This window comes from Chelonoidis abingdonii, chromosome 13 (assembly GCF_003597395.2).
Source record: "Chelonoidis abingdonii isolate Lonesome George chromosome 13, CheloAbing_2.0, whole genome shotgun sequence".
Lineage (NCBI taxonomy): Eukaryota > Metazoa > Chordata > Testudines > Testudinidae > Chelonoidis > Chelonoidis abingdonii.
Window position 1 is genome coordinate 17,690,572 of NC_133781.1, and position 137,371 is coordinate 17,827,942.

At 49.3% G+C, this 137,371-nt stretch overlaps 2 protein-coding genes across 2 annotated transcripts; one reads left to right on the forward strand and one right to left on the reverse strand.

Moving 5' to 3' along the window:
* The first annotated feature begins 6,281 nt into the window (after positions 1-6,281).
* On the forward strand, positions 6,282-13,857 carry LOC142047667 (ATP-dependent DNA helicase Q5-like). Its single transcript, XM_075071793.1, has 7 exons — positions 6,282-6,943; positions 7,494-7,634; positions 9,460-10,133; positions 10,422-10,500; positions 11,545-11,793; positions 12,312-12,384; positions 12,543-13,857. Exons 1-7 carry the CDS (start codon positions 6,839-6,841, stop codon positions 12,641-12,643), a joined length of 1,422 nt encoding a protein of 473 aa, XP_074927894.1. The 5' UTR covers positions 6,282-6,838; the 3' UTR covers positions 12,644-13,857.
* Positions 13,858-16,150: 2,293 nt separating this feature from the next.
* Positions 16,151-98,681, reverse strand: MYO15B (myosin XVB). The gene is given in 65 exon segments (XM_075072062.1): positions 16,151-16,658; positions 18,337-18,477; positions 18,874-19,007; positions 19,491-19,624; positions 20,908-21,029; positions 22,064-22,232; positions 22,955-23,055; positions 24,623-24,700; positions 24,905-24,999; positions 25,649-25,776; positions 28,784-28,860; positions 29,249-29,325; positions 29,678-29,750; positions 30,004-30,064; positions 30,181-30,293; positions 30,811-30,971; positions 31,755-31,866; positions 31,998-32,139; positions 32,725-32,843; positions 33,475-33,593; positions 34,542-34,617; positions 34,851-34,910; positions 35,750-35,847; positions 37,687-37,701; positions 37,786-38,005; positions 38,617-38,704; positions 38,816-39,005; positions 39,756-39,863; positions 40,269-40,365; positions 41,425-41,505; positions 41,572-41,673; positions 42,647-42,741; positions 43,328-43,426; positions 46,189-46,276; positions 46,517-46,614; positions 46,798-46,895; positions 47,359-47,556; positions 48,967-49,039; positions 49,841-50,019; positions 50,106-50,341; positions 53,472-53,567; positions 54,251-54,381; positions 56,143-56,200; positions 60,390-60,467; positions 63,404-63,497; positions 64,797-64,972; positions 65,553-65,670; positions 66,134-66,143; positions 66,561-66,813; positions 67,205-67,250; positions 67,542-67,690; positions 68,387-68,464; positions 68,758-68,883; positions 69,735-69,863; positions 70,475-70,570; positions 72,175-72,307; positions 72,397-72,455; positions 73,747-73,860; positions 74,220-74,381; positions 79,906-80,033; positions 83,719-83,768; positions 85,276-85,379; positions 86,922-87,018; positions 93,277-93,386; positions 96,429-98,681. Coding segments are annotated over 65 exon segments (9,363 nt in total). The 3' UTR covers positions 16,151-16,598.
* Positions 98,682-137,371: the final 38,690 nt, after the last annotated feature.

Consider the following 137,371-nt stretch of genomic DNA (forward strand, 5'->3'; position numbering starts at 1 on the left):
AGCAGCTGGATTCCCTGGAGCTGAGCAGCAACAGCTGGAGCAGAACCTGCATTGGACCCACAGGTTCCTCTCGGGACGCCTATGACCCAGAGCTATATGAAGGAGGGAGGAGAGGCTCTGGAGGCTTCAGCAGGTTTGGATTTGATTGCTCAGCCTCCCAGAGACTGTGGCGTGTTCTTTTGGGGAGGGTGGAGCTCCTCCTGTTTGGACCCCCCTGCTGCCAGCTCAGCTGCTCCTAATTTCAGCAGATATTTCTGTGTGGTGTTCTTGTCACTTATGGTCTCAAGACCAGGGACTTTTTTCCATACACTGTGGCTGGCTCAATCAGATTCATATGCCTGGGAGCCAGAAGCTGTCCTCAGATGATCTAGAACAATTGATTGCCCACAGAATGTAGCTGGTTTAAGAAACTGTCCTAAATTTTGCATCTGGGCTAGGAGACGGAGGAACTAGACTTTAGAGAGACTAACCAAGTGGCTAGTTCCAGACTTCTCCTGGATTCTAGTCCTAGCACTGATTCACCAACCTGGGGCAAGTTGCTTAACCTCTGCGTCTCTCTTTCCCCTTACCTGTAAAACAGAGATGGGTGTTGAGAAGTGTGATTAAATCTATATAGTGCTTAGCACACTTGAATAATGGTGCTATAGACATGTGGCGTGGTGGTGGTAATTATTAGTTTTCCCCCAGTGTGTAACTCCTATTTTGCAAGGGAATTTTGTGTTTGAACGCAGAAGGCTGTTAGCATTGCTGGGCTACAGCCATCATGTGGTCAGACACAGTGCAAGCGTCTCTGCACACTTCCACCTATGCAGCTCTGTCATGATCTGCAGCACTGACTGCCCTTCCAGCCCTCTGCTTCCACAGGTTGACACAGATTGGTAGCTTTAGTCATCAGATGACCCTGGCAGTAGGATGAGGCCAAATTACTAGTGACCCTGCGCTATACAGTAACTCCTCACTTAACGTTGTCGTTTGTTCCTGAAACGTGCAACTTTAAGCGAAACAATGTTAAGCAAATCCAATTTCCCAATAAGAATGAATGCAAATTGGGGTGGGGGCTAAGTTCCAGGGAATTTTTTTTCACCAGACAAGACTTTATTTATATATAATTTATTTAATAAAATATATATATTTGTGTGTGTGTATATATACATACACAGACATATACATACATACACACAGTATAAATTTGAAACAATCAATTTAATACTGTACACAGCACTGATGATTGTGAAGCTTGGTTGAGGTGGTGAAGGCAGAGGGTGGAGACGGGTGGGATATTTCCCAGGGAATGCCTTACTGCTAAATGATGAACTAGCACTCGGCTGAGCCCTCAAGGGTTAACACATTGTTGGTAATGTAGCGTCACACTCTACAAGGCAGCATGAATAGAAGGTGGGGAGACAGTATGGCAGACCTGAGACAGAGAGACACCTCGTGTGTGTGAGAGAGACAGATGTGCATTGCCCCTTTAAGTACGCTGACCCCACTGTAAGTATATTGCCTTTTTAAGTAGATCAGCAAGTTGAGACAGCAGCTGCTGCCAGGAAGCTCCCTCTGTCCTGAGCCCTGTCGTGTCCCCCAGTGCTCTGTGAAGATGAGGTACAGGAGTGGGGGGAGGGAGGCACCCTGACATTAGCACCCCTCTTCCACCTCATCTCCATGCACAGCAAGCAGGAGGCTCCCGGGAGCAGCTCCAAGGCAGAGGGCAGGAGCAGTGCATGGCAGTGCAGGGAGGGACAGCTGAACTACCTGGCAGTTGATAGCCTGCTGGGTGACTGCTGCGCAGGGAACTTAGGGGAGTGGGGACTGCCGGTCCACCCTGGTTCCAAGCCCCTACCAGCTAGCTGCAAATGGCTGCTCTTTCTGCAAGCAGTGGACAAAGCAAGCGACTGCCAAACAACGTTATAAGGGAGCAACTTTAAACGAGCATGTTCTCTAATTGATCAGCAACACAACAATGAAACAACGTTAACCGGGCCGACATTAAGTGAGGAGTTACTGTATTTGAACCCAGGACTCCAAAGACAAAGGCTATTGCTTTAACACAGGGCACTGCTTGCCACCTACTTTACTGATTTTGTGCCACTTGGCTGTACCTTCTGTTCAAAGCTGTAGTGGTCACTGAGGACCCAGCTGTGCCAACCGTACCCACTGTTGTTGATTTCAGTGGACTCTTAGTTGAGGAAGTACTGCTCAACTTGAGTAAGGATGGCAGAACTGAGCTCTAAAGTGTGGTCATAAGTCCATTGGAAAACACCTTCCTGATACGATTCAGGTTTCCTAAGGCCTTTAGACCAGCTACTGCTTCCTCTGTAGGAATGTGTATCCCTCTCCTGGCTTCTCATCCAGGTATGACGAAGGAAACCGTGGGAGCGGGGACGAAGCCAGTGAGGAAAATCGGAAACGGGAGTGGTGTAACTTCTACAAAAAGCAGATGAATCTGCGTAAAGTGAGTTGACATCCCTTCTCTAAGAGATCTGAGGGCTTTTGGCCTCCGTGCAGTTTACCTGCCTCTACTGCAGACATAGCAGCTTCCTGTGACTAGCAGCAGGACACTCAATGGTGTAACTGATAAAGCCTCTCTGGGTGACCAACGGACATATTGGCAAATGAAAAACCAGAAGTCTGTAAATCTGAGAGCTAGCATAGCCCTCCCTAGTTTTACTACATTCAGATATACAGGCCTTGTCTCCAAACTCTGGACCAGATCCTCCCATGCCAGTTTTCCTGTGGAATGGGGTGCTCAGAGGAGGAAAGCGCTCCATGGTTTCCTGAGCTAATTTGTCCATTCGGTCTGGGGGTGTTTTCCACCCCCCCACCTCAGTCACTCTGATCTCCCATGGACCTTGGAGCTCTACCAAAAGTCAGAGCCATGTTCTCAGATTCAGGAGACGCCTGACTGTTTCTTCTGCTTCCTGGAAATATGTTTCCATTAACATTCCACAGTGCAAAGTGACCTCTGCAGAAAACTTAGCACAGTCCTCTAAGCATTCCTCCGGAGACTGGGGGTGCAGAGGGCTGGTTGGTGGATGCATTTCCAGCTGGCCCTCGGCCCCTGGACCAATCTCCAGATGGAGATCCCTCCATTGGTAAGGGGCAGAGTAGAGGGACGATGTGCTATGAAGATTTTTGATGGCTCCTGTACCTCTACAACTTATTGCATGGAAAAAGGTGAAGGATCTTGGGGAGTGATGGGATTCTTTGTAAATGGAGACTGGCATAAAGGGAACTAGCTTGTTGTATGTAATAGATCTAACCATTTTGGGGAAATAATTATGCTGGGCCCTCTTCAAACTGCTCTGTAATTTTAAAATCCAAAAAGCTCCTCTGATCAGGCCTTGAGGTTCAGATAATTGAATGAATAGTAGCTTTGCATCCAGCTAGGTGATAAGTCTCTGGTAAACTGGGAGCCTGCATTTCTGCTCCAGGAAGAAGTGGAAAGTACAGCAGCCTATGTCTGTGCCCTGCAGGGTAAACCCCAGCACAGACAGATAAAAAAAGGGCTGCCAAGAGAAGAACCAACAGTGCAGGGAAATGGCACCATCTGCCCCATATTCTTCCCCCTTCCCTCCTTCAACTCCTGTGCTCCATGTCCTGCTCCCACCCGTCTCCCCTCAGGGAATTAATGACTATTACTGGAGCAGGGGGCTGAACTCGGAAATCCACCAGTAAAGTCACGTATATTTAACTCTCTGAACCTCTAGCATCATAATGATAATACTTAATCCTCCTCTGGATCTTTTCAGCCCCAGATCTCAGTGCTTCAACACGAACAAATATAGCCTCCCCCCACCACTGTGAGGACAGGTCAGCGTTACTTTGACCCATCTGCAGCATAGTGTAATAAGGCAGAGAGCTTAAGTGACTAGCCCAGGGTCTCTCAGTGAGCAGTGGCAGTGCTGGAAATAGGACAGCTGGATTCTATCTCCTAGGGCTCGTGTAGGGGAACAGTTAGTTTGCAGCAAGCTGGGGTGTGAATCTGTCCCTCACTAGCCTGCTGTGTGGACCCTGCTGATGCGCATTAACAGTTCATTGATGCGCTTTGATCTCGTCCTCTTTGAAATGGGCTGAGATCAGAGCACATTAACAAACTGCTAATGCATTTCAGCAGGGGCCCTATGGACAGTTTGTCTGCGACAGGCGGGTGCAGAGTAGAGTCACATCCCAGCTTGCTGCAAACAAATTGTTCATGTAGGCGTCCTTACTCTTCTGCTCTGACCGTGAAACTGCATTTCCTACTAGCATCACTGCTGCAGTGTGGTGCCCATGTTGTCCTCAGCTCCTTAACAGTAGCTGTTGCTACATCCACCCTTGCGCCTTGCTGCTGTTTGATCTGGTTTCTATAAATTGTTCCAATTGCTGCCTTTACTACACAGTTTTGATCCTATTTCCCATTTATGTGAAGAAAATCTTGATGTTATTTACGAGCTGGCCCCGCCCTATTCTAGTCAAGGAGATCCTGTCTGCTTTAACATCTCTAATATTCGACTGGCCTCAGTCAGCCCCTCTGGCCTTTGCATTGCAACCCTTACCTGCTCCCCAGTGCCTTCTGTCCTTTTTGCTGCCTTCCCTGCACCTTTATAATTTTAGCATCATCCTTCCTGGAACAGGTGACTGGAGCTGCATACAGGGTCTCTTGTGTTCTCTGTAGTCCTACATATATGTTGCTCATGATGGAAACGTTTGACCTCTCTCTCTTTTTTCCTGCAGGGCAAAGAACCAGAAAAAGATGACTTTGTCCCTCCAGGTAGCTCTCTCCATAGGTTTATAGTTTTACCAGATGGTCTCGATCAGTGAGAGAGTTCCATGGGGAAGGAGAACACTGCGGTTCCCTTATGTAGCACCAATATCTGGGAATAACAAAGAATGCAACTTAGTCCTCTCCTGTGGCTGGATGTTCCACAAGGAGGACACAGCTGAATCGATCCACACTCCACCTGTTGGGAACCAGGACCAGAGCAGTGGGTATCTGGCTGTGGAACTCCTTGCTGGAAGAGGTTGGACTAAGCCCAAATCGGAGATTGTTCAGGTCAAGATGTAGATTGCATCTTTCTGATACAGCCTGCCCCAGGGGAACACCTTTTGATCTGGGCTTTCGGCCTCTCTCATTTTGTGTCACGTTTAAATACCCCAGTTCTGGGACCTGAGGGAGGTTTTGCTGTTTTGACCTGTGCCATTTGGAGCTTTGTCAAGCGGCAGAATTATTGCTACAGGCCAAAGGGGTGCCCTATAGCAGTGGCTCTCAACCTTTCCAGATGAGTGTTCCCCTTTCAAGAGTCTGATTTGTCACGTGTACCCCCAAGTTTCACCTCACTTGTATTTTGTAAGTTTTTAGAAGTGTCCCAGCACACTATTACTGGCAAATAGCTGACTTTCTCATTTTTATCATATAATTATAAAATAAATCAATTGGAATATAAAAACTGTACTTGCATTTCAGTGTATAGTATACACAGCAGTATAAACAAATCATTGTCTATGAAATTTTAGTTTGTGCTGACTTTGCTAGTGCTTTTTACGTAGCCTGTTATAAAACTTGGCAAATATCTAGATGAATAGATCTCTGGAAGATCTCTGAGTACCCCCAGAGTACACGTACCCCTGGTTAAGACCCACTGCTCTACAGAATATGTTGCTCTGCTCAGCTTCCCCTTACCCCCATCTTGCCCTGAATGAGGTTGTTTTTTCTGAGAATTGAAGGCCCTGAAAGGGGCTTGCTGGGACTGAGGGCTCTTTGACGAGCAGCGAGTCTTGTGCTTGTGACACAGACGTACCCACCTCAGTGAAATGTCACCTCCGCTTCCTCCTGTTCTTGAACTTATCCTGCCCCCGGCTCAAGGGGAACTTTGTAATGGCCCGTGGGTGGTGTGGTGGGAGGGCAATTCCAAGAGATACCGTACTAACACTCCACCTGGTAAGGGTGGTGAGGTGGCCTGGCAAGGAATGGAAAAGTGGAGAGCATCTCATTAAAACGGCACTTCTCTGGTAGATGCAGGCTGCCCCCTGAAAGACGCTGCCAGCCGGAAAATCTCCAAACTCACGGTCAAGGTAAGGAAAGGCCTGCGTGAATACAGTGCAGCGTTCTCACCCCCTGCTAGTAACTCTCGTCTGCCTGCTCCTTCCTGTCCCTTCAGGGGGTGTGGGAGAAAGGCAATGCCATTCCTGCAAGAGGATCTCCTCTCTCTCCTTTGGTTTTAGGCCCGAGAACACTGCTTGAAGATGTTGGTAGAAGCTCTGAGCAGCAACCAGAAGGCAGTCCCGACAGGACATGGGTATTAAACAAGGCACAGGAAGGGGTAGAGAGAGGAGGTCCTGATAGCAGGGCTCTCCTTGCTCTGAGCAAGATCATTGTGTGCAATGGTCACCCTTGTCAGTGAATTGCCTCTGGGGCTCTGCGAGAAGCCTGAGATGCAGGGCTCTTCCCTCCATCCCCATTCATATCTCCTTGCTGGGCCCCACAGCTGAGTTCAGCTCCACGGAGCATCACCAAGCCCCCTCAGAGTGCTCCGAGCCTCCTGGGTGCTAGTCCCACCAGCTCCCTTTATGGTGATTCCAGGGCTTGCCGTTCCCCTTCGCCCCACCAGAGGGGGATAGCATACTACACAAAGGCCATGCTGACCCACACAAACCAGAGACTCTCCAAATGTGCGAGAGGAGAGAGCCAGGCTTTGAGGTAACTCTGCACTAAAACAGCCCCATGACTCCCATCTGCAGTTTTTACACATTTGGCTTAAATCCCAGCCCTGTTTCCGCACCGGCCCTCTCCCAACACTTCACCAAGGTGAGCACTCCTCTCACAAGTGGAGAGCTGTGTCCTGCCTGAACTGACCACAGCATGTGTTGCAGGCCAGACCCTCACTCCTGCGCCGTGGAGATGGAGTCTGAGGCTTTCAGAACCAGTAAAACGTCCAACTTGTACAAGGCAACTGTGCTAAAGAAGGTAGGGAGCTTGCAAAGGGGGAGGGAGGGAAGCTGGAGCAGCTCCCTCCCGTCCCTGGTGCTACCACTGCAATAGCCCTTGAGCATGGTACTTGTTAGACTCAAGGGGCGCGTTCCCGCCATGTGTTCCAGCTCTCGCTCTGCCCTGCTTACCTCCCTCAGGCTGTTTCTTCCTGGTGTCCCCTCCTCACTGGATTCTTCCTCCCTGTTGATCAGAAATCCACCTGGGGCCCTTCCCATCTCAAGTGAACATCCATGAAGCGCTGTAAAAACATCTGCAGCCATCAGAGAGCAACCCAGCCTTAAAAATAAGGAGGGCAGGGGGTTGCCCCAACCACCCTGTGGCCGCACCATCATTACATGGTAGAAATATCCTGAGCTGGGCTAGGCAGTTGGCTCAAGCCATCCTGGGGTAATTCATGACCATAAAGCAGGAGCAGCCCTTGGTGCACACCTGCCCTTTGGCAGAGAGGACTGCGATGCATGCTGAGGAAGAGTGAGACATAAAGACTCCACCGTTGGGTAACGATGTTCTTCTCTTCTAACACAAGGTAGCAGAGATCAACAAAGCCTCGAAAGAAGGGAAGCTGTATCCAGCATTCGGATCAGGGGCTGGTGGCGGCAGCAGCCCCAGGATGAAGTCTGAACCCTCAGCTGAAGACAGCTTTCTCCCCGCATCCCAAGTCTATTCGGTGAGTACAAGTGGCTGCTGCACGGAACGATGACAGGGCTTGCAAAGCCTATTGCCTGGAAGTATTGTGGCCATGTCAAACATCACGTGCCCAGCAGGTTGTATGAAAACACCCAATGCCTGAGCTAGAAACAGCCCAGGCAGTTTTTGGCTAGGCTGTATAACGTGCTTGAGGCGAAGCTGGGCAGAGAGGAAAAGGTGAACAATGGGTTTTGGGGTATGGTTCTTTGCGAGGTTTGTTGCTTAGCTTTGGCTGAGTGTTTGCGGTGGAATGTTTGCCCTCTCCTCCTGTACACAGTGCTCTTGTGGTGAGGACAGCTCAACCCCCTTGTCATGCTGGTCTCCAGCTTTTCAGACTGTATTTTGCCAAAGAGGCTCCCCTCCTATCTGACTTGTCATCACTCAACCAAGGATGCTGCCCATCTCTGTATTCTGGGGCTACAGCTTTCCCCAACCCCTGTACCCCTTACTGTGCAGCCATGACTGCTCTGATGTGTCTGCTTCTGGTTTTAGACAGTGTGTGCTCCCTGAAAGAAATGTGCTGCAGAGTGACACCAACACAACTGGCAGACCCAACACTAGACCTGGCAGTCATTGGCAGACTCCATCCAGCAACACTGGACTGGCTGACTTAAGCTCTGTAGCTCGTTACCTATCACTAATCCCTCTCCTCTCCCGCTGCCAGATCCAACCCCAGAGCGGTGGTGGCTGAAAGCTGTTACCATTTCATGGCTTTTCAGTAGATCTGTGAAGTGGGTTTGCTGGGGTCAGCACAGCGAACAAGAGCTCACATTGCAGAAACCACTCTTGGTACTGCCTGCACCTTAGTTGGCAGCCTCAGCAGAGAGGCTGCAGGACGTCAGAGAGTGTAAGGCTGGACTGAACTATTCTTCAGCCCAGCGTGGTGATTCCTCTGGGTCAGGGTGAAGCACTTGGGAGGGGAAATGCATCCTGCTGCTTCCTATGCTGTGGGGAGCTCTGCTGGCCAGGGCTGTGAATCTGGGTTCTTTCACATTCGTTGGCAGCTCCTGCACATTGCTGTAAGCCAGGGCACATGGCTGGTGTGGTTCATAGATGCCCCCAATACCTGCCTTTTGTGCCACAAGAGGGAGAGCTTGGCACACAGCTGCCTGCAGCATGCCCTAGTGCAGCCCCTCTCCCAGCTCCTCCAGAGCCTCCTGCTGAGGTTCTGGCTGTGTTTGTCCCCACATCTCCTATATACCCATCCCATCCATGGCCCCATGATGTCACAAGTTCTCATCAGCCTCCTCCTGGCTCTGGCCAAGATGGCCATCCATTCCAAACTCAGCAGGGAGGTTCTCTGTGACTGGAAGGGTCTTCTTCCATTCCCTGGGCAATTCTTGCCTCTTCGTAGCATCCACTGATGCCTTGGTCTCCTTTGCAGAGCAGCGGGGATTCTCCAGTGTTCTCTGCGTGGTGTGCCCATCCAGTTCCCTTGTTTTGCACCTTTGTCCTCCAGTTTTATCATTGTTTGGTTCCAGGGAATCACTTTTCTGGGTCATGTGGCCCCTCCCTCACCTGAGGGGGCAGGCCGTTAAGTTGGTGGCTCTACCACTGCCTTCCTGAACTCTAACAGACACTACCTTTCACCGGCAGTAAATTCACAAGTCAAAATTAAGCCATCTCCATTGACTTGTGAATAACCCTCCTGTGACAAACCATGTGCACGTAATGGAAGGAACCAAGTCTCCATTTTGTGTGTCCCAGTAGGTTGGGTGTGTGTGTACACAGGGAGACAACATCCTCGGCAATGCCTTTGTAACCCTCTAGTGCCCTCCCTCTGTCTTCTTCCCTTCTCTTTGTAGTTTAAACCCAAGCGGATAGGAGCTGGGTTTCGAAAGAGTTCCAGCTTGTTCCAGACTGCTGCCGAACTGCTGAAGACAAAAGAAGAGAGTGATGCGAAGCCTGTGGAGAGAGAAGCAGATAGTCCAAACTGGCAAGGTGACAGCGAATGTGATTCAGAAACGGCCGGAGTCTCTGTCATCAAGAGCAAAGAAAGGGTGGCCAAAGTAGTACATGAAAGTGCTGTGGAAGCAATACAGGCCCATGACAAGAAGGGACAGCAACCCAGTCCAGATGCAGCTGCCTCCCTGTCAGATAGCCCTACCAAGAAGACAAAGCTCACCAAGAAGCAACAGCTGCTAGCAGAAGCAGCCAGAAAAGAATCCCAGAACATTTCTAAATTCTTCTCTCTCACCAAAGCTGGGCTTAAAGCCTCAGGATGTGCCTCAGCAGAGGAAGACGATTGTTCTGTGAGCGAGCTATCTCAGTCTCTTTCTCAAAGAGTATGTCAGGAGAAAGAGGAACCTCAGGAAAAAGATGTCTCAGGAGGAGCTTCAGCCGGGCAACCACAGATGGAGGACCATGAGTCAAGGAAGATGGAGGAAGCACTGACTGAGAGAAGTCAGGACTTGGAGTCGAAACACGACCCTGGATCTGAAGCCACACAAGCAGGATTAGATGGTCAGACAAAACCAAGGTGAGAGGGCTCTTGAGGTCCTGCCCCATTCTTTCCTGCTTTGCCTAGTCCATCCCACAGCGGTGTCTCGTTAGCTAATTACACACGCAGCCCTTTGTGCTGCATTGATAGTATTTAATCAGTGTTATAACTCTGAGCTGGTCTGGGCAGGGTGACTCGTTCACGCTTTATTGAAATCTCTGCCACTAGCTAAATGTTAGCCTGGTGAAGTCTTCATCTCATAGCAAGTCCCTGTCATTGAATAATCAAACCAGCAGAAATGATCTTGTCCTTTCCCTCCATTCTCAGCAGTGATGAAGCTGGTATAGAAATCGAAACAACCTGCACTGGGGAATGTCAAGGCAGGAAGAGGCCAGGATCAGATGAGGTGAGACCTTCACGAATTTCATTTTCCTCCCCTCTGTCTGCTCAGGTTTGTGCCCAGCTTCTCTCTGGAAATGACATGCCTGGTCTAAACCTCACCTGGCAGGATCAGTCATCCAGGTGTAGTCCAGTCTCGATCCCAGTAGAAAGCAGCAATATAGTCTATGTGGGAGCCAGCACTCCTGGGATCTAGGCCCGGCTCTGCCACTTATGCACAGTGTGACTCAGGCAAGGCACTTTTGTCATGGTTCTTGGAGTTGCTGGGCACCCACAGCTCTGAAATCTGTGGACACTGCAGGTGCTCAGCACATCTGGCAATCAGGCCCTTCACCTCTGTGTCTTTTTCCCCCTCTGAGAGATGTAGATGATGATACCTACCATCACCTGAGGCAAGTGTCTCCACCCCTCTGTCACAGCTAGCAAAGTGATGCTTGATCAGTTGAGGGCAGCCACCAAAGCTGACCCTATGGACCCGTCAGTACTAGGTGATCGTTCAGCAAGGGCTGAGCACCCTGCCTGACCTTGCAGCCCCTAGCCCAAGGTTTGACATCCATGACCGTCCCGAGACCTGGCTGCAGCACCATCCCCCTGCTTGGGGTGAATTTAAGTGGGGGGCTAACTGTTTCACTCAAAAGCAGAGCGAATTGCCCTTGTGGATCTATCCCAGGCCTCATTTCCTACAGAGTCTAGCTAGGTTCACCCCAGGGGGGTTTCCCAGTAGGTATCCAAGAAGATTTCCCCATCACTCTTTCCTCCAACCACTTAGGCACAGAAATCCCTGGAGAGGCGAATCCCACAGGATTTCTTCTAAGGCCCTTTTCCTTTGTGATGGGGACAGCGGGGCTGCTTAGATTAATGCCTCAAGTACCTGCCCCATGACTAGCCCAGGGCCTGTCTCCAGGGGACTGAGTTGGCTAAATGTATTCCTGGCATCTCTGTGGGAACAGCTTGCAGACTGGCATGGGAATGCTTCTGCCTCATGTGGCAGCTTGGGCCTAGGAGTCTGAAACTGCTGCATGAACGGCTGCTCCTTTTCACGCTGGTCTAGGATTTGGAGAGCCCTGCGACAAAGAGGTTGCAGGCGGCAGCATCTTCCATCCTGTCGCAACCAGAGGGCAAAGGCATGGGCCCAGTGAAGAAGAAGGTGACTTTTGATCCAAGTTTGTCACAGGTTGATAAAGAAGGAACTACCAAGACCATCCAGCCAGCGACCAAAGGCGTGTCCCTTAAAGAGACAGCAGATATCGTCGTCAAATACTTGACCCCTTTCTACAAGGGTGGTAAATTTGCTTCCAAGGTAGGGCACAGACAACAGCTTCCTCTATCAGGAGGAGACCAGAGCTGTGTCTCCTAAGGCTGTTTGGGACAGAGGGTGAGGGGTGCATGATGCTGGTAGGTGTTCAGATCTAACCACGGGGTCTTGCTGCTACTTGGTGGTACGGTGCGTCCCCACCTGCCTTAGTGACCCAAGAAGTGAGACCCATTCTGGAGAGGAATGGTGAGTGGTGACTGCCGTGGTGCTACGGGGATCCCAGTTATTCACTTCGGATTTTAAAAAGCAAAAATTGAGCCAGGAACTAAGAGCAAATTCAGTCCTTGTATGTGGAGCTGCTCAGGGTAAAAACAGACAATGGGGCCCCGATCTCGCTTGTGAACATTAAGCACCACTTTAATACAAATAACAGTTGTTTCTGTTACGGCCCGATGGTGCTGGAGGCTGTGCAAAGGTATGCAAACCTACACCGATTGTGTGATGAGAGGGTGATGCAGCCATGGGTAGCCTTCGCTCTGCACTTTGATTTCTCTACCCTGCAGGAACTGTTCAAGGGATTTGCCCGACACCTTTCCCACTTACTGACTGAGGAGAAGAATCCTGTCCGCAAGGCTGGTGAGTCGCCGTGTAGGGGGTGGTGGGATGTGGCTGTGGAGTGGTATCATGTAGACAGCTGGGGATATACTCGTACTAAATGGGTCAATGACCTGTGGTGGGGGGTGCTGCAGATTCTGCCAGAGTCTCCTCAAAGGGGCTGTCCCCTCTCTTTGCAGTGAAAGAAGAAGCACAGAGACTCATCAAGGAGTTTTTCAAAACCCGAGTCAGGTGTGAAAATGAGACAGACTGGCAAGCGCTGCCCGGCTCAGAAAGATGATACTGGTTCTCCAGCTATGTCCGTTCCCTGCTGCAGTTGGTGGAACCAAAGGCTCATGGAGACACAGGGCAGTTTTCCATTCATGTTGCTGCTTGTTCTCATGGCATCTGTGCCAAGGGTGTGGCCTTGAGAATGTCTCTAGGGAGGTGATCCCTGGGAATTTGTCTGCGGAGCTCCTCCGGTGCCTCAGGGACGATGAAGTCCTTCAACAGCCCTTGCTAAGAGGTCTGGTGTCTGCCAATGCTGCGTAGCTCTGTGGCCTCTCTCAGCTGTGCTGTGATGCAGCCCGCTGCTGCTGCCCGCTGAGAAGGGCTTAGAATTGCAGATTCTGATTCCAAGTTGGGTGTGAATCCTGCTGCTCCCCACAAGTGTCTCTGATCCTCCCCACCCACCCCTTCTTGCCCCTCCCTTGCCTTTTTATTTAAATGTTACCAATAGAAGCCTTACACTGAAAACACATTCAAAGGCCCATGCTTTGCTCAAGGTTTGTTGATGGGAGCTGACGGTTAAGTTCCTAGAGGGGACGTTTATTTTGAAAAAATGTTTTGGTTTAGATGATGGGACGTGCAGCGTCTCCTTTCCCAAAGCTGGGGATCCCCTGCAGGCGCTTTTTTTTTTTTTTTTTTAAACCACCTTGAAATTTGGCTTTGCTCTGGCCAGCTCTGTGTGCTCGTTAACTGGCGTGGGCATTAGTGCCTTAGCCTGGACAGACTGGTAGCTCTCTCGCCCCCCCCCCCCCTTGGTTGTGCATTATAAGGGGCAGCATCAAAGTCGATGCACTTCCCTAGTATTTGCTTATAGCCCCTGGAAGCCATATCCTCTCACTGTGCCTAAACCAGGGACTTAGGACCGAGGATGCTGCTGCTGGTACAGCCAGTTACCCACCCACTGCTGTGGCACTCGTAGATCCAGTAGCTGTGGTGCATCTGCTGCTATATTTATGCGAGGGCCTGAACTGGAGAGAGTCGGTGAGTTGTAACATGACCCTAGTGGGCCCAGGATTGTCTTTCACACTTAGTTTTTATGGGCTCTGCCTTTGCTCTATGCCTAGAGAAGATATTGGCCTTGCTGGCATTAATGCTGCTGGATCAACCTGCAATCTTAGAAGCCAGGAATGGAACAGGCTTCTGAATAGTTTGTACTCGGGGAAACTGGGCTTTTATATGTTACTGAAGGGTGCATGGTAAACTGACAATAAACTGAACGTCACAGTTGCGATGGGTTCTCTTTGCCTAGTTCCTGTTGTTTCATTACATGTGATTAGTGCTGCTGCTCCTGGTTACCTTACTGAGCATGCACGGAGCATTACACCGTGAACGCCTGGGTAAAAGCAGAGTCACTTGTCCCTTGAACCACCAACTGATGAACTGAATGTTAGGAGCTGGTGACTAGGAATGGGCAATCGTGTTTGGAACACACAATTCTTCTCTTCCCCTAGAAGTAGTTAGCTGCTAGCTGGAATCTCTGTGCAGACCTTAAAGAGCCAGCCTTCATTGGCAGCTAGCCTGAGTTTCTCGCAGCTTAGCTCCCGTTAGTTTTTGAGGGGTCGTGTAAAATGAGTTAGCTGTGCAGCATGTCTCAGATGTTTCTGCTTTTATCTGTGCCCTTGCTGCTTGAGCTGCAGCAGCATGTGTGATTTTGCTAAGTAGTAGCTTTCAACACCACCGATGCTCCAGAACTACATGGTCACATCCCAGGCATAGCAGCCTGTTGTGCTGCAGTAAGGTAAGTACTTTACATGCAACGATCCTAGTCCACAATAATAATGGCATTGCCATTAAAAATCCCCTGGAACTCTTCCTGGGAGTAGAGGATTGCCTCCCTCTGCTTAGCCAGGACTTCCCAGCAGCGGGGGTTGTTCAGTTGTCTACCTACCTTTAGTCCTCAGAGGTACTCTGGCCGTAGCTTGTCAGTCCCTGGGATCCTAGTGGTTCACTTTTGTTAGTGTTCTGTACCACCCTTTAGGGCTGAAAGGGGTAGGAGAAGCTGCCTCCTTCCATGCTGACTAGGGGCTCCAGCCAGGAAACGCATAGGGCGCCCCCTGGGGTGGGTGAGGGAGATTGATAGGTTTATAAGAAGAGAACTGGCAGAGAATGTTAGACCCAGAGCTTCTCTTTCCTCTGCTGTCCTGTTTCTCTTCCTCCCTCTAGTCTTTCACAGTGCCCTGGTGCTGCACCCGCCCCTTCCAAGGCCCTGGGAGAAAGGAGGGTGGGGCCAGTTTGTTAGAACTGCCTTGTGTGTGTGTGTGTGTGTGTGTTTGGGTGGGAGGTAGAGAATATACAGGCAACAGGTTTGAAGCAATGGGGGCCATTTCAAAGGTGAAGGTTGAATTGCCCTGAGGATGGTTTTGTTTCTGCTAATGGTTAATGCTATACTTGATACTGTGCTGTATTTAATAGTTAACATTGTACTTTGCTTAGGGAGAGAACCAGCCAACAGAACTCTTGGCTTCTAGTGCCAGCGAATCAGGAAGCCATTTAAGCGCTCTGACAAAGCGGCCAACCCTCTTAGCACATGTGCTGCTGGGGACTGAATGTGCATTTTGACACTGCACTATAGCACTCTCCAGCTGAGGCTCCCGTTCGTCCTCCCCCCCGCAAGAGGTTGTCATGCCCCTGGAAAAGTCAGCCATGGGGCAGCTAGAGTGCAAGATTCATTCATGGCTCAGACTGAGAGACAGAAGCAGCAAGGAAGGCCTTTTAGTCTCCATGCCCCTGTAGTCGTTGGCGTTAGTTACAATATGGACACTTTGCTGCCAGGAACTGCTGCCTTTGCCAACTCACATCACATTATCCCCAGTGAATTCCTAGTGGGTGACCAATGTTCACGTGCTGAGCATCAGGGCTGGCTTTCAACAGCTGGTCCAAGGGGCCATGTTCATTCCCAACCTGCTCATGCTTTTCAAATGCCCCCAAAAGTACCCCTGAGCCCCCACTGACAGAACAGCCTGTTTGCCTAGTGCACGTGGAAGCCAATGGTTTTATTTTCATAGCTCCGAAAACTGGAAGGAACCAAGACTTTAATAATTTATTGGTTATTAAATATTTCATTGATTTTTTTTTTTTCCCCCACAGAAGCATAAACACCTCTCCCCCAGCTGGAGAACTATAGTAGTAAAATAAATTAAGGATTTATTTTTACATTCTGATTTTCCCCCCTCTGTTGAGGAGGGCAATTTGTATCTTAGTTCGCTGAGCAAGTAGACATTTAAATATACAGCTGTACAGTCAGACTGAGTTCTTCAGCTTAGAAAGAAAAAGAAACATACTGGCCATCTGCATAGTGTAAGAAATCGAGTAGCCGTCAACAGTCTTACCGTTGCAGCTCAAAGTCTGCCTTGGCACCCATCATAACTGCATATTGACACTCACTGACCAGCTCTGTGATAATGTCAAAGAGCTGCCACACAGAGGCCGCTCTCAGGAATTTAATGCCAGTAGATGGAATTGTCAGGGATTTTGCATCACCAAGAAAAAGATACAAGTACCAGACACCCCTGTTGCTGCCATGTGTGAGGACTGCAGTGCTGTACCTTGAAGTCCCTGGTCTGCTCCTCCCCACTTGCTTGTAGCAGCTTGTGAAAGACCAGAGCCTTGTTCCATTGCGGGCTCTGCTCTGGCTGCGGAGACCACACAACTCCAAAGGACTCTGAATGGGAGTGACATGCGAACCAGGCCTGGGGCAGGAAGGGATGAGGAGCAGCACTACGGCGGAGGTCCAGGTTCTGGCACGTGGTGGTGCAGAAGTAAGGTGACCGAACAGCTTGGACGACAGGCTGGCAAGGGAGTGGCAGCCTGGGAAAGCAGGAGAGGGAGTGTGCTGCTAGAACAAGGTGGCTGGAGAGCAGGATGGTGAACGGGACTAGCCCTGCCACAGGCCAATGTGAGGAGTGCTTGATCAGCTGTCCAAGCCAAGGACAGCCCTGTTCTGCTTCGCCATTTTCCAGCCTGGCTCTCTAGGGCTGAGATTCTCCTTCCTCCAGGATGACTGTGATTGTGTGGTACAGTTCCTTGGCCTGTAAAGATTACAACCCAGTAGAAGTAATTCCCTGACCACCGCAGCCCCTCCCCTTCCTCACCTCTCCTTTGCACTAACAGAGGCTACATCCAGCCACCTGCCTCTGCTAAACCAGCAGGACTGGGCTTAAACCCCAGGCCTTCTCTTGGCAAAGCAGCTGCTGCTATTTTTTTTTTTAGGTGGAACCATTTTAACCTTTTCCAGGGGCCCCCTGCAATGCCACTTCCCTTGGGTAAGATCATATTGCTACCTGTGCTTTTTCTTTTAAAGATCTTGCCCAATACTTCACAACCAGCATGTAACCCAGGTGCCAAGGGAAATACTTAGACCCTGGTTGCTGGCTAGAAATCTTAGGGGATTTGTTTATTCCACTATAACTGGGGGGGCGGGGAATAACTGTTCTGTGCTGCTGCAAGAACAGGGGCATTCACTGACTCGCTACAAGGCTGGTAGGTGAATGGGGGGTCGTAATTCTAGCCTTCCAAAGTGAAACTTCAGGCTTGTCTAGGGGGAGCCCTGAGTAGCTGGGGCACTCAGCAACCCTGCACTATCCCGCCATGTGAATACACTTCAGTGTGCTGAGCTAAAGCACACAACGGTGCTCAGGCCATGGAGTGCGAGTATCCACACAGAGACGGTTCATGCCCTCACTCTGCACTAAGGCTGCGTCTGTGCTGGTGCTGTAGGGGGTAAGTGCCAGCTCAGGCAGACAAACCCTCGCTAGCTGGTTTAGTGCTAAAACTAGAAGGGTAGCTGCAGTGACTCCATAGGCTAGCTGCCCCGAGTTCATTCCTGCCTGAAACCGTAGAGATGTACTCAGGGCGGTTAGCTCCTGGCACTGCCTCAGCTACATGTCTGTCTGTAGCACACTAGTGTGAGACCAGCTCTGGCATAGGCATACCCTACCATCCCTGTGTAGATGAGCCCACTGAGGTTTAGCAGCCCCAGAGCCTACTGCTGGTATTATACCCCCTGCACTAAACTAACTTCTCCTTTTTATTCTAATACAATTCATTAAGCAGAGAGCCAGCTTCAGGCCTGAGCCTGTTCCTTACACAAGGAAAAGCCATCACTAATTTCAAGGCAGTTTTCCTGCTCAAGGCTTTAGCACCTGCCACTTCCTCCTCCAACCAGGGCCCAGTGTCTCACGCTGCACCTACTGCAGGAGCCTGAATGCTAGTCCTGCCCAGCAAAAAGCCTACGAGCTCTCCTATCAAATGTGAGAGCGACGCAGCCACTGCAGGTAGTGCTAGGGAAGGTGCTGCTGTGTTCTGGGAACCTCGGAGGATCACAACCAGGGTACAGGATGAGGAAAGATTTTTCATCTTTAAATGAAACAGGTAAGTTTGGATGGGACATGACCCATGATGGTCTGTGGAGTGGCTCTAGCCTGGCATCCTCTACTACACAGGGATGCCTAGTTGAGTGCAGTTCCCAGTACAATACCCACAATGCTGTTTGGCTGAAGAGGGAGCAGTGGATGCTGGGAACTGTAGTTCACAGAGCCCCTATCGCTGAGCTAGGGGAAGGCTCTAGAGCTGTCAGCCTCGGTCTCAGTTGGACAAAGTGTGGGCACTGGGTGGCTGGAGAAATTAACTGAGACAGGATTAAATATCATCCCAATAACTACATTCATTACATGGCCAGTAGCAGGCAGTGCTCAGGGCTCTCTTTACCTGGTGCAGTTCAAACCACATGGTCTGAGGATTGTCCACAGAGCCATAGTTCACTTCCAGACCCGCCTCCCCAGTGTCGTCCAAAGGCCGCAAGGTTCGCATCCTCTGCACCTCCTTCAGTGGGATGCGGCAGCAGAGCTCCTGTGCCCAGGGAGAGAAACCGCCATCAGAGGGGCTGCTTCAGTGCAGGACACGAGGACTCAGGAGCCAAGTTCCCTCAACACCCCACCTCTAGTGCAGGCTTTCACCACAATCATGTAAATACAGAATGTTAAGAAAGCAGAGCTCAGCTTTCGAGCCTCTTCTAAGCCAGTGCAGGGCTATAGGACATGTCATGGAAAAAACACCGAGCCAGAGTCCTGGGTGGGTCCTGGTGCCAGCTTACGTCCACGCTCGCTCTGTAAGGGGTGGCAGGGAGTGGACAAAGTCCACTGCCGTGGACTCTGACTTATGCGAGAAAGAGAAAGTTCGCACAAAGCCAGTGCATGAGTGGGCCAAGGTAGCGAGATACTGATCCCGGCACTCTAGGCAGCATACCTGGGACCTGCTGGCCACAATAACGATCTGGTCCCTATTCACTCCAAGGACGCAGGGTAGAGGAATCCTGGGCTCGCTGCACCGCTCCACGGGGTACGTGTTGTAGCCGAAGAGGGGCAGCTGGATCACATGCTCTGCGGGAAGGGAGACTGTACTAATGCCTATGTCCAAAATCTGCAGAACACTACATGAGACAGCGCTAAACACTGCACCCACCCAAGCGCTTGTTTGCAAATCAAGCAGTGATAATGGCAACTCCCCGTCCCCTCACTGCAGCCACACGCTGGCTTTATTCATGCTCTGTCCTTTGAAGAACAGAGAATACACACAAAACCAGAACCCCATGAAAAGCTCTTAAGGGTTTTGCATGGGCCCTGGCAGGCCTCCAAAGAGCACCAAGGCCACAGGTGGGGACCCTCTATGCCAAATGCCTTAGCCCCAGGGTGAGTTCAGGTTCCCTCGTCAAGGCTTTAAGGATCATTGCCAACTTTGGAAATAGCACCTGGTGGCAAACACGAAGCCAGTGCAAAGGTGGCATCCACTGAGCCCAGGCATCGAGCAGTGCTAGGGGCTCTTCCCTTTCCTCTCCCAGGGGCCCCTGTCCACAGTTGCCTCACCTACAAACTGGATTTTTGCCTCCTGCTGTCCAAGTGGCTTCATGGTTTCCAGCAGCTGGTTGACTTGGCTTTGGAGAGCCTGTGGGTTGATGAGCTGGAGCACAGGCGTTGGGGTGTAGTCCATCAACTCCTGACTAACCAGACAAGCAGAGTACATAAGGACATGCCTGCATGGCAAGCTGGGGGGCCGAGCACTAGGGAACAGGGAGTGCGCATCAGCAGGCTCCGCATATGCCATTAGTGCGCGGCCGGCTGCAGTGCTGTACAGTTGCTCCCCGGTGTGCTGGGCAGTAAGTGTTCACTTAGACATGCCTTAACTCACTTCCATGCGGGGTTAGTAGAGAAGAAGCACCCAGGACTAGCTGAGAGCATCAAGAGGACATGAGAGCAGTTTCTAGGGGCAGGGATGGGGTAGGTGAACTAAGTTATGCTTGAGTTAGACACAGACGAAACAATGGGGACATCCAACTTCAACAGGAAAGAAACGCACACACCAGTGACGGGCAAGCCGGTGCCCAGTGAAATAATTTACTTCCCAAAGACAACTAGCACTATTTGAATGAAGGTTGCAGCATTGCAATAGAACTATATGGTGTTTTATAGCTAGCCAGTGGGGGCTCTGGGGCCACCCACCCCCTAAACCAAATAGCACTTTACACCTCACGCCCCTCCTGGGCTTACTGGAGGGCCTTTACGGCATCCCCCTCAAGCAGACATTCCGGACCACCTAGTACCCCAGAGCCAGGATGGTTCATCTCCACCAGCGCTGGCTCATGGGAATTTCAAAGATGCTTCCACCTCTGCCAACACCACTCCATTCTACACAGGGTCCAAGGACACTGTAAGGAAGCCTGCAAATGAAGCTCACAGCTGGTGGAGGGAATCTTTGTCTCCGTGCCCTTTGTCCCCTGCAGCCTCCTTTAGGCAACCTTCATCCATATTTATTAGATGCCTAAATATGGTGCCTAATGTTAGTGAAAATTTCACCCTAATGAGAGAGAACAAGGGAACATTCAATAAAATTGAAAGGCAATGAGTTTAAACCAGATCAGAGGAAACCCGTAGTACTCAAGTCATTGTAACCTTGCAGGACTTTCTGCCACAAAGGACCAGTGATAAGAGCTTAACAGAATTTTTTTTTTTAAAGATGTTACGTGGCTATTGAGACTATTCACAGATCGGTTAAGAGTGTAAGAGGGATGTAAACCCTCATGCTTCCAAGCGTGAGCCAGCCACCAAGTGCCTGAGTCAGGAAGGAACTTCCCATACAGCCAGGTTATTCCATAATTATCCACTGCAGGGTTTCTTGCATCTTGCTTTGAAGCATCAAGACAGGACTCTGGATTCCTATAACACTGCTTGGGTCCAGGCTGGCCACCCCTGGGTTCCTCTGGAAACCCCACAGAGACAGACTTACTTGGATGGTGGGGAGCCCAGTCCTCTGGCCCAGTGTTGGAAAAGGGCCATGGTGCCCACCTGCTTCTCCAGTTCACTGTTGTAGTTCAGCAAGAGCTTCCCTTTCAGATAATCCTGCTGCACCTGAGAGCAACCACAGCACAGGGGAAGCTTGCCAGCTGCTAAGAACTGGCCTGGATGGCCTCCCGCGGCACAGGCCTGGAATCTGCACTGCAGGGTGTTCTACTGAGAGAGCACCAGAGCAGATGCCTAGCTCCCAGCCCCATTCTGGCAGATGCAAATAGCCACAGACAGCAGGAACCCAATACAAAGAGCTCTGCTTGTCCTCACAGCCCAGCTCTAACTGGATGCCAGGCCACAAGCTCCAGCCTCGGCCCAGGACAGCAGGGTGAGGGCCCCTCTTGGTTACTCAGCCAAAAGGCACCAGGAGCTCACTAGTGGGGCATGTTCTGGGTACAATACAGACCCCATGATCAACCTTTGGGCTCCCTGTCATTCACCTAGCTACCTCCACTGCACCCTTTAACCTCTTCTTTCCACACTGCTTCATAGACCCCACAGCGCTGCACGTGAGCCACCCAAATGGGACGGGGATCTCTGGCGCAGCTTCCTCCAAGCAGGGGAAGTGAAGGAGGAGGAAGCAGGAGGGGTCTGCTCACTGATACCTAGACACTGGATTTAGCCCATACAGCTGCAAACAGCATCCTGACAGCCTGTAAAGGTGGCTGCCCCACGCACAGGGCTGGGGTGAGTCCTGGGCTCTTCCCCAGGGGGAGATGTGAGAGAGGGGACAGGCACCAAGGAGGATCAGACAGTGATGGGAGTGTTAAGAACAGTAGCAGCCACACAAACTGAAACAAAAACCAACCCAGATCTCATGCTTCAGTCCAGAAGCTGGCTGCCTCCTCCACTGCTTTACTGCCTGGGAGGACACAGGGGCTGCCATCTTTGGATCAAGCATTAGCTATTGGCCACTCCTGGAAATGGGATACTGGGCTGCATGGATGATACCTGTGTGAGACCCTCGGGGCAGTTCGCAGCATGTGGTTTGCTCTTTGGAGAAGCCCCTTAGCAGAATGCACAGTGCCCCTGGACTCTGCTCTGTGGCTGGTGGGCCTCAGGGAGCTCGTGCAGATGGTGCTGACTCCGGAAGTTACCTGGCTGTAGTGAACGCTGATATAAATCTCGTTCTCGAAGTGCAGGGGTGTCTTCCAGGAGAGCCGGCGTAAATCCAGGATCACGGAGCTGTCCTCCAGCAGGTAGTCATGGATGTATTCATACTGGCGCACTGGCCTCACCAACTTCCCTGTACATGCACAGTCCTGTCACCACCTCAGAGCAACTCCGGGAGGGCAAGTGACCCCAGCCACCTGCAACCCACCAGGGGGCCTCTTCACCCCCACACAGTCCCCCAGCATCAAACAGCACTAGCCACCAGTCATTCAAGGGGAGGACCAGCTTCAGGAGCAAGCAACATAGACTACTGGACAAGAGTCCCCCAGCCCTTGGGGGTAGGTGTCATAAACCAGGGAACCCCAAGCAGGAAGGTGCCATCAGTTAAGGGAACTTCCCCAGCTCTCGTGGGGGAAGGGAAGCAGCAGCCATGATGCTGGAGACACTGCATTTAGAAAGCGGCCACTTGCAGCAAACGCTAACAGGTGCAGCCTCGTGCGCAGCAGCATCACAACAGGGCCCAACACCAGCACGTGGGGAGAAGGAGCTGACAGGCCAGGCACAGGTCCAGCCCTGTGTTATCTGAAGCTCAGAGACTGCTTCCTGCTAGCAGCCCCAGGAGGAAGCACCCACAAAGGGGAGGGGGAAGAGGCCAAGCCATACCCCCTCCTCACAATGCATCTCAGAGCTGCCTCTAGGGCGGGCTGGCCTGGCTCACTCTGCCCTACCCCAGCTGATTTCAGCAACCTGCAGGTCTGGAGCCCTGTGGGAGGGAGAGAGGTCAGAGAGGTTCCCAGCTGAGCCCAAGCCCCACATCAGGTAACTCTGCAGGGATCTGACTCTACCCCAGGACAACGTAAACACTGTCCCTTTACTTGCCGTCGTTCTTGCTGACGAAGAGCGCGAATTCCTGGATCTCCTCCTGCTCATTGATCCCCATCTGCTCACAGATCTCCTGCACCACTTCCGCAGCCACCTGCAGCCAGGGAAGGAGATGGGCGGTTTTTACCCTTGGGACCGGGCAAACCCCCTTCCAAAGGACGAGCAGATGCTGCTGGCCTCATTTCCTGCTACAGGGCAGGCGTGATGGGGAGTGGAGAGTGACACAGCAAAACCCAAAGACAGGGTCTGGGCACAGACATGACAGCCGGCCTCTGGGCTGGTGGTTTCTCTATCCCTACCCCAAAGGGGCAGCAGCTGGGAACGTTTGCTTGTTCAGTGAATCAGCCCTTGAAAAGCCCTGACACTGATTCACAGGGGATGATTCCGATTCACCACTGAGTCCAGAAAGCTCAAAGCACCTTTGCCCTGGGCAGGGCTCTGGGAGCAGCCAGGTAACTTACAAGCCAAGCCCAGCCCAATGAGGATGGGGTTCCCCTGTCCCCGCAGTTCTGGAGGGGAAGTAATGACAGTTCTCTGCTAATGAGCCATTGTGCAGACACATGGCTGAGGGGCCTCCCAGCAGAGGTCCCAAGACCTGTCCAGCACTCCCGGCACGGGGGGGACACAGGGCCCCAAGGGGGCTGCCCAGCACTCCCGGCACAGTGGGGACACAGGGCCCCAAGGGGGCCGCCCAGCACTCCCAGCACCGGGGGGACACAGGGCCCCAAGGGGGACGCCCAGCACTCCCAGCACGGGGGGGACACAGGGCCCCAAAGGGGCCGCCCAGCACTCCCAGCACGAGATGGCTGCAGGGCCCCAAGGGGGCCGCCCAGCACTCCCGGCATGGAGGGGACACAGGGCCCCAAGGGGGCTGCCCAGCACTCCTGGCACAGGGGGGCACAGAGGGCCCCAAGGGGGTCGCCCAGCACTCCTGGCCGCCCAGCACTCCCAGCATGGGGGGGACACAGGGCCCCAAGGGGGCCGCCCAGCACTCCTGGCTGCCCAACACTCCCAGCACGGGGGGGATGCAAGGCTGCCCAGCACTCCCGGCACGAGATGGCCGCAGGGCCCACCCAGCACTCCTAGCATGGGGGGGACACAGGGCCCCAAGGGGGTTGCCCAGCACTCCCGGCACGGGGGGGACACAGGGCCGCCCAGCACTCCCGCCACAGGGAGGACGCCCAGCACTCCCGCCACGGGGGGCCACGGGGACGCCCAGCACTCCCGGCACAGGGGGATGCAGGGCCCCAAGGGGGTTGCCCAGCACTCCCGGCATGGGGGGGCGCAGGGCCGCCCAGCACTCCCAGCACAGGGGGGCGCAGGGCCCCGGGGGCCACCCAGCACTCCCGGCACGGGGGGGTGCAGGGCCCCAAGGGGGCCGCCCAGCACTCCCGGCACGGGGGGGGCGCAGGGCCCCGGGGGTGCTCCTGGCATGGGGCAGACACTTGTGAGTTGTGCTGGTGCTGTCACATCACAGGAGGGAACCAGTGCCAGGCGACACAGCAAGGAGCCAACCAAGTCCCAGGGCTGGAATCATCTCCTGGCTCAGCTCTTCCCGGGAGCACTAGGCTGGACTCACCCACGTGGCTGTGTAACGCTGCCCGTCTCCCCAATGCCCTAGAGCCCGGACCAAACGGGAGTGCCGGGGGCAGGGAACTCACAGTGAATGTCCTGATTTTGGTGGTGTATTCCAGGGCCCCGGGCAGGACGATCACCATCCGGCGGGAGCCACGCCCCTTCTGCCCAGGGAAAGCACAGGGTCAGCTAGAAAGGTGGCAGTAAACCCGTACAACCCCCACAGTGCCCACTCTGCCCTGCGCTGCACCATCTCCACCCCAACCACTCACCTCCCACACCCAGCACCCTCCACTCATGTCCCATGGCACCCAAGCCACCCGCACCCTGCGTGCCCCAGACACCCCGCGCCTCCCCCTGCCAAGTACCAGGAGTGCTTCCATCTCCACGCGGAAGGGAAGGTGCCGGCGGCCACCGTACATGATCATCTTCCGCAGGTTGCCATAGCAGGTCCTGGCTAGATCTGTGGGAAAGAGAGAGATGCTACAAGCCGAGGAAGAGGAAGGGCTGAGCAGCTAATCCCCCTGGGCCAGGTCAGCCCGCAGGCACCAGACCCAGATCAAGGCCTCTGCTCTAGTGAAAGACACACCTAAGCCCTTCCCAACAGAAATCCAGCCAGGGCAGCACAGGCCTCTCTGCGACCTGCTGGGATTGGCAGGGGACAATCGGAGCACAGGAGGTTGCAGGGGAGAGAGGAGAACCAGCTGCCTCCTCTATTCCTTGTGTTCTTATGAAACTGTCACCCCAAGCTCCTCAGATCCCTCCACCCAGCCGGCTGATGGCTCAAGTGACAGAGCAGCCTGACCGGCCCTCAGCCCACGGGTACGGTTCCAACCAGATCACAGGCCACACTGACTTCAAAGGGAACTGGATTGGGCCCCTGGCAATGAGTGATCTGTCCAGACCCACCCATCCAGGCAGAGCCCCCAGCAGCCACCTGCTTTGTGCTAAGGGATACTTTTCAAACACTGCCCTCCAGTAACCCAAGTGCTCCATCAACTCCCCAGCGCTCCCAGGACAGCTGCTTTCTTGGGGAGAGGGAGGTCTAACCAGATCGCCCCTCCCCACCCCGCCGCTGGTGCAAAGAGCAGGAGCTGGGAAGCAGCCAGTACCTTGGGTGCTGGCTGGATCGGCGCTGGCTTGCTGCAGGAATTTAGTGGCGTATGGCATCAAGATGTTGGAGGGAAGGAAGAAGCCAGTGAGCAGGCTCAGGAGCCGCCAGCCATGGATACAGCTTTCCCTGCAGGGCACAGAGAAACAGAGGACATTGGATCGCCAGGTACGGTAGTGAGGGAGGCTTGGGGAGAAACTCTCACACCGGGGGGAGGGACACCCTCGGGTGGAGGGAGGGGGTTGAAAAGAACTAAAACCAACATCACCAATTCACAATTTTATCATGAGTCCTGTAATATTTGGGCGTTTTCTTAAAGCTCCAGCTCCTGGAGCCATGAGATCCGGGGAGGAGCTCATCTTTCATTTGCAATACAATGACATGTCTAGCCCTCCTGGCTGCAGAGAGAAAGCTCGAAAACTTGACCCCTAAAGGCTCCAGCACTGGAAGGCTGATAGAGGGAACCCACCAGGGATTATTCTTTACAATCTCATGAGTTTTAAGTGAATCTCAGGATTTGGCAGGAGATGGGGGGGTGGGGGGGAGAGAAAGAGAGAGAGAGAGAAAATGGTGTGTCCTTCAGGAAGGGGCTTCAGTTGAAAACTACTCCACTGCTCAGATAGCACAGGGATGTCTAACAACATGGATGCCTGGCTGGAGAAGGAGGAGGGGAAGGGATTGATGGAGGGAGAGAAAACCCACAGTGAAAACAAAACCCTTCACTGCACACACAGTTCTCCCCCCAGGGACAGAGAGCAAACCACCCGGGATGGAGGTCAGTCACATGGCTTAACACGTGGCTGGACCCCAGTGCCGAGGAAGGTACAAGAACCCGAACAGAACAGAAAACAGCATGAGACTGTTTTCTCAATGATTTCAGCAGAAAAAGGAAACTCAGCAGCTGCCAGGTGAACTGGATCCATGTCAGGGACCTGCACCACAGTCACACCGGGGCCCCGCTCAGGTATCAGCACCGTGTTGTGCTGGGCGCTGTACCTGCACACACAGACCTTGTCTACACACACATTGTACTACTTCAGGGATACCAGTGGAGTTATACCGGTACAGTCACCCTAGAGTGAATGCAGTTATAGTGGTGTAAAGGAGGAGACATGACCCCCTTCCTGATCAGGAATAGGCTGCTGTGGTCTAACCCCCTTTATACCTGCATCTGCAGTAGGACTTGTACCCGTATAACTATTTCAGTAGAAATTCTCCCCACACCTGGCAGTTTTCCCAGTACAAAGCCTGCATCGACAAAACCTTGGGACCAAGAGACAGGCTCTGCCCCAGGGAGCTCTCAGACCTGGTGCTGCAGGAGGACAGGGACGGCTGGGGGCAGTGATAGCTGCCATTCACCTTGGATCAGCAGTCTCTGGAGGAGAGCCAAACGCGTCTATCCCCAGGAAGGGCTGAGGTAAGGCACAAGAACGCGCACCAATAACTGGAACCGCTGCAGCAGCCACAGGAATGCAAGGGCATCTCAGAGCCATCAGCAGCTTATCAGGGAGCTCAATATAGAGGCAATTGGGACTCATCAAATCACCAGGGCAAATCCTCTGTCAGTGCAAATACACCTCAGCAGCTGAGACAGACGAGCATTGTTCCATGAGTGACTAACCCCAACCCATAGTTACTGTTTAACTTCTTCAGAGTCATAGCCATGATGGGCAGATGGGGTGCACACGCAGGGAGCTGGGCATGCTTATGGACATCCACAAGGTGCCCTGATAAACTGCACGGCCTATGGTAATGCACATGCCAGGCAATTACTGCTCTGTAGCGGGGCCCACCAAGTTTACACCAGGGTAACTTCACGGACTGCAGGGGATTTACTCCTGGTATACACCAGCATAAGAGAGGAGAATCTCAGGTCCAATGTTCCTGCATTGCACTCACTGATGAAATAGTTGAAAAGTGACTCTCTGCCCCTGCTCCTTAATCAACATTAAGGTGACTGGGCAACAAAATGGCAGATGATATTCAGTGTTGATAAATGCATAGTTATGCACATTGGAAAGCATAATCCCAACTAGACATATCAAATGATGGGGTTTAAATTAGCTGTTACCACGCAAGAAAGATCTTGCAGTCATTGTGGATAGTTCTCTGAAAACATCCATTCAATGTGCAGCGGCAGTCCAAAAAGCAAACAGAATGTTGGGAATGATTAAGAAAGGGATAGATAATAGGCAGAAAATATATTGCCTCTATATAAATCCATGGTAAGTCCACATCTGGAATACTGCGCGCAGATGTGGTCACCCCATCTCAAAAAAAGATATATTGGAATCGGAAAACGTTCAGAAAACGCAACAAAAAATGACTAGAGGGTAAGGAACAGCTTCCGTATGAGGAGAGATTAATAAGACTGGGACTTTTCAGCTTGGAAAAGAGACAACTAAGGAGGGATACGATAGAGATCTATAAAATCATGATGGGTGTAGAGAAAGTAAATGAGGAAGTGTTACTGTATTTATTCCTCACAACACAATAACTAGGGGTCACCAAACAAAATTAATAAGCAGCGGGTTTAAAACAAACAAAAGGAAGTATTCACACAGTGCACAGTCAACCTGTGGAACTCCTTGCCAGTGGATGTTGAGAAGGCCAAGACTATAACAGGGTTCAAAAAAGAACTAGATAAGTTCATAGAGGATAAGTCCATCAATGGCTATTAGCCAGGATAGGCAGGGATGCAAAACCATGCTCTGAAGTGTTCCTAGCCTGTTTGCCAGAAGTTGGGAATGAGCAACAGGGGATGGATCACTTGATGTTTACCTATTTGGTTCATTCCCTCTGAAGCACCTGCCACTGGCCACTGTCGGTAGACAGGATATGAGGCTAGATAGATGGACCATTGGTCTGACCCAGTATGGCCATTCTTATGTTCTTAACATTCCCCCCATCTCTCTCTCTCTCTCTCTCTCTCACACACACACACACACCCTAGCTCGTGTCAGTGTGGGTTTCCCACCCTCACTCTTTATGGCTGCAAGGCCAGCTCTCCCCTTGCATCACAACCATGCAGCCAGGAGGTTGCCCTCCCTGTGTTCTCCCAGTCCCTCCCTTCAGCCAGGTAGCCCCCTCTGGGCACACACCCATCTCTTGCCATGGACAAGCCCTCGGTACTCACAGCTTGGGATTCTGCGTGATCTGCTTGATGACCTGGCAGTAAACCTCATCGCGCAGGTTCTCCTTCTCCTTGCAGAGCTGCACGTGGGAGACCAGCATCAGAGGGGGCAGACCTCCGAGCCAGCCCCTGTGACTTCTTCCAAGCACACATAAGGGACCCTCAGGGCCTCACCAAAATCCACCCAGGGGTTCCCATTCACTGGTCTCTGAGCCTTCCTGGGACTGGCAGCCATCTGGCCCAGCAGGAAATGGACTGTTCCATCATCATCTTTATGGAGAGATGCCCAAGGAGGTGAAATCTTGGGTTCTCCGTCTCACCAACCCTGATACAGGTTCCACCTCTCCCTCTAAGGAGGCCAGTTCCCAGATCTCTGCCCATGCACACTCCTGTTTGCTGGAGAGCCCAGCTCCTGGCTTCACATTCCCTTCAGCACCCCAGCACATTACCATCAGGAGGACCACGAACCTGAAGAATCTCATAGATGTAATCGATCTCAGCCTGGTTCTTGAGGGTGGGCTGGTCTCCCATGAACCTCATCAAAGCTGCAATGCAGGAGCCAGCATTAGACTGGGACTGGATTGGTGGAAGGTGGGGCTGATGAAGCCCTGGTGTGTGGTTCCTGGTGTGGTCCGGGGGGCAGGGGTGTGGATCCAGATGCTAGAACACAATCTCGTCTCCAGCACAAGCACACTGAGCACCAGACAGATGTGCTTTACGGAGCACATGGTTGTTAGAGGTGGAAGTGCCCTAGGGCCTCTGCTGTCCCTTCCCACCAGGTTATTCTTCCCTCCTCTGAGCAACAGGCATCTTCGTGTGGCCACTGGGACTGTCTAAATCAGCCCCTCTCCAGGCTCTCGCAGACCCACCCCTCTATGCCCCAGGGCAGTGACTTACTCATGAAGCTCTTCGTAGCCAGCTCATTCATCTCGCTGTCCGAGTACTGAAGCAGGGACTCCTGGATTGGGACCTGCAGAGCCAGAGCACTGAGGTGAGTGGGACCAGCGCAGGGGAGACGCTGGCCTCGCTGGGAAGTGCAGGCACCACAGGAAATCCCAGGGTGGTCGATACATCCTGCAGGCCCAGGGGCTCCAGCCCGCAACTCCAAACCACCCATCCCCAAAATAAACACACCGCCCCGTCTGGGGCAGGGGGAGGGTCCCTGGGCTGAAGTCCCAGCTGCAGACTCACACCTTCTTCCTCCCACCCCCAAAGACACCCACCTTGGTGTGCTCGACCAGGGCAGCTGGACTCCTCTCCGCACTCATCCCCTTCCATCCCAGCCTAGAGAGAAGGGACATTTGTTTGGCACAAGAGATGCCCACGGCTCGCTCTGCGCAGGCAGGGGCTGCCTGCATGTGTACACACACACACGGGCAGAAGGGGCCCGGGCTACTCACATGGACAGGGCCTCCCGGAAGTGTGCCATGGCAAACTCCACCATGGTGTAGTGGTGGGCGTCTGAGGAGAAGGCAGAGCTGGTGATTTCCGATGCCAGGCTGGGGACAGAGCTCTGAGGGGACAGATACCGGACCCGCCCCCAATGTTAGCTCAGGAAGGGTCTCTCCACCACCAGTCTCATGCTTGAGGCTCACCTGGCTCTCCTCTGCAGAACCCTCTCCTTTCCCCAGGTGGGTCTTCCCCTCTCCCCTCCAGGGATCTAGCTAAGGTACTCATCTATTCTCCTCACAGCCTTTAATCCATTATCCTCAACATCCCTGTGAGGCAGGATAGTGCTGTTACCCCCATGATTCAGAGCGCAACCTGAGGCACAGGGAGACTAAGTAATTCAACCAAGGTCACACAGGCAATCTGTGGCAGAGTAGGGAACTGAAGTGAGCCAACTCCTAGGCTGGTGCCCTAACCACTAGACCATCCTTCCTCTCACCTGTGCATCCCTACTTCCATCTGGGTGTCAGTCACTGGCAGGACCCTTCCCCCGGATTCTTCCCTCTGCCTTTCTGGAGACCCTCCTCTGACAACCACTTCAGAGCCCAGCCATGTCTCCCCCACCCCACCGGAGGCCTCACCTCCCTGCTAACACTCGTCTCCAGGTGGTCTCTTTTCAGGCTCTTCTGGAGCCTCTCCTGTCTGTTCATGTGGGTGCTGAAGTAATCGGGGGCTGCCGCCAGCTGCACCATGCTGGAGGGGAAGAGGCCGGAGCGGCCACCAATGGAGCCAAACTGCCAGCCTGCCAGAGGTGGGTGAAGAGAGGGATAGGTTGCTAACAAGGAGCATGACTGCATCAGGCAAAGAGCAAGGAGGGGTTGTGCTTCTGGCAAGGACCTCTGAGGGCTTTCCAGATGGCAGAGAGCCTCAGGGCCCCCCCAGAGTAATCTCTGCCACGCGGGTGGGGAAACAGGCACAGAGCAGGGATGTGCTGGGCAGGAGGGCACAGAGGGGAGCTCTCCTCCCCTGCTCTAATTCCTAGACTGCTCTTCTCATGCTGTGCCAGGATGGTGCATGCCCCCACCTGCTTAGCTCCCTCCAGATGGTGGCAGATGATGCTGGGAAGGGCACTAGAGGATCTCCCTGACACCCCGTTGGCTGGGGCTGGGAGGAGGATGTGGGGGTCTGCTGGCTCTGATGTTAGGCAGGGGCAGTCTCATAGACTCATAGGTCAGAAGGGACCAACATGATCATCTAGTCTGACCTCCTGCACAAAGCAGGCCACAGAACCCTACCCATCCACTTTTATAAAAACCCCTAACCTATGTCCGAGTTATTGAAGTCTTCAAATTGTGGTTTGAAGACCTCAAGCAGAGAATCCACCAGCAAGTGACCCATGCCTCATGCTGCAGGGGAAGGTGAAGTCTCAGTGCCTGGGTCCCCTTGCCTGGGTCTGTTTCCCGGCAATGTCATGTTGCATAGCAGAACACCCCCTGCATGGGATCCAGGTCTGGGACAATGGGTCCCTGGACACTGCCATTGTGGGTTGATTCCTGTCCTGCCCAGCTCAGATCCATGCTCTCACCTGGCTCCAGCCCCTGCATGGGCAGTAACTGGATTAGGTCGCCCTTTTTGAAGCTCAAGAGGCTCTTGTCATCTGTGACGTAGCTGCGCAGAGCAATGACGTAGTTGGAGTCCTGTGGGGGAAGTGAACAGTGAGGGAGCTGCTGCCTGTGTCTCTGGTTCCTGTGACTGATGAGTCCTCGTATGGCACATTGCCCTGCCAGGCCCACCCACGCTCACCGCTGCGTCTCAGCCACTCCCTTACCTGCTTCAGCTCCCGGAGGAAAAGCTCCACCATGGCCTTGACTTGCTGAGCTTTCGCTGAGTGCAGGATCAGCTGCTCATTCTTCAGGGAGAACTCCAGGCTGCTGCTGCCCTTCAGCTCCACTGACAGCATGTCTGCAAAACTGAAAAGGGCCGAACACGATCCAGCCACCAGCACTGGGGCGGGGGGGGCCGGGGACGCCCCCAACACTCGTATCACCGGGGCAACCAACAACAGGAAGGGTTGTTCAGTGTTTCACTAGCAGCACAATCCCTTGTGCAACTGCCCCCGGGAGAACAGGCCCGGCAAAGGCATTCTCACCTTGCAAACGAAACACAAGGTGGGAGGGTGGGGGTGGAGGGGAGGGGCTGAAAGGAACCTAACAGCTTTAAAAAATTGATGAGACCAGCCCAGAAAAATTACCCTAGAAGGGCTGAGCGACACTCTCCAAATGGCAGTGCATAGGTGGGGAAGCTGTCGCCCCCTTCTGAACAGAGACCCTCCTTTGGCATCACCCATCTGTCTCCAGCTCAAGGGGCAGAGCTCCACATGCCGACACAGCAAAGCACGTTCTACACGTCACCATCACAACATGGCACAGCCAGAACTGCCTGATAGCCCAACAATGAGGCAACAGACCCGCCCTCCTGCCCTTCAAGAATTTAAGGGCAAATTTAAGTCCTGCAGCTGGCTCCCCTTGAACCCACCTCTGGGCCCAGTCCCTCACCTGTAGCTGCAAAGGATTTTCAGGTATTCAGGGCTGAAGCTGGCTGCTTTTGCCATCTTCAGCAGCCGGATTCCCCGGTGAGAAACCCCAAGGAGCTGGATGTCACTTCCTCTTTCCCCCTGAAAGAAAAATCCTCCCACAGGTGGGTCCTGACCACGGGCCCCTGGCAGAGAATTTAGCATGGGCCTTGCCTGAAAGGATACACCTGGGGAGACCTTTTCTGCCATATGTAAAGATGACAAGGTGCTGCCAGCCCCTGAATGCAGCACTCTGGTGACATTTCTACACCAGTCTGACAACCAACGGGCACAGCAGATAGGCAGAGACTGAGAGACACGAGTCAGTGAGAGCTAAATAGGCCAAGGGACAGACAGGGGCATGCTGGGGGAACTGACTTGTAGGCAAGGAGAGCATGGTGGGGAGATATGAGAATCAGAGGGGGGCAGACAGACAGACAAGGAGAAGAGATAGGAGAGGGAAAGCAAGACACAGACGAGGGGCGTGCGGATAGGGAGAGCATACGACAGATAGAGGGGAAGGGATGCAAAATGGGCCAGAGCTGCAGAATCTGCGTTTTTAATACCCCACAGTGCAGGGTGTTTGGAAATGAGGGTTATATACAGGAAAGGGCCAGGGGCATATGTTGAGCTGGGCCTGTGTTTGAAGTTTGATTCCCCCACTACCCCTAAGCTTGCGGGGGGAGGGGGGGGATGCTGATCTGGGGTTTGGAGAAGAGAGAGACAGACTTACCTTAACCGGGAAGAGTCGGGAGAAATAGTTCGCCCAGTTATCCCGAGCAGCCACCACAATCCTCTTCTTTATCCCGTCCTCTAGAATGGAGGTGGCATCCGTGCCGACCTGGAACTCTGCTGCCAGGAACAGAAAGCAGAAGCTCCGTCACTGAAGGTAGGGATGGCCCAGCCTCTCCGCTAGGGGTTCACATACTGATTGTGCTTAGGTAGTGAGGGGCCCCTACTAACACCTTTCAACTTGGAGGCCTTCAGAAATTGGGTTCCAGACGTGAATTTTGCAGCTGGAGCCCATCTCTACCCAAAAGCCACCACAATGGGACCACCTGGTCCCTGGCTCTCCAGTCAGCCCTATTCCCAGCCACAGTGGGAGGGGTTGGCCCTGAATATCAGGACACCCTTGTCTGGGCCAGTGGAGCTCGGCCTTCCCCACAGTAAGAACTTCTCCTGCCTCTTCTGCACAGCTAACTTCCTGCTGGAGCCTCTTGCAGACCAAGGAAGCCCCTGTGTCTGAACGTGCCCTCTTCAAAGTAATATCCAGCCCATACGGCGTGTCACTGAAGCCCCCTTCCCACCAGCACAATCCCCAAAGCCAAGCCGCCCCTGCTGACTTGGCAGGCACTGGGACAAGGACACTCTAGTCTGGTTCAGCACAGACCCATGTGACTCGTCCTCTCAAAGCCCGCTCCATCCAATGAAACTCCCATTGAGGCAATGGGGTTAGTGGATGCAGCCTGGGGCCAGGAGGCAGGAGGGGCAAACTTCTAATCAGTCTCTGCCTCCAACTCATGGTGCAGCCTAGAGCAACTCTATGTCACTGCTCTGTGCCTCAGTTTACCCCATCTATACAATGGGATTAAAACATCTCTGGGTCACAGAGCCGCCAAGAGGATTAGTTAATTTTCCCAGGGTGCTTTGCAGATACAAATGCTGCAGGCCTAATGCCAGTACAACTCCTGTTCCCTGCAGCATCACCCATGCCAGGTTCTGCCATGTAACCCGTTCATTGACAGCTCCTGCTAGGAGTTCTGCATCCCCGCCATGGGGAAGAACCAAGCCACCGGTTACCCAATAAGTCTTTCATCTTGCGCCTCTCCTCCTTGGAGACCCGGACGCAGGACTCTGAGTAAGTGTCTTGCATGATCTGCAAAGGAACAAAGCAGATGGGATTCCATTGGAGAGCCTCCAAACATATCAGCCCAGTGGAGTCTCTGAATCTACATGTCAACTAGAGACTCAGGGAGGAGAGAGCAGGTGCATGGCTTGAACAGACACAGGGGAGGGACTAATGTCATTAATGATGAAGGTAAGGAGGCAGCATGTTGGAGAGATTAGTGAACAGAGAGGATGGAATGGGACATACACACATACACTTACCTGCTCACACAGCAGGTTCAAGCAATACGGGTGACTGAAGGTTTCTTTGGGGTAAAACACCTGCAGCCAACACAATGAAAACATTGCCATTGTTAGACTTGTAACAACAGGTTCTCCCGTGGGAACTGTTTTGTGATCCAGCTGTCCTATCACTAGAGACAAAGACAGCAGTGCTGGGAGAAGAGAGCTAGAGGAGAAAAGAGTCATCACCAAAGCAGTGGAGCAATGGGAGAAGCCTGGCCATGTCAACGTGTGCTCAGATGCCCAACATGCTCATGATAATTAAGGAAATCAGAGGGCTCCAGAAGACCAGTCAATCCACGTGGGCTCTCCTAGGTACTATGCTGGCTAGGGCTGGGAGGAGGCCGTAGCTGTCTGTCGTTTCCAACACTGACCTGGGACTGTCTCAATGCCCTGCTTGCAGCTCTGCAAGAGCCCTATCCATCCTCTGGTATGGGTCTATTTCCCAAAGACACTGTGTTACAAAGTGGAACACCCCCTATGTGGCAGGTGGGATGGCCGGGATCCAGGAAGAAAGAGGCAGCTTACAGAAATAGGCTGCTTATATGGGCTTTTCCTCCATCACTCACACTTTACAAAGGTGGGCAACCACACATGGGGAAACTGAGGCATAGAAAGTGGCAGTGATTTGCCCAGGGACACACAGCAAGCTGGGAACAAGGGATCTGGGTCCTGATTCCCAGTTCAGTGCCTTCCCTACTCACTGGGTCATGCTGGGCATACCACTGCAGCTGGCTTTGTACTGTCTCCAGCACAGATGGGGCACAAGGCAAAGCAAAGTTTCCCTATGGCTGCAGATTGTGGGGAGTGACTACACCCCTCCCTTCCACAGCTGGCGCACATCCTTGCAGCGGGAACCCCCGGGCGACAGACCATACCTCTTTGCGGAGGAAGATTTTCCAAGGTGTGGAGGTGTATGAGAAGCTGACGCTGGCAGTGAGCTTGTAGAGCTGTGTCTTGATGCTGGCATCTTCTTCTGCCATTGTCCAAGCAGAGCCTGGATGGGAGGAAAGGACAGTCAGGGGAGCTCTGTGCCACCATGGGAACGCAGTGCCCCAGCCAAAGACTCGCCAGGACAGGAAGGCAGTGCTGCATCCTCTCAAAGGGCTACAGTTTCAGAAATCAGTGACCAGCCTGTGCTCACTAAACACGTGACCGCACGCATTAAATGGATAATGGCATGACTTATCAGGCATGCCTGGCAATGTTTATACACGGTGTTACATATGCAAAGTCCATTCCAGGGGGAGAAATGAGGAACTTGAGAGTTCCAGATGGAACAGCTGCCCTCTTATGCTTACACGTTGGAATATGGCCTCACTTTATGCCATTATAAAATGATTGTTTGTCAAATGATCTAATAGAAACTCTTATGCAATCTTACAGACAGTGAGTTACCAGTATGCCATGTAAGGTCTTCACACTTGGCTTGATTTTTAATTCTCCAGGAGATCGACTAAACAATCTAGGTTTGAAGACAATCAGCTGGGCAGTTTTAAAGTTATGCATGTTTATATCTAAAAGGTCTCAACTTTGACACCTCAGAGTTTGGAGACGGCCCGCAGACTAAAGATATCCCAAGGTTAAGACTCCCATTATATTCACTTAGGCATTTTCATATTGCTTGGTTTGCCTGGACATTCCTGCATTTTTAGAATGGGTGGGAGAGCCAGGAGAGGCAGTAGTCTACAACAGAGCAATTTCTGCCCCATGATAATTGCCATGCAAGAAGATACTTGTGGAGGATGCAATACAAATGGAGCGTTTATTTGCAGTGACAATAGTGCTTTGCACATCATTAGCACTCTCCCCCCTTGAGGCCAGCAAAGCACTTGATGAATATTTATGAATGAATAGCTCCTGTTGTAATCCAAGGCAAAACTCCCATAGAATTTAATGGGCACATCCCAACTCCTCTGCAAAGTAAGGATCGCTCCATTTTGTAGACTGACAGAGACTCCACACAGCAAGCAAGACTGTGTCTACACTATGGGGACTATAATGGCATAGCTAGGGCACTATGGCCCCGTAGCACAGATGGAGCCTGCAGCGATGGAAGGGGTTTTTCCCACCTCCCCAGGCAACTGCAGCTAGGTTGATGGAAACATTCTTCCATCTAGCTGTGTCTACACTAGGGGTTCAGTTGACATGGCTGTGGTGCTCAGCAGTGTGGATTTTTCACACCCCTGAGCACTGTAGCTATGTCAACCTCAGTTTTAAGTGCAGCCCAGGCCTAAATGGCAGAGCCAGGAATAGAGGCCGGATCCGTCTCCCAGGCCTATGCTCTAACCACTCAACAATGCTGCCTCTCAGACACATCAGTCGGTTTCTCCGAGTGCTTTGGGGTGGGCTGTGATGCAGAAGAAGCCCAGCCCCTTGGGAGGGCTTTGAAAGGCAGAATCCCTGTACTTCACATTCCTCACCATTCCAAAGTCCGTCACCACTTTAATTGCAGCTTTGATAACGAGTTTCTTACTGAAACTTGGCTGGACTTTGGCAGAGCTTCAGCCCAAAGGTCCTTGGCTTTTCTTAGTTTCAGTTTTAATATCCGCCCAGCCCCTCTGACGTTTCTACCGATTGCATTCCATTGCACTGCCAAGCCAATTTACTGCTGGCCAAGGTGGCTCAGTCCACGACACCGGATGGTGAGGCCCTCGTTTCACCTGCAGCAGCAGCGTGAGATTCCCTGACGCCACACAACTGGGATGCCTCAGCCAGAGCCGAAGGGCCGGCTCTTCGGGACGGAGGCTGTTTCAGGTCCCACAGCCTGTTCACTCCTGGGTCTGTCGGCTGACAGCAGGAGATCAATTAGCACATGGCCACGTGACCACTGGGAACTGGTCTAAGACCCACCAAACTCATTCTGCACACACCACTGAAGGGGAAGGGTGTGGAATGCAAGGGCCTCGCTCACCTTTTGGCTCAGATTGCTGCGTGGCTTGGTCAGCAGGTGGAAGGGGTGGGGGCAGGCATGGGGGAGGTGGAGGGATGAGGGAAGCAACCGGAGAGGTTGGCTGCTGGCCAAAGAGGTTCATGAGAGGCTGCTGCTTTTCCCTGATGGATGTGGCGGTCTGGCCCTTCTTGGCAGGCGGAGGGGGCGGAGCCCCTCTGGGGTTCTTGTTGAGCGAGGAGGGCTGGGAGCAGAGAGAGAAAGCATTTTAGATATAGTCACACTGTCTCCAGGGGTTCAGGGGTAGGATACTCTCTGAAAGCAGCTGCAGGGGCAGCTTGCCAGGCCCTGGGGCAGGAACCACATGGGCAACAATATGGAGCCCCATAAACTGGCAGAGAGGTTACACACAGACAGGAGTTAATTAAAGTCAGACATGCATAGGCCAGTGCTCAGTGGTGGAGCCACCCACAGCAGAGTAGAAAAGAGAACTCACCTTGCCAGGATCCCCAGGGCCAAGCCAGCACTGAGCGGGCAACTCTCCCAGGTTGGTCTGTCCCTAGGTCAGCCCTGAATACATACTGATATAAAACATGAAGTCATGATGCCGGAGTCTTCCCATCCAAGGATCACCAAGGGCTTTATTAATGAGCATTAGGAACCATGACCCATCCTACCAAGCGAGTGGTATAGCTAAAGAGGTTGGGTTACACAGCCAGCCAGTGGCAGAGTCAAGAGTGGGACCCAGGAGTCCTGGATCCCAGTCCCCTGCTCTAACCACTAGATGGTAGATTGGAAGATGTTGAAGCTGAACAGGATGTTTGCTGGTTCAGGGCTGGCAGGGGAAGTGCTCACCGATTTGGGGGGCTGAAGGCTCGCCATCCCCAGCTTGGCCAGAGCTTCGTTCTTGGGGTCGCTCTTCTTCAGGAAGGACTTGGATGGCCTCCTGGAGGGCAAGAGGAAACAGACCTGTCCAGTTTATACACAGGCACCAATGCATCATACAGAGCATGGGACTTGATTCCTTCCCTTCCCTGCCTGCCCCACCCCTCACCTGATGGGCACGATGGGCTGTGGCTCTGGGGCTGGCCGGCTCTGGTACATCTTAATGATGTTGCGGATCTCCCGGCTGGGCTCTCTCTTTGGTGCCAGATCTGCAGCCACCACAGGGCACGGCTCCTTCTTTGCTTTCTTCTCTTGCACTTTTTGCTTTGGCGCGGGAGGTGGCGAAGGGGGTGCTGGGGCTGCAGGGCAGGAGGGCATTTACCAATGGAGCCAGTGAGCAGCACAAGAGAAACCCCCTCTCTGCACTGAAAGCTGCCTCCTATTCCCCTCAGGGGCTTCGTGGCCCTGGGGGCTCCATCACTTTTTCCCAGCTACCCCTGTTCCCCAAAGCCCATGGCCTTGTCCTTCCTAATCTGCTGCTTCGGTCCAGGCCTGGACTGCAAGAGGCTGAACAGGGCGGTCACAGAACCAACTGATGCTCATGCAACCCTGTACGACTGTGCACGAGATCAAGGCTAGGTTCACAGCTGCTCAAAGCCGAAGTGGGGCAGGAAGGAAGGGGCATTCGTGTGTTGCACAGTGGCCTCCAGAGGAGCTCTGAAGAAGTTCTCCATTCAGGTCTTCCCAGATCAGAAGGATGGCTGCCCACATCTTGCCCTGTCACCAGCAGGTGCAGGAGGCCCCAGCAGCAGTGGGACCAGCATGGGGGGAGAGCAGGATTTCTGGCATCTGCACCCTGCGCAGTCGGGAGGAGTGGGACCACTAGCACACAGTTCCAGGGGCCGCACTGCTGCTCCATGGGCTGCAAGGAGGGGTCGCGTGGGGCTTAGGGGAGAGCTTGGGCAAGAGACAGTAGGATCTTCACACTCTGTTGAGAGTCCAAGGAAGCAGGCTCCTGCACAGGTGCTCAGCCCCCTTAGGATCTGGGCCTGCATTGGGAGAGCTCTCCACCTGCCAGTGTCTCACACCCTCCTCAGCGCACACCTCACCTGTCTCTGGTTCTGGGCTGGACCTCTCTTCCTCCTGCTGTGGATTTTTTTGAGGGGTCCAGCTCTTGGAAGGGGGCCTGACTTTCTTCAACTGGATTTTTTGCTGTCCTGAAAGGAGAGGAGGTCTGGGGGTGAGCACAGAGCAGGCAAGGTCCTTCTGGGCCTGGTGGTGCCAGGCCATATGCTTTCCACCCTGCTGCTGGAGCAGGCAGAGTTCTGTTGTAAAGCATCACTTGCTCTGCATGGGGGTCACACACACTCCCAAACCCAACAGGAGACCCCAGGAAACCTGTGAGCCTCCCGCTCCGAACCAGAACCCAGTCCATCACGGGCCAGGCTCAGCCCCGCTCACAAAGGGCTCAGCATGAGTTCTGCACTTACAGCTCCCGTTCTGGGCTTCACACACAGTGCTGCACGGGGAGCTGCCTCAGGAACAGACTGGCTCATGGCTGCTAAAGCTAGGGAAAGCTGGGTCCCGTCTGGGGTCAGATTCATGGCCAGGCAGCAGCTTACCCATTTTCTGGAAGTACTCTCGCTTCTGCTGGAAGGTGTCTCGAAAGATTGAGTCCTCATCACTGGCTGTCAGCTGTTCTTCTGGGTAGTCATGGATCTACAACACCCGCCCCACAGAACAAGCCCAGTTAGGACTGTTGATGGACACACAAAAAGAATGGGGCATTTACCCTGTCCTGACTGACCACGTAATCCCCTTAGTGCCTCCCTCTCTCTCTCTTAAACACACAGATCGGGCCCAGCAGTGCAGTTCAGACTCTGATCCAGATCCAGAACTTCCCCCAACTCCGGGAGCGTTCGGATTGATCCAGGTTCGGGACTCTTTTCGAAGCATGTGTGTGAAGTGTGCGGCCAGCGCTATATGAAATAGACAATAATTCCTGCTGAGCTGCACTGAGCCCTCCCCTCACACACACCCCTAGGGAGACCCAGCCCCCCCCCCCCCCCCGACCCCCAAGGAACCCTAACCTGAGCCCAGAACCAAGGATGGCAGCAGGAAGCAGAGCGAAGCCCCTGTCCCCACCTCCAAGGCAGGTAACTGCAGGACAATGCAAGGGATTCAGGCCTGGTCTACACATAAAACATAGATAACCCAGCTACTTCACTCAGAGCTTTGAAAATATTCCCCCCCCCCCCCCCGCCAAGCGCTGAAGGTAGGAGACGCAGCTGGGTGGGCAGAAGAATGCTGCTGTCAGTGTAGCTACCGTCACCTGGGGAGGTTGTGTTACTACAGTGATGGAAACCCCCCGTCTGTCAGCGTAGGCTGCGTCTCCACTACAGCGTTATGCCAGCATGGCAATGGCGCCATGGCTGTGCCAGTGTAGTCCCCGTGGCACAGACATGGCCTGAGTGTTGAGATTTTTGACATTAATGTCAGTGAAACTGCAGTGTCTGCATGGACCTCAAGGCCAGATGGGAATGAAGCGGCAAACCCTGCAGTTTCATTGACATCAATGGCTAATCCCACACCCCAGCATTTGGCCCTGCATCTTTAATCCACTGTGAGTGAAGTTTGACAGGACTCAGCATGGTAGCTGTATACAACTCTCTGAGCGAGGTTCTCTACCACCCCCTCCCCCTCCGCTAGGCTGCGGGAGGAACAGGGGCATTGTCACATGGAAACCCAGTTCACTGCTGGAGACAGCCTGGCTGGTACCGGTTCTGCTGCATCAGCCGGGGGCTCTGGTGTCTTAGCTGCTGGTGCAGCATTCTTGCTTTTATTTGTTTTCTTTGGTTTAGGAGCTGGAGCTGGGGCTGGAGCTGGGACTGGAGCTGGAGCTGGAGCTGGAGCTGGAGCTGGGGCTGGTTGTGGAGTCAAGGCTCGTTTTGGCCTTGAGGGCTCAGGAGACCTCTGTCGCTGCTGCTGCTGGGAAATTGTCATGGCCTGAAGGGTCATCTGCTGAGCCTGGAAGAAGAAATCCAAGTCTCCATGACCTCTGCATACCCACAGACTGGAGACGGCGCAAACCTTCCCCATTCTTCCCCGAGGAGGCACAGAATCACTCATCTCCTAAACAGGCCCATTGATGTAACTTTTTGGGGCTCCCCAGTGTTATGGGCTAAGGCAGGTCCATAGATTCATAGATTCTAGAACTGGAAGGGACCTCGAGAGGTCATCGAATCCAGTCCCCTGCCCTCATGGCAGGACCAAATACTGTCTAGACCATCCCTGATAGACATTTATCTAACCTACTCTTAAATATCTCCAGTGATGGAGATTCCACAACCTCCCTAGGCAATTTATTCCAGTGTTTAACCACCCTGACAGTTAGGAACTTTTTCCTAATGTCCAACCTAAATCTCCCTTGCAGACCCACCATGGCCCGAGCAGGCATGTTCAAGGAACTCTGGATCCCCACCACACCATCCACGTAAAGCTCTTAGTGATAAGTTGTTCTCTCAGAGAGGGTTAACATACTGTCAGGTGCTAGGCTACTGAGTAAATACACACAGGACCAGACAGAAAGAGATGCTTCAGGATTTGTATCCCGAGTGACTCCCCGGTTGGCTGCTTTGGGCTTTTGATCTAGTGCTTAGAGCTGGGGATTCCTGTGGTCTATTCCCAGCTCTGCCACTCACCCACAGCGTGGCCATGGGCAAGTCACTTAGCCGCTGTGTGCCTCGGTTTCCCCTTCTGCACAATGAGGATAATAAAGGTTCCTCACTTCACAGGCTTAAGTGATTAAATCCTTACACACATGCACACACACACCAGTTAATACCCTCAGAGGCACACAGCAGAGAAATGCAGCATGTCAGGGCCAAGCTAGACTAGGCTCAATGGGGAAGGGATTGAAGCTCAGCCTTCTCAGTGCATTCACTCTGGTGCATTCTCTTGTCAGAGAGATGTGCCCCCTCCCACATTCCCTTCCACTCACCATGAGCATGGCCTGCTGGTTGATAAAGGCTTGCTGTTGTGCTGCAAGCTGATTGGGATCCACAGCTGGGACCATTGGCTGGGGCGCAACCATAGCTGAGAGAGAGAGACGACACGATAAAGAATCACGGGGCAAATGCAGCTGCCCTCCTGGTGAGGCAGGCGAGTGCCCACAAGGGTCCCCTGCACATCAGGCTGGGGACACAGAAGTGCCCAGGGTGCAAGCGGTGAGTCTAATGCAGGGGCAAATGGAAATCAGAGCCTGAGCACGAGGTGCACATGGCAGAACCGAGCCCACCCCAGGAGGCTACCTCTTAGCTTTCCCACCTCCAAACAAACAAGAGATTGTCCTGGGCCACTCCAGGTTGGGTGACTATACTCTGCCTCCTGCCCTAAGCCCCTCCTGCACTTTCAGTTGGATATGACACACATTTTCCATTTCCTGCTCTAAACTATCGTGTGTGGCTGTAGGGCTGCTGAACAGCCATGCTCCAACACAGGGGTGGCTGCTGCAACTCCTGTACGTGTCATTTGTAAAGTGTATCATAGAATCAGAGAGTTCGAAGGGACCGCAAGGGTGAAAGGCCCTGTGTAAATGTATTCACTCAACACCCGCCCACCCCCTCATTCCAAAAACTGTACCACTCCTTTTATTTACTGGGCCATTTTTGCATTTTGTTACCTGGCATGGGTGCTGGCATCATTGGCATGGGTGCTGGCATCATTCCACCCATCATTGGGATGGGTTGGTAAGCTGGTACTTGCATCATTCCAGGGTAGCCTAGGTGGAAAGATGCCACAAGGGCAACCATCACGGTCAGTGACTCCCAAGTAGGAAAGCGCTTCCTGTCCCAGGCAGCGCCCCATGCAGACCTGCTACCGTTGGCACTGCCAATGTGTACAGAGGACAGTGACATGCAAAGGGGCTTCCCATCACTCCCAGCAGGCTACACAGCAACAACCCAGGCAGAGCAAACTGTCAGGAAAACTGGCCAAGCGGGAGGGGACACCTGGCAGATTAACACACACTAACCCCACTCAACAGCATGCTCTGGACACTGCCCCCTACCTAGCCTCACTCTGCACCCCTCGTCCCAGCCCAACCAGGAAGCTATTGATCCCAGGAATCCAGGTCTGCAGGATTTCTGTTTACAAAGGAGAATGTCTCCAACTGATGGGCAAAGCTCTCTGGACCTGACACATCCAGTGCATTGATAGGCCCCCACCCCGCAACGTGGCTGGACAGGCAAACAGACCATGGCAGACACAGAACAGAGCATCAGCATGGGATGCTGGGAAAAAGTGTCTTCTCTCTCCTGGAATAAGCCCCTGCTGTGCACCAGGCTATGAAATAGGAAGGCTGCTGTGCATAAAGCTGGTAACTCTTGTGGCATCCAGGCCGTGATCACTGCTAGCAGAGAACAGGAGGGGTTCACACCCTGTCACAGAGCCACAGAACAGTACAGACCTGCCCCATGGTCCCATTCCAACCCATTTTAAAACACCACAAGAGAGCCCACGTGCCTAGCTGATTTGTTAACTAGTCATGTCTGGCAATTGGCCATGCCACCGTGATTTGTAACAGCCACAAATGCATCCTATGGCCATGCCCCAAAGATCTGCAATAGCCACTGATTCCCCATCACAGCTGTCTCATAGACTGGCAATAATCATTAAGCTGCCCATATGTCTGCTTCCCATGTGTTGCAACAGCCACAAGTATTCCCACGGCACCACTTGGCCATGCCCCACAGAGGTATAACCTGAACTCCAAGCTAACAGGCAAAAAAAACAGAGAGAGAGAGAATGAGAACAAACACATTCAAACGCAAGAGTGAGAACCTGAAAGGTTCAGACTTACTAACCCTCTGAATAGCTCGGGATGATGGGGAAGGCTGGGAGGAAGCAATAAGGGAGATTAAAATCCTCCACTCAGAGACAGCCAACATTGTGGAGCCTGTTGGGTCTGTTTAGTGCTGTGGGAAGGGCTAAGGTGGATCCGAGATACCACTGATGTGTTCATGGGCTGGGGAAGGGACAAGCCTTCTCCAGGTTCAACGTGGAGAAAGGTGTCAGACTCCTTGCAGGAGGAGACATTGAGCACAGCAACTCGGTGGTGTTGTTGGTGGAAGGCCCCGGGCCAATCTGACTTTGGGAGAGGAGCACGATGGCACTCTCTATGCAGTAGAGGATAGGTATAAAGGGTAGATATAAATGGTCAGTTTTCAGAATGGAGAGAGGTAAATAGAGGCGTCCCTGAGGGGTCTGTACTGGGACCAGTCCTATTCAACATATTCATAAATGATATGGAAAAAGGGATAAACAGTGAGGTGACAAAATTTGCAGATGATACAAAATTACTAAAGATAGTTAAGTCCCAGGCAGATGGTGAAGAGCTACAAAAGGATGTCTCAAAACTGGGTGACTGGGTAACAAAATGGCAAATGAAATTTAATGTTGATAAATACAAAGTAATCCACATTGGAAAGCATAATCCCAACTAGACATATCAAATGATGGGGTCTAAATTAGCTTTTACCACTCAAGAAAGATCTTGGAGTCATTGCACATAGTTATCTGAAAACACCCATTCAATGTGCAGCGGCAGTTAAAAAAGTAAACCGAAGGCTGGGAATAATTAAGAAAGGAATAGATAATAGGACAGAAAATATCATTTTGCCTCTATATAAATTCATGGTAAGCCCACATCTTGAATACTGTGCGCAGATGTGGTCGCCCCATCTCAAAAAAGATATTGGAATTGGAAAAGGTTCAGAAAAGGGTAACAAAAATTATTAGGGGTGTGGAACAGCTTAGTAAAACTGGGACTTTTCAGTTTCTTGGAAAAGAGATGGCTACGGGGAGATATGACTGAGGTCTATAAAATCATGACGGTACAGAGAAAGTAGATAAGGAAGCATTGTTTATTACTTCTCATAACACAAGAACTAAAGGTCACTAAATGAAATTAATAGGCAGCAGGTTTAAAACAAATAAAAGGAAGTATTTCTTCACACAATGCACACTCAACCTGCGGAAGTCCTTGCCAGAGGATCTTGTGAAGGCCAAGACCATATCAGGGTTCAAAAAAGCACTAGATAAATTCATGGCGGATAGGTCCATCAATGGTTATTAGCCAGGATGGGCAGGGATGGTGTTCCTAACCTCTGTTTGCCAGAAGCTAGGAATGAGCGACGGGATGGATCACTTGACAATTACTTGTTCTGTTTATTCCCTCTGAAGCACCTGGCATTGGCCACTGTTGGACGACAGGCTACTGGCCTAGATGGACCATTGGTCTGACCCAGTAGGGCCATTCTTATGTTCAGTAGCCAGCAGGGCTACTCCCCAGAGCGTTACAGCCACCTGAGGCATGCACTGACCCACTCCAGAACACACTGTGAATCAGTCTAGCACGTGGCCTCACCACATCCTAGAGATCAGCTAGCCCACACTAGCTCACACACCTCTACGACCCAGCAGCAGTCCCTGCCACAGCCTCTCCACGTGCTGACCCAGGATGCTCACCCTTCCTCTACTGACCTGCAGAAGGAAACGCTCCTTGCTGAGTGGGTCCAATTTTTCCACCTCCTTTCATGCGTCCAGCCAGGCTCCTGCCATTCTCCATATCCTACAGAGAGAGAGCCCAGCATTACAGGGCTCACCAGGACAGGGGTTGGGGCAGATTGACAGACAGGTTGTAAACCAGGACAGACAGCCACACACAGGCATGCTGGGAATCACATCTCCCCATCCCACAGAGCTGAACTTCAGGGAAGGAACATACAGACTGACACAGGGAGAAGGAGGGAGAGAGGGAAGGAAAGGCAGCTGTAGGCAGACAGAGGGGAGGAAGCAACGTGAGACTTACTGGCACTCTGGACCCTTGATGGAGCACTGGGTCGAAGAGGTCATCCACATAGTGCTCTAGGCCTTTGGGGGTCCTCGGGACGCCTTGGACTCCCAGCCCTGGGAGTAAACAAGGGTCCAGTCACCAGTTAGGGGTGGAATAGTCCCTCCCTCCCTTCCCCAGTCTTGTTACACTGGGTATGAGCCCTCCCCCACCCCCTGCCTCCCTGAATGCTGCTGACTTCGGCCACCCGGGCACTGGCGTCTACTCTGTCCCTGCCTCGCTCCTGGGGAGGAGCTCACCTGAGTAGGTGCTCTCAGCGTCCAAGGATGGCGGCAGAAAGGGAGGAGGGAGAGATGGAGCCTGAATGCCTGGTGCAGGAGGGATGTCCCAGTCCATTCTGTCAGAGGGAAAGTCAGAGAATTGAGAAAAGCACCAAGTGCTGGGAGCATAGGCGCCGATCTCCACCCACCGGCAGCTAAGCTTCCCCCCCCGACCCCCAAGCTCACCTCTGACTCCTCCCCTGAGCACGTCGCATCCCCACTTCTCCTCCCAGGCTTGCCACCACAAAACAGCTGTTTTGCAGCATAATAAGCTGTGAGAGGGAGCAGGCAGGAGTGGGAATGCAGCACATTCAGGGGAGGAGGCAGGGCCTGGGTGGGGATTTGGGGAAGGGATCCAAAAGGGGCAGGGAGGGGGCAGGGTTGGGAAGGAAACTTTGGGGAAGGGGTTGGGATGGGGTGGGGCAGGGGTAGGGGTGCAGTCAGGGTGGGGGGACACCAGCACCCACTGGCACCAGGAGAAGTTGGTGCCTATGGCTGGGAGTGGGGATGTATGCTTGGGAAGCGGCAAGGGGCACTCACATGTCCAGAGAGGCGCTCCGGGACGGGCTCCCTTCCCACTCGGGTGTGATGGGATAGTCAGCCGAGGACAGGGAAGGGTGGCCAGCCTCCTCCATCTCTCCAATGAGATCCAGCACGAAGTCACAGCCGGGCAGGTCCTGCCACACCTCGCCTGTGAGCATGGAGACGGACCACCCTCGAGGCTCCTTATCTAAACCCCTGAGAACGGGAGAGAGGGAGAGAGGAAGAGAATGCCAGAGTCAGTGCAGAGGAACACCAGGGCCAGGGGAAGGGTACGAGGGAGAGAGACGTGGTGAGAAGAAGAAAGAGTTCAATTTCCTTCCCCTAGTGCCATTTTTTTCTAGTCCAGGATGGTTATTCCTCCCCTCAGCAGACTCCACACAGCCCCCAGCTAACTCTAACCCTCCACCAGCATATATGGATCTCACAGCCTCTCATAGCCCCCTGTGAGGGACAGATCACCATCCCTGTTGTTCAGAGGGGGAGAGTGAGACACAGAGTGATTAAGTGATGTGCCCAAGATCAGACAGAGAATCTGGCAGAGCCAGCGACTGTACCCAGATCTGCTGATTCCCATGCCCCAAGGCCAACTGTTCTCTCCCTGGGATCAACGGTCCTCCCTCTCTTCCTGCACTCTGAGCTAGGACCAACACCGGAAAACACACAGCTCCTCCTGACTTGAGAGCACTTCACTGGGTTCTGTCAGACAGGGTTTCACCAGCCCCATCTTGCTGGCCTGCCCAAAGGCAGTATGGCCGAGTGAACAGAACACAGGACTGGGACTCAGGAGACCTGGCTTTTGTTCCAGGGTTTTCCAGTGGCTGCTGGTTGACCTCAGGTAAGTCATTGCCCAGCCCTGTGCCTCAGTTTCCCCATCTTTAAAATGTGGGCAATGATACTGACCTCCTTTGTAAAGTGCTTTGAGATCTATGGATGAAAAGTGCTATAAGAGATCTATGAATCATTATTATTCTCACCACTACCACCCTTTCCAGGTTCATCATCTGCACACACACACACCCCACACACAGCAGGCTGCATCTGCACATCAGTGTTAAAAAGGAATGCAAAAGAGAAAGTCATAGGAGGCTCCATGCCATATCCTGGAGTCCTTGACACCTCCTTCCCCCCACACCCTCACCTTTCAATCTCTTCCCTTCCATCCAATCCCAACCACTTCCCAAAGTACTAAACCATTCGGAGTTAGAACTGTTCAGTCCAGAGAGGCTCAGGAGCCCAAGTTATTCACAGAATTCTGTTCTGAAATAATGGATGTAAACTCTCATGCTTCAGGGCAGGAGCCAACCAGCAACGGCCTGGGGTCAGGAAGAATCATTCCCTTGTATTCTATAATTGTCCAGTATGGGGTTTCTTTCAACTTCCTCTGAAGCAGCTGGTGCTGGCCACATTCAGAAGTGCGATCTTGGGTTAAATGGGCCAGTCTGGCAATTCTTATGTTATTGGAGGTATAAACAGTGCAATCCCATGCACAGGTACTGGAGAGAGGTGGGAAATGCAGCTATTCCAGGGATGAATGCATTACTCCTGGCCTGCAGCCCTGTCCAATGTGAACCCAAAGAACAATAGCACTCCCCCCTTGGACTGTACCTTGAACTCAGGATCCAGCCTGCGTACTGTTCCCCTGTTGTCCAGGACTCTACTTCAGCAGAGAACGTTTCCTCTAGCCCAGGAGAGAGAGAGTCAGCACAGAGCCTTCCACAAAACTAAAAACGGCACAAGATGGTGGCATGCGGAGAGCCCTGTTGGAGGATCTCACACACGGGCTGCTAAGGAGACTCAGAGGGGCCGAGAGCAGGTTGAACACTCTCCCCGGGGGCCCTCTCTGGACTAGCACATGGGGCCTCCATAATTATTGTGTGCTTGCCAATGCCAGGGCATTCTGGAGCCCAGAATAAGCTCTAATCGGTAGCCAGGTGCCTGTAGTCACTCGCTGCAGAAGCCCAACTTGTGTCACCTGAGACCTGGTTTGCAGAGGTGCCGAGCACACACTATATTACAAAGAAAGTACATTGGAATGGAAATGTTTTGGGGGAGGGAAAAAAGCCGGGGGGGAGGTTCAGCTAACCTGTGAGCAGCAGGGAAAGTGACTCATGCTGGGGGACACAAAGCAATGGGGAGCAGGGGAAGAGGGAGATTTTGTTCTAGCCGGAGCAGGAGCAGCCAGTGATGTCTGCAGCCAGGGCACCAATCCCTAGACGGGCCCAACTCAAAAGAACTGAAACTTTGGATCAGGCTCTAGATGAGCATCCAGCCTCTGTCTCTACAACAGGCAAGACCCTGAATCTCTGACTTTGGGAGGGGCTGGGCACCTGATTGAAACCCTCATGCTCAGGCCAGCAAGTGGCACAGGTCTTGTGCCTACTTCCAGCCACGGGAAGGATTTTCTGAGCCCCCTTTCTAATTCCTGCATCAGCAGAGGCCTTGTAGGGGTTCAAAGTTGAGGAGGGCAGGCGCTAGTTACCATTATAGGTGAAAACGTCCAGCACCATCTTCCCTCTCCTCTGGTTAGCAGTCCACTCCAACAGAGTGGGAGGATGGGCACGGGAGACCTCGGGGTCCATGTCTGTCTGCTGCATTGCTGTGAGGATCTTGTGCTGGCAAACAGCATTGTAGCCTTCCAGCCCGTGGTCTGACACGAACCTGCAAACCAGGCAGCTGCCTTTAATACATGCTCCTTCTCTCTGGAAACAGCAATAGAAAAGGAGCAATCTCTCCCCCTTTCTTACTTCAGCAAGGGTTTCTCCAGTGCTGGCAAAGGGGTAAATGCACTCAGGAGGGCAGCCATCAGAGCATAGCCTTGCTTGCTCTGCTCTGTGTCTGGGTTCTTCCACACCTGGCTGACCACCTGACTCAGAATCTCGTTGCGCAGGGCTGGGTTGCCTAGCCCTCGGCTGGCGATGTAGTTACCCAGGAGTACTTCCTGCCAGCTCTGGAGGTTCCTGTCCCCGACGAACCGCAGGATCTAAAAGAAGCCCAATGGAAAAACAGCAAGGGGCTGAAACCGAAACATTCCGACCCAAACTCCAATTGCAGGTACCTCTCATTTCTGGAGACATCTGAACTAGGAGGATCAACTGGCCCCAGGAGCCCTCTACAAAATTCAGATCTGAATTGGGGTTCAGATTTCAGGCACTCCCAAGGTTTAGGAGAATTTGGGAGGCAGCATGTCCTGGGGCTAGGGCATCAGACTGGGAGCCAGCGACTCCTAAGCTATATTCCTGACTCTGCCATTGACCTGCTGTGTGGTCTTGGGGGAGTCACCTTCCGTCTCTGGGCTACAGTTCACCTGTCTGTACAGTGAAGGAAATGATGCTCACCCAGTCCTTGTGAAGAGCTCTGAGATCTATATACTGTACTAAAAATGCTAAGTGTAATGGAAACAAACAGCCTGTTAATTCAGGCAATAAAATGGGAGTTAATTTGGCATGGATTATTCAACACAAGTTCTGGATTGGGGAGTTTTCAACACAGGTAAATTTTGCATCCATATGAAATTAATCTTGTTCTTGGGGAAGTTGCAGAACATATTTTGTTTTAAAATGCTGACTGCTTGAAAAGATTTGCTTATTCTATGATTCGCTTAAAACCTTAAACAAATTGCACTTTAAAGGATTATAGATAATCCATTTTAAATTCAAGTACACATCAGTGTTTACTATGCAGAGAATGTTGTGTATAAAGTTTCCTGTAACCTGTGATATATTCAGTCATATTTTTATTAAAATAAGTGTAATGGAGTTATTAGTAAAAACTCCATAGTTAAGGCTGGGCTGATTATTGCACTTAAAGCAGACCTTTGACCTCTGGTTTGTATGAAAAACACTGCATCTATTTCCCAAAATTACAGCACTTCCTCTTTGACTACGGAATGAAGGTTCTGAGAATTCACAAGTATATCTATGAATAAGTTTAGGAATTACAATTATACTAAAATAGGCCCTTTAAAAATTTGTAGCACACAGACAGACTCTTTGGTCTCCAAAGGTAACAGAAGAGACTCTTCAAACTTGCTATATAGTTAAAACTCACTGAAATCTTGTACACAGGCAACATGTTTTTAACGTGTTACAGTATTTATCCTTTTCCTCATTATTTCTACTCTCCTGGGAGTTTGAAGAGTCTGTGCTGATCCGTTAGTGAGATCTTTGGAGACAAAAGAACGTTCTGATTTAGAGTGCTACATTTCTTAATTAATTTTTAATGTAACTGAATTCCTAAAGTCATCAACAGATTTGCGTGTCAATTCTGAGAACATCCATACTGTACTGAAAGAGTAAGTGCTGTAATTTTGGAGAAGATATGCTGTATTTTTCACACATAGCAAAGAGGCAGAGTCCCTTCTTTAAACAAAAATCTCTACTCCACATCCACACAGGAAAACAGACAATTCCCTCCCAGAGACAGTAGAACATGAGTAAAGTCACAGCTCTGGACTGTAAGACTGAATTAAAAATATATAGACTCAATCACAGAATAAACCACTTAGAAGGGAAGCCACAAATGCTGCAAAATGCAACATAATGGAAAGGAACAGCAGCCATGCTCAAAGTCTCATTAAACTTTGAGCCATCCAGGTGTACACATGTCTACACTGAGAGTCACTGCACGACTGTATTGCTGTAACTCCGACCTCCCTCACTCCAACCCTTCCCAGTGGTTTGTCTTTCTCACATGTTCGATCAGATCTATATAATTAGCCCCATAACACACCTTCAGATGTAAGCATTAGTAGAGATGTTTACCTTTAGTACAGCCCTCCTACCCCCTCCTCTCGGGATACTTGCCTTTAAATAGATCAGGTGATCCTGGCCGCTTTTCCTAACTATTTTGAGGGCCCTCTTCAAATCTCCCCACCCTGACAGACTATGCTTCCCATGGTTGGCTTTGAAAAACCACTAGGGTTTTATTTAACCAGAGTAAACATAACAAGCCTCATAATAGTGCTCAGTAACCCTTCTACTTCCCACTGCTAATCTTACCAGAGCCTTCTCTTCCTGATCACAGCCCAGCTTCCCAACCCCCGCTGTGATCCTGCACCTTCTCTCCTCCTGGGCCAGCCATGACCCTTCAATTCTCCCATCTGGGGGAGCTTCCATTCGGGAATCCAAATCTCTGTGACTCTGTGCCCCCAGTAGCATATGTGCTTTTGATCTCCAACCAACAACAATATGTCCCAACAGACAATTTCACTTTATTCGTACCCCATAACAACCTCTCATGTCATACAATTTAAAGTTAACATAGTCGCTTCTCTGTCCCCACAGGGTGTTGCCCCTAACTACTTCCCCCCACCCCCATTCACATACAAAACTCTCACCCAACCCAGGCTAGCTGGCCCAGCTGGGGCTGTAGGCTAAAGTGCTTTCAATCAAGCTGGTAACCCACCCCCCTTTGCTGTGTGGATGCAGGCTAAACCACTAGAGTGTTGATAGCCCTGCACTGCCTTTCCACAGTTCCCCCCCATGCACCCAGAAGGACAGACATTCACCACCCTTCACTGGGAAGGAACGAAAGAGCGGCTCAGTTTGGTGCAGGGCTAAGAACCATGGGATATGCCCCCAGAAGCCCATGTGATGTACAAGGGTGACACAGCACCAGTGAGAACACAGTATCTCATGTGTGGCTTTGCAGCACAGCTGCTCCCACTAGGGTGCCCATTGCCAGCATTAACGCTGCAGTGAGGACATATCATTAGCCAATTTACTTCCCCAGAAAAGCTCAGCTCAAATCCCACCCTCCCTCCTGTCTTCCAGCTTGTTTGAATGAGGCTTAGGGAGGTCAGGGGACCTGCCCACAGGCAAACAGCGAGCGAGTGACTTGCTGCATATAAATCCAGGGTCCTCCTGGCTGTCAGTTCTTTTGCTGTCACCTCTAGACCACATGACTTTCCTTCTGGGGGTACCACTGTGCTCGGAGTCCTGTGAACACCAGCAAAGCCCCTCCGCTTCGGGAGACAGAAAGCTTCTAGAGGAGCAGAGTGCCTGCATAATGTGCCTTCATATTTCACTAATGCCCCACTAAAAAAGGCAGTGGGGTTGCTTTGGGATTGTCCGATATTGTAGGCTAGCTGCACCCGTGCTCCCTGCACTCACCAGTTTGTTGATCTCCAGAGCACCCTGTGTGTCCTTGCCCTCCAGGCGGGTTAAGGGCTGCTGCAGGGGCTGTCCAAGGGCAGGGAAGTTGGGCTCCTAGGAGGTGAAAAAGGATGGAGTTCATGGCTGGCATTGCCGATGGCTGGGGCGTACCCCCCTGCTACAAGCCCTAGGAGAGAGCCGGAGTCCACAGCAGGACTCTGCATTCTCCCAGCTGTGCCAGACAAACAAGAGCAAAGAGCAGGCTGAGGCATCAGATGACTTGTCATGGGGCTCAGTTCTTTATCAGACTCCTAGGCAGAGCCCCTAGTGACAACCCAGTGCCATAGACACAGCCCACGAGGACACAAAGCACAGACAATGTACGCAGCCCCTGTGGGGGTGTCTGCAGCCCCCGACATTCAGGCATGTACCGAAACAGTGAGTTGAGGAGGTTACGGAGCCCAGGAAAGCATCCTAACAGAGACAGTACGGGCAGGGGAGCCAGAACAATGTGTATAGCTGGGCTGCTGAGTCATTGAACCAAACTGTAAACCCTGAATATAATGGAAAGCATTTCCAGCGGGGGGTGCGGCAGTTCCAGCACCTATGAGTATGCGAGAGAGCGGAGGAGAGGCAGAACGCTGTGGAATCTGGGGCAGACTGGCAGAGGCAGGGAGAGGAGGAGACAACACTGACGCGGGGGTGGGGGTAGGGAAGTAACAAGCAGGGAGGAGGCAGATGAAGGGGCAGGAGAGAGTGAAGGGTCCCTGTGGCTTCTGGTATCAGCAGCATCCTACCTGGAAGTGAGACCTCATGAAGACGGAGAAGGGAGAGTTATTGATGTTGGGTGGGAGGGAGAGGTCACACTTGGCCTTGACCTCCGGAGGTGAAACCTCCATGATCTGATTGGCCTGGGCATGGTGCTGACCTGTAAGAGAGAGAGAAAATGGACACAGCCTCAGGCTCATCTAGACATGGTGCCACACACCCAATTACTAACACACTCTGCCCACCAGAGACACTTGCATCATCACCCAAGGCAACCGCACCAACACCCCTCCCTGAGACACCAGACACCCACATCACCCATCTTCACCATCACCCTCACCCACCAGACACCCTGCACTATCCCCACCTGAGACACTCATGCCATCTGCCCATCCCCAGACTCCTGCCCACACACAGCTGAGCTGCTTCTCTGTTCACCCTCACGCTGCCTTTTCTCCAGCTGGGGTTGGAGCGACAGAACAGGCCTCCTCAAAGAATGGACTCTTTTAGAAAGGGGGAATTAGCAGAGGAGAGAGGGGTCATGAAAACAACACATCCAGGATTAACTCAGTGAGGGGTGTGGACCAAACCTCTGACGCCCACAGCGCTGAAGCAGCCCATAGGGAACGCCCCAGGCCAGGGCTCTGAAAGGGTTTCCATTTCTTTACAGGTGTATAAATAATGCAGCCCTGCAGAGACTCTGCTGGCAGTGTCCCAGTCGATAAATAAACCAGAGGTCACCATGAGTGAGGCAGAAGATAAGGGATTTATCAGGGCGATAGGACAACAGATGCCTCCCTGGCTGCAGAGACTTCCCCAAACAATACGGCTTCTGCACGCCTTCTCCAGCAACGCTACTTTCCTTCCCTCCCGCCTCCTCTCCCTTTGCTTTCCAAGCCAGCGCCTCCCCCGCTGCCACCTCCTCTGGTTAAACACTATTCATGCTCCAGGGGAAGCAAAAGATTTTCCTGTCCCAGGAAAACTTGAGATTTCAAAACTTTCTCATTCTGCACAGGGACGAAGTCAAGACCTCTCAAAAATGTTCATGAATTGAAAACCGAGGTGGGCAGGGAAGGGAAGCGGGGAGAGAGGGAATACCTATTGCCTGGTGTTCAGGGCACTCAGCCAGGATAAGGGAAAGCCAGGTTCAACCTCCTGCTCTGAATCAGGCTATTCCTGGGACATCTCTGTCTGCCCCTCCGCCCCCCCACCCCCCCGACCAGAGGAAACCTTCCTGACGAAAGCTTTGTTGAAATGGATACGTTCCTTCCAAAAGGGTTTGGTTTTGATGAATCAGCATTTTCCGATGGAGGGGAAAAGGAATTTTGTCAAAACATTCCCAACCTGCACAACTCGCCACACATCTCTTTGGCCGCAATACTTTGTATTCTACATCTCCTGGGAGATGCTTGCATGGGCAAGCTGCACGAGGAACTCAGCACCATCTGCTTATTGACAGGTGTCTTGCCCCGATGACTAATTAATTTGTATTATGGCAGCACCTAGGAGGCCCAACTGAAATAGGAGCCCAAATGTGCTAGGTGCTGTACAAAGAGACAGGCCTTGCCCCACAGAGTTCTAATCTAAATATATGAGCCATACAAGGGGAAAGGGGCATAGGGAAGGGAAATGACTTGCCCAAATTCACTTGGCAGGTCAGTGGCAGAGCCGGAGGGATAAAACCTCACATCTCCTGAGCTCCAGTACAGCGCTGTATCCACCGGACTATGCTGCCTGTCTATCCCTGTATCTTGGAGGAGGCCCTTATACACATCCACCTGGGTTCTCATGTTTACATTTCCAACACTAACAGAGCAGATACGACATAGGTGAGAGATCGTGCCAAACACACACACGCAAAGCCACGAACACAAACACCATGAGTTAGAATCGAGAGAGAGGGCTGGAGGGGTTTTCTTACCTTTGGCAGAGTGCAGGAGTGCTGCAAGCTCTGCAGGGATCTCCAGCAGACCCACATCCTGAGGAGAGAGGGAGGAAAGAGTCAGCAATCGGGGTCACAGTAGCCAAAGAAAAATAAATTCATTTCAGGCAACACACAGGGTCAGACGGGGACAGCTGTTTTTACTCAGCCTTCGCACTACGCTGCCACTGACATCAACGACAGCGTGGCTGGAGCCAGGACTTGAGCGTTTGAGCCAACCAGAGTAATTGGCGTGTGTGCGTTCTAAAATTTTATAAAACACAAGGAAAAAATAAGAGTCGCAATGAAGAGCGCACCAGAGAAAGGATGGTAAAGTAGGAGAAAAGGTCACTGCTGCTGAAGGTCAAGCACTATGGGGGGAAAGATACCAAACTTATTGCATTTTGGTTACTTCTCTCAATTCCAAGAGGTTCCTAGTTTTGTATAGATGAGACCATGGTTCTGGGTTTTTTCCCCACTGCAGCTGCTTTTTCACTATTTTGCAGCATCCAAGAGAACTACTATACAAATAAAAAGAAAAGTGGCCATGAAGTTAATGGAGTTAATCTGGATTTATGAGATTGTAACCTGGCCCCTAGGGTCTTTTCTCTACTTCTCTGCACCTCGTATTGATGTGTACACCTATGCAAAGTGGACACACCTTGCTACCATTTCAGAATGATGCCACTTTGCACAGGTGTCATCGGGTACGTCTACACTGCCATCAGAGGTGTGAGTGCAGTATGTGTAGACATAACCGAGCTAGCTTTGATCCAGCTAGCTCATGTAATGTAACACTAGCAGTGAAACTGCAACAGCCTGCCCAGGACCCTGGGTACGTACTCCAGAGGCCAGCCCATGCTGCTGCAGCTTCACTGCGATTATTATTCAAGTTAGCTGGATCAAAACTAGTCTGATTATGTCTACACGTGCTGCAGCCACACCTCTGATTGCAGTGTAGACAGACCAATGATGGTATATGGTGCAAAGCAAAGGAGAATCAGGCCCTGGGGTCCTTGCCCTGAATTTCTTATGCTTATTGGGCCTGATTCTGTCTCCTCCAGTTGAGTAGTACCTTGCTAGGTCAGAAATCCCATTCATTTCAATAGGCTAGACACGTGAGTCCAAGCCTATCTGACCCACAACATCCCCACTGCTGTTTTCAGCATGCTAACTCGAGCAGAGCTAGCGTGAGTCTACCCACTTGGACTGGGACGCACGCTCCCAGCTGCAGCGTAGACATACTCGAGTAAAGCACACAGAATTTTGGCCTTTTGTTTTAGCTCTGCATGATTAAGCCGCTCAGTAACTGATCATTTTGACATCTCCTTCCTTTCTGTCATGATATTTCTCTGGACAGCTATTAATAAAGACAACTTCCCATATTTTAACCAGTGTGGTTTGGCCAATCGGTAAAACATCTGATTTTAAGATTACCATTGGTGAAGGTACTGGAGCATCCAGGAAGTGGATAGTAGCATTTCCAGACTTGGATCCATGTTTTAGAACCCATGGTTATCTAAGGAGTGCTACTCAGGCATGCCCAGCTGTGGGTGGCAAAATCCTCAAATGCAGACAATTTGCATGGTTTCTGGTTTCATTGCAAACTCAGGCCTGGTTTACATATAGTTTTTGTATGTGTAAATTACTTTAGTTGGCAGCAGCGAGAAGGACGGGGAGGAGTTAACTGAAATAGCTGTACCTGTACAACCCAAGATATGGATACAGTTATACCGATATTCTTTATTCCCCTTTCCATAAGGGAAATAGCTATAGCAGTCTCAGGCACCTTTATTCCAGCAGAACTGCTTTATACCACTTCAACAAGACAGGTAAAGTGGTACAACTTTCTAGTGCAGACAAGGCCTCCATAGATGTATCATATGCTTCACTGCCATGCCATCCACAACCCGAGACAACATGACCTCCGTTTCAAGCCAGCCTGGGCTGAAGCACATTGATCTCAAAAACCAAGCATAACTCTAGGCTTCCTGTGAGTTGTCCCATCTTAAACCCAAAAGGAAATCAGGAGAGTGGATAGCCCTGTGAAATGAAACCGAAGGCGGGGTATTTGCATAAAGTGAATCCACCATACCGTCCAGAGTCCTCAGTCTTAACACAACAAGGCAAGTCCCAGGCTGGGGCCAGGCCTGGAAGAGGGGGATTGGCCTTTGTTTGTTTTGCAGCAGCACGAGTTGGGCTTCATGCCGCAGATAAAACAGGGGGCGGAGTATCCCCCGGGAGTTGCTGAACGTGCACAACTCTCTCTGATTAAGTAGCAGTTGAGAGGTCCTGCGTCCAGGGCCATCCTTAGGCGTAGGCAGCATATATGGCTGTGTAGGGCACCCAAAAATTTGGAGCACCCCTGTGTCTTAGTCTCCACCCTCCCGCCTCTTCCTATCCCTATTCTGACTCTTCCTGCAGGCTCCACCACAGCTGGCTGCTGCAGCCTGGTGAGTCTCCCTCCAGAGGGGATCTAGTACTTAAAAGTGAAAAAGCCTCCAGCCTGCCACACCTATTAGCAGAACACTGAAACTGTTAAAGAGCTATTCAAGTGGTAATGAAGCCATTTAACAGGCATTTGCCAATCCCCAGGTATATACTGTCAGTTTCTGAATTTACTGACAAAAACAGTTGTGCATCACTGTAATATTTACTCAGAACATGTTAGTCTACAGGACCTTGGTTTAAAATGTGCTTTAAAAATATGTCATTAGTGTGTTGCTGAAGATTATAAAAATCACACCTCTAAAAAAATCCCTGCATAGATTTTTAGATGCACAATCTGAATATTCATCTTTAGCCTTAAATGCTTGGCTCTTCAGACGTATATTTTTTTTAATAAAACCTTCAAAAGACCACCCTTATCTAAAATACACATGCAAGCCCGGGCTGCCATCGGGCACTGGGGCAGCAGTTTAATAATACTGCATAGGGCCTCATAAATCCTAAGGATGGTCCTGCCTGCTGCAAACGTGGATGATTCGACAGAAAAGCAGGTCAAACTTGTCCCAAAAAATTGTCCAGAGAGAATCATTTGCCCAGTTGCATCCTTGGCCCCTCTTCACTGCCGTTGTGCAGGTGACAGGCTGACATTTCTGCTCAATCCTGCATAATTACGGTGACCATATGTCCCGATTTTATAGGGACAGTCTTGATATTCAAGACTTTTTCTTATATAGGCACCTATTACCCCCCACCTTCTGTTCAGATTTATCACACTTTCTATCTGGCCAGTCTATGCATAATCCATCACAGAACTGATAGAAACCACTAAGATTTATTGGGACATATCCCAGTATCATGCGAACACAGCACTAGCCGAGGTATTAACCCCTTCATGGCAACAGGAAGTTGCACCCTCACTTCTGAAGTGCAGGAGCACGGCTGGAATTTTGGCACTGCAGAGGAAGACAACTGGAGGCTGCTCCTGAAAGGGGAGCTGCCTCACAAAGGATTTGCTAAATTACATATCAGTCCATATCAGGGATCAGGCCTGATAACCAGACAACAGACAATACCCACCTTACAGATATTATTGCTGCTAATCTCTTATGATTATAAAATGTATTTTACCCCAAAGACCTTCATCCTTACTGCCTCTCTCACATCTACAGACAGACCCCCTCCCCAGCACACACAGGAATGGTTCAGGAACGATCACTCCAATGTAGCCACCCCAGAGGTGGCATACAGGCAAACAGCAACAAAAGCAACATCATGATTCAGTTCAAGAGAAGATGATGATATCATATCCCCTCGAAAACTGCAGGTGGAATTACCCAAGGTGGGCTTTGGCCCCTGACTTGGGGCTGACATCCCTAACTCCAAGGAAAAATCCCATAGAATCTATAATAAAGACAAGTGGTTAAGATTGAGGGCCCTGATTTTGCAGGTCACCCAGAAACAACAGTGGAGAAAAGGGCATTAAGGCGAGATTTTCAGTCCCTTAGAGCATTTGATCACCAAATTCCATTAATTTCTAATTTCCCAAGCTCAGCCCCAGGCGTTTGGGTGCCTACACTGCTCCTCATCAATGCACATTATCCCATGGAATTGCAGCACTTCGGCTCCCTTGGATGGATGGAGAGGGCTCCTCTGCCAGCTGACTCAATTATACACTCCCCAGCAGGGACAGACCTGCCAAATCACATCCGTGAAGTTGGAACTAACTCCTTTATCTCTGTCACACTGGTGGAAACCCCAGCAGGCCCTCCTAGCTGATACATCAGAGATTATCGACCTACCATTCCTGGGGAGCTACCACTCTCCTCGCCACCTTTGGCCAGCAACTCCTCTCTCTGCCTGCTGTCCTCAAGCCTCTGCTGTCAGAAGGAAAAGAAATGGCATGTGAGGGCATTTCCTGGGGTGTGCCAGGCATCTCGGAAGGGCAAATGCTCTGGATTACCAGGTACTTCTAGCTACAGTTCCTGGGGAAGTGCAGTAGCTGGCCTGCCATGTCAGCCACTGGCGTGTTAAAAGGAGAGGGTGAACAGTAACACAGCATCTTCTTAGGATCTAGCTACAATAGGGAGCTGAGGTTTGGCCGCTGCCCTTAGCACCCGCCAGGAGTCTAAGACCCTCATTCCCAGGCTGGCCGCAATCAGAAAGGAGCTTCTGCCACACAGTCTGCTGTCCAGATAGCCTGGCATTCACTGTCTCATGGAACACTAGTGACAGTGCCCCACTAATCATTCAGTGACCGGAAACATGGTTCATTGCCCTCTCTCGGCAGCTGGAAAACCTGAATCTAGCCTGGAGAGGTACGCAGAGGGCAGTCCCCAGCCTCTGAGGGTGGGACAAGGAGTCAGGGGAAGCCGGGCTCCCATTCAGCTCTACCCTTTCCCAGTCGGCAGGCAGGGATGTTTCCCCACGTCCCATCCCATGCTACTCACCTGCCTCCTGCTCGGAGGCTGTGCGGCTGTCTCACTCCCTCTCTCTCCTGCTTGTTTGCCAAGGACGTGTGTGGCTAGATGGAAAGGGACCAGGGCTGGGCCGGCCTGGGCTGAGAAAAGGGCAGGCGTACTAAAGTCCGCCCAGGGCAGCGCTGCAGGGGAAGGAGGGGGGGAAAACTGTGGTTCCAGCAGGTGAACTTTGAGACCTTTTATTGTCGTCACTCCGGGAGGGACCAGAGCCTTAGAAAGCAAACACAGAGGGGAGGGTATGGGAGGCTTTGCTGTGGTTACGCTGGAGAGGGATTGGAGCAGAGCCGAGAACACAGATCCTGCTCTGGGAGCACAGCACAGCCACCCATGCCTGCCCATGCCTTACACTGCAGGGATTTTCAGTGGGTGTTCTGCAACCATTCTTCTGGCCAAGGGAGCAGCTAGATGAGTCTCTCCTGTGGCTCCTTGTGAGCCCTTGCGCCCGACGAGTATGTGTTAGGAAGCTCCCCTGCGTCCAATAGGAAGCTGAGGTTCCGCCTTCTGCAGAAGAAAACAGAGCAGCAGTGGCTACTATCTCACGGCTCTTCAGTAGCCTTCGTGAAACGAGTTTGATGATCTCATGTCTCATCTTGGTGGATATGTGTCCACAGCACAAATCCACGGTCACTGTAGCTGGCACTAAGGAGCCCGGCTGTTGGCAGAGAGGTCCAGGATTTAAATGGCTCCTGGAGTAGCTCTCAGGGTCAGGACAGGAACACGCTGGAAGGGGCAGTGGGTGGGAAGCTTGTGTGACGGCTGCCATTTTGGCTGTCACCGGGGATTGATCTGTCAACCTCCAAGCTAAAAAAAGGCATGAGTCACTACAGCTTGAGCTCAAGGCTTTGTAGCTGAGAGCTCTCATAACCTCTCACCCCTGCGGCTCAGGCACAGCAGGGGATACCACACATCAGAGACCAGGGGGTTACATGTGTGCTGTCTCTGCCGATGCTTAACCCAGTCCGTGGAGAGAGAACTTCAGTCTCTGGGAATCTCTCCATCGTTTGGAGCCTTCCTCTCAAGATTGGGTGTTTTTCTAAAAGAAATGTTCCAGCTCCATCGTCAGATACTGGCTGGATGCAAGAATTCCTAGCTGGAACCCTACAGGTTGGGTTATGCAGGGGTCAGACCAGACTATCATAATGGTGCCTTCTGACTTTTAAACCTATAAATCAATCCCTCTCCTGAGAGTACGTGACCATCCCTGGACTGGATTCAAGGAACACGATAAGAGATGGGCTGAGTCATTCTCCCCAACTCTGCAAACACTTCCTCAGCTGAGATTTCCTTCTTGTACGTGGTGGTGAGACCTGGCACCAGCATGTCTCCTTCAGCCCCCAGCACTGGGTGACCCTGAGAACTGGCTTAAAACCACCCTTGTTTAAAGCCACACTACTGTTTACAAACTCCAACTAAAAGCAACCAGATGTCAGGTTTATTTTTGGTTTAAATTAAGCTGAGGTGACCACTGGCACCCGAGAGCCACACTTCAACGCAGCTGTTTGCTGCGTCAGCTCTTTCAATCAGGCAATCTAAGTCCACACTGAGCATGTGGCAGGTAGGGCAGCTCCACGCACTGACACCAACAGGCTTCTGCCTAAGCGGGTCTTGATCAGAAAAAAATGTGAGCAATCACCTCCTATTTTGGCCTGTATCACTAGACACTCCCTTGCAGTGGAATGAGGATCTCCTGTTATTAAACACTTAGGAGCCTTAATGGCACTTGCTTTGATCTCAGTTGAGGGGCAACCTCTCAAGCCCTTGTGGGACACAACCCTGCTCAAGTCACATCTCCCACCTTGCCTGAGAGTGGGGTGCCCCGAGTCTGGGTTCAGGCTCCTCTCCACCCTGATGACTGTATTCTATTGATGTGAGGCTGCGACTCAGCTCTCCCCGTGCCTGCATCTGCTGCAGGTTAGGCTTGTTCTGCCTGGCACCCTGAATACTGAGTCCAAATAATGTTTTAAAGCTTCCTTGTATTCCCGCAGGACCTCGTTCATAGCTCCTGCCCTTGGTCGCAGAAAGGGTTTAAGGGCACTTGCCTGTAAAGCCTCAAATTGTCTACCGGGGCTCCCTGTGCAGCAAGACAAAGATCAACCCATGTCCACCCCCACCCCTGCTCGCTCCCAGTCCCAGACCCTTCATCTGCTCCGAGAGCCAAAGGCAGGTTTAACAGGCTGGGAAAATGCCACTGTCTAAATTCCAGGAACTATCTAAAGAGATCACCCTGTCCCTACTCTAAGTACACCTCCACAAACTGTGTCTGTATATCCCGGAGCGAGAATGGTCCCTCCAGTGCTGCCGTGTGCGCCATCTGCTCCTATGCATGGTATTATTACCTGGCAGCGATTCCGTGTCTGTACCAAGAGCCTGGAGATTAAAACTTCTGTCCCAAGCTGCACCAGCATCATCTTCAACCTCCTGTAGCGCTTCCTGAGAGCAGAGGGGGGGGGCAGGAGGGGAAGGGAAATTCAGCAAAGCAGGCCAGCCTGTGGACGAAGCCCACAGGCACAGGCCCAATGGTGTAAGCAAGGCACAAGCTCAGCAACACCGGAAAAGAGCAGGCTGCATTTGATTTGGCCTTCCTGGTTAGCCAGGCCTCCCCTAAACAGCTACAGCTATGTCTGTTGGGGGGGAGGGCAGAGTGTGGGGTTTTTCTGGTGTTTTTTTAAACCAATATACAGGCATCAGCCCTAGCATGGATGCAGTTATACCAGAATAACTGCTTATACCCGCATAGTTTATGCCAGTTTCCCAACCTAGACCAAAAGAGGCACTTTTGTATCAGTATCACTATCCGCATGGCAGGAGGGTTTTGCCAGCTCAGCTACATTCATACGACTATCAGCAAAACATTCTGAGCACGGACAAAGCTTGAGTTTGCCATCTGTATTCATCAGGGTTGGAATTCCCAAGGGAGTTAGGCACCAAACTCCCAATGTAATTCAATGAGATTTAGGCGCCTAACTCCCCAGGGCATCTTTGCAAATCCCAGCCATTGCTCTTATCCATCCCCTGAAAGGCCACTCCAGCACACAGGGAGATTAATAACCAGTCATGATAAAGTATCTGTCTTAGGTTCCTATGCATTAGGAAGGACAAATACAGGGCACGTAAGGTCCTGTGTACCACAGGACTTAGTGTCATATTTGAAATAATTTTCCAAGCATATTGATGGGCAAACATGGTGAGAGTCCCCACACTGCTGGCTTGTGTGACGCTCGCCCTTATGGCCAATACACTGGGGATTGAACCGGGGACCACTAAAAGCTCAAAGGATAAGCTGCTACAGCTTGAGCTAAAGCTCCATAACTGTGACACTATCAGCCCATATCTTCTGCAGATTGACAGAGGGGGACCTGTAACACACACACACCTGTGTATTACATTTGCTTAAGAAACTCTGCTTCCAACTATCAAGAGGGTTAGTTTGCAACATGAGAACCGCTGTTGGGGTTGTCTCGATAATTGCACCCTGAATCTATGTTAGACCCCGGTGAGCTACATCCACATCGGTAAATGTTTGTCAAGCAGGGCCCCGCTCCTAGCATGGACAAGCACACCAGGCGGGCAATCAAGACGGGCAGTGCCCATTCTGTCCCTGCATTCCATTGGAGGTGGGGACACAGGACTGGACTCTGAGTTACTGAATCTGGGCACAGCCCCCAGCAGGTGCTTATGCTTACAACTGGCTACAGAATATGAGCATTAGTGTGGCCTTTGATCTCTGACCTTGCCTGGTGCCCCCGGAAATAAGCCTGGATGACCATGACCTTCTGCCGGAAGACCTGGAATTGCCTGCGGCTGATGAGGCCTCGGAGGTTCCGCTGGAGAGTGACAACAGCCCAGCTCTGCTTCTGGTTCCATCTTCTCTCCAGCAGCTGCTTGGCCTTCTCCTTCAAGAAGACCTAGGCAGAGGAAACAGCTGCTGACCCCCAAGAAGAGGCAGAGTCTATAATAGACACTAGTGTTTACAACCCCTTAATGTCACCCTAAACCCCCATCATAACACAGGTTACCCACTGACATGAGTCCATTGTTCTTAGATAAGGTACCCCTGGGATGCTATTCCAGGCCCTCTCTCTATCTAGGGAGGGCTGAAACGAGGGGGCTCTGGCTCAGGATTGAGGTACCTCAGGAGTGCCAAGTGCGGGGGGCCCAGCAGTGGAACACCAGGGCATGCTGCAGGTTAGCACAGTGGTGCACACAGAAAGTAGGTGGAGGCACAGGTCAAGACTGAGATGCATTAGCTGCCCAAGGGAATCAGCGCCTGCACTACAGCTGCCTACGGCCAGTGTTGTCTTTCCCTTTCACAGGCACTAACAATCTCCAGCTAAAAGTGATAAAATAGAGGTCAAACAATAGAGACAGCCCAGGCAGGAGATCACATCTGTTCATGTGCGGAAGCTGAGCACCCTACTTAACATCAGCACCAAGGGGATGGACAGACAGGGCTCTGGGATCAAGACAGGAATCCTTAGACACCACCTTTGTTACTCCAATCTGATAGAGGTCCGAGGGATCCCCCACCACATGCGAGAGCACCGCGGCACTTCCATCCCTCTCCTGCGAATAGCTCTGCCCTTGGCCAATCAGAGCCCCATACCTGAAAGACAAGGAGGAAGCCCAGCATGCCCTGGATGACACCAGGAGGGTCAGGTAAGAGAACGAAGCCCGGCACTCTGGCAGCTATGGAAAATCAGGCACAAATGATCTCCCTGAGGCCTGTTGGGTACCACTGGCACCATATGTCATGAGGATATTTCATTAGAAACTGAACTGAGAACATTTCACAAAGGCCACCATAAAGCCATCCCATGGAAGTGGCTTTCAGCTGCTACAAGTATGGACCCAGTCCTGCCAGTACTCACACATATGAACAAGTCCACACACTGTGTGCCATGGGATTCCCCATGCACAGAAAGTTACTTGTGTCTGTGTGTGCGTGTGTGCACTTGCAGGTTCTGGGGCCAAGACTGGATTTGAACTCATGGCCTACTGGTGAGAGCATCCGTTCTCCTATTATCAAATCATCGTGCCACTTCCCTTTATTGGCTTCTGATGTTTACCTTCCCAAACCTAGACACTTTAGAGAGACATTTGGGGAGAACATATTTTGGTTTGAATTATCCACCAACATCTCTTTCTTTTATTTTTCTTGCAAGGAAAGACATTAGCACTTTCCTACCTCACAGAGATGTTGTGTGGATAAATACGTTAAAGATTGTGAGGGACTCTGATATAGGGTTGCCAATTCTGGTTGGACATATTCCTGGAGTTTTCATCACAACATAATCTTTAATTAAAAATGAACCTTTAATTCCTGGAGACTCCAGGGCAACCCTGGAGGATTGGCAACCCTACTCTCATACCATAGGAATAGGAGCCAGATTAGTATCTAAGATAGACAGATCCAAAGAAGCCTGAAGGAGGTAGGCCCAAGACAAATAGCCACACCCCATTGCTTGCGTCATTCCCCTTGAGCGGCCTAGAAACCCCAGCCAAAAGAAAGAGAAGACAAACCAAAATACCTGACCAAGAAGTGCTGGAATGGAATGCGGATGGGGTATCCCACCTTCCTGATGTGGATGGCCTCCAGTATCCCAGAATGCCTCAGCTGACAAGTGACATATTCCACATCAAAGACGTCGAACAGCTGTGATGTGACACCACGGGGAGAGGAAAGCCGGGGTGGATGGGGACGAGGAAATGGACAGATAGAGAGATGGACCAATAAGAACAGCCACTCCTTGTTGGTTTATTCCCCCAAGCTTCCATGAATCCCATACAGCAACTTTGCCATTCTCGAGGGCGGGTGGTATGCTCTCCACATCCTGCCCCTCAGGATTCTGGAGGCACTGATGCAATTTCCCAACAGGTGTGAAGGAGGGACCATGTGGGCAGAGGTTGTAGCTGGGACCACAGAGTAGTTATCACTGAAATCCTGTTCCAGAGAGGGTCTGCGCAGGCAGGACAGAGGAGACACCTCGCAATGCCATGCCCCACTAATGGGAGTGAAGACCAGATGGCAGCAGGCCAAGTGCAGAAAACTGGAGAGCAAGGGAGTGAACTCCTCTGTCTGAAGGGGTCCCCCAAAACCTGTGGCTGCTTCCTTCACCTAAAGCAAGTGGTTTTTTTACCTTTTTCGGATTGGGCGTGATGCAGCAAATGAAGAAAGTGTGGCTCCTGCAGGGCAAAGGAATGGGAGAACACATTAACCTCCCTGTGCCAGAAGCGTCCTGACTTAACCCCAGTCCATTCCCAGGGCCAACAGGAGCTCCCAAATCCCCACAGTGGCTCAGTCAGGCTCTGCCACACAAAGCCAATCCTCCTTTTCTGGTTCTGTTGCCCATTCCTGGAGCCCCCTAAGCTTCCCAATCTCCCCTCAAACCAAGCCCTTGTAGATTCTAGCCAGGGGTGACTCTGAGTAGGGCAGTCACCTTGCAATGGGGACAGTGCCATCATGGGGTCACTCACCTCCTCAGCTTGGCTGTGAGATCCTGCAGGGACTGCTGGAATCGGGACACCAGTGTAGAGGTGTGATGCTTAAGCCCTTTGCCTCCCATGACCAACTCCCCCTGCAGTCTGTGATGTCCCTTGGCCCGCTGGAAAAGGTGGGACACTAGCTGGAAAGGAGATGGAAAAGGGAGATCAGTGAGTAACGCTCCCCTTTGTGCTATGAAATATGAGTTTCCGAAATTATTATGGTCAAAGAATGAGGACCCGGTCCCATCATCCTTCTACCCACAAGAGCAGGGCAGGGACTGTTTGCGATGAGAGTATGTTCCCACTTCGCCCATCTGCCCATGGAGTTGGTAAGGTGTATACTTTGTCTCCAATGCATTTAAAGAAGGGACTGTGTTTTCCCCTAGCTCAACGGAGCTTCTTATTGCTAGAAGCATCAGAAACAGCACTAAGGCCCAACCCTGAGTGTGTGTATCAACTCCTCCAAAGCTGGCACCATGCCACCAGGGTGAGCAGAATCAGGTGTTTGTCTCTGGGGAGGGAAAAGGGTGGGGAGAGAAATATTGGAAAGGGAAGGAAAGGAGAGACAAAATAATAGAGATTTAAGAGTCTGGAACAGGTAATGGACAGAATGGGTTAATTCGCTGCCAACATCCACCCTGGGGGGCTCAGAGGGTAAGTCAGCAATGAGTTTAATGGGTCTATATCCATTTCTCAGTCCAGGTTTCCCAAACGGCAGCGTCAAGTTTCTTACTATTTCCCAAACTACCCCCCATCACCTGGGTCTTTGGGCTTCCCTGAAGAAAGCCATAAAGGATCCTGCATCAAAGCAGCATAACCCTGAATGAATACTGTACCTTGAGGTGACTCTGGGAGAAAATCTCAAGGACCTCTGGGCGCAGCTGGTTGTGGTTTTTATTCAGAAACTTGTGAACCTGTGAAGCCAAACTCTGACTGATCAGAGTACAGATTGCCACAGCCAGACACAAAAACCCCATCACTGACAGATGCAGCCCAGCATGCTGCTAAAGTTCCCTTCAACGAACCTTCTGACATGTCCTATAGTGACTCAATTAGCCCAGTGTAACTTGAGACCAGTCCAGAGCTTTCCCTAAGAAGCATCCCCAAGTTCCCAACATACTGATGCCTTATCGACTCCGTCCCTAGCACACAGTGCTCACTGCTCAAGCTGCTCAGAGACTGCTCCAGCCTGGTTCCAGGAGCTTACCTGGTAGGTGACAGGACCTGCATAGTGCTGCACGGTGAAGACTGGTGAAGGCAGTTTTGGCTTGCCATATCAAGGGTTGTTTCCATGATGGTAATGGCACTTCGGAAGGAAAGTGTGGTCAGTGGCCTGTGCAGGAGATAGACACATGCCTCACAGTGTTTTAGCCTATTCTCAGATTGTAGAGCCATTGTTAAACTGGGATTAAGGTTGCAAATACATATTAGTTCCTAAAAGGGAACCAGACACATCTTACACTGTATGTGTGACCCACTGTTCAGCTGTGTTATACTCTCTACTTCCTCCCCAACTGCTAGTGGATGGTTCACATAAGGGGGTAAGAGTCTACTACAGCTACCAGCTATTAGGGTCACTCTTTCAGTTTAAGAGGTAGAAGCTCTGTGTTTTAGTGCTAGGGTCTGGTGTTCAAACCCCACTGACAACTCATGATGGATGGGGAAAGAGGATTATCATAAAAACTCTTCAAGGACAAAACAACAGTAATGTCCACCTTCGACCATGCCATGAAATTTTAAGTCTGCAAAATAACCCTAAAAAAATAACCACCCCACCCCACCTTTTCAAAATATAATCAAAGGCACCAGTCCTCATGGAGGTCTACTAAATAAAACATATTTGGAATATTTGCACCAAACCGCTTTTGAGATAGGATTTTAAAAAACAAAGTACGCCAGTTTCCTAGCAGTGAAATAGCTCAGCTTTTCCAGACTGTCTTATCTCACAAATATCTTCTCTACTACTGTACCCTCCCCCACGCACACACACACAAAAGGTAAACACAATCCCATTTAACAGAACAGCAGTCCTCAAATCTTTCAGAAAAACTGGAGATGAATGAAGAGCGGGCATCAAAATCAGAATTCACTAGTCCTGACTGACCTTTCTCCAAAACCCTCTGACCTACTCCCCACTTCACTTGCTGTACCAAGCATGGTTGAAAGCCATGATGCGTTCTTAACCTGAGCCAATGACGTCTGGTCATCCAGGATCCGTAAAATGCCATGGGGCTTTGCAGCAATCAGATCCAGGCATGACTCGTGCATCTTGGAAATGGGAATCCAGACTAGCTCCTCTTGGGTGTATTCCTCCTATGGATCAGAAGTAATCCGGCCAGCCCCACTCACAAGCCATGAAAACAAGATGAAATCATGGAGTGAGCAGAGAGATCCAACTGTTAATCAGTACTGATAGAAACTTGCATGGTATCTCCCCCATTTTAGTCCTTTGGACGCTCTTCTAAGCCTGCTAATGTTCTTTCTAATCTGTGAGGAGAGAGCTATACTAGAGCAAGAAAAGGGGGAGTGTAAGAGATACTGAGTCTGGAAATTACACTGATTTCCTGCATGGAGGCAAAGCAAAGTGAAACTCCTAAGCTTCCAGAACAAGCCTTAAAGTCACAGGTGTGATCAGGGTCTCAGATCTCGACTAAGCTGCTTATAAACCCTGTAAAACAGAGAAGTGCTCTAGCAATCAGTCTCTCTCTCTCTCTCATGAATTTACTCCAGAATTAGCACAAGGTCATGAACAACGTACATAACCTCAGAGACATGCTCTGTGGTGGGAGCACATTGGTATTGGATGAGAGCAGCAGATCCAGTCAAGCCCCTCCTTTCCTGCAAGGGAGCACCAGCCAGCTGAGACTGACTCGACTCACTGCATGTGTGCCATTCCCCACCTAATGGGGAAAGTTCTATTTTACCTCTTCCTGGGCAATGACTGTCTGGCTGAAGAAATGTTGGAGACGCTCGTTTGCAAAGTTGATGCACAGTTGCTCCAAGCTGTTCACCCCCAGATCCTGCGGATGTGCGGGAAGACACATGCCTCACTCTTTTCTGTTGTTATTAATCATCATAGTTATTACAGTAATGCTGAAGGACCAACCCCAAGAATGGGGCCCCATTGTGTGAGCCACTGACCAAAGAGTAGGAGGCAGTCCCTGAGCCAAAAAGCAGGAGGCAGTCCCTGAGCCAAAGAGCTCAGCTTCTCATAGATAAGACAGACACAGGGCAAGGGAAGGGATGAACAATGAGATGGCAGCAAACAGCATGTTAGTTCCATGATTTTGGGGGAAGGGGCACAGAAATTATTCAGAAAGAGATCAGCTAAATGGCAAGAAAGGGGAAGGGAGAGGGAACACTGTAGGGATGAGGGGGACAGGGAAGGGCAGAAGAGGGTCAGAGGGGCAGGTGTGGAGTAAAGTCAACGTGAAGAGCTTGTGCTGCAGTCCCTCCTGGAGGGTGTGCAGAGCTGTACAGAACATGCAGCATCAGCCTATGCTGACTTCAGCCCGTAGTCCTTCCAGCCTGTTCTTGGCAAACCCTGGTACTGCAATATATTAATAGTCTCACAAGCCTTCCATTACAGGTCCTGCTTCCAGGATCTGATCCGAAGCCCTGTGAATCAATGGGAGTCTTTTCATTGACTTCAGTGGTTGTTGGGCCCTTACGCAGGTTGGGAACGGCATGAGAGCAGGAAACAGGGGTACGTGGAAAACAACAACAACTCAAAAATATATATCTATAAAAAGTGTTAACCCAACAGAGTTTCAACTTCATCAGAGTGCCCAGGGATGAACGGGCACAGTCAGGTTAAAAATCATGGTCAACAAGAAACAAGTTTCTTACTTATGTTACTGGGAACACCCAAGATGATTAAAACTCAATTTTATTCTATTCTATTTTTAAATCAAGTGCATTTGTCATCATTTGTGCTGCTTGTTTACTTTTGGTGTTTCTCTGGACTTGGACAATGAAAGTGATCTGGCAAGTTTCATTCTCCAGCTCCCTTGCACTAGCATAACATGGCAGGGTGGGGGCTGCTAGGGAAGAGTTAAATCCAAACTATTTTCATAGGAATTTATTTCTGTTGCTTCTAGGTTCTGTAAGACCTTCTTTAACCAGAACCTAAACACTGGGTTTAAATTAGTGTCCCGCTAACAGCCACACACAACTTTCTTTGTCTTTCAACTACAACACTCTCTTCGGGGCCAGGCTTTCGATCTATATTTAATACAGTTTAGGTGTTGTAAAGTGTCAGGTACTGTCATGACTTGGTAGAAATCAGAACAGAGGTGTAGCCTGGATTCAGTTCAAGTTTTGGACAGAGACCTGGGTTTGTTCTGGTTTAATCCCAAGTCGCTTCTCCATCTGCATGCACATGAGTGCGCGCGCGCACACACACACACACACACACACACTGCCAAGCTAGAGCTATTATTCTTTTTATAGCACTGAAAGTACACATGGTGCTTTACAGACATTTCAAATACACAGGACCCCACGTTTTAGGGGACACTGTCTTCTCCCCCAGCCAACACATATGACCTCCCCCTTCTATATTAATAAATGAACCAGAAGCCCAAGCAGCCCTTTCAATAGCTCCAAGACCACACAATGTAACCAGAGTCACTTCAAAGCCATATATGTCGACAATGCCCAGAGTGCTGTCCATTTCCCAGGGGGCTAGCCACTCATTGATCTTCACCAGAAGCCAGTCAAAGAGCAGGGAATACAGAGCCTTGGCAATGGCATCCCTTGGTGAGAGAGAAGAGCAAAACAAGTTACCATAAACTTGGTTTATCTCACCAAACTAAGACAAAGAGACAAAAGCCTTGGAAGTTACCTGGCATCAATGGCACTTTCAACAGACAAAAGGGTGAATATACGATCATAAGACGTCACCTGGAAAGAAAGAGGCACTATTTGTTATAAAAGGCTGATGGGAAATGTTTTTATCCGGAATCTCGTAAGTAATTGATTCAACCTAACAAAGCTCTTTGCCTGGGAAATCCCTTGGATAAAGCAAGGTGAAAGTTAGAACAGAACTTTATTAATAGGCCCCTTTGTGGGAGTCAGCTGTCAGAGATCTCAGATCAGGCCAGAATCATATGTGCACTATGGCACACTTATGGTAGGTGTAGATGTAATTTATGCCCATTTCAATGTCTCTTTATGCTGCTGGAGTGACGGAAAGGGGTCTTAGTGTCAATAAGAATGAAACCCATCAAATCTCCCTCTATGACCCACTGCAGGAATCACTTTCCATTGCTCTTTCTGTCAACTCTCAGAGTTTAAGCCCTCCAGGACTAGTGCTAGGTAGGGAGACCATATTGCCTAATTTTATAGGGACAGTCCTGATATTTGGGCCTTTTTCTATTATCCTATTTTCCTATTTACCACCACCTCTCCCATCCTATTCCTATTACCCGCCACCCAGTGTTCCGATTTTTCACATTTGCTATCTGGTTACCCTAGTGCCAGGACATTCTCATCAGAGGACCCATCCCTTCGGGAGCCTTCTCCCTCCAGTATACTGCCAGACACAAAGTTCAATGCACTTCAGAACCCCTGTCAGAGTTACCCCTTTGGTCAGGCTCTTGACTCAGTATATGGTGTATCTTAACTGTAGGGGATGGGGAGTGCAGGAATCTGTTGGTAAATCTCTTAAATTGGAAGGTTTGGATGTTGATGATAATTACCAATTGGTTTATGGATGCCAGCTCCACTCAGATTTTAACTATAGGCACAGATATGAACTCCTTAATAAACAGGGCCTTTTTGCAGGATAATTTAGCCTGGCCAGGGGTGGAATCTGCTGCCGCATGAGCATATCCTATTGTATCTCAATCCATGGCCATTTAGGATTGCATGCAGTGGGAACACGTGAGCCACTCACATCTGCACTAGCGCAGGAGGAAGAAAGTGTACCCTTGCACAGTCTGCTCTTGGGAATAAAGAGCAGCAGCATTTTGGTTCTCACCTGGATAGGAGGCCTGGCTCTTCAGCTGCGACCTTCCTTGCATCACTCAGTAGAAGGCAACAGTAAAGCAGCTGCCAGCAGACACGCTGCTCAGATCCCTCTCAGAAAGAGCACTGGGCTGGGGCACAAGCACTCTTTCTATACAATGCAACCTTAACACTGAAGTCCCTCAGGATGGCGGGGAGTGGGCTGAAGGGGCTATGCGGTACTCACTGTGACTCGGTGAGTGATGGCGCTTTGGAGGAGATCTGCTGAAACATGCAGCAAACTGGCCACAATCCGGATTTCCGTGTTGCTGGGGATGGCTGCAAGGCCAAAGGATTCCTTCTAAATCATGGGGGAGAAGAATGCGTCTTAGGTTGTACTAGATACAGAGTCCCACACTTACCCAGAACACTTCTGCAGAGAATTGAACTCATCCAGCTGCATAGGGGTGGGTCACACTGTAGTGGGCAAAATCTTGCCTTTGGCTTGTAGATCAGCTCTTCAGGCTTTAATTATCCCTTGGCAGCCCAGGCATCTGAGTTCTGCTCTCCATTTCCCTGGGTATTTGCTGAGGTCTCGAAGGAGGGGGATGGGCTCTAGATGACCATGTGCAACTGAGACTACACTCCCAAGCCCCATCACACGAGGCTGCTGATCTGTTCGGTATTAGTCAGGGCCAAACTGGCGAAGTGTTAACATACCTCACAGGAGGTAAAACAGATGTTCCCCAGCTGCAGGATGGCAGCCAGCACTGCCCAGACGGAGGTCAGCTGATCATCTGAGAGGTCAATCACCTGCAGAGCTTGCACCAAGACCACAAAGTCTCAATCGTCTTGCTTCCCCGAGAGGTCATATGCTCTGCCCTGAGAGAACCAACAAAAGCCTGAGAACCACATGGCCCTTTCTCACCATCCTCTCACTCCAACGTCACTCCCCAGCACTAGAAAGGGGCCCAAATAATAAAGTTCAGATCTGGGTTTCAGAGCTCACAGGGTTAGGTTGGGCCCATCAGAAAGAGAGAGCCCATTTCAGAAACATGACTACCCAAACTTTTGAACCCCCACAGGCCTCAGGCAGGGGTGCCAGAATGAGGGAGCCAGGGGGCCAGGGCCTTCATAGTGTTTATCAGCCATAAGGGTCAGGGCAGCTCAGAGGATTCAGAAGGCCTGGGGCAAAGTAGGGAAGGTGTGGCGCTTGTACTGACCCGGCAGCGGTCCAGGTCTTCGGCGGCAGGGGGGCCATTCAGTTGCTCTGGGTTTTCTGCATCACTGAAGGGTCCCCTGCTGCCGAAATACTGCCAAAGACCTGGACCGCCACCAGGGCAGGGCTCGCGGGGCCCCTGCGAGGCCCAGGGCAAATTGCCCCACTTGTACCCCCCTTTGGGCAGCCCTGGTAAGAGTGAGCAGCGGGGGGGAGACAGAGGGGAAAAGGAGATGGAGAGGAGTGAGCAGGGAATGGGGTTTTGGGGAGAAGGGGAAGCGTGAGGGCAGGGTCTCAGTGGCAGCACAGGGGAGACAATGCCACAGTTCGGGCACCACTGCCCTCACCACCACTTTTAGGGCACTTCCACCACTCCTGGCCTTGGGGTATTCAGATCTGGCATATTAGACTGGGCCTCTCTCCAGCAAGGAGCTCTCTCCCTCTCCTGACACAGCGTATTCCACACCAGGGCAAACATGACATGAGGAAACATTGCTGCTGACAGGAATTTACTCTGTCAATTTCCACCCCCATAAGCTACTGCTGAAGTCATGGTGACCTGCAATCTAACACCACTAGAGGGAGCTCATAATTTGAATAAAGGTAGGAAGGGGTGAGGGAGAAGAGGGAACCCAACTGAGTACACTTGGCCCCAGTTTGCATTGGGTTGGGTTGAGACCATCAGAAGGAGATCTCTTGTATTTGCCAGATGCGTCCAGTCACTTCTCCCTCAGGTTTTAAGCTCTTTGGGGCAGGTTCTCTCTTTATCTGTGTGTATTAGCTATGTGGGGTCATACACCGGCACCCATCACCCTATTATCTGAATGGCAGTATGCACATTGCAGGTGTTTCAAAACAAATTAATAAATCCCATGGAAGTCAGGGTGATGCCACAAATTCAGCATAGGACATGCCAGCAGACTGAGCCAGAGCAGAAGGACCAGCTGAGCTCCTGAAGGGGACATGTCCAACGGCCCTGACTAGTCATAAATATAGCAAGGGAAACTTTAAATAAAACCCATAAAAGGCCAGGTAATTGAGTGGTAAATAAGAGTTGTACTGAGTTTCTCCAAAGGGAAAGCTTCTCTCCCCCTGCAGGGGGTCTGAAGATGAATCATTTTTTATTGCACCAGTCTGGCAGCAACTTGAGGCTTCTCCAGATAAGAGGGGGTTAACTCACAGGTGATACAATCATAAAACTGTAGGACTAGAAGGGACCTGGAGAAGTCAAGTCCGGCCCCCTGCACTGAGGCGGGACCAAGTAAGCCTAGACCATCCGACAGGTGTTTGTCCAGCCTGTTCTTAAAAACCTCCAGCGGTGGGGATGACAAAGGCAGAATGGAACTGGAGGGGGAGTTCAGCAGCCCCATATCAGCCAGGGTTACAACAAAGAGAGGGAGCCTCAGCACAAAGGGGAGAATGGTCCCTTCCCTCAAACTCTAAGGCTCTCTCTACACTTAAAATGCTGCAGCTGCACCGCCGTAGCACTGTTGTGTAGACACTTGCTACAGCAATGGATGGTGTTCTTCCGTCATTGTAGTGACTTCACCTCTCTCAGAAACAGTAGCTAACTGGACAGAAGAATTTTTCCATTGACCTAGCGGTATCTACGCTGGGGCTTAGATTGACTTAACTGTGTCATACACGGTGCAAATATTTTCACAGCCCTGAGCAATGTAGTCAGGTCAACCTAACTTTGTAGGGTAGACCTGGCCTTAGGCACACAGGTTTGTCCTGTCCAATCAGACCACCGGTCTGGCACCCAGCAACACCCAACACGTTGTCATAAGTAGATAGGTAAGGTAAGGGTTAAGTTTCTTTTACCTGGAAAGGGTAACCAAACACCTGACCAGAGGACCAATCAGAGAACTGGATTGTTTAAAGTCAGGGGCGGGAATTTGGATACTCGGGGTCTTTTTTGCTTTCTCGGCTGTGAGTAAACAAGGTTTCCTCCTAACTCCTTCTTATTTCAAATATTATACCAAAAGTCTGTGAGTACAAAGGAACCCCCAAAGCAATTCGGCTATGAGGAGCTTTGGGTTGTACGAATAGATGTGGATGGCTGTGTCTTTTGTTGTTTTCTCGGCTGTGAGTTAACAAGCTTCCTCCTAACTGCATCTTATCTCCAAGTGTCTCCTACACATCTGTGAGTACAAAGGAACCCCCAAGCAATTCGGCTATGAGGAGCTTTGGGTTGTATTTACATGTATGTGGATTGGTTGGACTGGTTTAATTGGGCTATCTTTTAAATCAGACTGTTTCTTCATATTTTCTTATAAGCAAGAGCCTGTATTGAGTTTCTTAATGCAAGATTATTGTTTTATATTTTCTTTCTTTTTTTTTTTAAACAAACTTTCCTTTTAAAACGTGTGGAAGTTTCTTTTCCTAGGGAGGCAAAGGGAAGGGAAAAGCCAGGCTGTGGGCTATTTTCCTATTGCTTTCAGGGAAAGAGCAGGCTACGGGGAAAGAGAAAAAGAATCACCTCTGTATCAGGTATCTGTCTCCCTCACGGGAAGGCAGGCACGGGGAAAGGCAAAGCCAAGCTGTTGGTATTTTGCATCTCAATTGTCCTGAGGGTAGAGAACGCTTATCTCTTGGGAAGCAGAGAAACCGGTTTCTTGATACTCGCAGGCTAGACCAAGAGGCAAGCCTGGGAAGGAGGGGGGAAGGGGTTTTCTCCCCTGCTTTTAGCATCCAAGGGATTTGGAATCTGGGTGTCCCACCAAGGGAGGGTTGGGGACACCAGAGAGAGGAAAGGGGGGATCAGGTCCTATCAATTCCTGATCTGGTGGCAGCCTATCAGATCTAAGCTGGAGATTAAGCTTAGAGAACTTCATGCGAGTACCTTATATTTGAACTCTAATGTTCAAATTGAGGATTAATACTTGACACACGTGATACCTCAGAGCAAGGCAAAAAGATATGTATGTCCCTTGTGAGAGGCAACATGGTCTCATAATGAGAGAGCTGATCACGGTTCTATTCCCGCTTCCATCACCAAACCTTACCATGACCTTGGGCAAGTCCTTTCCCTGCTCTGTGGCTTAGTTTTCCCCTCTGCAAAAATGGTTCCAATAATACCTGCCCACCTTCACACAATGCTTTGAGCCCCTGAGATGAGAGGAGCCGTAGAAGTGCTAAGCAAACATGCCCAGCAATCATTCAGTGATGCAAGGAGGGCGGGGGGAAGCTCCCAACTGACCCCCAACTCTGAACGTTGGTGGATCAGATAAAGAGAGAGAGAGAGACCAAGATCCAAACTACTCCTGCTTTTGCAAACCCAAACTTTGACTGGTGAAGTTTTGCCCTTCTCCCCTAATCTCTTCCCACACTTCTCAACAGGCCTTGCCGTGTCATTTCTCACTGGGACTTTCCAGGGACATCATTATCTCTAACTCAGGGCTTCTCAAACTTCATGGCACCGTGACCCTCTTCTGACAACAAAGTTACTGCTTGACTCCAGGATGGGGGCGGAGACCGGGCCCTGCTGCCTCGGTGGGAGGAGAGGGGGGCCGCAGCCAGAGCCTGCCACCTCGGGTGGGGGTGGAGTTCAGGCTTCAGCCCTGGGCCCCAGCAAGTCTAATGCTGACCCTGGCAACCCCATTAAAATGGAGTCGTGACCCACTTTGGGGTCCCGATCCACAGTTTGAGAATTGCTGCTAGCTAACTAAAATGTAGCAACATTCCGCTTGGTTCTCCCTTCCCGGTTTGCTAGGGAAAGGTCTAATAACGTCCAGTTCAGGGAGAGATCTTTTAGCATGCTATAACTGTCTGATGTGAAGCTATTGAGCTTGTTGAGCCATTAACTGCCCTAGCCTTCTAGGAACAATCAAGTCATTAAGGGTACTTGTCCCATCCTTGCTAGGGGGAAAGCTGATACGAATCTAATTATGGGTGAGGCTAGGACTGAGTCCTCAAAATGGCAGAGCTGTGTAAGGGCTGGTCTACAGGGAAATTGACCGGCATAGCTTTAGCAGAATAATTACTCCACTTCAGCCATGCCAATCTAACTCCTCTGTGTGGATGTTCTGTTTATTCCAGAATAAAAGTGATTCTTTCAGAATAATTATTTTTCTATAGCTAAGCTGGTCAATTTCCCCCACGTAGACAAAGTCATAGAATCATAGACTTTAAGGTCAGAAGGGGCCATTATGATCTTCTAGTCTGACCTCCTGCACAACGCAGGCCACAGAATCTCACCCACCCACTCCTGTATCAAACCCCAGCCTAACCTATGTCTGAGCTATCGAAGTCATCAGATCGTGGTTTAAAGATTTCAAAGAGCAGAGAATCCTCCAGAAAGTGACTCGTGTCTTAATTAAGTCCTTAATCAGCAGTGCCTTTTATTGCTTCTAAATGTACTGCCATTCAGTTTCTTCAGGTGCTTTGTTTTATTCCACGAAGGATAAAGAAAGGCTCCCTTGATCCAGCCCACATCTCTCCAATCCTTTTCAGCCCACAGAAGAACATAGGCCCAGGCAAAAGCAAATTAACCCCATTGTAGAAAGATGTATTCCAGTGTTGTCAACTTTCATGATTTTGTTATGAGTCTCATGATTATTACTGTTTTCCTTAAAGCCCCAGCTCTTGGAGTAAAGTGGAGATGTGATGATTCCAGCCTTCATTCTTAAAGAAAAGGTAAGTTTCTAGCCCTTGTAGCTGTGCAAAAAACTTCAAAATGTGACCCCAGTGCACCCTGACGGTTCAAAAAGCAAAAGGCAAATAAAAAGAGCACCAAAAATCTATTATTTTTACATAGTCTCATGGTTTTTGTTGAGCCCAACTCATGATTTTTTAACATTTGGGGGGTTGGAAATACTGGGCCTCGGTGTTTAGATGACCCATATAAAAACAAGAGTCCCAATAACACGGCTTTTTCCAAGAGGCAATGGAACCTGAATGATAGGAGAGGGAGAAGTGACAGGGACCAAGCCTCTCCAAACAGAAAGACACGTTCCTTGGGTCAAGAGCGAGAGGGGCCCAGACAGTGCAGAAGGCAGCCAAGATCCAAACCGTAACCCTGTGCCACCTCCAGAAGGGATAATTCAGGAGGGAAGCACAAAGCTCATCATCTTACCTGTTTCCTGCTGGGTCCCCAGCACCAGGCTGATCAGAGACAAAAGTGCTGGTTCAACCATGTCTCTCCTTCGCCTGGCTGGAGTAGCTTACTCCACCCCCCCCACTCACCTGATTCAGGTAAAAGTAAGTCTCTGCCTCATGCAGGAAAAGCTTCTCTTTCTGCTCCACAGGCAGCCCCGCCAGCAGCTCATAAAACACATGGTAGCTCCTCTCGCCACAGGCCTGAAAGGAGATCGCTCACACTGTGGGCCAAACGTCTCGCTATACCACCCCATTGCATCAGAGCTAAGGGAAGTCAAAATTTCATCAAACAAATCCCCCAAGGTATGGAACCCATGCGAACCTCTGGGCTTTGCAAAGCCAGGCTGCAGACTGCAAAAGAACTGGCTCACTTTGAAGTTTCCATCCAGTGCTTTCTATAACCAGGATAGAAACAAACACCCCCTTTCACAGGGCTCCCACTGCTGGTCCTTGCACACCCAAGCAGAGCAGGGGGAGAGAAAAATTAATGGAACTTTTAATAAACTTTAAGCAGTGTAGTTCAAGTTGCTGGGGCTAGAGGGAGCTCTTATTTATCCATACTGGGTTCTCTTATCCCTACTGCAAATCTGAGCCAAATAATTCCTGTTAACTTCAGTAGGCCAGATTTTCAGCTGGTATAAATAAATGTGGTTTCATGGACATCAGTGGAGCTATCCTGTCATACACCAGCTGTATAGGGTTGCCAACCCTCCAAGATTGGCCTGGAGTCTCCAGGAATTAAGAGATTAATCAATGTGATATATGCCATCATGTGCCGGCAATGCCCCTCTGCCATGTACATTGGCCAAACTGGACAGTCTCTACGCAAAAGAATCAACGGACACAAATCTGACATCAGGAATCATAACATTCAAAAACCAGTGGGAGAACACTTCAACCTAACTACTCAGTGACAGACCTGAAGGTGGCAATTTTTAACAAAAAAACTTCAAAAACAGACTCCAAAGAGAGACTGCTGAACTCGAATTAATATGCAAATTACATGCAATTAACTTAGGTTTAAACAGAGACTGGGAATGGTTGGGTCATTACACTAATTGAATCTATTCTCCTATGTTAAGTTCTCCTCACACCTTCTATAGCTCATCTCAATTATCACTTCAAAAGTTTTTTTTTTCCTGCTGATAATAGCTCATCTCAATTGATTAGACTCTTCCTGTTGGTATGCATACTTCCACCTTTTCATGTTCTCTGTATGTATAAATATCTCCTGTCTGTGTGTTCGATTCTATGCATCGGATGAAGTGAGCTGTAGCCCACGAAAGCTTATGCTGAAATAAATTTGTTAGTCTCTAAGGTGCCACAAGGACTCCTGTTCCTTTTGCGGATACAGACTAACATGGCTGCTACTCTGAAACCAGGCATTTGCATGGCACTTTTGTAGCCAGTATTGCAAGGTATTTACATGCCAGATATGCTAAACATTCATATGTCCCTTCATGCTTCGGCCACCGTTCCAGAGGACATGCTTCCATCCTGATGATGCTCGTTAAAAAAAATAATGCATTAATTAAATTTGTGATTGAACTCCTTGAGGAGAACTGTATGTCTCCTGCTCTGTGTTTTACCCACATTCTGCCATATATTTCATATTATAGCGGTCTCGGATGATGACCCAGCACATGTTGTTCATTTTAAGAACACTTTCACTGCAGATTTGACAAAACGCAAAGAAGGTACCAATGTGAGATTTCTAAATATAGCTACAGCACTTGAACCAAGGTTTAAGAATCTGAAGTGCCTTCCAAAATCTGAGAGGGATGAGGTATGCGGCATGCTTTCAGAAGTCTTAAAAGACTTACATGGCTACCGCTCTTAAAAGAGCAACACTCTGATGTGGAAACTACAGAACCCGAACCACCAAAAAAGAAAATCAACTTTCTCCAGGTGGCATCTGACTCAGATAATGAAAATGAACATGCATCGGTCCACATTGCTTTGGATTATTATCGAGAAGAACTGGTCATCAGCATGGACACAAGTCCTCTGGAATGGTGGCTGAAGCATGAAGGGACGTATGAATCTTTAGCACATCTGGGACATAAATATCTTGCAACCAGGGCCAGTGCTACTATTTAGGCAGCCTAGGCAATCGCCTAGGGCACCAGGATTATTCAGGGGAGGCATTTTGCCGGGGGCGCGGTAGGCGGCTCTGGTTGACCTGCTGCAGGCATGCCTGCGGAGGATCCGTTGGTCCGCGGCTCCGGTGGAGCTGCCGCAGTCGTGCCTGCGGATGGTCGGCTGCTCGCGCACCTCTGGTGGACCGCCCGCAGGCATGCCTTCGGCAGCTCCACCAGAGCCGCAGGATCAGCTCGGGGGGCGGCGAAATGGCTGTGTGCCTAGGGTGCGAGAAACCCTAGCGCCAGTCCTGCTTGCAACGACGGCTACAACAGTGCCATGAGAATGCCTGTCCTCACTTTCAGGTGAATTGTAAGCAAGAAATGGGTAGCATTATCTCCTGCAAATGTAAACAAATTTGTTTGTCTGAGTGATTAGCTGAACAAGAAGTAGGAGTGAGTGGACTTCCAGGCTCTAAAATTTTACATTGTTTTACTTTTTAATGCAGTTTTTTTTACATATTTTTACATTTGTAAATTCATCTTTCATGATAAAGAGATTGCACTACAGTACTTGTATTAGGTGAATTGAAAAATACTATTTATTTTGGTTTTTTTACAGTGCAAATACTTGTAATCAAAAATAAAGTGAGCACTGTACACTTTGTATTCTGTGTTGTAATTGAAATCATATCTGAAAATGTAGAAAACATCCACAAATATTTCAATAAATGGTATTCTATTACTAACACTGCGATTAATCATGATTAATTTTTTTTTATCATTTGACAGCCCTCGTTAATACACTAATATGGCACTATAGAAATAAACAATAGTTATGGGATTAATGCATTGTGCAGAGCCCACGTCAAAAAGACAGCAGCAGTGAGATCATTTCTCTCCTGCAGTTCCAGAAATTGTCTGGCAACGGTAACGATGGGTTTATCAAGTCAGTCATTTAAAATCACCTAATTAGGTTTGGGTTTACTGAGAACATGCGGAAAGTGCTGTAATAGCTGGACATTTAAAAAACACACTACAGCTGACTGAAGCGTTTGTGAGGCCTGTGATCTATCTTACCATATAAAAAAAAACAGATAGAGGGCTTGGATGGATCAGTAGAATGGGAACAAGACCACCTGGGTTAGCCCATCATCTCTGGGCACCTATGCCAAGGCAATAAGCTCAATAGTGTCTGAACCAAGGTCCTGATGAATATTTGTCAATTTCACAAAAGCACCACACAGTTCATCCCAGCTGACAGCATCTGCTCAGGGGAGGCCCAGAACAGAATGCTGCAGGGAGGGCTCCACCATAGGAGGGGCTGCAGATAAAGCGCAACCTGTGCCCACACTAGATTCAGCCCATGGAGGTGACACATGAGACTAACCTAACCTGAAACTCTGCTACTGTCCACTAGGATTGAGGGCCTGCCTCTTGCCATGTGACAAGAGAAGCTGCAGGATAGCAGTGGACAGTACAGAGGGGGAGAGAAAACCATCATCACACTGCAAGTTTACTCCAGCAGCTGCAGGAATTCCTTGCACTTGGTAATTAACATAGAATATTAAGGTTGGAAGGGACCTCAGGAGGTCATCTAGTCCAACCCCCTGCTCAAAGCAGGACCAATCCCCAGATTTTTACCCCAGTTCCTCCAAATGGCCCCCTCAAGGATTGAACTCACAACCTTGAGTTTAGGGGGCCAATGCTCAAACCACTGAGCTATCCCTCTCCCATAACACAGAAACACAGCCTAGACATGCAGAGATTCTGACCTGTTTGGGGATGTACAGGTGGTTGGTTCTTAACTGAAACACAATGCAGGACTTTTCCAGAAGGTACTGGGAGATGGACGTACCCACCACGACCCCACTGTGTGTGCGAGAGAGAGGGAGAGAGAGGTTCTGTGAGAGAGGACTGAGGGCTTGCTGGAGACCCAGCTATACTCTGTACAGGGGGCCAGGCAGAGGGAGTCCTTACCTAGAGATACAAATCCAAGATGCAAAATTTGGATCTGAATTTCAAAGCCCATCGACACCAAAGTTTAGGTCTTCAGAGCTGGGATCTTGGAGCAGCTCCATTATAGAGAAAGGAGCCAACTCTAGAATATGCATCTGGATCCAGGTTTAGACTGTGAACAACCTCCCCAAATTCAGGGGCACTTGGATCTCCCTTCTCTACACACAGTAAACCACAAAGATCCCCACTGAGCAATCCCCAAAATGGTCCCAGGCATAATCTGTGCATGTTCCCTAACCATTCTCCACACATCTGTGCTCGTTGTTTCTTTGCGCTCCCTTGTCTGTCTACATCCACCCATCATCTCTCATCTTTTACTTAAATTTTAAGCTCTTTGGGGCAGAGACCAGCTTTTTGTCCTGTGTTTGTACAGCACCTAGCACAGTGGGGTCCTGATCCATGACTGACTCCTACGTGCTATTGCAATAACAACAATGTGCTGCAGAGGCTAGAGTTTGGGAGAGACCTAAACATTACATAGGAGTTATGCTGTAGGGATGGTTTTATTATAGACCTTTACTTAGTAAAATATTTGCCATGTCAAAGTAATAGCTTTGAAGTTGACTCCTTCCCAGTTCTCACCACATGTACCCCAGGGCCCTCCCCAAGGAGGAGGTTTTGCAGCAGCTACCCAGCTGGCAGTGCAATGGTGGAGCTTTTCTTGGAACCGAGCCCCACTGTGTTCTCATTGGTTCAAGCCCACGATACAGCTCCAGTTAACATTGTTCAGTCCTCTCTGCACTGCAAGACTGAGCCATGTTAGACCCTCACCAGCTTCTACTGTGTTGTAACTGGTCTCAAACACGGTAACTTGTCACTCTGAAGCAGACAGAGGTCCAGCAGATAGGGCCCACTGGACTGGGAGTCAGGAGACCTGGGTTCTTTCTCTGCAACTGACCTGCTGTGTGACCCTAGGCAAGTCTGTTAATCTCTGTATGCTTCCATTTTCCTTCCCCCTCCTTTTGTGTGTCTCATCTATTTGGACTGTAAGCTCTTTGGGACAGGGACTCTCTTTCCCTGAGTGTATGTACAGCACCAAGCACAATGGAGCCCTGATCTCAGTGCTATTGTAATAAGGAAAGCACAGTAGATGGGGGCTTGGTGGTTTCAGTCAGAGAAATCTTGCAGGTTTCATGTGTTCTTTTGTAGACAAAACTCAAAAGCAAATCCAGGGGTGCAAATTGACCCCCCCCATAGAAAGTGGGGGGAGAAAGAGGGCTGTTGTTGCATAACCCCCCTGTACAACTCACTTTCCAGCAGATTAGCACTGGATCTGTTCCTGTGCATGCCCGACTCATTCTCCTCCCGCTCCAGCATGCATCACTGCACAGCTGGCTAATGGCAGCGCCTTTTGACTCACTGTCTCAGGTGGACATGCAGAAATTTCCCAAAGCGGCTAGAGTTGTTGTTGAGGATGGTTTTAGCATTCCCAAAGCTCTCCAGGATGGGCTGTATGTCACAGGGCTGGAGAGGGCGGAGGATACAAGACCTTATGTTAAACAAACCAGATAACACTGTGGCATTGCCCAGAGACCAGGGCCCCATACATAAAACAAAGGGATGATCCTTGTCCCAAAGGGCATTGGACTGAAAGACATGACCAGAGAGACAAGGTGAATCCAACAGCCGGCCAGAGGATACAACTCAAGGGAGCAGTAACACGATACAGAGCCTCTAGCACTAGGTCGCTAGCTGAACTCAAACCTAGGCTGGCAGTGACTGATAGTTGTTCCCACCTCACTGTTGCCCAGTGACCTAAGTTGCTTTTCAGTTGCTAAGTTCCTAACAGGTTAGGTGTCCGCTTCACAAAAACCGTCTCTGCCATAACCGGGCCCTTTGCTGGCGATCTTGGTAGAGAGACGGTACAGAAGCTGAACGGGCCTTACAGATGGGCCTTCCAAGCCAGAGGAAAGGTGCAGCCTGGGGAAGCTTGTGCCACTTCTACCACTGCCTGTTCTTTGAACAATCGGTGTAGGGTTCTAAAGCTGTGCACCAAGCACCCAAGAGCAGTGAATTCACTCAGACCCCTTACACATTCAAGGAGGTTTTCAAAGGTGCCTAAGCCCCACCGACATGACTGGGACTCCGGCTTCTTTCAAATGAGATTCCTGTGGGTCTGCACTCACGTGACCTGAATTCCAAATCGAGATTCAGGTCACATGATCAGTTATAACTATCGATGGCTGTTGCTCATCCATGGGGAAAGTGAAGCTAGAAAATGTTCTCACTGGTTCAAGCCGGCCTTAGACACCAGTGCCCGATGCCCCAGATCTTAGCAGGCTGGCGTCTGGGCCTTGGACAGCTAGATCAGCTACCTTTGAAAAGACACGGACTGAAACATGTGGCCCCCAGTGCCCCACTTCATGGCAAACATGGCCAGCCACACTCTGATGCCAGACACTCGCCCTTCTGTCTCCACCTCCAACTTAAGAACAGACATGAACGGTGTGAGCCCCTGCTTTGCTTTTGTCTTTCAGTCCTGCTCAGCTTGACATTAGCCAGTCCCTGCTGACCCATTCTATCCCATGCCTACTGTTCAGTTTCTTATATTGTGCTCATCACCATAGTATCTGAGCCCCTTCCTGTAGTGACTGACACAACATGACTATAAGCACACATCACGGTACATAGGCATCGACTCCATGGGTGCTCCGGGGCTGGAGCACCCACTGGTGCTTAGCACCCACCAGCAGCCAGTTCCTCCCACCTAGCACCTCCTGCCCGCTGGCAGCCCTGTCAATCAACTCCTCCCTCTCCCTCCCAGCGCTTCCCACCTGCCTCGATCAGCTGTTCTGGGGCATGTAGGAGGAGCTGCATGGAGGGGTAGCGGCTGGGATGGAGCATGCATGGGGGAGAGGGCAGGACTGGGCAAGGCAGGGGTGGGAAGAGGAGGGGCAGGGGCAGGAAGGGGTGGAGCCTGGGGCTGAGTGGGGCTTGAATATCCCCTGGGAAAGGAAGAAGCCAGCACCTGTGTCGCAGTACATAGAAACATTAGCCACCCCTTACCTGCCTGATCCCAGGGCTGTCTTGTCTCTGGTATAAGGTGCTCAGGTACTGCATGATTGCTTTGGCAGCTTCTGTTTTATCTGATCCACTGTGCTCACTGGGGGAGAAAGGCTAAGGATCAGAGACGGCTATAAGGATCGGACTAGCTGTGCCTAGAGTAATTAGGCAAGATCGTCAACTAGTGTGAGTCAGCATAGCTCTGCCTAAGACAATGATTTACAGCAACTCAGGATCTGGCCCATATTGTTTAAAAGTCTGGTGGCAAGTTAGAAAAATGGGCCCAAGCAAAAAACCCAGATCCAGAGCCAACCTACTTCCCTTTCCACCTCAGACTGTGGGGAAATCAGCTCAGGCCTATGAGGAGCAGCTAAGTTCAAGCTACACAAGCAGGTTGTGAAAGGAGAGGCCTAGCTTTTCCCAGCTCTCCATTCACACAGCTTCTCTGCACCAGACACAGTGACATCACACGCGACCAAAGAAACACAAGAGAAATGCCTGACATCATAAAAACAAAACTGCCATTGGCTGACGGTCTGACCATACTCTGAGGGCAAGGCATTGTAATCAAGCAACTTTTGAAGGCTGCCGGCTTTAGGTATTGACCTTTCCATGGATGTCATACACACCATAAAGCCAGCACAATTGTATGTCATCCTGTTTCATCTGCCCAGACAAGACTAATCCCTTCTCTGTGGTGGCTGAGCCATGTTCTGTGAAATATTACAAACAGCATTTCTTCCAGCAGCAATGTATTTGCAATGGCAACCAATCAGCACAATCAGCATGGCAACATATCATAAGCCTCTTCCCAAATCTGGACCTTAGTGTCCAAAAATCTGGGTGCCTAGCATGAACCCCTCTAAGCTCAATTTACCAGCTTAGATCTGATCTCGCTGCCACCATCCAAAATTTCCAGGGTTTTGGCCCCCTCTGGTCTCCCCAAAACCTTCCCTGGAGGGACCCCAAGACTCAGAAACCCTGAGCCTACAACAAAGGGAAATAACCCACTTCCCTTCCCTCTCTCTCTCCCACCCAGACTTTCCTCTCTGGGCTAACCTGGGAGTATTGATGCAATCTCTTTACATCACAATACCAAGAAGCATATCTCCTCTATTCCACAAAGAGACAAACCCCAAATACAAGGAAACAGAAGAGATTCTATCTCTCCTCCCCCTTAGCTTCTTCCCGCCCTGGGACACTAGGAGAGTTAAACACAGAGCGTAGTGTTTCCCCTCCCCCCTGTCTTTCCTTTCTCCTTAACCAGAGAAAAACTCAAACAGGTTTTAAAAAGAAAGCTTTATATAAAAAAGAAAGAAAAAAGACATAAACATATTCTCTGTAACAAGATGACAATACAGGGCTATTGCTTATAAGAAAAATATGAATAAACAGTCTGATTCAAAAAGATATCCAATTTGAAACATTCCAGCAAGTTACACACATGTAAATACACCCAAAACAACATAAAAGCCTATATTGTTTTTCTACCTGTACTTACAAGTTGGAAACAGAAGATTAGAAGAAGAAAGAAGCTTCTCATAGCTGAGAGACAAACAAAAGACTCAGAGTCCAAAAATTCCCTCCCTGACTTTGAAAAATCCAGTTTCCTAATTGGTCCTCTGGTCAGGTGTTTGGTTCCCTTTGTTAACCCTTTACAGGTAAAAGAAACATTAACCCTTAGCTATCTATTTATGACACAACATCACTCACATGAGGGGTGGAAGTGCCCTAAAAGTGGGCGAGTCACAGGAGCCCAAACCATGGCCCTGCTTCCTCCGTGCCATGCCACATCCCCAAGGCGATGCCCCCACACCACCCCTTCCCGCTCCTCTCCCCTCATCACTTGCCCTTACGGTCAGTTAAAAGTGGGAGGCCATGGCCCCCTGGCCCTCCTGTTCTGGTGGCCCTGCCAGGAAGTGCTGTGTGCCAGTATGATTGTTTCAAAAGTGACACTGACAGATGTCATCATGAATAGCCAATTGTGAGTGGGCAGGTCTTCCACATGCTCAGAGGCAGCTGGAGATGCCCCAAGAGGGCGAGACTGTTTGTTAGGAACATAGGAAATGACAGATTAGATCAGATTCAAAGTCCATCTGTCCAACAGTGACCAGCACCAGATTCTTCAGAGGAAAGTGTGAGAACCCACAGTGGGCAGATGTGGGATAATCTGCTTCCCAAAGTAGGTCTCACCCTGGTCTCCTGGTTAGAGATTGGCTTAACCCCTGAAGTATGAGGTTTAACATCCTTTCCAGCGTTATCATTAGTTATAACCACCCTGGATATTCTCAGTATCCATATTAGTGTCCAACTCCTTCTAACTCTTGCTAAGTTCTTAGCCTCAATTACTTCCTGAGGCAATAAATTCCATAGTTTAAACTACACATGGTGTGAAAATATTTCATTTTACCAGTTTTGAAATTTCTGCCATTTCATGTCTTTCAAATTCCCTGTTCTTGTGCTGTGCAGCATGGAGAACACAAGCTTCCGATCTACCTTCTCCAGATCATTCATTATCTCATAGACTTATGCCCCCTCTTATTCTTCTCCTTTCTAAGGTAACCATCCCAATCTTTACCGTCTCTTGTCACGAGAGCGTTTCCAGGCCACTGATTGTTCTTCTCACCTTTCTCTGAACCCTTCCCCACAATGCTCCAAGTTTCTGCAACACACTTTCTAAGATGGAGTGAGCAGTACTGTGCAGAGTATCCAAATAATACATTACAAAGATTTCTTGGTCTATAAAAATGGAAGAGGGGGAGCTGAACCTCAAGTGACAAGCAATTGAACCAAGTGATTGTGTACAGTATTACTGTATTATAAAAGTGTATAGTGAGGTCTCTTCTGAAAGCTAATGGCACATTCGTGACTAATAATCATTCTGAAATGTATGTATTTTTATGAGGAAATATGGATATTTAATGATATTAGGCTTTAAATTCTGTGACCAAACAGGGAGAAACAGGATTTGCTCCCAGGCAGGAGGGAAGGCAGCTATCTACCTGTCTCCAATGAAATATAAGCCAGATAAGACCAAAAACAGTAGAAGCCACATTTACACAGAAATCAGCTAGGGGATGGGAAGTCCACGGCGAGAGAAGAACAGCATGAGGCCATCTTGCTTCTTGAAACAAGGTCATTGAACTTTAGAATATATAAGCAAGGACAGAAGACATCTTTGGCATCCATCACTAGACAGGCACAAGGGGACAGAGCTCTTGCAAACTGGGAAAGATGGGTCCTTCAACCAAGTTGAGGTTGAAGTGTCTGGGAACTGAACATAGATGAGAAAAAACATCTTGAATAAAACCAATCCCTTGCTAGATTAAGTTTGACACTTCTAGAAGCATGTCTTCACTTTTATTTGCTTGTAACGCTGTCTAACTTTATTTCTTGTACTTGGCGTCACTTAACCTATGTGCTGTTGTTAATACATTTGTTTTATTTTTACTATCAATAACTCAGTACTGCATTTGCAGGGAAAGGCGAATAAGCTGTGATGTGCTGTTGTCTCTTTAAAGGAGCAATGAACCTTATTATTTCTCTGAAATGTCCCGGAGAGGGCCGGGCATTGCAGAGCAAATGGTTTTGGGGAAATCTGGGACTGGGCATGTGGTGGGGTCACCTTTCAGGTTGTAACAAAGCCTGGTGGAAGCCAGGATGTGGGGGCTGTAAACAGGCTGCTAGGGTCAGAGCTGCTAAACCAGGGCTGTCTAGCGCGCGCGCGCGCACACACACACACACACTCAGGGTGTGACCTGCATGCTTGTGGGCTGGCTGAGAGTGTCCCAGGCTGGGAGCTATAGCAGTAAAGCATTGTAAGGCACCCCGGGTTGCAGGGCAAATGCTGGCACAACCCCTTGCTGGTCTGGATTGGAGCCCCCCGAGGTATGACAGTAACAGCTGCAGATTTTGCTACCTCCCTGCTCAACCCCCTTTCCAGATCATTAATAAATACATTAAAGAACACAGGACCTACTTTAGAACCTTGAGGTCCCCACTGTTAACTTGCTGCTGTGATGAAAATTCATCATTTAAACTTACTCTCTGCTGTCTGTATCCTAGCCAGTTTTTGATCCAAGACAATACTTTGCTTTGGAACATAATTTCTTAGCTTCTTTAGTAGCCTCTTGTATGGAACCTTGTACAAGGCCTTGTAGAATTCTAAGAGATCAGTGAGGCATGATTTTCCTTTGCAAAATCTGGCTAGTTAAACCTTATTATATCACAACCTTGCAGCTGTTTTGCAGTTATGTTTTTATAGATTCCGTCATTTTGCCAGGCACAGATCTAAGACTCACTGGTCTACCATTCCCTGGACCACCCAGAGAGTCTTGTTAAAATATGCATACCACATGTGCTCCTTTTCAATCCTCTGGAACAGTTGTTCCAATAGGGCAGAAACTTAAAGAGAGAGGAGGAATCTCAGCCCCACACAATGTCCTCATTTCCTACCTGATGACGATGCACTCTCTTGCTCTGAAGTCTGGGATAGAGTGTAGGCCATTTCTGCAATGGCAAAGATGTGTCTAGATGAACAGAAAAAAAAATTCAATTTGTTACTTTGGTCCTGATTTCCAACTTGCACAAACACAGCGCCATGGGTTAGTTAGCAGATATCTGCTCTGGAGGCAAGCCTGTAACAGAATCCCAGATTCGAGAGTCATGGCCAGAGCCAGTGTTAGCCCACTGGAGGCCCTAAACAGCAATATTTTTTGTCCCCTCCTGCTCCCCACAATACTAAAACAGGCAAGCTCTTATAATAAAAAGGGAATAGGCGGCCCTATTGAGCTGCTTAGGGCCCTAAGCAATTGCTTAGTCTGCTTATGCCTCTGGCCATGGCAGCATATGTATAGCTGGACATGGGAGGGCAAATCTCTCACTGCTGCAGCTCCACTAGTAATAGCCACCTTAGGAGCCCTAGTGTGACTAAGGCTCCTGTAGCCAACAGCTTTTTAAATGTTGTGTGTCATTTAGACTCGATCTGAGCAAGTTAAAAAACCAGTGTCCACAGGAGCCTCATCCAGACCACGGCTCCCAATGTTGCTAGCTCCAGCAGAGCTACACTGGTGTTAGCAATGGTGGGATGCTATGCCAAAACCCCTAGGGATGGCCACAGTCTTTGTGGTCATCAGCAGGGACTGAACCTGGGACCTTCAGCTAAAGCTGAAGGAAACTTGAGCTGAAGGAAAAACTAGAAAAAGGAAGCTGTTACAGTAGTTGCTGGATCCAGCAACTAGACAAAAGCATCTGCACAAAAGGCCTGATTCAAAACCTACTGAAATCAAGGGGAGCCTTTCCCATTTACTGCAACGGCTTTTGGACCAGGTCGTAAACCAGCGTTTTACCTGAGGATCCATGAATTTTGGTGGTTCGGAGCTGGATGCAGAACCAAACATCACAGCTGGTCTTATCACTAGCATGAGCTAAACACTCTCCAGCCTGGTTGGAAGTGAAGATGTTCTCAACATTGTGGCTCAGCTGGGCCAGGCAGTGCTTGGATATGTAAGTGCTGAGTATCATTATAGCGCTACACAGAGAGGGGCATTTGTCAGGCTAGGGGAGATTTCAATAAACTTCTCTTATTTCAGTCTCTGGCACCTTAATCCCTCAGAGTAGTGGTCGCCAATGGGGTGCCCGCGATGCCCCCACGTCCTGGACCCCGGGAGAGCACCTGCCAAAATGCCGCCGAATTTCAGCGGCATTTCAGCGGGGACGCCTCTTGATGACGCTGCTTGCCATCAACAAGTGATGTCATTGAGAGGTGTCGCTCCCGAATTTCGGCGGGGACGCCTCTCGATGACATCGCTTGTTGACGGCAAGCGGCATCATGGATAGGTGTCGCCGCCGAAATGCCGCGGAAATTCAGATGCATTTCGGCGGGTGCTCCACCGCCGCAGTAGTCCTTCGTCTGGCACTTGCCAGATGAAAAGGTTGGGGACCACTGCCTCAGAGTGTTATTGCAAGGGGAAGAGGGAGGTTTGATTAGGGTTACAGACTCTGAAGTGGGGTAGTTTTCAGTCTCTTTCTCATTAGAAGAGTTGAGCCCAATGGCACAGCTCAGGTCTCAACCCAAGCTTTTCCGACATTCAGTGGTGTTTGCATCAGGCCCACTTTTTCTCCTCAGGTAGAAACTGTTAGCAAATAAAACATGGCATATGGCACCTACAGCAACAATATCAGAGTGCCATACAAGTACCCCTGTGTTGGATGTATCATACACTTCACCCTGCACCAGTCCTACTTCAGAGATGACCTTTGGCCAAGTGAAATGGTCCTGGGAGGCCAGGGGCAACACAGGACTCTGCAGGTTAAGAATAATGAACAGACTTAGTTGTGAAGAAACAAGCATACATACGGGGCATTTTTGGAGAGCGTCCCCTGCTGGTAGTGGGTCACCACCTCTTCCAAGCAGAGATGGAGGGGCTTGAAAGGATTCACAGAGACCAAGTTTTGCCCAACGTAGGTCTAGGAGGGAGGAAATAAAGTTTGGTTTTATTATACCCACTGGCTGATTAGAGATTTCTGGATGGGATCTGGAATTTACTGGGAAGGCCTCGAGTATATGTTGCATAACCAAAACAAAAATGAAATCAACTTTATAGCAACATTAAAGAATCTGATTTAAACTTCTGGAAGCCAAAATCATTCTGGGCAGAGTGAGCTTGACTGTTTTGATTCGCAAAGTGGCTTAGTTAATTTGGGAGGCATGTTCTTCATATCCACACACTTCCTCCGAGCTCCATTTCAGGACAAAGTGAAACTTGGCCAAAGCCAACATGTTCTGCATAGTTTGAGGCCAAAACCATAAACCCCATTTAGCATTCTACGGATGAGAAGGATGGGTGTTCCCTCCTAACTTAGCCAAGCCTGAAACTGGAGCCAGGTGTTCAAAGAACACTCAGAATCAAGGGAAACTGAAGGCTTTCCAGGCTGCGTCACAAACATTTCACACTGCCCCAGTTCTGGGTTCAAAGCAATAATCATTCTCCCTCACTCCATTATGCCTGGCCATTCAAAGGGTCTTAGAGCAGTGGGTAACTGCCTGTGCCAAATAGGTTACAATAGCAAAGCACAGTGGAGTGAGATTCCAGAGTTAAGGAGTGACCATTCTGCAAACATTCTTGGGTTCCACACTTCTCTGTCCACTTATTGGCTTCATTTACCACTGAGATGGTTTCTCTGGCTTCAGCCTTCCAGACTCCTCACTGGGGGACCAGCAAACCCAGATAGCTTCTGCCTCAGCAGCAGCTATAAAGATTCTGCCATCAGAGCCCTCAGCTGTGCTGCTGATGGCAAAGCAGAGCAGATTCCAGGTCACTTTCCTTCCTGTAACTGCACTGGCTGTGCTAGGCTAACAAGAGTAAGGTCTTATCTTTGCCAGAAAAGCGAACTGATATGTCTTGTGTGAAAGACATACAAGGAGCAGATCTGTTGTGCCAGTTTTACCTAGTCACTTATCTAACCACAACCACATTCGCTCTACGCTCCCCTGTCTGGATTGCATACAGCATAAACACATATACACACGCACACACACACCCTCTGGTTTTCTATTGGGTGTGCATAGAGTGATGGCAATTGGTACAGGGGTTAACGACGACCATGCAGCTACGTGGGAGCTGCTGTGATAGGATCCATTACCTAGGTGCATTTGGTGCCTCAGTTGTATCCTGCACTGGCTGTGGGGAGAGGGACAGTCTAGTGCTGACTTTGAGACTGGCACTGGCCATGCTGACCATAGTGGGAGCAGGTAACAACTGTTTTGTGAGGTTTGGGAGGGGGATCTGGGGCTACACAAGGAACGAGAGAGAGGTCCCATGCTGGACAGATACAGCAGGTGAAACCCCGGTGACGTCAACATCTCATCATTACTGGGAAACGTTGGGACCCTGGGGACTGTACTCTGCTAGGGCTGGATGGGGCAAGGGAAACCCCACCCTCAGATTCCTTGTCCCACAAGAATAAGAACTGAAAAAACCTAGCAGCCATACGTAAATGAAATTGCGATGGAATCTCTTCTTCAGACACAGAAGGACTGAGCTCTCACAGACCTCCCTAGAAACACAAGACGCGAGCCGTCAGCCAACTTCATCCAAAGACCTCTCTCATGTATTATAGTCTGTTGGTCATCTGAGGGATGCTGCAAGATGGGGAACAGATGCAGCATCCATTGACTTTATACTGTAGGCCCAGAGTATGGCAGGAACAAGCAGGGCCAGCCCAAGCTCTTACGTTACCCATGATGGAAAATGTTTTCAGCAACCCTGAACAGACGAGCAAACAAAACAGCTCACTCCTATTTGGTGCCCCCAGAAGTTGGCGCCCAAGGTGACTGCCCTCATCACTCGCCTCTGCATTCAGGATTGCATGTGGGCGTGTGTATAAGAGGGAGAGGGAGAGAACACTGCCTGGATGGACTGTGACCTGTCCATGTCTGTGCGATTGGGCTAGCCCCTGCTGTCTGCTACCTAGAGTATATCAGCCTTAATTCTGCTACACAACCATGTGGATTTCATCAGTTACTACTGTTTGAGCAGTACTAAAGCTTGCCAGGGCCTGTGTGGGGAACTCCCATGGGCGTTCCTGTGTCAGCTAGGGTAACAATCCCAGTGATACAAGACATGGTAGAGAGCCTGAGCCTGCTGCAGCTGGTCAATGGGAGGTTTGCCACTGATATCAGTGCGAGGAGGATCGGGCCATTAGATAGATGCTCTGTGTCTCGTCCCACGGATTCTCCTTTTCCACCACATACATCACACAAGAACAGTGTGCTCTTTGTTTCTGGCTATTTTACCAGATAGTGGCCTAGTAGTTAGAACAAGAACTCGATTCCATCTCTACCATTTCTCTCAGCCTGGTATTAGGAAAGTCACGTCAGCTCTCTGGGCCTCAGTTTCCCAATCTGTAAAATGAACTGATCCTTGAAAACCCATTTCAGGACAGGATGCTTCTTATAGTGTAGATGGGATTCCCTGTCTGCACCTCCAAGGGGGTCGGATAGCCATTACGAACCTCTCTTTTTCTGGTGTTCCTCCCTGGAGATACAGCGAGCAAAGTGTACTCTGCCTATGCACAGAGGAGTTTGGGGAGGGACTGCACAATACTGCCATGATTCCCCTTACACCAGCGCAATTCCCTACCCACTCCAGTGCAGGCCTGGACCTAAATAGGACAATTCAGCCCTTCCTCTGGTTTAAAGGGTCATCAGTCCCTCACGGTCATGAGCATCTAAGCCACTCTATTTTTTAGAGTTATAGCTGATGTTCTACTATTTGCCTTCTGCTGAGCCAACAGTGTCTTTGAGGGGTAATAAATAAGCCCCAGCCACTTCCTGCTATCCACAGAACATCACTGACATACTTACTCCAGTCTGGACAGATCTTCAACCTCCTCAAGCTTCATCGAGTGGTTTTCATCCAGGTACTCCTGAAATGTATGGAAGGAATGGCTATGAATTGCTTGCAGGTTGACAGCACCCTAAAGCTTACGTGCCTATTGAGAATATACCTGTTTCCATGTCATGTCCATATCAAGGATATCCTCAGTGACATCTTCTGTCTCCCACCTTTCTCTCAATGTCTTTGGCTTGTAGGTTTTGACCAGATCCTGGTCCTTATACATGGCCCATTTGCTGAGGTTCTTAATGGTGAGTCGCGGGAGCAGCATTTCAGAGTTCAGCCATGCCGTAAGATCACACCCTAGAGTTCGCCACTGAGTCCAGTGCACCTGGGCTGGGGCTTCAGACCCAGCATGTTGGATGAGATTTGCAGCCTCTTTGTCAACATCTCCCTCAAAGTAAGAAGCCATCAGATCCTCTGAGCCCTCTCCTTCCTCCTTTGGAAGGATGTCCTGCTCATACTGATAGTTTCTAGCTGCCTCTGGGAAGAGGAGAGGTTTAGTGGCCTGCTGTGGTGACTGCCCTCTTTGCCCCTTTGCGAGGAACTGAGATTTGGATATATCTTTCCCCTCAAATGTCTTTATCCCTTGGGATGAGGAGCTCAAAAGCCTAGTCACTCTGTACTGAGTTGCAAGGCATTTTGCTTGACTCAGATCACCTGGCATTGACTGATCAATTTCATCATTGTGGGGAAGCCCTTGACTGGTCCTCTGACAGGTTTGCTCCTTAGAGAGGTCATGTTTGAACTTGAAGCACGGCTGCACAGACATCACTGCTTCCCTGCTACATACATCTATTGACTGTGGCTGTGATTCACTATTCTCAGAAGAAACACCTCTTGTCTTCACCATGTGATGGACCCTGGGGAACACAATGGCGAATTTTGCATCAGTGACACTGTTCTTTTTCTTAGCAGGTCCATCCAGATTTAGCAATTGCAGAGAGGAGCTGGCTTCATTAAGGGGAGAATCACATGAAGCCAACTGGACTTCTTCCAGCTCCTCTGCCATCTCAGTACGAGGATGATCCCATTCCAGCAATGGCTGAGAAGAGCTTTTGCTACTCAACTCCCTCTTTCTCTGTTCTCTCGCTGGGCCAGGGGAGGCTCTGACCTGTCTATTGATCAGTCCAGTGGTGCTAATAATCCTGATCGCCATTCTTCTTCTGAATCCAAATGGCTTGCTGCTTCTTTTCTCAAACTTCTTCAGGAGCCAGCCTGAGATACCAACTGCACGTATCACACTTAAAAAACGATCTTTCAGGCTTGCTTTCTTGGGAGGCTTTCGGCTGAGCCAGTCGGTTACTTTTCTAAATGCCGAAAGGGTGAAGCCCTTTTGCTTCAGCACTCGCTCTTTTTCAGAAGGTGCCTCTTCAACCACTTTCTCCTCCGCTATCTCTTCTCTTACTGCTAGAGTCTGACACGAAGCGTGTTTGACGTTCCCAATTACTTTCCCAATCTTCTCTTTCTTGTCAAGATGCTGCTTATCAACAGATAGGATTTTAGTGCTAGAGGAGGAGCTTGAAACACTGGAGAGACTTAATCTTGACTCTCCAAGATCCTTAGCTATATTGGACTTCTTAAGTGCCTTATAGGTTTTTGTGGCACTCTTTTTAGAAGGGACCTTATGAACCTTCTCCAGGTCAGAGCTAGTTTCTGCTGCCTTCTGTAGAGGACTCTGTTTACTTCTTGCCAACAGTTTGGCCTGGGCAACTTTATGATTGTTTTTCAGATTCAGGAGAATCTGGGATTGCATAATGAGAGGACCACAGTTCTTTGCAAGTACAACCACTGAATCCACCTTCCTGTTGCTGTCTGAGGAAGAACTATCCTGATGTACATGTTCTAACTCTTCACCTTGCTTTATGTTCTCAGGCTTCTGGGCTTTCTTTTTTGGCATTTGCTGTGTGGGCCATGCAGGGCCATCTCTCGCCATCCTGCCATTGTCATTCATATTCCCTTCCCAGCTGTTTCCCGGAGGGCCTTTGCTCAAGCCCATGTTAAGGAGCTTTGCTTTGACAGTGCTAGGCAGCGGTTTACTTCTTGGTCTCTCTCGCTTGTTGTCATTGATTCCTTCAACACCATCCTCCTGGCTTTCAGATTTAGCTTGCTCATCTTCAGACAATTCTTCACTGTTGTCTTTTTCCAACAGGTTTTCCTGTTCTTTTTCATTACTCTCATTTTCTCCCTTCACTGAGCTTTTGACTTCATCCTCTGAAGCACCTGCACTATAATCTTCCTCAGTGCTATCATTTAGAGTAGATTTTCTTTGCTTGGAGACTTTATTCTGCTCCTTCATTTTTCCATCTGCCTCAGACTCTTCTGAGACAGTTTCTTCATCTTCAGATTCTTGCCTGTTGTCCATCATCTCCTGTTCTCTTTCACTTTCTCTGGTTGCTTTGTTACTTCCATCATGACACTCTTGGCAGCCTTTTCCTTTGGATGGAAGCCAATTTCCCGTGTAGTTTTTTCCTCAATAGAATGTTCTTCTTCCAAAGAGCTTCTCTTGTCTTTGCTGATTTGGGTATTGTCATCATTAGTCTCACTCTTTCTTCTTGCTTGGCTACGACTGGCTTCATCTCTACAGCCAAAACAAGACCCATCGTCTGAGCTTTCCAGGCTATTTCCTTCCTCACTTGCACTGGAAATAGTCCTGGCTGATTTTCTAACTTGTTTCTTCTTCTGTCCATCACCATCACCGTCACCCCCACCCTTCACTGCCTTAGATCTGTGCTCCAGACTGCCCTGGAGCTGGGAATCTGACCTTCTGATGGTGGTTGCTTTGGAGACATGCTTCTTATTGTATTTTTTCTCAGCACTGACACGACTAGCAGATTGAGGCAACTCGTGTTTTTCAGAGAAGCCCTCAGTACTTCCTACTGTGAAGGACTTTACGGACTCAGTCTCAATGGCCATTTCACTCACACCCAGGTGCTTTCTGCGTTTCCTTTTAGTCTTGCAGCTTTCAATGGCCTTTACCTCATTGCAAACACTGGCCTTGCTTCCTTGGCCTAATCTCAGATCCTGTTGTTTGGAGCCTCTTACTTTTTTCTTCTCCTTGGACATTAATTGTTCTCCATGTTTTCCGCCAGAACCGATTTCTCTTTTGTCCTTGCCCTTGGAGATTCTCTCCCCTTTGGCTTCCTTTTTGTGATCATACTCTTTGCCTCCCTTAATCCTTGCCTCCCTCTGGCTCTTTGAGGTGCTCTGTACAGATGTGACTAAAGGAACTGTCTCTTCTTCAGAAGAGGGTTCTTCAGATGTAGCTTGGACATTGCTCTTTTCTTTCCTCAGTCTCCCACCTTGGACCATGGAATCCTCAGGAGGGCTCTTTTTCTCACAGCCAGCAGCTCTCTCCTTACCAGCTTTCTTTGCCCCGACAGCTTTGTCCTGAGTCTTAGATCTGGAGGGTGCCATCACACCAGTATTCAGAAGTGCATCATCATTTATTGAAATTCACCTACAAAAAGAAACACACGCTGTTTCTACTGTACAACTTTGCAACTGCTGCTGATGCAAATAGACAAGCGAAGAGGCTGGATCCTGCATAACCATAATCATGTGACTTTTACAGGATTTACTCACACATCTACTAGAGTGAAGAACCAGATCCATAATGCTGAGGGGCCTGAGTTGTCACTGTTTAAATCACTCAGTATATCTTCTATTTGGTTTTCTCATTAATCCTCCTCAGATCTGGGACATAGACTCCTTTTCCTGAACTCCACAACTTACAAACAACTACAACAATTTTCAGCTTCAAGATCTAGTATGCCTAATCCACACATAGGCCTGATCATTGTGCATCATTAATAAAGCTTAGCGGTAGCATCATGTTCTGGCTAAAGCAAGAAGGGCCATTTTATTTTTATTTTTCCTTCTCCATTTACCCTCTCTGTGCCGAATACATCGTATTAACTACATCAGAGGAACGAAAGGTGAATGGAGAACTCACCTTCCCGAGTGACCATGTATCAGAATGAGCCACACTTTGGTTTTTGGGCTGAAAATATAGGATCCACTTGGTTCTACTGTGGAGAACTACAAGGACTGAAACTGAAGCGCTTGCAAAACAGAGATAAAATGTATCTGATCCAACCTCTATAAATCAAGTTGATATGAAGTGCCAGATTATCTGCCCAAAATATAGGAACAGTTTTTATGTTTTATAATTTGTTATTATTCTTCCCCCTTTTGTTCCAACATTTCTTTTTAATGGGTAAACAGCAGCTGGGTAAATAATAGTTAAGGATAACTAATGGCTTGGGTAAATAGTAGTAATTTATGCAGCAGTTTTCAGTTTTATTTTCTGCAGTGGAACAGAGACACAATATCTGATGGATCAGGCTCAAGATTTGACTTACCCCAGAACTAGAGATTAGCCTGAGCTGCAACAATTTGGATCCAGAACCAAACGTTCACAGCCAAGATTAAGTCTGTCCAGCTGGCTCTGTTGGAGTCTTATTGGAGAGAAGGTATAAAAGGGAAATAGATAGAAGACATCAGGCAGGGAAGGAAATTGACACACTAACGAGCGGGGAGGAGGGGAATAGTGGATTGCTCAGATCACAGCCATGGAAGAGCTGATGCCGCCTGTTTCCCTCTCATTGTCTGGCCTGATCAGAACATCTTTCAGGAGCAGAAGAAATAAGTCCCCATGATTGCAATATAAATTCAGAAGTCCCAACATACAGCAGTGAGGCCCACGATGCCCCTTGCCACAGTTGATCAAGTTGCTAAGTATTCCCCAGGAAAGCCATATCCAAAAGTGGGGGCAGCCTGGCCCCATCAAAAATGATAAATTAAAACAAGTTTCCAATGGCCTATATGCCCAGTTCCTTTCACCTAGTACATTCAGGTTTGCTGCTGTGACAAATTCCATAACCTCTCCTGCAGTCTTGAAAGCCCCTGCTCCATAGTTATTTGCATTCCGACTCACTTGTCCACAAACAAGAGTTTTACCGCTTCCACTATCCCTGAATAGTTAAAGTGACACAAACCCTCCTCCCCACCCATGCTAATGCAGTTATACTAATACAGCTATTTTCGTGTGGGGAGGGGACTAAAGCCGTGTCTTCACTAGAAAAGATTTGGCAGTATAACTGTGGGTAACCGGTATAGCTATACCAGTAAACCCCTCCAGTGTAGACACATCTTATACTAGTTCCTTGAGCAAAACTGAGGCTATGTCTACATTAGAAGCACCTTTCTGGTACAGGAATATCAATATATTTGCCAGCGAAGCACTCCTGGTGTGGATGCAGCTACACCAGTAAAGCTGTGCTTTGTATCAGTATTGTAAAGCTGCCTCCCACCATCAAAACAATATATAGCGGTAAAAGTGCAGCCTTGCTGGTATAGCCGCATCTACACTAGGGCTTTGATTGCTATAGAAATCGTACAAAAAACAACCCCAACATACCTCTCCCCACTCCCCAATGACACTTCTATACCAGCAAGAATTTCTAGTTTAGACCTGAACCAAGTTATACTGATATGAGGCAACGTTATGTCTGCACTAGTGGTTGTACCATTATAATTATATTGGTGCAGGAGAAACAGCCCCCTAACCGACACCTATGTCACTACATAGGCCAAGCCCAAGTTTGCATCATTCCTCTCTCTCTGTTCTGTGCTCTTCTTCAGAAACCACTTTTGTATATCACATAATAAGACCTTTCTCTCACCCTCAATCCACTTGGGACAATGTAAGACTTCAATGCAGGGCAGGCTTTCAACACTCACTCCTTAACCTGACACAGTTGAACTATATTTCCTAGGGCTTCATCTACACTATGGAGATTTTACCAGCAAACCCGCCTAGTGTGGACACAGTTATGTTGGCATATATTGTGTTTTTGCCAGTAGAGCTCAGGTTTGGTGAGCAAAATAAGCTCTCCTGGCATAATCACGTTTATGCCAATATAACTATGTCTAAAACAGGGCTTCTGCCAGCATAGTTGTGTTGCAAAAACCAACCCCCAGCCTCAAAATCACAACCCTGATCGACATAGCTTTACCAGCAAAAGTTTTAAGCATAGACCTGGCCTGAGTCAGCAGAGCTTTCACTTTCCATCTTTGCTTTAATGACATTTGGTCTGATCCTGAATGGTGCACCGCTCCCAGCATTAAGTGCTCAGCACCTCTCAGGATCAGGTGGCCCATATTTCACCATGAAACCAGAAGAAAACATCATCCCTTTAGAGACCAGAAGCATCTATCCACAAATCTACCTAAGTACTTATTTCAGAGTAGCAGCATGTTAGTCTGTATCCACAAAAAGGACAGAAGTACTTGTGGCACTTAGAGACTAACAAATGTATTTGAGCATAAGCTTTCGTGGGCTACAGCCCACTTCATCGGACGCATAGAATGGAACAGCCCACGAAAGCTTATGTTCAAATACATTTGTTAGTCTCTAAGGTACCACAAGTGCTCATGTTCTTTTTGCTAAGTACTTATTTAGCTGGTAGTCTGGGGAAAGGCCAGCACCCTCAGGGATAAGGTTAGCTCTTTATTTTTCCCCAATCATGGACCTTAAATAAAGAATGTAAACTAATATGTGCATTTGCCCAGACTCCACTGTCTGTTGGAGAATCTCATCTCTCCCCTTTTCAGTTATGAAGACCCTTTACTCTCCAATTCAATCTGTTGTTGCCAAACAGAGAGAAATACCACCTGGGCTCCAGACTCCAGCTCTATTAATTTCCTTCTGCCCATTTGTCTTAAGGAGGCCTTAATGGCCAAGCCTGGTTTTAATCCTCCACGAGCTGAACACTCCAAGGCAGCCAGATAAGACCAAAAACCATTCAGCTAACTAAGGACATAACTAGGAAGAACTTGGTAGAAGAGAGGAAGGGAAAATTGAGAGTGAATACCAGAGAAAATGTCTAGCAGTGAGTTCTACCAGGCTGTGGCATTGTCTCCAAAGAATCCCATTGCTTGGGACATTTAAAACTAGTTTACATAAAGCTGTAGGACATGATGTGTGTAGAACAATCCAGCAGTCAGCGGATGGAGACGATCACATGCATTTTTCTCTCTCTGTAATTAACGTCTCTTCTCTCCCCTGGCCTCCACCAGTCAGTCTCCTCCTTCTTTGTTCTCAGAGACAGTCTTTAATGGCTCAGTAGGTTTGTGCAGGGGGAAGGGAAACTTCTGTTGATAAGTTTCCTGCAAACTTCTAGACAATAAAGGCCTATGAGTCAGGAGTCCGGAGTTAACCCTCAGCTTCACTCAAGCTCCACAGAGCTGTTTGCTAAGAGCTTACATGGATTGTCTGGGGAGCCTCTACATCAGTGGTTCTCAACCTATTAACCATTGTGGGCCACATTTGCAGCTCTCTGTGTGTTGTGTGGGCTGCATCCACACAATGTCACATGGGCCGTAGCTGCGTGCTGATTGGGCCCCAGGTTGAGAACCAGTGCTCTACATTAAGTGCATTGCTGGGAAATCAATAACATGAACAGTTAGTTGTCTCACTTGTCTTTAGGTCCCACATAGCAGCACTTGTGGTATTTCCACACACAAATGCACCTGACAGCCATGGCTGTACCATTGCATTCTGAGACTGTGAAGCACCTGTCCCATAATAGACAATATTCTTGCAAGACATGGAGGCTTTGGGGTGATTCCCAAGGTTTCTATACTTGGGCATATGTTGGCTTAACTGCGTCTCTCATGGGGTGTGAATTTTTCACACCCTTGATTGACATAGCCAGATCGACCTAAGTTTTAGGTGTAGACTGGGCCTGAAATTTGTTTAAGGGTCCTCAGAGGTATTTAAAAATACAGTCCACAATACACTCCAACCCTTTGGAGAATCTAACCTGGGCAACTAAGGCCTGGTCTGTACTAGGAAATTAGGTCAGTACAAGTATGTTGCTCAGGAGTGTGAAAAATCCACTCCCTTGAGTGATGCAGTTAAAGTGACCTAACCCACAGTGTAGACCGTGCTAGGTCGATGGGAGAATTCTAGCTCCCGTTTCTCAGGGAGATGGATTACCTGCACAGACAGGAGAATCCCTTCTGTTGAGGTAAGTAGCATCTTCACTAAGCAATATGTAGTTGTTGCATCACTGCAGCGTTGTAAGTGTAGACAAACCCAAAGCATAGATAGCTGCACAGATTTAAAGAACCTCACACTGAAGAACAGCTGATCAAAGTCTGCCCCTAGGCTTTGTTAAGGACAAGAGGGCTGCAGAATCGCACTTGAGAATTATCTGCTTCAGAAATGCTCATGGAAGCTAGAGCACATGATTTGATTGTGTATGCTTTTTGCACTCCACTACTCAGCTCTCTCCTTCACCGCAAAACAAATCCCCACATCTGGGGAAGTGATTTTACACTAGGTCCCAACTCTGACCTTGTGCAAACTGTTGCCCAGCGGAAGGCATCATTATTAAATAGAGGGAAAGTGGGTTATACAGACAACAGTGCATGCCCTAAGCGGTAGAAACAATCAACCAGTGCCTTTAATATTTCCTTTAAACCTGATTTTTCAGGTAGTCTATGGATGCCATTACACTTAGCACATATGTACCACAGTACAGATTAAATGTCCCATCACTAAACCAACTTACCATACCCCTCTTTTTAACACTCACCTTTTCATTGCCTGGGCTCAGTTAGGGCTCTTTTCATTCTCCCCTCCTTTTAACATTCACATCCCCTCTACCCCTTTTCCATTTACCTTGTTTTTCAGGTTCTGATGTTTATGGCCTAATTCAAATCTTAAACCTGCAAGTGAACAGGAGTTTTGACCACTGCTCTTAGCGGCAGGAAGATTGGGCCCTAAATCCACAGACAGGGACAGATGTTAGTATTCTGGTCTGAGTGCTTATTGTAAAGTGTATATCACATCTACGCAAACGGTAAGTCATTTCTGTGCAATAGAGATAATTGGGTTTGTGCATTATTGCTAAGTTGGATAGTGTTTGGAAGGCAAATAAAATCCAACACATACTACAGATGCTCCAATGCTGTGACACTTGGATCTAGATGGAGATTAAGAACACCTCGAAGTTCAGGGGCACTTGGACCCAGGATTTCAGTTTGGCTCATTATAAAGACAGGGATTGTTTCCAGAATTTGGATTCCAGTTCTGAGTTTGAACAATCTCATAGTTCAAGACTATTCAGACGCAGCGTTTTAATTCAGGCGCATCTCTAACACATAACTAAGAGAAACAAAACACATCATTGGCTATATCAAGCTACTCCCTAAGAATCTGAGTTGCTTTCATTAGCCACCTGGACCATCCACTTGACTGTGATATACTTGTGCAATAACCTGCCCATCAGTTGCTCACTTCATCTAACTACACAAACATGCTCTAATCAATTACAGGACTACAAAACAGTTCCAATTTTCCCATCAGCACTGGAAGAAAGGGGAAATGCCCATCTCATTGGAGAAGGAAGAACCCAGATGTTATTAAGAAATATGGCAGTAACTTGAACACAGAGAGAAGAGCAGACACATCACACTCTTACAATATTTCTGAGACAGGCAAAGCGTTACAGATAAGTCTAATTTTTCCTCCACATGCCACTTTGGACCTGTTTCACCCTAACCAGCCCATAGCACTGTGCAGCCATTCATCTTAAATTGAAACACTTGAAAATTATACATTAGTAGTTTACGTTTTCATTTACCCGGAAGAGTTGAGCAAGATTCTTGTTTATCACTATCTATACAGTCAATTTCCCATCTTACTCATCTTGTTCTTCCTGATCCCAGTTAAGAGCTCAGCAGCTGACAAACCACATTCAAACAGATGGTAAGGCTTTAAGCCCCTTACTTCTTGCCTGAACCCCACCGTAGTCCTTGCAAGCCTACCCAGCTGTGAAGTCTCATACAGAGCCTGGCTGAGCTATGCCTGGGCAATGAGCCATTGTGGGCGTATGGAGGGAAGCTGGCATCAATAATTCAAGCTTCCTCATGGCACCCTTGAACTTTTCAACCAACAGTGGCACCAGCTGGTTACCAGGGGCTTGGGAAAGAGGAGATGAGGGACTTCACTTGAGCCAGAGCCAGCATCAGACCCGGTGCAGCTCCAGAGTCTGAAAGAGCAGGTCATCTCAGAGTCGCAGCTGCTACAAGCTCAGAGGCTACCAGGCTGAGCAATGTTGATGCCATCCCATCCATTGCTCTAGCTAGTGAAGGGGATGGAGTGCCCTGATCTCTGACTTCTGTGCCATTAGAATTCAGTTCCAGCTCAGGACCCAGGTGGACAAGGAGTTGGGTGGCCTCTGCCCCATTCTCTTTCCCCACATCTTGCTGAGGCTTGGCTGCAATCCCTGCTGAGGAGGAGAACAGCAGTGCAGTCAAGTTTCTGACCAGGACAGGAGTGAGATACAGCAGCAGTGATGCACCAGAGAGGCTTGCATCACACTACACATGCTTGTGACACATACAGAAGCACCAAATCCTCCCCCAGATGCTTTTCAATTAAGACTCATCTCACTTTCCTTGAATACAGATCTCCCAAGAGGACAATTTCACTGCTGAGCAAGGATCCCTCCCAGTAGAGGGAGCCTTCAAGTGAGTAAATCCCCTTTCCATTCCCAAATACTCAGTGTAATGTAATGAGCTTTGCCTTCCCAGATTTCCAAGGGGTGATTTTTTATTTTTTTTTTTTTGCATTGGGATGGTGTGGCCTAGACCCATGCCACATGCCATTCCTCTCTGTACACCAAGTACCAGTCAGATTGCAAACTAGCAGCTGTGCTCTTTCTCGTTAGCATGGCCAGAGCACAGAGCTTCTCTAAGGACAACACTGGCCTGGCCCTTTAAGGCGAAGTCCCAGGCCCCAGCCCTGTCCAGAAGCCTCCCTCCTGATTAGACAAGATAGCTTAGGTGGGGCCAACAGGCAAAGGAATAAGTGGCTTTAACCCCAAACGTGATTAGAACTGTTAAGATAAGATGCTGGATGCTTAACCACAGCTATTTGTGTTTTGGGTGGGGCCTGTTTTCCTATCTCCTGCCAAGAGAAGCCCCTTGCTTGCTGCCATACACTGTGTTCTCTGCTGTGTATGAGAAAAAACTGGATGGGGAGCTGGACAGCTTAAAAAACGTACTTTTCCTAACTCCTTCTGCCATTGGATGTTACTCTCCTCATTAGCTCACAAAGAAAGGGGCTGTAGAACAACAGGTTAGTTAACTATTTCATGACCTTGTTTAATTCATTTGTTATTTATAACTAATTTCCTCCTCCTCCCCACCCTGGCCATGTATTGTTTTTTAAAAGTACAGGATGATCAGAGTCGTCTGGAGCATGGATCCTTCATTAGCTCAGCAAAACAGCCTAGGCTGCTTCTCTAAGGTTTAAAATCCTGATGTGGAATAACAGCTTCCTTTGGAAATCCAGCTGTTTAGGCTTTTTCTAACAATGGAAGCAGCTTCCATATGCCTTTTATCAGTAACAGCTGGAGCCTAATGCCTTCCTTTGAAACTTTCCATGGCAGTCAGACTATGTGATTAGATTTTGCATGAGGAACTGGGCTGTGAATGGGCTTGCTTAGAAAGTTATTCTCTTATCAAAGGCTTTGCTGTGTCCTGAGCAATTTAAATTTAGTCAGTGGATTTGTTGCTCAAGTTTAACCCTTACATGGTGTCCCCCCACCCCCCATGTTCCTGACACTGTAGTGTTGTCTGTTCAGAAATAAAAAGGGAGTGTGTGCATGTCTGACCAATAGCCCCCTGAGTGCTGAAGGAGGGCCTACCCAAACCAAGCAAAATCACCCCCCAAGCAGCTAGATAGGCACCAGATCACTGAGACAGAAGTTCAGGTTCTAGCTCTACCACTGATTTACTGTGTGTTCTTGGGCAAGTCATTTCACCTCACTGAGCCTCTGTTTCCTGACTTCTTCAGTGAGGATAAGCACACCAGCCACCTCTGTCAAACACTAAGTATAGTTATTAGCCAGAAACCTAGTCAAATGGTCCCACTTAAATCAGAACTTCACCCAGGGCTCTGTAACTCACCTTAGCTGCTCAGGGACTCATTCATAAGGCATTTTAACAGTGCTGCTCAGAGCCTTGGCCAGCTGCTTGATCAGCTTTGGAGCCTGCTACTGGGATCTGCACTCCTCAGCACCTCTGTCCCCACACAGAACCTTCAGCTCAGAGAGCTATGAATGACACACAGCTGTCAAGTGGAGGCAGTTCTTAAAACATTTTACCCTGGTCTTATCCTCTGTTTTTGTTTTTTCCCCTGGACTGGCAGAAGTGCCACCAAACCCAGCTAATGGGTTGTAAGTGTGAAGAACAAGGAGGAAAAACAGGGAGCTTGATTCTGGTGTATAGCCAGCTGTGCTCAGTGCAGGCCCTGCTGGGGAAGGGCAGAGAGAGCTTCATGCCACTTTTAGAAGCTCCTCAATTTTGGGACCAGTTTGGCCTCTGTGTATGATAGAGCAGCCTCAGGGCTATTCTGATTTAGGGCCAGCAGCCTATGGCCCCAAGGGGACATTCCAGCAGCCAGGAATGGCCAAAGCATAGAGATACTCCAACCACAGGCAGACCTTTCCCACCCAATGCCTGTACGGGCTGTGTATATGGGAGATGGGGAATAGATTCCCTTTGCCAGCTGTACACCAGCCAGGGATTTCTATACCAAGGAAGTCAGATCTGGCTTTACAGACCCTTTGCACTGGGGGGATGGCAGGAAGAGCCATATCAGAATGGAGACTCTGTGGCTCCGTAAAGCCTAGGGAGCAGTGGGAGACACCTGCAGCGGGTAGAAGGCGGGGAGGAAATATTTTAAAAGGAAGCCACATTCTGCAGGAAAATTCCAGATTCCCTACTTTCATTAGCACATGGCCTTCCAGCCCATTGGACACTCTGTACTCCAAGCTGATAAGGCCTGTCTCTTTCCCCTCCTCACTGCCTTTTTAAGGTATCCAAGCTTCTCATCCCCAGAGGAAACCTGAGGAGGTCAGATAAAATATTCATGACTGCAAGAAGAAACCAAAACAATTAAGCAACACACCTTTGGAAACAGACCCCCTTTAATATTTCAGGAGTGCTTTGTTGCCTAATTGTCTGTAGCTCAATGGGGCTGGGGTGATCCTGTTGCAGTGGAACTTGGGAAGCTGGTGGCCCTTCATTGCTTCTGCCCAGAGGTTGACCAGAGGGGTGGGTGGCTGGGCTGAACATTGCATGGAGTTTTTGGAGGAAGATTTTGCTACCCTGAACTGCGGGGCTGTGCTTTGCTTTATTAGGGTCTTAGCTGAAAGACTCAAGTTCCCTGTGGACTACACTAGGGCCCAGCTCAGACTCTCCTGCTACTAATCCCCAGAGCTCCCTGTCAGACCCTGGAAAGGGAGCAGTTTCTGTTCCCCTTTGATCATAAAAGCTCACATTTGGAGAGTTCTCTCCATAGTTGGGAACAATGGACTATGGGAGGATCTAAATCTTGTTAGTCAATAGAAATATTCCCATCAACTTTACGATCAGCCTGTGCATGCAAGAGGCAGTTACTTAACTGCCTGGGATACAGACCTAGTACGTGCCTGTACACCCAGCCTGTTCTCCCATGAGTAGTAGCTCCTCTAATCCATACGGAGGCAGCAAAGTCCTCTATGAATAAGAGAATCAAAATGTTCAGTTAAATTCCATAAAATAAGATGAGCAGGGCACCAGAAAATTCCCAGGGGAGGTTAATGGGCTTGGGGACATAAGGAACTGAAGTCCTTCTTGTCTAATTTTTCAGTTAAATGAAGAATATATCGTAAGACCCGTTTTATCAAGAAATTGCTGTCTATCCACAGCATGCCCAGGTAGGCTAATACTCGGCATTTAGTATATTGCAGACTTTTCCCCAAAGCCCATAATGTGCTGTGTTAATGCTAATTGCTCCCACGCTACTGTGAGCAAGGTAGTGTCCACATTTTCCAGAAGGAGAAATTGAGACCCAGAGTATGACTGACTCAGTGGTAGACCTGAGAATAGAATGCAGCAGCCCTGCTCCGAGCACGAGATCATGCTGCTTTCCTTGAAGCCTGTGTATCTGCACATTTGAGGTGCACGGCCATGAGAGACCTTCTCACTGCAGTGATAAGGCTGGGAGTTTAATTGTTCAGTTCCCATTGAAATTCAGTGGGAATTGGGTCCCCAAACTCCTCATGGCTCCTTTGAAAGGCCCAGCCAGGAGTTTTATCCTTCAATGAAGAGAGCCATCAATAACTGGTAGAAGTTGCCTCTTCAAATATAGTGCAGCTAGCTTAGAGAGCTTATGGTTGGAGAATTCAAAGCTGTGGCATTGGCTAGTGACTATTTCTATGTAAATAGCAGCCTGTGCTATTCGGTCAGGCAGAATTACTCTAGCAGGGCACATGAAGCAGCCATTGGAGGTAGTAATGACATCACAGTGCTTGTGACATTCGAGGGGCCAACACCTCTGCTTGATCCAGCTACAGATGCCAGGGCCTGGGCCAAGAGCTGCCTACTGAAGCATTTGTTCTAGAACCTGCAGTCTCCTGGCAACAGCCCAGCTATTCCTGGGTAGCAATCAGAGAGCAGGGGAAGGAAGTTCCAAAACTCACACCCCTCCTTCTCAGAGTGACTAACTGCTCTTTTCTCACCCTTTACCTCTCAGAGACCTCACTGCCCCGGGCACAACCGCCATGCAGGTTGAGAAAGTTGGGTGCTGGAAGAGTGGACTAGACGGGCCCAGGTCCTGCAGGGAGAAGTTCCTACAAGCTTGGAATGAAAAGCTGAAACTCCAGTCTTGCCCCATCTCCCCACAAGTGCCAAACTGCCCATCCCCCGGCAGCATTCTGACCCAGGGGCAGTGGCCTGGGACTGAGCCTGTACCTTTCTCTCTCAGGAGGGCTCTGCTGCATCCTAGCTGCCACCCTGGTGACAAAACCATTTACTTCCTGGCAGTGGTGACTGCACTGGACCACTCAGGCTCCACCCCTGTGTCTTTTGTGGCACCTGGAGGCTGCTCTGGGCATACACCCAGAACTCCAGCTGGAATACGACCCTGTGACAAAGATCCAAGTCCTTTCAGCAAGGAGTTAGCAGGACTCCCCTTGGCCCGGGAAGGAGACTCTGAGGAGGAACTCCTCCAGATCTGTGCTTCAGACTTGCTGCTGGGCTCCTCTCTGAGGAAGAGGCCGCGGCTGTTACCCCCCAACAGGAAGATGCACGTAGAGGTATGGAAAAAAAACCCAGCATCTCATCCTCTGGAGGAGGGTGCAAGAAGCCCGGTCCCTCTGGAGTATAGTCACCTGGTAGATACCATGGCAATGACGGAGCCCACCGACATTTCTGAGGTGGAATCTTTCTACCGGCAATTCACCCCTTGGCCAAGGAGACGAGGCTCTTGCAGGAGCACTAAGGCTCTTCACGCTCAGACAGAGAGTGTGTCACCTGTCAGGGAAGCAGATGAGGCTGCCCACCAGCAGCATAGCCTCTGGGGATCAGCAGGCAGTGGCTTTGAGCAGCACCCCAAGACCAACTGCAAGAGGGCCATGGCCTCCATTTCCACCCTCGTCCTGGCTGCTAAGCGGCCCAGAGACACTGCTTGGAATGAGTGCCTCCCACTCAAGAAACGGTCCATCCACTACCGACTCCAGCCGACAAACGGGGCTCTTGTTCCCTAGGACCGGCTGGCGTGCTCCTACGACGTCAGCGTACTGAGGAGTTCTCTCCCAGCCAGAGCCAAGTGCCGCTTAGAGCAGCATTCCCTGCAGCAGCACCCAACTCAGGGACTCCTGCTAAGCTGCCCTTTACCTCCATTTTAAATAGACAATTGTGTTTTTAAAATAAATCCCTTTTTTAGATGTCACCTGGTGTTTGTTCACTGCAGATCATGGGTTGAGGAAGAGGTGCTTGGGAGCTCCTTCAAGGAAAGGTTGTGTCATTTACTATGTTTGCACACTGCCTAGCCTCTAGGTGCTATTAGATTATTAATGTTAATTAATTGGGCACCCCCTGGCTACTTCTCAAAGAGGGGATGTTTCGAGCAGGAGAGAGGTGAAGCGTCTCAGGAGTGTTGTCACCTTACTGAAAGGCTGCAAACCAATTAATGCTTTGTATGCTAAGGGCATGCACAGAGACTATTCTGGAGCCCCTGTGACCTTGTGTTCTGCTAAGGTCAAAGATCCTAGGCAATTTAAAAGTTGCCAGTAACTCCTGCTGCTCCAAGTAAACAGTGCTTGAGGCCTCTTAAAGAAGGGGACTACCTCTCCCGAACTGCTTTGATCTCTCAGTTCTTGCAATCTCACATTTAATAAAAAGTGAAGGATTTTGATAAGTCCTTCAGTGTCTCCTGCTTCAATATTCAAGTTAAACATGCATAGTAGCATAAACTAACTCCCCTAATACTCAATGGGCAGATTCTTATTTGCTTTATTAATAGACTAATCTATTCTCTCCCTATGCACGGGAGATGCCCTGACATGGGATGACTACCTCCACCTAATCCTTTTTTAAAAGGGACTAGTTCACAAAGTTGGGTGCCTCTGCTTAAACAGCCTATCTAGTAATGGAAAAAGGCCTTTTCTGTGACCAGCTGGCCAGAGACTAGTGCACCAGCAAGTGAGCTAACCAAGGGCTCTTAGCTACAGGGATGATATTTTATTAGCAAGTGAGCCTTCAGGAACAGGAAGGAGCTGTGGTTGCATCTGCCCACAACCAGTTGTGACCACATCACCAACACAGCTACTAACATGAATAGGAGCTCACAGCATGGGCGGTTGGTGGAGTGATTTAAGAATCCCCACATAATGTGACTTTGGTATTCGCTCAGCCATGTCACTAACCCCTCAGAGGCCAGATGCTGGGTATGCTGGCTCATAGGCCAGAGCAGAGCTATTGGAAAAAGCAGGCACTGCTCTTGTCCATTAATAATTGTTTTCTATGAAAGAGATATCTTAATTCCAGCAGGGTTTAACAAAACTATACAAACAGCTGCCTGAACAAAGCCTAAGAAACTAAAGGGGTGGCACAGAAGTAGAACCATATCATTAAAACAGTGTTCAGGTGAACTAGGACTGAGGGGTTCAAACCAACCCAAGCTGTGATTCTCTAGGAGCATAAAACACTTTAGGAAGAGGACTGTATTATTTTCCTTTGAACATTGTATTCCACCAATCTCACTCCAGTCTAGCAAGCTTTCTCGGGTGGCAGTCTAGTGGTGAATTGGGGTTTGGGGATTTAGTTCCCCCATTCTCACCCCTCTTCTCAGTATAGCCACCCCACAAGCATTTAAAAAAATAAAATGCATGAATCAGCCCCTCCCCCCCAAAAAATGTATAAAAGATTTTAAATAGTAATTACGGGTTTCTCTTTGCCTTCTGATTGCTGAGCCATTAGGGCACACCTCATGTTTTCACAAGCATGAAGGCAAGAAACTGGCTGTATTTATTTTTAAAGTGAAAACTGATACTCTCACCTAATCACAGGCCTCGAGGAACAAAGATTTTCAGAGGGAACCTCCCCAAAAACACCACCACTACCCAAAAAAAGTAAATCACAAGTCACAATAAGAGTTGACAATACTGCTATTGCTCAAACTTGTGAGCAGCTTAGACGGGTGGAAGATGTGTGTGTTTGGGGAAGAATCCTAATCAGTTTGCTTGGAAGGCACTTCTTCTCCTGCACAAAAGTGTAGTATCTAGAGACAGAGGCAAGGTACCCCATATTCATGGAGGAGAGGGAAGGTGATCAGATGAGGATACCCCTCATCTGCAGGTCTAGAGGAAAGTTTTATTCCACATCCCCTGGGTGACAAAGAAAAGTACAGAGCTTTCATTGTCACAGACAGGTTGTTTGGCCATTTTAGGCAGATCAACTTTGAAGTTAAGAGGAAAGGAAAATAGCTTCTGGTCACATCTGCATTAGGAGCTATGCTATACCACCAGACACCAGTTGCACCAACAAACTAGAGTGACAAAAGCGCAGCTTTATCTAAACCCCCACCCCACCGAAATCTATACCAGCAAATGTACAGTTGTTCGTATATCTACATCTGCGCAATCAGGGAATCACAGCTCTGCTAGCAAGTCTGTTGTATAGACAGGGCCTCTACTATTCCTGCCACTACACACTCCCTTCTTAAAGGTGAAGAGGTAGCTCCTGCAATGAGCTTTACTCTTTTGTGGGAAACAGGGAGGAGGACTTGACATAGATGCTCCCTCCTCTACATGTGTTTTAGCCTTAAAGAAACTGTTAGTGCTGGTGAAAGATGGAAAAAATCAATACATGACCCACTGGTTTGAAGTATTTAAATACCTTCTCAGCAGGTCTGCTTTTGAGTACGGCCCCTCTGACTGCAGGAGATTCCTCAACTGTTTTGAGCAACAGGTCTCTCAGCTAGTGGCTTCTTTATAAAGACCTCCCTTCACCGATGTACCTTGTGCCCCCAACAACACTTGGTGTGTGTCACCTTCACCTAGCAGGCTCTCTGGCTTCCAGGGTCCTGGATAAGCACTTGTGAGATCCAACATCAGTTACTGCATAAGCACCCTGCCCTGTCACTCCCAAATGAACTGCAGTTAATAATAAGCTAGCTAGGCAGAACCAAGCAATGCTGTTTGCTTCACAATCCTCCCCAATTAAAGCAGTAGCTTCCAGAACCCCAGCTGATACCTTCTGCATTGCCTTCAGGTACTACAGAGCTGGAAGAAGAGTCTCAGGCTTGACTCCTTGCTAGCAATTGGCACTTCTTGAGGGTATATGATAAGCACCTCCACCTGCTTAACTCCTACTGAAGTCGATGGGGAGTTCTGCATACAGGGCCCGTGCAACCATTTAGGCGACACTAGGATTTGGGGGGGTGCCATTTTCTTCGGCAGTGACTGCGGCGGACAGATCTTTGGCCGCCCCGGTCATTGCCAGCATTTAGGTGGAAGGAGCTGGGGCAGAGGAGTGCGGGGAGGGCTGCCTGCAGCAAGTAAGTGGGGGGCGGGGGAAGCAGCACGCACGGGAACTCCCCGCCCCAGCTCACCCCTGCCCCGCCTCCTCCCCAAACACGCCATGGCTGCTTCACTTCTCCCGCCGCCCAGGTTTGTGGTGCCAATCAGCTTAGGCGCCGCAAGCCTGGGAGACGGGAGAAGTGAAGCAGCCATGGCGTGCTCGGGTGCGGAGCAGGGGTGAGCTGGGGTGAGGAGGGTGCCTTAGGGAGGAGGGTGAGGGGTGTGGAGCTGCCGCAAGGGGGGTGCCTCAGGGCGGGGGGGGAGCTGCCGCAGGGGGGGCATCTCAGAGCAGGGGTGTTGGGGGGGTGCAAGGTGGAAGTTTCGCCTAGGACACGAAACATCCTTGCACCAGCCCTGTCTGCATATAGAAGAACTTCAGCCCCAAGCTGGCATAAAGTTCAAAGTTAAATTGCACAAGGTGCTGGTTTCCAGGGTCACATGCAGGGTTTTTTTTTCAGTATAATCTCCCAGTAGTTTGGAGAACTCTAGGTTATGGATGTTTGTTAAAGCTAGTCAGAAAGTGATAAGGTTTTCCCCTAGGAAACATTATGCCCCCCCCACCCCCAAATTGCTTTTCCAACAAAAAACAACATCTGAGGAAGTGACAATTTACATGAGTTTCCATGGTCAGAAATTCTATTGTCAGTTAGTAGAAGTGGATGAAATGTTTCCAGGCAGCTGAGGTTTTGATACTCTGATCTAGTCCTTCCCTCTCACGTACTATAGCCATGCTTAAACATAACTTAGGTGACTTTCAAGTCTCCCATCTCAGTACCTGAATCTATCCACACCAGTGCTTTATGCTCCAGCTATACTGACAGGTGACATCTGCCCCAGTGTGGAGCTCGCGTTTCAACCGCCACTTTACAGGGGGAGTCTTTCAATTCTGGAAAAACAGAGAGAAAAGCATTGAGCTACCACCACCTTCAGCGGAGTGACCAACAAGCAGGACAGAGGTAGTATGGCAAGGGCTATGCTCCACGGACCTGTACCCAGTTCTCAGCTTGTGAGCCCACCACCTGGCTCCTGAACTGGTTAATTTTGTTTCCAAATGCACTGCCCAGCCCAGAGAAATGGTTCAGGGGTTGCACAGATCCACATTTCCTCAACAGCTTAAAATTCCTTTCAACATACTCACTTCTACCTTGGGAAACAAGTAAATAAAACTTGCCCTACAACATAGGAGAGACACCCCTAGAAACGGGCGGACTCTAGGGATGAGCAGGAGGAGAGCTGCCCTATTACAGTGTTAGAGGCTTCCAGCTCTTCCATGCAATTCTGGACTACAAAGGGCCGCCAAGTTGTGCAATTTGCCCCAGACCCCTGCAGGGCCTCCATGAGAGTTTTTCGGGGCCCCTGGAGCAGGGCCTTTCACTAGTTCTGGGTCCCCCAGAAAACACACGTGGGGCCCGGGCCCCCAAAGCTTCTTCCACTCCAGGTCTTCGGTGGCAATTTGGTGGCAGAGGGTCCCTCTGCTCCGGGACCTGCAGCTGAAGTGCCAGGTCTTCAGCGGCAATTCAGCCGCAGGGGGTCCTTCCCAGACCTCAGGCCCTCTGAATCCTCTGGGCAGCCCTGCTGGACTACCAACTGTAGGCCACCTTTGCAGCATGGAGAACGGTCTCCCCACTCTCCTTCCTCTACAAAGAGATCTGTGTTATCAGAAGGTTTACGTTGACTTGTGCATCTGCCTCCCCACCTCATCCCTCTTGGGGAGCAGTTTGGTAATTATAGGAGGTGACCAGTAGTGACCAGAGCCAAGTATGCTACAAGCAGAAGCTGGGTAAGCTTCTCATTACAGCAGGTCACTTAGTTACCCCAGAGCCAGGTCTGTAGCACCCCCAGCAGAGGAAGTGGTCACACTATTTTCGGCTGTGAAACATGCCACCTCAGCCAAGTCCACAGAAGGGTATTATCTCCACTGCTTCAGTAAGCTCCCTCTGGACACAAGCTTGTGTAAATTTAGAGGGGAAAGTGCCAAGGCAGAGCCTACTGCACATTTCATTGTGCTCAGCCCTTTGCACCAACAGAAGAATCAAGCCAGGAGGCCATTTTGTGGGCAGCAGACTAGGAAAACCTACAGCTGCTATTTTTCCAGGGCACATGTGGAGAAGATTAGTCCTTTGCAGACTGAAAGACTGGCTTCTAAACTAGCATAGACTTTCTAATCTAGTTGCTTCTTGTGATTTAGAAGGCCACAGTAAGGGCTCATCCCGTGCTTTGGGTACCTTAAATAACCTTGTTACAAAGCATCATCCACCTTGATCTAGTTGACTGCTAGAAGCATCCTAGAGGATTTGCTACTCCAGCTGTGTAGCCTGGGCCACTTGCTCTAGACCCTGCAGGAGTCTGATTGGTCTTATGTACCCCAAGTTTCACCTCACTTAAACTACTTGCTTACAAAAATCAGACATAAAAATATAAAAGCGTCACCACATTATTACTGAAAAATTGCTTGCTTTCTCATTGCTACCATATAACTTAAAATAAATCAATTGGAATATAAATATTGTGCTTACATTTCAATGTATAGTAGATAGAGCATTATAAACCAGTCATTGTCTGCATGAAATTTTAGTTTTCACTGATTTAACACATGCGCTTTACATAGCCTGTTGTAAAACTAGGCCAATAATATCTAGAGGAGTTGATGTACCCCCCGGAAAACCCCTGCAAACCCCTGGTTGAGAATCACTGGCTTAGGTAAAACATCACCTCCCCCAGCAGCTCAGGTCAGTAATGCTGCCTGCCTTAAGGAGGGTCAACACCAGTAGGACTTTGACAGCGCTCAATCTAGCTCTTCCTCTCCTGCTCCCAGTCTTGCCCCTACAGAGCCGATCCAGGAAAACACAACTTGGACCACTCCTCTCCCCCCCACCCCCCAAGATAACACTGTAAAACACTCACTACTGCTAAGGAGCTTGTAATCAAAAACCAGAAGAGACCCTTCAAGCAGCACAGGACAGCCATCCCCACTCAGGCAGTGCCTTTTAGGCAGCTAAAGCTAAGAGTAAAAATTGCTTCCTAGCAGAGCCAGACTTGCTCTCCTGCATCCTAACAGCTTAGCCTGGGAAGTGACAATTTATACCCAACCAGCTGCCAGACAGGAGGGGAGGTTAGTTAATCAGAGGTAGAGTGACCAGATGTCCTGATTTTATAGGGACAGTCTCGATATTTGAGGCTGTTTTTTTATATGAGGTCCTACTACCCCTGCCCCCCACCCATCCTGATTTTTCACACTTGCTATCTGGTCACCCTAATCAGAGGTGGTTGAAGGGGTGAAAACAATGGTCACCCGGTTTTACTAATGCAGTATCCCAGTGGTTCTCAAACTTTTGTATTTGTGACTCCTTTCACACAGCAAGCCTCTGAGTGTGACCGCCTTTATAAATTAAAAACACATTTTTTATATTTAAACCTATTATAAATGCTGGAGGTGAACAGGGGTTTTGGGGTGGGAGCTGTAATAACCTTGCAACCCCCTGAGGAGTCATGACGCCCCGTTTGAGAACCCCTGCAGTATCCTTTTCATACAGAGCTAGCTGGGCACTGCACGCTCCTTTTCTGAAGGGGAGGTGGGCTGGGGATGTCCCCTTTCTTATACGCCCACTGTCCTGCACCCTATTCTCTCTTAACCCCAGCATCCTCAGCGGGAGGGGGCTGTCCCTGCCTCATTACTCCCTTTATCAATAGGATTGTAGGACCACCCATGCTAGAGGCCTTGCCCCATCTGATGTATTTAATATAGTGCTGGTGTAAGTGGCCACATTAACAGTGCTGGAAGATAGCACCCTCTGGTTATTTATACAGGGAATAGGTCTAGTGCAGGCAATGGCAATGTGCTCCAAGCGAGGCCTGAAGGCATCACCTTGGCTCTGTTTCCTTATCCTTGCCCTCTCCACTGAATGGACCACAAATATGTTTGTATAGTACCTAGCACAAAGAGGTCCTAGTCCATGGTGACAGTGCTGAGTCTATTTCTTCTTCCTTCTTTGCTCTGCCTGTTATTTTGGGCTTTGTCTTTTTTTTTAAACAAGTCGTTTTAGGTGCCACTCACAACACTGCTTCCCTGGGACTACTGTAAAGACAGATGTCAGCTTGCACAGGAGCAAGAGGGAGGGGGAAACCAGGGGAAAGTTTCATGGGGCTGGTCTACCTGGGTGAAGGCTGGTCTACACTGGGAACTTACATCATCATAGCCACGTCTCAGGGGTGTGGATTTTTCACACCCGTGAGAGAAGTAGCTATGTCAACCTAACCCCCCATGTAGACAGTGCTAGGTCAACAGAAGAGAGTTTATGACAGTACTACTGTCTAGTAGGAGCCTATCTGTTAGAATCATCCGGTCCCTTGTGTCTTCATTTTGCAATGCTCAATAACACCTTAGTGCTGATTGCAACCAAAGTGCCCAGTTCCTCTCCATTTACAGGGCACATGCCGGCTGGTGGGTTGATTGAACTACTCATGTTCTGGACCATGAAGTCTCCTAGCTGCACACATCTGGCTAATTCCTACTCAGAGCTCAGTAAAGCTACAGACTGAAAAGCCCCTTTGGATTATCTAAGTCCACCTGCTGGCCTGTGAAGGACTGGCCCTGTTGTACATTTATCAATACAGTAGAACCTGAGTTACGAACTGACCAGTCAACCTCATTGGAGCCAGAAGTACACAGTCAGGCAGCAGCAGAGACCAAAACAAAAACAAGGCGAATACGGTATAGTCTTGTGTTCAGTGTAAACTACTAAAAAAAAATAAAGGGAAAGCAGTATTTTTCTTTTTCATAGTAAAGTTTTAAAGCTGTATTAAGTCAATGTTCAGTTGTAAACCAGAACATTTTGTTCAGAGTTACGAACATTTCAGAGTTACGAACAACCTCCATTCCTGAGGTGTTCGTAACTCCGAGGTTCTATGGTACCTTGTGCAGTCTTGTTTCAAAGAGCCCACAGCGAGGATCGTTCCTGACAGAGTAGTGAAGGAAACAATATCATCACCCGTCTGCCATGTAGTAGGAGATTTCTGGGGGTTGCAGGTCAGCTTCCTGTTGGAGGAGAACTCAGTGATGTGGAGTCTGGGTATATTTCAGTGCAACTTGTTTTAGTTACACTGTACTTACCAACCCTTGAACAGAGGTGGTCACAGATGGCACTGTCTGAAATCTCAGCCTGAGCACCAGTGGCCAGTGGCCAGGAAGGAACTTCACTCCCCCAAATACATTCTAGTTAAAGAGATGAAGGCAGAGAGCGAACTCTTCTGCTGCCTGCAATAACTCCCCACCCATCACAGAAATTACATGGCAGAACTACTACAGCGTTCCTACAGCCGCCCTGCACAGCTCCCAAGTGAGAAAAATAACTTGTCAATCCATGTGCAACAATGCCACCTACTGGCTCCTACTACCAGCATGTCCCTTACCATGGGAAAAGATCATCCCTCCTTTTCTCCTCATGGAGGGAGGCAGCCTACAGGGGCTGCCCAGCCATTCAAGCCAGCGCAGTGGGTGTGGGCAGGAAGAGGGCCAAGTGCTGCAGGGAGCCAAGAAGAGCTCATCTGCTGACGTTTCCCTCCTTCAGTGCCTCTACCTCTTGTGTGGCCAGACGTAGCTAGGCCTGGGGGAAGGTGGGCAGTGGGGCTGCGTTGTGGGAGGACAGCACCCCCCGCCCCCCATGCCAGGAGCCTGGTGCTGACCGCAGGCAGCAGCAGCGGGAGGCATAAGAAACAAATGGACAGGTATGGAATACCAAGCCAGCCGGGGAAAATTCTTCCTAACCAGTATTGTTTGTCTGAGCGTAGCCTCTGGGCTCCTCAGTGCCAGGTGGTGTCCAGACACAGAGCAACAGGACGCATGCGCCCTGCCCTGGAGAGCTGACACTCTGAGTATAGGAGACGACACGTGGGTACGGCTCGTCCCACCAAGGAGCTGGTCCAGTCAAAGGTCTGACCTCACCCATCTCGTCTCCAACGGATGGGTACAGCCTGCCCAGGGAGCAGGAGGAAGCCTGGTCTGCCTAGCCCAGACAGACACAGGACGTTGGTGTCGGGATATTTTTTCCTTTTGGGGTGGGTTTATATAGGAGGGGGATTGGTTACACAGGGAAGGGGGAGGGGAGGTGTGGAGTGAAGCTGAGGTGAAGAGACTGTGGGAAATGGAGGGGAAGAGTTGGAGCAAACAGTCCCTCAGCACAGGTCCCAGAACATCCTGCAGGTCTGGCTGGAACCTCCCAGGTCTGGCTTTGGCAGCTCCTGGCCTACCGACTGGAAGCAGTGGCTGGCTCCTCTCTATAGTTTTCCCCCCAGGCCACCTGACGATGAAAGGGAAGGGAAGGGAAGGCACCAGCAGAGTCCTCATGCTCCCAGCGTGGGGGGCATCTCCTCTGCACAGTTCTGGCTCCAGAGGGGTGCTGGGGTAAGGGGCTCTGTTGAAACATACCAGTCACCTGTACTGACTAACACAGTCACTCCACATGTCATTTTGGAGGATGAGGGGGAGACAAAGCAGCTTCCACTCAACCACAGAACCCATGGCGCAGACAGTTAACGTGCCGGATGCACTGAACTGGCGAGCTCTGAAAAGGAGTTCTGACATTCTGCTCCTCCTGTGTGCCTGCGCACCACCAGCACCTGACTCTTCACTGCAGAGGAGGCCAACCTTACTACCTTCTGGGAGCAGAGATGCATGCAGGAAAACAATGGCCCAACTGTCACATAAGCAGCCTGAGTCCTATCCAATGACAGGCAGATACCAAGTCATAATAGAATGCTTCAGTTTTTGAAAGATGAGAGGGGGTTAAAAAAAAAAAAAAAACACCTTAAAATTCAGTCCCTGGCACAGGCTAGAACAAGCCTAGTGTATTTGGTAATATTGAATCATTACACAATGAGATTCTGGGGTAGAGAAAGGATTGTGCAGCAATTTTTTTTGAAGTCTACATGATGTGTTTGGGGCCCATGTCTGTGGCAATAACCACACCTAGAGAACAGACGAGAAGGCTAGAGAATATGCTATTGGCCACTGGAATATTTCCCACTCAAAATGCTCTCTGCCTTAGTATCATTAGTCTCCTGAGAGTTGATCAGTGCATGACTAGAACCTCCCCCCATTCCAGACCGTATCGATAAGAGATCCCTGCTTAGTGAAAGGAGATAGTTTCACTCTGCAAGCTTCATCTGCCTTTTAATCATAAATGCATTTCATATGTACCTCATGAGGATGCTATGAACTCCTAAAAGTTCAGCCACTAAGATGCTTATTTTCCTCAGTATATAGCACAAGTCTGAATGTATTGGCAGTTTAATTTTGTCCAGGGAGGAAACAGAGGTTCCCCTTCCATTGTATAGAAAGAGTCTTGCCCACCTTGTAACACAGGAAGAAAAGCATTAGTAAGAGATGCACGCATAGATGAGAATGCAGGTTTTACACCAGGTAGGGTAGATGTAGTATGGAACTGGCTATTCTCTGTCCATTACCTGGTTCTCTGCTTCTGAATGCACTGAGAAAATCAGGAGTCACGGTTTGCCGGATTTGCTGGTCTGGTATTCAGAAACATTGCCCTGCCCAGGTGCTAACAGAACCTGATTGGAAGGGAGGAATTGATTTAAGCCAGCACTGCTATGCTAGAAAACATACCTCAGAGCACCCTTATTTTGCCTGCCTCAGCAATGGAGAAGCTGAAGTTATAACTAGGTCATTTTCTTGCATAGAGAATGGACAAGAAGAACAAGGATCCCAGTTTGCTTAGGAACCTTTCAGCTGCTCTCATGTACTATGGGCACATCAGAGTATCTGCCCAGCCCTCATCAGGAGCTGGAATGGGAGGGTATGAACAAGACAGCAGACTAATTAAGGGCAGACATATCAGAACTCCCAGAAACCCGAGCCAAGTGCCTACTGCCCAGTTTTTCCGTCTCTTTACAGAGGAACTCACTCCTTTTCATATTTGGTATTAATATGTACCAAACTAAGGGCTTGTCATGTGGGGACATTCTGGAAAGTTTAAATGAATTAACTACAGGAGTTAAGTTAATGCACCTAAACCCCTGTGTGGACACTATCACTTAGAACGAGAGTGGCTTTAGTTCGTTGTAGCTAATGCAGAGGCTCAATGCTTTAGTTAATTCATTTTCTTCCGAGTGCCTCTGTGTGAACAGGTCCCAAGGCAGGTTTTTGCACTAATAAGTCTAGGAGTGCTAGCTGAACCTAAAGCCAAAGAATTTTCCAGTCCACTGCTGTCTTCTGTCTCCTGAAGCCCCCCCTCAGCACCTGGCCCTCATACCAAGCTATGGAGAAGTCACTGGAGGATAGCAAACTGAGATTAAAAGCTTTATAGCATTCAGGAAGGTGAGCAAACCCAACTCATTTGCTACAATATTTCCTTGAAGAGATTAATCCCTGCAAGACTGGAGTAAGGAAAGGAAGGAATTCTATTCTCCCCCCTTCTCAACACCTCCTCCCAGACTTAAGCACCAGCTAAAATGCTGCAGCCAGCACCTGCCCTCCCAAGGGCCACGTCTTCTCAGATGTCTTACTTGACGTAGAAAAAGCTGACTAGTAATTAGGCAGGTGCACCACCTCCCCAACCCCAGGCTCTAGCTCCTAAGAGTCACATTAAAGATTAGATTAGACAGAAGTGATATTTCAGGATGAGCATTCAGATGTTCTATACGCAGGACAGATTCCTACACCTAGCACCTTTGAGATATTTGGACTTTGCTGGTTCCCCTGTTTCTGCTCTAAGGACTGTTTTCTTAGATTGGAAGTTCCTCGGCAAAATGTCTTTGCCCATGTTTGTACAGCACCTAGCACAAAAGGTGCCCTAATCCTAGTCAGGAAACCTTGGAATAGCCCTGTTACGCCCAAAGCACCACTTTCCCAGTACATCTAAGTCAGATATTTGGGGTTAAATTACTGTTTGTTTTGTTTGTTTGGGGGGGCAGGGGGAGAAGGGGAAAATAGACACACCACTGTCACAAAAGATTCTGGGACATCAGAACTCCAATGTCTGTTAGAACTCATTTATACACACACAGAGTAAAGGTTTCAGAGGAGTAGCTGTGTTAGTCTGTATCAGCAACAACGAGGAGTCCTTGTGGCACCTTAGAGACTAACAAATTTATTTGGGCATAAGCTTTCCTGGGCTAGAACCCACTTCATCAGATGAATGAAGTGAAAAATACAGGAGCAGCTATAAATATGCAGGGATGCTTTACAATACAAAGGAGGGGGTTGCTTTACCAAGTGTGAGGTCAGTCTAACGAGATAAATCAATTAACAGCAGGATACCAAGGGAGGAAAAGTATCAGAGGGAAAGTAACTTTTGAAGTGGTAAAAGAGTGGCCCATTAAAGACAGTTGTCAAGAAAGTGTGAGTAGAGCGATTCCACATCCCTCTTCGAAAGGAGGAATCTTTGAGGAGCAGCTAGTTTAGTTCTAGATTCCTTGATTTTGCTTCTGCAGACCAGTTCTTCCCCACATCACCCCTACAGATTAATTTAATGGTGGAGAGGAAGAAGATAAAACTTCTGACCATTTATACCAGCCCATAAACACCAGACCATGTTATAAACCACTTATGGCTGCTGGTGAATTTATAATCAAAATCAGAGGAAAAACTGAAAACAGCAGGAGACTGACATTTGTATTCAGCCAATACCTGCCCAAGGCAAGGACACACACACACACAAATCATTTCCCTTTAAACCCAGAGAGCTCTACTCATACACTCCTGAGCCTTAAAAGGCTCAACTTGTGAACTGACAGTTTATAACTACACTGCTTCAGTTAATCAAGGGTGGATGATGGGGATGAATGTTATAGTCACATAGTTTCATTAACACAACAATCTTTTCTTAAAGGGATAGCTCAGCATTCTAAGATCCTCTTTTAAAGAAGAGATGTAAATCATCTGGGGGTACAGGCCCTTCCCCAATCACTATAGTATCTGAAGAGGGTGCTGACGTTCTGCGTAGAAAGAACCCAGACACCAAGGGCTCGTGACGCCCTGTGGATTAAAACACCAAGTTTTCTTCTCCCAACCATCAGTGTGGGCTGTAGCCCACTCCACTCTGGACACATCACTGAACCAACACCCAATATGACACAGCATCAGCTGGTCCTTGAGAGAGACCCGGGGTGGAATAAGGAGGAACTGATCCAGCTCAGGACTGGGGTGCATATCCAGAGTTGGGAGGGGTCAGTAATAGAGTAGAAGAGCCAGAGCAGGACCAAGATACATGAGCAGGGTGATGTGGTTATCGCAGGGGCGGGACAAGTCAGGACTGAAATGCATTGGCAGACTAGTGTAGGGATCCTCCACTGGAGTGGTAGAGAGTGCAGGTTAGCACAGGAGTGAACTCCCTAGGGAGAGATGTAGGGGGGACTAGGAGTGAGATAATAGGGGGTGAGGCTAGTCAGGAGTGAGGTGGGTTGGCAGAGCCATGTAGGAGAGAGAGGTGTTCACTGCCTATTTTTCAAGTGATGAGCTCCAGCCAGGGAGGTTTGCAGGATATCTGGCAGATTTTGTCAGCATGGACAAAATTAACCATCTGAGTGGTCCTTGGCAGTTCAGGACAATGGCACTGTAATGGTGCAGGCATTCGGAACTCACCTGCCAGGTGCAGGCTGCAGCGTGCCACCAGTGTCTGTCTACCTCCATGGCTCAGTATAAACTTCCCTTCTACCAAGACAGTGGGACATGGAGGCTGAGATATATTAGAACAGAAACACCTGTATTCATATTAGACACAAAGCTAATAGCATATGGACATTCCTCCTTTATAGTCCTTTTCTGCCACTGACTTGCTGTGCGTCCTTAGTGCAGGTCCATTCATTTCTCTGTGCTGCAGCTACCCAACCTGTAACAAGGAAATAATAATTCTGTCATACCTCTGTACAGTCTATAAGGTTTATCAAACAAAATCAATTGGTCTTTATGAAACTTGCAAAGCAATTGGCCTTTGCATGCAAGAAGCAGAGATGTTAGGAGCTAGGAAAGATGTATATTAACTGTGTGGTTTCAGAGTAGCAGCCGTGTTAGTCTGTATCCGCAAAAAGAACAGGAGTACTTGTGGCACTTTAGAGACTAACAAATTTATTTCAGCGTAAGCTTTCGTGGGCTACAGCTCACTTCTTCAGATGCATAGAATGGAACACACAGAAGGAGATATTTATGCATACAGAGAACATGAAAAGGTGGAAGTATGCATACCAACTGGAAGAGTCCAATCAATTGAGCTGAGCTAACTGTGTGATGTGTCACATGAATTGGAATTGTGGTATCACCCTGTACCTCAAACCCCTGTGTCTGTGCCTAGCGAGTGTGGACAAAGAGCTGTTACATGCCTAATAAAGGAACCTGGGTGACCAGCTGGAATCAAATTGAGTTTTTTTGGATCCCAGAGAACTAGATGAGGTGTTCTGAATAAGCCGAGTGGAAAGGTCTCAGAGAGAATCCCAAGAACAGTGCTTGGGGATCCTTGGGTGAAAAACACCATCAAAGGACAAATAATGTTATAGAATGGCTTGTGAGATGGCAAAAGCTTCCTACCAATACCCACCAGCCCTGGTATGGTAACCTTGGCCTAACTTGTTAGCCATTCTGATACTTCTCATTACCCAGGGCTTAATCTTGCTCTCATTAAAGCCAATGGGAACCCCCACCTGGCTCCATCAGGTCCCAGCTTAGGCCCTGTGGGAGATGACACGCTCTACAAGGCTGAATTTAGGAGTGTGACTCAGTCACACAGCCGTGTTCTAGTCCCAACGGATAGAAGCCAGTTATTCTGAAAACCAGACCAATTAGTCTGTGACGTAAAGCCAGCTGCAACAGGGCCAGTCTAGCCCAGCAGCAGGTGATGGATCCATGTGGACTTTGCAACCAGGCAGATGTCAAGAAAACAATTTTCTGGATTAACTATAATAAAGGGAAAATGGCAAGTGGCAGACTCCCATAAATCCCATTCTTCTCACACATACCAAACAGGCCTCGGGCTTATGGCTAAGATGGATACAGCATCCTTCTATTGCTCCTAATACCATGCTGTTCTGTCTCTAATAGAATTATTAGAGTAAAACTCAGCACAGCTGCATTTTCTGACTCAACTGCTGAATGGCTGAAGAAAGCTTAAGAAAGAAAGAAAAGTGTCGTGAGATAAAATTTTCCAAGAGACTAAGGACTTTGGCTGCCCAACTTGAGACATGTTGAAGAGATCCACCGAGCATCTGCTCTCTGAATCTCACCTCCTTAAACAGGGTACCTCAAGTTGGGTACCGAAAAATCTTTATTCATTCTTGGAAAACCTTGTTCATAATTCTTCAATTGAGGGCCAAGACTTTTCCACTGGCCTCTACTACAATACACAAACAGTCCTTTGCTACTTCCCCTCCTCCACCATCCCACAGTGCAGCAGGATTTATGAGGGGTATGACATATCCTTAAAGAATGTCTAGCAACTTGGAATTTTATCCAGAAGTTAGCAACCGTTGCTAATACCAGATCAGTTCTTGCCGGGGTGATGTGCTACTGTCAAACGGCCACCAGTATTTTAGGTATTGCACCAGTTAGATCTCCTCAGAGTGTGATTAGGTGACATGGTGCTAGACTCCAGCAGCTGTCCAGAGTTGAGCACTGACACAGCTAGCACTGGACCAGTGGTAACCATGGCAATCCATTTACGAAGAATTTCCCTAGTGCAACGGAGAGTCTGAACACTTGGAAAGCATTCGAATTTTGGAGAGTGAGCACACTGCAAATAAAGATCCTGCTTGTGATTGGAAAGATTAGTATCTGAAGAAACCTATGACTCTGGGAAAGCGTCTGGATTTAAAATGAATTACGCCAAATCTGAAATGCTTGCTATATATTTGCCAGACTCTGGGAAGTCATATCTCCAGAAAACATTGGGGTAAAAATAGGCAATAAATTCTATAAGATACCTAGAAAGAAGAGCTGGGCACAGAACAGAGAGAAATTTTCGCAGATCTGAAGGCCCGGCTCAGAAGCAGGCTAGCGCCACACCAGAGCAGACAGACAAGCTAACATCAAGAGCCAGATGGAGGAACTTTGCATCAGAGGCAAGCTGAACTGGACAGACATGCAGAAGGGGCAGTCTCATCTTGCATTCATGAGCTGCCTACGGAAAGCAAGCAGTAGGAAGATGTTGCAGCGGCCTGGGACAAAATGCCATTTATAGCAGAAGTTAGCACTTCACTCCTCCTCCTGCCTCCTCACCAGCTGCTGCTTTTCCTCCATTTCTCCCATATGATGGAAAATGTAAGCCCTAGGAGAGTCTTATTACTGACTCCCCCCATAGAGAAGAGAACCAGGCAGCTTCTTCCAGGAAGTCCCTCCTCTGTAGAGTGCAGATTGGCCCTGCTTGCAAGCCCCTCTCCCTGTCCTGTTTTACATAGGAGCCTCCTCTCCATTTTACCTTAGCCATCACCCTATTACTGGACTAGCTTTGAAGACAGAGACTAAACATGATCTTAAGTCATTTGTTTTCAGCTGTGCCTGAGAGGGACCATGATGGAGCTCTGGAGGTTACTCTGCCACTTTGTAGGCATCCTCCCCAATTCTGTAACGGAAAGAAAAGAGTATCAATGCGAGCGGATCGTACCTGGAAGGGAGAACACAGGGTCCACCATGCTCATTCTTCCACTCTTCCCATCACTACGGTATCAGAGCACCTGCAAGTGGTGGTCGTAGCTGTGGCAGATATGGCAATATCCTGGGCAAGCCTTAGTTAAGTTAAACCTGATAGAATTACGTGTGATATCTTTGGGGTGCCTTGTATTGAAAATGCAAATGTTTGTGTACTATGGTGGGACTGTATGGAGCTTGTTGAGGGGAAAGGAGGATTAATATGATCTCTGGGAAATAACGTGAACTTCAAAAGACTATGTTGACCAATACAAGCAGACACGGTTGATCTTTTGGGACAGTGTGTTAAGTGGAATTCCTGGGAAGCCCTGGAGAGGAGGGGATAGCAACCGCCGACCTACTAAATCAGCCTTTATATCTTTGTCGTGAGTGGGGGGACCTTTTGTCTGCTGATCATCTGTTACATGAGGATAGTTCAGAGACTCAACCTGGCTTCTCCAGGGGCCAACAAAGAGAGGATTTTTGAATAAAAGTTTAAACTGACTTGGGGCCTTCATTCTGATCCCAGAAGTGGACAGAACCTTCTGTCCAGGGATGGGAGGAAAGAGCCTTAAGGAAGAGTTGGAAGGACGGAAACAGATCAAAAACCATGTGGACTTGAGGTTGCTGGGGGGTGGGAGTGATCTCTGGTAAGCTTATTAGCATGCACATTGTTTTTTGTATTTTTAATGTTCTCTGTAATACTTTTATCTTAAAAATAAAACAGGCTTGCTTAAAAAGAGCTGTGTGTGGTAACTTATAACTGGGAAATCACACTGGTATAAGTCTCTGAAGAGAGCAAACAGGCCTGCTTAGGCAGCCTGTATTTTGCTGGGAATAACACAGCGAAGGCAGCGTACTGTTTAGCCTGGATATACTCCTTTCTGATTGGAGTGACATGCGAGTCTCCATCCAAGAGAGGTGAAGGCTGGGAAGCCAGAAGCATAGAGTGGCTGCCCTTGCTAGACTTGAGAGGGAGAATATACGTGTGGTTGCCCTGAACTGTGAAAGTAGCTACAGAGTAGGACTGGCCATTCTGTAAGGAGCTGGGGTCTTTCTATTACCAAGTTGCCTGCCCTGTTCTTTTTCTCTGAACGCACTGAGGATCTCAGAAGCCAAATGGTCTTTAGGACTTCCTGATGATGTTTCCAGAGGCACTGCCCAGCCCACAGAACCTAATACAGGAGAAGAGACTATTCAGGATTTAGTCAGCATTGGTCAGTCACATTTCTTAAAAACTCCTTAATTCAGAAATATCTGGATTCCTAAGTCACACCCGCCTCTCCACTGGAAGGGAAAGTTTCTCCTGCACAGATAAGCACTCAGATAATGTTGGGACATGAAGGAGAGAGAAGGCCTGGCAGTCTATTCCCCATTTCCTTCTCACTTTCTCTCCTATCTCTGCACCTGTGGAATACTCAGTCTGGAAGCAGGTGTAAGGGGGAGGTTGTGCTCAGATGCAGAGCCTCATGGAAAGGCTCAGAAAAGAAGAGTTAGAATGTGGCCCTCTCCAGAAATCCCTACCTATCCCTATGTGTGAGGGAGCTCAATCCCAGCCATCAAGAAATAATCCCATGTTAGGGCACACTCACAGGGACATTCCCCCTGGGCAAGAGATTCAGCATGGATGGGGAGCAGGCTATCGATTACTAGAGCCCCAAGTGACAGTGCTGGGACCAGGATGGCAAGAAGCACTAGAACAGCAGATAGGAACCTCCACTGCTGATGTGCATACAGTTCCTCAAAGGTACTCAGACACTTTACACATTGGCATTTGTTCTTTAATGCAGTTCCCATGTGTTCTAGGCATTGGAGCTGGCTGTCCTAACATGCAAAGAGAGCCTGAAATCCCATCACCATCAGCCCCTGCTGGTTTGGCACCTTACCCCCAGCCCAGGATACAGATATGGCAGTGGTCAGCTCCAGGTCAACATTCTGCATACCAGTCACTAAGCTCTGCATTTCTTGTCTGACTGAGCCCTCATATACCTCTACAGCACTGGTGAAGACACCACTGATCAGGAGGTCCCTGGTTGTGATCTGGAAAAGTGTGCTCAGGCTGTTCACCCAGACACCGGTCACATTGCAGTGGCTGGCCTGAGGGGAGAACAAGCAGGCAAAAGCACATCCCACATTAGAAGCAGGAGTCAGTTTCAGAGATGGTCTGTGGGTGACAGGGCGCATGACATGGCCACCTGCATAGGTCAGAAGCTGGGTTTGAACCCGACACCTCCAGCATTAGAGATGATACCTCTGCTAGGTGAGCTGAAGTAATGATTGTGTAGTGTACTCTGGCTCCACAGCCCACGAGGGTTCTCAACTGGCACCTCACCTAAGGAGCCGTGAGCACGGGCATGTACCTAACGCAAGTCATGAACTCCGCCAACAACTATGCTTTCTGCAGTGAACGGGAGACCCTGGCACACGTCTGCATAGGGTGCATCAGACTGCAGCCCCTCCTCTGACTCCTCCAGAAACTCATACTCAGTAAGAAATTCTGGCTGCACTTCTCCCTGCACCTCCTCATTGATGCACACCTCATCCGTGGCCCCACAAAGTTGCAAGACCTCGTCAGCCACCTTCTGGTGCTGGCCAGGATGGCCATCCATCACTCCAGGAGGAGGAAGCTCTGCAACTGTGGGGCCTATTTCCAATCCCTTGCTCCGAGCAGAGTTCCTCTAGGTGGTGTCCACTGACTCCTTGGACACGTTTGAGGAGCACTGGGCTTAGTGTCCCCTTCTGGTTTCCGGATTGTTTCCCTTTGACCTTCACTCCAGCCCCTGTTTATTGTGGCTTGGGGGTCACTGGGAGGGCTGCCCAGAGGGGTGGGGCAAGTGGGGCAATTTGCCCCACGCCTCGCTGGGGCCCCCACGAGAATATAGTATTCTATAGTATTGAAACTTTTTTTTATGGAAGAAGCCCCCAAAATTGCTTTGCCCCAGCCCTCCTGAATCCTCTGGGTGGCCCTGGTCACTGGGCCCTCTGCCTCAGTTGAGGGGGCCTTTAGTTTTGGACAAGCTTAGACCCGCCATCTCCCTGCAACCACAAAAAGTAGAGTGACAAGTAGTGAACATAGACCAGGGTTGGCCAACCTGTGGCTCCAGAGCTGCATGCAGCTCATCAGAGGTTAATATGTGGCTCCTTGCAGAGGCACTGACTCTGGAGCTGGAGCTACAGATACTAACTTTCCAATGTGAGGGGAGGTGCTCACTGCTCAAACCCTGGCTCTGCCCCCACTCCACCCTTCCCCTTCCCCTGCCATGCCCTCGCTCCTCCCTCACAGAACACCCTGCGCATGCAAAACAGCTGATTACAGGAGGCGCTGACTGTGGGTGGGAGGCACTGGGAGCTGATGGGGGGCTGCTGACTCATTACTGTGGCTCTTTGGCGATGTACATTGGTAAATTCTGGATTCTTCTCAGGCTCAGGTAGGCCACCCCTGACATAGACTTATCTAACCCAGAGGGGGCTGCAGCACTTGCTTAACTCGGCTGGTTCATACAGACACGGGCTGTGCTATGCAGTAGAGGAAGACTCAGGACAAACCCAGCACTCTAGTGGGACTTGGAGCAGTGGTTCTCAACCAATGGCCCAATCAGCACACAGCTGTGGCTCATGTGACATCCGCAGGGCCATACAGGTAGAATATGTATTGTGTGGATGCAGCCTACACAACACACAGGGAGTTCCATATGGTAAATAGGTTGAGAACCATTGACTTGGAGGGGCACCAAACATTTGATCAGAGCCATATAAGATTTTGTTTACAATCCATGTGTGCATGAAAATAGGGGAGCAAAGCCTCTCTTCCCTAGCTCTTAGAGGCCCTTTAGTCATTACCGTTGGAACTTCACTCTAATTTAAGAGACTACAAGGACTGTATTCTCCACCCCTTCCAAGTTTTCCTTATTAATTCACTTTAAGACTCAGATAAATGCAGACGCAATCTTTAAAAAGGAAGAGGTAGGGCTGTTCAGATGCTCTGCAGGCAAAGTGGTTTCATTGCTGGTGATTCATCATCTCACACCGATTATTGTCGGCATTTCACTTTATTGAGTAGTCTAGTTCATGTTCCCCTTCCGAGTAGTATAAACACGAAGTTGGATTCCAAAATAATACTCCCATAAGAGTAATGCAATGGTCCCCAAACTTTTCAGTTGCCCACCCTTACCCCTTCCACACCCCTCCCCCGGAGCCAGGTTCTAGAGCTGGGCTGCACCTCCCAAGGTGGGGGATGCAGATGGCGTAAGAGAGCCAAGGCTGGGTCCCAGCTGGAGGCAGGTCTGGGGCCAGCTGTGGAGCTGCAAGACTGGGCCCAGGTGCAGAGTTGAGGCTGGGGGTGGGGCCAGGGCTGGGAGCAAAGTGGGGCTGAATGGCATTCCCTCCCCAGTCCTCCACACTACTTGGGGGGGGGCACACCCCACAGGTTGGGGACCTGTGGTGTAACATGCAGCAATTCATCATCTTCATAAGCAGGAAGAGGTGTTTTTCCTCCTTTGGAGGAAGCCTTGAAGCAGAGCTTTTTACAGCACTACACCAAGACTATCTCTATGCTTTCACCTCTCTATTACTATATCAATACAGCTCATAGAGACAAGATGGATGAGGTAATATTTATTGGACCAACTTCTTTTGGTGAGGGAGACAAGCTTTCGTGCTTACCCAGCACTCTTCTTCAGGCCCAGGAGAGGACATGTACTCAGTGTCACAGGTTATTTAGCATAAGTAGTTAACACATCTTTCAAGGGACCATTGAGGTGAAATGGCTCATTAACACCTCTGCAGTCGGGGTGGGAGGGGGAATGTTAGTGGGTTACAGATTGTTGTAATATATCATAAAGCCAGTGTTTCTATTCAGTCCACAATTTTTAGTGTTTAGCAAATTTATGAATTTACGCGCCCAGACTCGTCTTTTGAAGATACTGTGCAGATTTCCCTTGAGAATGAGGACTAAAAGGTCAGATATAGGGTGATCATTTTGTGAAAAGTGTGATAGCGTGTTTTTGTCTTTTATCATTGTTCTTTCGCAACAATGGCAATATCACCCACAATTGCCAAGTCACCACCAATAATCATAGGAAAAAGAATCATCTGACTTGACACCGGACAGGAGATGAAACAACACTTTTGATCGGTATTGTCAAGGTTTTTCCCCCACTTTGAACTTTTTGTACCCTAAAGTGGGGATCTGCATGAACACGTTTAAGCTTAATTACTAGCTTAAATCTGGTACACTGCCCCCAGCCAGAATTTAGTATCTGGCACACTTTCTGTTCCTCCAAAACCTTCCCTGAGGAACCCAGACCCAAACCCCTTGGGTCTTAAAACAAGGAGAAATTAACCATCCCCCTCCTTTTCCCCCCAGACTTTCCCCTCCCTGGGTTGCCTTGAGAGGCTTCACACCAATCCAAACTCCTTGGATCTTAAAACCATCCCCCCTCCTTTCCCCCCACCGATCCCTGGTGAGTTCAGACTCAATCCCTTGGATTTTAAAACAAGGAAAAATCAATCAAGTTCTTAAAAAGAAAGCTTTTAATTAAAGAAAGAAAAAAAGTAAAAGTTCTCTCTGTAAAATCAGGATGGAAAATGCTTTACAGGGGTACTCCGATTCATATGGACTAGAAGGACTCCCCCCCGCCTTACATTCAAAGTTACAGCAAACAGAGGTAAAAATCCTTCCAGCAAAAAGACATTTACAAGTTGAGAAAACAAACCTAAGACTAATCCACTTTGCCTGGCTACTGCTTACAATTTTGAAACATAGAAGACCGATTCAGAAAGATTTGGAGAACCTGGAATGACGTCCCGTCCCTCTTAGTCCCGAGAGCGAACAACGAACCGAACAAAAAGCACAAACAAAGACTTCCCTCCACCAAGATTGAAAGTATCTCGTCCCCCTATTGGTCCTCTGGTCAGGTGTCAGCCAGGTTTACTGAGCTTCTCAACCCTTTACAGGTAAAAGAGACATTAACCCTTAACCATCTGTTTATGACAGGTATGTTGATTGCTTCAGGAAAAAAATTGATTATGAAATCCATGAACAGCACATCCACCACCACCGACAGGTCAGGTATACAGTCCTGAAATTCAACTACCAAATAGCAATCAAACCAGCAATCTAAGCAGGCACCATCATAGTCCTCAACCATGACAACTACATTAATGAGGCCAACCAAGGGCCGCCCGGGGGGAGGGAGGGGCAAGTGGGGCAATTTGCTTCAGGACCCCCATGAGAGTTTTTCAGGGCCGCTGGAGCGGGGTCCTTCACTTGCTCTGGGGGCACCAGAAAATGCTCATGGGGCCTGGGATCTTCTTCCGCTCCGGGTCTTCGGTGGCGGGGGGTCCTTCCGCCACCGAATTACCGCTGAAGTGGGGGCCCCCCACTGCCAAAGACCCCAGACCCCCTGAGTCCTCTGGGCGGCCCTAGGCCAACCAACGATTCTCTGACACCACCTATTATAAAGAACTCAAAGGAGACCGCACACCACAGTTTACCCAGGAATAGGATATCATCATTCCTTCCCCAAACAACTCCAAGGGAAACTCTACAACCTCATCCTCCATGAATGCACATCCCAGGGACTTACTACAAGGTACACAAACAAGGGAACCCAGGTAGATCCCTCAGATCTGGCCACAGCTCTCTTACTGAAGGAATATTGGGACTCAGAAACCATCCGCAAACCACTCACTACACAAAGGACCAGCATCCTCCAGGACACAAGCGACTTCCTCCAGAAAGTCTGCAACATTAACAACCTCCCGTCAGAACACCATCCTTGCCACCGTGGATGTCACTTCCCTACACACCAACACCCTCCACAATGACGTCATAGAGTGAGGTGAGAGACTCATTTGTTTATGGCAGTGGCTCTCAACCTTTCCAGACTACTGTACCCCTTTCTGGAGTCTGATTTGTCTTGTGTACACCAAGTTTCACTTCAATTAAATACTACTTGCTTACAAAATCAGACATAAAAACACAAAAGTGACACAGTACACTATTACTGACAAATTCCTTATTTTCTCATTTTTGCCATGTAATTGTAAAAGATAAATTGGAATATAAATCTTATTTCAGTGTATAGTATATAGAGCAGTATAAACAAGTCACTATCTGTATGAAATGTTAGTTTGTACTGACTTCACTAGTGCTTTTTATGTACCTGTTGTAAATCTAGGTCAATATCGAGACCTCAGCATACCCCAGGGGTACGAGAATCACTAGTGAATGGAATAGTAGTAGCCCTGGGGAATCTGCAGCTGGGGAATTTTGTTGCAGGTGATTCTTGTAAAAATACAGACCAAAATTCCACACCATTCCACTATGAGAAGGGAAAAATCCTAATGTAAACAGCCTGTAGCAGCCTGAATTGAATCTGGCTCTGTCCAGTGCTGGATTTGTGAAGAGGGCAGAGTCATACTGTGCACTGGAAATCCCCCTTTAGACGTAATGCAACATAAACCTATGGATGATGCAACCACCTGTACAGGGCTTCACCAGTCAACCGTCAGCCACCAATAGTTTATTTAAAGAACAATCCACAAAATCTTCATTTTCTTCAAACTTTATTGAAGGAGTTTAATCTTGTCCTATACAGGGCCCTCAAGGTCTGCCGCCTTCCACCCTGTAGATGAATTCTTCTCTTACCTGGTATGATGCACTAGCAAGATCCCATGGCCTGGATGGGGTTATCTATGACTGAACAAAGAATCTTTGCTAGCTGCCCACTTCTCTGCCTCTGAAGTTACCAAAGATCTCACGAGCCACATAGTATTGAGAAAGTGTTGATCTCATTTCCAGAAGCTCTGCCCTGCGCCAGTGCTTACAGAAGCTGAGACTTGGCAGAGAGAGGGTATTAAGGGACTGAACAATTGCTGAATACCAGAGAGGCTCTCATCAGAGCACTGTAGTCTAGAAGCGTGAGGATATGCCAAGTCTCATTAACTGGGCAGACGCTCAGCTTTGACCCCACTTTATGGAGGTCTCAGCCCATGCACATTTTATGTTCCTCTGTTGATGTTTGGCCTGCACAAGGCCATTTCATTTGAGACTGTCACTTGAGTTGCTTTTTAGACAAGGCCATTGATCGGCATTGTCTCCATGGTGATGGCATTGGTTGAGCCAAAGCAGTTAACAGGATGCACTGCATGAAGATTGCCATCTTCCTCTCATGCACATATAAGAATACGGCCACCTAACAAACCCACCCATAGTTGCCCATCTATGAAGATCTCCAAACTCCCTCCCTCCACCCTGAGACGTAGTCGTAAGTCCAGGAACCTCATGTCCTTTGGCCAAAGCTCTCAGAACCTCAGGACTGTCACCAAAAAAGGCAAGTGAGAGGCACGGAGAAAACAGTGGGGTCAATATCTGATTGCATATCCTACAGACTGACCACCTGGCTTCACCCTGCCACATAAGATATGGATCACAACAAACCGTATCAGAACCTTATACAGGCAATGCAATTACACACTACACAAATGAAAACTGAAGGG

Coding starts and splice junctions, on each gene's coding strand:
- LOC142047667 (XM_075071793.1), top strand. CDS start 6,839: ATGTGTTGCAGGCCAGACCCTCACTCCTGCGCCGTGGAGATGGAGTCT. Junction 11,794..12,311: donor GTGGTAAATTTGCTTCCAAG/GTAGGGCACAGA, acceptor TCTACCCTGCAG/GAACTGTTCAAGGGATTTGC. Junction 12,385..12,542: donor GAATCCTGTCCGCAAGGCTG/GTGAGTCGCCGT, acceptor CTCTCTTTGCAG/TGAAAGAAGAAGCACAGAGA.